Below are 121,896 nucleotides of genomic sequence, written 5' to 3'. Positions count from 1 at the left end.
TAATCATTAAAGTCCAAATGTCTGCTGTGAAAGAAGGCAAAGTAATTAGTACTGTTTGCACAGAGTACACTTATTCATACACCTTATGGTTCCCCTTTCAATAACATCAGACTTCATTATTGCAACCTACTAGATTAACATTCAGATGAATGTAATTTATAAAATGATATACACCTTATTGAACTGAATAAAAAAGTGTGAGATGGGTTTGTGTTAAATAAGATTAAAAAAAAGAGACACAAGCTGGGAAAGGAAATCACACATTTTATTGGAAAGTGTCAGAGAGCACAAAGCTATCACAATAAAGTATGCAAAGTAGATCACATAATGAACTCTGAGGAATATGATTTGCTACAATGAGGCAAAGCCCATCCACTTTTTACCCACCCCTCCAATCTGACACGCGATAATTTAATGTATCAATCCAAAATAATGTTCCTTTGTGTCGGAATTCATGTTGGGCGAAAATAGGACATTGATATCAGTGGCCGCGAGATCGAGTTCCCTAAATGAAACAGGAAGAAAAGTTCTATCGGCACAGTGCAGTGGAGCACAATTAGTTATTGAACAAGCATTTGGAAAAGTGCATTGATGCTCAGGTGGATAAGGCCGATGCATCGCTTTTCAATGCAATGGGAAGGCATTTCAATACTTGTTCATTACATTATAAACACCTCTATTGTTGGTAGGAACAGCATTAAAATGGGAAGTCTGAAAACAACTTTGGGGTAGGTAATGCATAACTATGTATATCGAGCTACATCGACACCAGTCGCACAAAGCACATGAACTCTCGTCGTGGGGTTTACGGCACTGAATTAAGTTAAACGTCTGAAGATCAGAAACTACAGCACGACTTCACGTTGGAGGGATATTGCACGAGTGTAACAAATAAAAGCTTTATGGTCAAACCCAAATCCAGCTCTACTAGTTCTTGAACTGAGATTCAAGTTTGTATTCCAAGTCCCATTCACTGGTTTCCGAGATAGAAACGGGCTTCGCTCTGAGCATCGGAAACAGAATGGGACTGGGTTATTGCTTCTGAATTTGTATGAAGAGTTTATTTCACAGACTTAAAAGAGCCACCAACAACAAAAAAGTCAGAGCGGTCACACGAGGCCATGGGTTCTATGGGTGCACTACAGATTCATATTGACAGGCTGTAACTGAAGCAGGAACAACAGGGCTCTGAGTTGGCAACAGGTTGAAGAGGGTGGGTTTCACTGACACTGAAGTAATACGAGCGCTTATTATGGCTAAAAGTAATAACTCCCAAACTTACACTTACGTTATGATAATGCCGAACACATCCCACTTACAGACCTACAAAATGAAACGAGTCACTCGTTTCCCCGCGTTATTGCTGCGCTCTCGACACTTTGCATACCGACAGAGAGACAGAATACAGCGACACTTTACAAATGAAACTCTACTGTAAACACGGAACAAGGCGGAGTTACAGAATCATCTTTAAAATGAAAACAAAATAGCGTGGGAAGTATGGAGGCTGGCTGTGAAATTGAAAGCATCGAAGGTAAAAAGGCAAGGACTCAAAACTTGAACGGCGAAAAGACAGCAATTCCTGAAACATGTGAATACAGCTGAAGGACCCAGCAGCTTTCTGGCAGGCCCGATTATATTATAGACGTTTCGTTCCACGATAACAATATTTCAAGTCTGACTAAAAGGATAAAAACATTTCACAGATCCACACTATCTCTGCCAAACGCCACCTTCCAAAAGGTAGATCACTGTAAGACACTTAATCCATGAAGTAGCGACAACCTGCTACGCAGGTGCCTTAATCAGGCCACAACATAATATGTACATAACTTCTTGATATCATATCCTACCAACCCTCCTGGCCTTACCATGGCTTTCTTACTTCTCATCAAGTAACATTTGCAAAACCGAGATTATCTCCATGCGACTAAACAACAGTGATGTGAACAGCAGCCCGTGACTGTGGAGTCAAATATATACTTTTACTTTAAAAACAGAAAAAGACTGAAAACGGAAGAGTCAGCATAGTCACAATTCACAACGCATGCTAAATAAGTGAGAGGGTCGAATACGGGGGAGATCAGCTCGTTGGCCTCACACACACTTGGACTTTAAAAATGCTGGAACCGTGTCTGTCATTTATACGCCAGGAGGTGTTCTGCAGGTTTCAACTGCAGATGAACACACTAAATGAGAGTTATCCGTCAGTGGAATATCGGACGTCAACAGCCGCCTTCCTCAAAAGGTCTTTTTTTTTTTTTTTCTCCACAGCTGGAAATCTGTGATATACATAACAACTAAAAGTACCTCGCTGCGTAAGCACTTCAAACATGCAAGCATGTGCGAGACCAAAGATTACAGTGTGTATGTGCACCGGCTCCTGCTTCACCGTGTGTGTCTGTTTTGCGTGCGCGTGTGTCGGGGGCGTGTTCGGTGGCGTCACTTCTCCTGCAGCAGGGCGGGGATGTTGATGTTCCAGCCAATGGCCTGTCGGTCGAAGCCACATGTGAACAGGTTGCACGACTGGTTCTCTTCATTCCACGCCGTACAGCACACCATTCGCCTGTGACCCTGCACACACACACACACACACACACACATTTTACTGATGCTGATTGATCGAACGCACATCTTCCCGGCCACTTTGTTGCCTTGCTTACCATTCTGTTGCTGCGTGGAAGCCTGGCCAGCCTCACTCCGCTCATGTCGAACAGTCGGACTTGTCGATTGTCGTGTGGCAGCGCGATGATCCTCTGGTTGGCAGAGACGCTTATCCTAAAGGATCAGATCAAGTTCACTTTCAATATACGTCACATTTCTCCCAATACTCCGAGATAAACGTGTGAGTATTTTAATTACTGTGTGTTTTTCAGATCTCGAAAATAAAATGAGCACAAATTCACTTCCTAGTTCGCGCACACCTCCAGGTGTGACCACCGACACCAGCTGCCTCTGGAACCTGTATTCCCCGCTGGCATTCGAGATAATTACTGAATGGAGAGACTTTTTAAACTGACTTCTAAAAGAAAAAAATATGCATATGGATTCCATTCTTTACAAGATGGTATCCTGCAGAGGCCCAGGGGTCATGAGGGGTCATGAGAGTCTCTACTTGAGCTGACTGTTATTTACTGTTGGAAAGTCAAAGAGCTCCCTCAAGAGTAGCTAGGTCCTGATCCCATTGGTTTTACTCCACATCCCAATAACAGTCCTTTGATAGGATCTACCCAATACTGTGTACATACAAATAACTACAGCATTTTAGATAATGAGCACCAAAGTTAATTTTTTTGACCTTGAACAAGTCCATTGAGTAGTCTTTCTGGACCCTTTGATCACATCCGACAATCATACGCAGCTAAACTAGTTGCCACGGAAGAACCTACCTGTTCACAGCGGAGTCAGTACGGATGGTTGCTATCGGCGACCTCATGTTCTTCAAATCCCACACCTTGACGGTGCGGTCGTCGCTCCCTGAAACCACATTGTCCCCCACCGTGAACACCGCCGACGTCACCGTGCTACAAAGGGATGGGTGCACAGACAGAAGTTGGGTGTTACACAAAGAACACAATACTCGCCCTCGCGTGCGCGTTCAAACCGCTTCACGCCGCCTCACTAATCCAATGCAGGGCAGCGGCGAGAGTTGGTAGGAACGTACAGTGGATGTCCTCCACTTCTTCACATTTTGGGAAAGTCACCCTCTCCCGCATTACAGAAGCTGTATTACTCATCTGCCCATAAAGGACAGGACACAGCGACACTACAACCTATTCAGGTACAGCGTCAGAAAGTTGACACTTCGTGGTCCCGATTTAAAATGCGATTCTCCGTTTCGAGACATTGCAAAAAGGTATCTATCACCTTCTGCTTCCCACTGGTAAGGAACGAAATTAAAGAATGTTAGCAGCATCACACTCGAGCTGTCAAGATGGCGAGAAAGACGGTTTCCGCTTTGCACACCTTTTAAAACTGGGAGAAGATGAAGATGACACTTGTGCCGTATTACGATATCCGTATTATAAATTAAATGTAACATTAATTATCCATATCATCCACTCCTTGTTCAAGCAACGGGCAATCAACACCAAACCCCAGTTTCCGTGGGAGGCGTTTACCAACTGACAGGTAGCCCTATGGGGTACATTTACTTGTTTCAGGCTACTGCTGCTCCTCTAACTGCAAATCTTGACCTCCAGTAGTTGAAGTCCAAAGGTCAATATGTTGCGACATCGCTGAAGGTGACGTTACAGGTGCGAAAGATCACATCCATCTTTGATGCTGAGTAAGAGGGGTAAAAACCCTAAAACTATACGTGAAGGGGAAAGTTTAAAAGAAAAGAAAACTTTTTTTAACTACTCTTGTACTCTTATGTCTAATGCAGCCCAGCGTAAGCCTACCAGGGGAGAACCGATGGGCTGAAATGATCAACGATGCCAAATAAACGATATCCTCGGCCATCTTGGGCACGCTGGAGGCAGGAAGGGTCTTTGTATGCATACAGCATCACCCTCCTCCAAAGCACATTATCCAGCTACACATCACAGCACATACGGTCAGGCCCAGCCATTCATTTAATAGACCTTTAATATTTCCAATCAATTACTGTATGTCAGTTGCTCCTGAGACGTTTTTTTTTTTTTCCCCCTTTCTTTCCTCCCTTTGGTGCCTGTAAAAAAATAAAATAAAAAAACTCTGATTCTTGATTAAGATTAGCACACCCTCTCTTTTTCTTTCTAAAACTGTCTCGCCTCTTAATTTAAATTGACATGGCATTAAGGGCTAATTAGGGGACTAAACTTTTTCCTATTAGAGGGTCGGGCTCAAGGAAACTGCTGTATCGTTACAGGCACCTTCTGACATTGCAGGGTACAGCCCACCTGGGAATACAAGCGGTAGAGTGAGAGACGAAGGGAGAAGGGAGGACAGGAGGTGTGCAAGGCTGTGTGGGGAGTGTAATCAGACAGGGTAATTGATTAAAAGCTTGATTAAGGTTAAAGTGTTTTTTAGAATGAGTGGTGAGGAGGGAGGGAGTATTCAGTTTTGCTTAATGGCATCTCTGCAGTGTGTCTGACAGCCAAGGTCAAGGCTCCCTGCGATCTGAGACTTAGGGAGTGTGTAGAGAGAGAGAGAGAGAGAGAGAGAGAGAGAGAGAGAGAGAATCGTGGGACCCCTCTGCAGTTGAATGAATCCCTAACCATTAAGTGCAAAGGTCCCGTGGCCCTATAAAAAGGTGGCGGCACACAGGAGGTCAGATTTGTATCTTTTCAACAAAAAAGAAATCTTGGGATGTCAAGAACACCACGAGAGATGATGCTTGTGGCCACGTTTTCCTCTCCAAACGTTTTCAACTGACGGCTTTAAATGTATAACTTGATCAAACTGGTGATTTGATGATTCTGATTTAATGCCGGGAGCTTCAACAATAGTTCAGTTGGCTCTCAGGGATGTTGGACTTTACACTTTGGGTTAATGTACGTCAGAGACCATAAACAATGAACTGTCGACACATCATTTCTCTCTCGTAAAAAGACCTTTTGCCGGACAAATGATGAACATCCAACCAGCTTTCAAAAACACTGGTAAACAATCAACAAGGACGCACAACAAAAAGAGATTGTGGGACTGTTCTTCGGCATGTCTTCATGCCACGTTTCCTGCCTGGCTGGTATTTCTTTACCCATCAAGCCCAAGTCTGCTCGGCTTTGATCTTTGTCCTCCTTCCCAGCGAGTTATTTTAATGCCTGATGTTTCAACTAGTGAAAAATCTAAAGGAATATTACAATGTACTTATTTATGAGAAGACGAGCATGCGAGCCAAACGCCGAGGAGGTAGAATGTAAATGAAACAATTCAGTTACAGACGACTAAGAGGTTTTAGAGCACCCTGTTATTTTGTATTTTGCCGACAGCCGCTGAGAACCTGTTAAGTGCTGGTGTATCCCTCTAGAGACAAGACGTCAGATCTGCACGCACACACACACACACACACACACACACACACACACACACACACACACACACACACACACACACACACACACACACACACACACACACACACACACACACACACACACACACACACACACACACACACACACACACACACACACACACACACACACACACACACACACACACACACACACACACACACACACACACACACACACACACACACACACACACACACACACACACACACACACACACACACACACACACACACACACACACACACACACACACACACACACACACACACACACACACACACATATTTTTCTATCAACTGCAATCAAATGGCTCCAAAAGCCACCGATGTCAGGTCAGAGACAAACGTGACATGGCATTCCGTTCACAGAGCAAGACCGCTGTCACTTCTCGTTTGCGCGTGGCCGTTTTGTTAGCTCATGGGCAGTTGTCATTACTCTGCAATTACGGCGGGCCGGTGGGTTAGAGGATGTGCGCTGCACTTTTAGCTGACAAGAGGCATTAGCTGTAATTGCCAGGGAAAGACTATGGAAACAAGAGGCTGTCTCCCCTCCAGCTTTCAACCGCTGCTGCCTGTTCAACCGTTCACACCGGCCGCTGCTCGGACGTTTCCTCGGAGGAACGGGGAGATTGTGCCACTTATGCCATGTTGGAGATTATGGAAAATCAGCAAGAGAAATGGCAGGGAGACTGGTTAGAATAACTAAGCATCAGTGTGTGACCGTTGAGGCAAACTTTCACAAACGGACCCCAAACACACACATTTTTGTCAACAGTAGTCCTCTTTTCAACTCGTCAACTCAAGAATCTCTTTCATTGACATATGATGAATGAATCAACACAATTTTACGGGGGCATTATTCTTCAAACAAAATATAACTAAAAACTGACCACACACACATACACACACACACACACGGTGTAGCCTCTCTTAATGAACAAGTAGCCAGTTCAGGTTAGTTACTCATTACCTCCTCGCTCCAAGTTGTTTTGGTCTAAGCATCTGAGGAAGTGTGCAGCTATAAATGCATCACAGAAGGGCAAGTAAGAAAGTTTTTACCATTCGCAAAGAAAAGAAAAATGGAGGCAGGGAATGGAGAGGAGGAGGGCTTTGCACACTGGTGCTTAATCCCATTATACCAATTGTCTATGGGAGAGAATTAGAGTGGGATCTGCAGGATTTATACATGTTGGGGTCGTACATAATGAGCTCTATGTAATCCCCCCACTTGCAATCAAAAGGCTGCCAGAGAGTGCCGGCCAGCCAGCACACACATGTACACACACACACACACACGTACACACACACACACACACACACACACGCACACGCACACTTTAAAGAGCGCTGCTGTTGAAAGCCTTAGCCCAGCCTGACAGTCATCATTTTGAAATGAGCGTTTGCAATTGAGTGTTAACAGCGAGCGAAGTGCCAAATTATACATAGTGGAGGATTAATGCAGAAAACGGACCGATAAACAAACAGCAGAGAAAGAGAGAGAGAGAGAGAGATAAATAAAAAAAGCGAACTGTCGAAGTGAGGAGGAGTGCTCGGTAATGAATGAGAGGCAAGTGGAGGATTTGGCTTAGAGCAATTGGGTTTGTAAATTCATGTGGCACTGAAAAGGGAAAAAAAGGGAGAAAAAGATGAAAGTTCTGGATAGAGGTTACAGCACCACCCTGTGGGAAAAACAAAGACTGCAGCAACTCAAACTGTTGAACATTTTCAGTTTTGATTGAAGAAAGAGCGACTCACTCAGTGTGTCCCTGAAAGACGTTGACGGAGTGTATGGACGGGTCTCTGAAGTCCCACAGCCGGAAGGTGGTGTCTCTGGATGAAGTGACCACCAGCCGCTGGGTGGGATGGGTACAACAGTGGGTCAGCTCCTGGTCGTGTCCTGCATACGCAGACACATTGGAGTAAGCATTCTAAACCTCTGCGGGTCTGTACATCATGAAATGAAATACGTGGTTGCTAAGGTCAGGAAGTAGCAAGAGGTCCACTTCATGTGTAGCAGCATTACTTTGTGTTGCTGTTCATTTAGGAGTAACCTGTAATTTAGGATTGCCGGAAATTATATCATAGTGGATCATATCTAATTGAATGACAGAATAACGTGACATGACAAATATATAGAAAAACACACAAATTTAAAAAAAAGACTCCAAATATATATATATATATATATATATATATATATATATATATATTCCACAAGATGAAGATAAAAGACGCCATATTGTGCTAAATATATGTATCATTTGTCATCCAGTTTACATACCAGTGAGGGCATGAACCAGCTCAGACGTCTCCACCTCATACAGGTTGGCAGCACGATCCCAGGAAGCGGTCACCACTTGTCGGCCTCCCACCAACCAATCGGCTGCGATGACTACACCCTGGTGGCTCTTCAGGGTTGCCGTAGCGACCCGGACGGTCGGGACCTCGCAGGGGCCCTCGGCGTCCACCTCACCTTCTTCTCTGTCTGACGAGTCCTGGTCGTCGTCACATGGAGCCTGTGGGTGTGCAAGAAAGAAAAGAAAGGAAACGGAGAAAATCAGTCAATGCACACGGGTGCCTGCAGGGATACAGAATAAAATAATAATAATGATAATGATAATGATAGTTTTGGTGATACATTTGCCATGGGAAATTTTTTTCAATTTGTGAATGAACTTATTATTCATTCAGAATACACACCTCTCAAAACTCCATGAAATCCAATGAGTTCCAGTGGAAACTCAGAGAAGAGAGCAACACAAAAGGTACTCACACTGACATCTGGTGGTGGCGGGGGGACAGGAAGCTGCACCATGTAGCGCCAGATGTGAGCCGTCTGGTCCCCAGAGGCTGTGGGTGTAAGTACACATCAGCACACACACAGCACACTCAGATCTACAGAAACCTAACTACTGCTGGAGACAACTGTGGCAGGGAGAAATAGTCATGAATAGAATAAAGAAATCAAGCTACAACAACATACACACACACACACACACACAGGCATTTAAATACATACCGGTGAGGGCCATCTGCTCTGTGGGGTGGAACTTGATGGAGTTGACTGTGGGCGAGAGAACAATGGTGAGACATGAACATATGTTACATCACTTATTCCAATTATGGGACAAACAAAGTGCGCAAAATGTGGACACACTGTTGTATATAACAGTTACATGTTTTAGATAATCTCATCATGCAATGTTGAAATGTCTGCATTGTAGAGGACAATATACAGGTAATTAAGATTTGTACTAATTCTTACCTGATCCTGCATGGCCAGCATACCTCAGCAGACATTTCCCAGTCTCTATACTCCAAAGTAAAGCTGAGTGATCTGTGGAGAAAGAGCAGTGATGGACAACGTCGGTAATGATTTAATATAGTAATGTAATGTATTTTATATGGTGGGCTCCCTAATTAAAATTCAGTTCAGGGCCACTTTCTGGCAAAATTGTGTACAATAAAAGTGAAACATTTTTTAATTGCACCAAGGAGTCCCAATCGATGTCACAAACTATAAGGATCTAACACTTTTAGTTTGGACTATTTGTTCTACCCCTCTGTGGCATGGAGGCTGTGCAGAGAACAATGATGCAGTGATTGGCATATTCAAAATACGGATGTAAAGTGTCTTGGTATACCTGCGGAGGCGGTGCCCAGGACTACTGGCGGATTTCGGGTGACTCCGAGATCCCAGATCCCGTCCCGGTGGCCCACATACTCCTTAAGCAGCTGACACACAGCTCGGGAACCTGCGGTGGCTTTAAAACTGGACACAATCTGAAAGGGGAGGGAGGGAGGAGACATGGGCACGATGGAGAAATAAGAGATGGACAGAGGGATGAGCATTCAAGTACTCATGCCTTACTACAAGGCATACATGTGCCAATTGGGTTTATAATTCAAATTATGATAATGTAATTGAAAGCTACATAACCACAGATACATTATTGTAGCGTTTCATTGTTTGACAGGCATCAGACATCTTATTTCTAATCTCAGACCAACAGATTAGTGGGTGGGCCAGCTTTCTTTGGGCTTTCTGGCGTCCATGAGCTGGCTCACTTTTAACTGCTCGGAGCAGCGTCGACAGCCTGACAGCTCGCCAGGAAAAAATGTCATAATGACGCAAGTTTACAACTCAGCGCAAAGTAATAAAAATTGAGGATGACATCTGTATAGATCGGTGGAATGTCAGTGATAAAAGAAATTGTTCTGCATAATGATGTGTCCAGTCTAGATTTAAAACAAACAGAGCGATAGTGTACCACAGACAACTGAATGGCAATTATAGCTGCATTTTAATTGTGCGGTTATTTTGGCTCTGTTTATTTAGAACACATAATGCACTCCAGCATTATCATCATTATCCTTATTTAGCCTGCAAGCACTGTTTTCATACCGTAGGATGTTTCTGGAACTGCCGAAATGTTTATGGTTTAAAATTCCACCAAAGTGTGTCGTTTGAGTATTAATATTTAAGACTGCTCTAATGCCGGTTCAAGTCTCAAAGGATAGATCATCACTGTGCTTGTGTTACTGTGAGGAGAGCACTGAAAAAAAACACTGAGTGGTCTGGTTACACAAACAAATTAAAGGGTCAATTGTAGTTTCAGTTGGCACCAAGCGGCCACCGTCTGTGCGGCGCATGCAGGCATCACTGGTAGTCATTAGATGCAGCAGCGAAGGGTCTGGGTCCTTTGTGTGCGACCGTGTTAATGTAGCGTCTCATTATGTGCTCCGTGTTTACATTCACGTTACAATATTAGTTTTCGGTCATGTTTAGCTGTGTATTATAAAGCAGCTGGTTCTGTTAGTCTACGTCCTCCCTTGATCCTGTGTATCCTCTTTTCTAACTTTCAAATCAGATGAGGATCGTGTCCTCAGCCCTTCATCTCACGCGGACCTTGGCCGCATTAGGAATGTTTCTTTGCGTCAAGAAGTTTGTAGGTAAAGTGGGAAATTAATGAATGTGGACGAGACAGCCAAAGACATATTTGAAAGACATATTACACTTAATTCAACATTTTCAATATGACACTTACACCGTTGCAGGGCTCGATGCTTACATTTACTTTGTTTAGGGGCACAGGTGAAAATGCCCCTGAAATTAAAAAATTAGGGGGATAACATGAAATGACAAACAACGATGTTTAAGTCACGTGAGGGATACTAACATAACTAGACGATATGCAATAATTTTGAAAAACACAAGATGTACTTGGAACAGAACATTTTCTCGTCCACATGCAGCATATGGCCCTGCATTAAAAAGGAATAGTTAGGCATTTTGGGAAGTTTGCCATGGGTTAGATTAGAAGATACCGTGTCTGTTTTTCGTCTTTTACGGAGGTTGGATGCTGACCTATTCTTTGCCTGGGAACAGTTGCCAGGCAACCAGCATAGGCTCCAAGTGGCTGGTTCGGGTCAAGTAGACACGCACACTCCAGTTTTTGGAAGGGTTGAAATAGCGAGATATAACAAGTTAATTATTGCTTCTTTTTTTTTTACTTCAACAGGTTTCCCCCGGTTTACATTTTATGTGTTAAGCTTAGATAAGTGACTTCTGGCATTTGCTTCCTACTTATTAAGCTTCTCATGTAACTCTGGGCAATAAGGCCAAATAGGTGTATTTCCCAAAATGCTGAACTTTTACTTTAAGAGCTGTTTGAATTAAACTTTTGACTGCACGTTGCTCCATTTGAAGCCGATCCCTTTAAACTTGGCCTTTCCATCTTTTGGGAAAACATTTATTTATTTATTTTGACTTTTTTAATTCAACATCCGTTATTTGTTATGACAACTGACTGTGACATATCGTTTTGCTGATGAAAAGAGAGCTAAGTGGTCTATTGGTAGAAGATGTTGTGGAATGACTAAGTTACCTACATGACCAACAATATAGCGTGTTCTTGTGAGAAACTGCTTAAAAAAAACTTCCCGTTCAGCCAAATTATTTCTGCCAGGGGGCAGAGAAGAGATGAGGAGTCAAGGTCGGACTGTAGTTCAAAACAGACAGAAGCTGTCCGTCACAATGCCTAGTGACAAAACAAGAGCATTCGGGAAGTTACCCATGAATCTCCTCCCCACAACTCCCATGAGGCCACACTGAAGTTGCAAGGTCCACCTATTTTACCATAAGTGTACAAGCACTGCAAGTCAAGGGAGATGTCGTATTGTGATAAATGCTTGAAATCAAGTTTCCTTAACCTCAGTGCAAAAATCTATAAATAAATGCATCGGCACTTCAAAAACTAAATAATTTAACAGCAACATATCATCAAGAGAAAACGACTTCCTTCTCCCCTTCAGCAATAGAGGGGCTTTTGAGAGTCCCCACCGCTCAAACAATAACACAGATGACAAATCTTATGTGATTCAATGAGATTGAATAGCTGGAGCCAGGTACCTTGCTGGTAGAGGCTTTGTAAGTCGTCTTCAGCTTCTGTGACAGTTGACTGGTGCTGTGGCTGGCTGTGTGATGGGGAGACAAAGAACAATGACTGAAATTCTCCACTGAGTGACAAACTCATTGGTTGGTTTCACTGAAGCACCACTGGCCTCATAAAGTGTCAAAGCGTTTAATACCAGAGGGTTCATAAAACAAAATGACCTGTTTAACCAGACTCACATCTGCCAACGAGGCATATTTTCAGGAAATTCTGTTCAATAAAGGAGGTTTATTATGTCTGACCTAAGTTACCATGGAAACGTGCCCCTCCTGGTCAGACTGCTTTTCAGGTTTCGCTTAATGTCGACCTCATAATCAAATCTGCCAGAAGGTTGTTTAATCCAAGACTTCCCGAAGGTTCCTCCTTACTGCTGCACTGTTAACATGAATCCGTTTGTAGTACATGCTAATTTTGACACGATTCAAAATCTGAGGTCATACTTTGTGTGCTTTTAAATACGCTGCAATTAAAGTTAAGCTTGTTGTTGGTGCTTAAAATCTATTGACAACTGTTTATCCTTCTTGTATTTTTAATTGAAATATATTTTTTATACAAGATGGATTAGTCAGTCTGAAGATTATTAGTCAAACTCTGTATGGAGGCTTTTCTTCACTGTGACTTGAGTCACCATGGAATGAGATATCTACTTTCACTTTAAAGCCACTCAATCAATTTCAGCAATATTTTCCCATTTAAATTTCCAAAGACACAGTTGACACGTTAACTATATGGAGACGTGCAATAGATTGTGAAGTAAATACAGTACCTTTTGTTTTCATAGCTCCCTTGGTGGGGTCCCCTCCCTCAATAGTCTGCCCATCTCCGGTCAGACGCTCGTTCAGAGAGTCAATTTCCCGGCGTACTATAATGTCAGCAGAGTAACAGGGCATCAGTAGGAAAACACTGCCATCTGGTTAGCCAATCAATACAGCAAGGTTACTCACGTTCAAGGTTTTCAATGTAGAGATTTTCAAACTCGCGCTCAATCTGGCCAAAAAGATCCAGAAGGTTGTTCCGTAAGGAGGGGGGCAGCTTGGAGTCCTAGACAGACAACAAAGAAAAGACAGTGCTCCGTTAAACCCGATGGGAAGCTGACAAAGGCCTAAACATTAGGAATCACATTGGCGTCGGGAGCAGGAGTCACCGCTTTAATTCCTTTCAGACCCGTCTCCAGTGTGGTGTTTTTATTTACATATAATAATGTCATATATACAGTATATGAATTGAATTGAAACTGAATTGAATTGAAATTGAATTGAATTGAATTGAATATGTTGTGCTGAAAAACTTCAAGACCATTTTAATATATGTTCACAAATGAATATGTTAAAGCCAAACCAAGAAATGTTACAATTTTACAATGACAAACAAGTATGCCATATATTATCTAAGAGAGATCTGAGTGACTCACAAAATACACACCACTTCAACAACAAATCAAAAGCAACCCACATAAATCTCATGTCAAACACAGCCACATGTTTACCTGATTTGATCAACCCCCCCAATTATGTTTGTGTAAAAGCTCAGTTACATTGTGGGCTACATAACGACAACAGCTATGTACTAACAACACAACAGCCAGGGTCCAAGCACTCAAACTCACGCCAACTGACTTACCTCCATGGTGAACTCCTAGAAGTACCCAGTTATCAGGTGATCACCAGTCTATACCAGACTAGCATGCATAGGGACGTAAAAAGCTGCCATGAAAAAACAAAGGATTCAAAAGGCTGCATTTGACAGCGTGCCTTGAGAGCTGCTGCTTTCTCTAGCCATCTGACAGAAGAGGAAACCAAACACTCGAGTGTCAGTCTTTCTTCTGGCACGTGTTCAAAACAAACAGTTTGTCACAGTGGCGTTAACCACCTGACCATTATGTCTGCGCCCCATGTCAAAAAATTTTTTAAAAAGGTAATTTAGCAAACAACAAGTAGTACTTATGAATTCCACGGTGCTTATTTGAGGCCCGAAAACCTGCACAATACCCTGGCTAATAATGACAGTATTGAGTAAATTGTTATATATGGTTTAGAAACACAAGCGTTCTGTGTGTGTGTGTGTGTGTTGGATTTGTGCTGTGTGTGTGTGTGTGTGTGTGTGTGTGGGGAGGGGGGGGGGGGGGGGGGGGGGGGGTAACTAGGTACATAAACAGAACCAGCATATCTTGGCAATAGACAAAAAAGCCTGGTGAAAAGACTAATCAGGCCTGGACAAGCAGCCCATATTAAAACTTGATGAGACAACAGGACAATGGACGCTGAGCTCTAGTTTTAGTGGCTGATAATTCAAGGACATTGTCAAGCAGAGAAAGTATAACGGCAAAACTAGGGATGGGCAATAATAAAAAAATAAAGCATTGCATTATTTTAGATGGAATACTTTGATCATGAAAAAGGCAAAGATAAATGTGTCCTTCATTTAACCAGTTTGGTCTCCATGAAAATGCATGACGATACAATCTAAAAACACTTGACAGTCACTCAAAATCAATTTGCTCAGCTTATCTAAGAGATGACTCGAAACAGGGTCATTCAACAGCCACCTCCAAAAAGTTAACAACCAGGATGTTCTTCTTGATTAAACAAGCCCATTATATTATATATATGTGAAGTAGCTTGACAGTTTGGCACAACTACTTTGCATCAGGAAAGGAGTGCTCATGTGAAGGCTTACAGTCATCTCTTTTGGAGGAAAATAAATCAATTGTAGCGTAATTTAAATACTGTGTTGGTTGGGAGATAGTTAATCACTAACTTGATGGCCCCAACGGGCTTAAAAAGTCACAGTAGATCCCTTTGTTTTAACAAAAAGCAATCAGTAACCAGCATGCACATCCACAGAAGGCAGTTCATAAAAGTTAAGAGAATGTAAAAATCGAGACAACATTAACACTTTGAATAAAGCACGTTCACGCTAAAGTAAAACCACAAAACCACCTAAAAAGCCCAGACATTTTCCCCTGGGGGGTAGAAACTACATCTCACAAATACATTACATGGGATGTTGCAACACCAGGTACAACATAATAGCAATGCTGCTCAACCGGTTGTTACTACACTCTCATGACTGACAAAACACATCCTCAACACCCAACAAAATGAAAAATCGAATTTTGAAAGTTTGATGGCAATGTGTACAAATCATGTCATCAAAATGCGTGTCTACAGCTGTCAGCTGTGCATGTGTGATGAGAAGAAGAAAAAAAAAAGTATGGATTTCTGTGCATATCCTCACCTGTCCCTCCAGCATTTCTCCTCTTTGGAAGCCTGGGGGTCTGTCCTCTATGCTGTTGGTGCGCCGGATAGACAAACTGTGAGCCTTGCGCTTCTGCTTGGGGTGACGGGCAGCCGAAGCCGAGCCACTGCTGCTGCCCCCCTCCACAGGCATCCTTTCTACCGCGTGGGTGGCCCTGCCCCCTGCTCACCTCTTTACCCAAGAAGCAGGTAAACAAAGGCCAGGCTGGCCAATTGGCTGGTGGGTGGATCAGGTCGGTCTGTTATCACCACCTTTTCTGTGTGTGAAAAGGAAGAGAAGTTTCCTTCTGCTCTGAAACAACATCATTCCAAAACCATACCAAACCAATTCCTGTAATTTAATGCTGATTTGCTTATCAACAAAAAAGTAGAACGTTACTTGATTTAAAAGCAAAAACGTCTGGTCTGGAAGAAGGCATATATATATATATATATATATATATATATATATATTATTTTTATGTTTTATTTTTTTTAAGAAGCAATTGGCAACCCACGAAGCCTGACAGACCTACAGTCATCTTCTATTATAAATGTACATTTTCCAGCAGGCTTTCTGACATTATATTCACAATATTAATGAGTCCAGCGGCATGATCCTTACATGCCAAGATGACGAGCTAGCTGGCTTAGATAGCTTAGCGTTATACATTTAAAAAGGAAAAAGAACTTCGACTTGCTTTTATTCAACGTTATAAGGACATTACCGGGGTTATGCTAGCAGAAATATGTTTCCGACTTTGCTTTTATGGCTTGTTGACTCACCCCCGATACGACAAACAGCAAACACACTCACCTCTTTCACTGAATTCATCAGCCAGCACGGAAGTCTACAAACGAAACCTTAACTACACGCACGCGCATGCTAGCTGTCACCATCGCGTTCATTGCGGCACATGCATCTAACGTTCGTACGTCAGACAGCAGCTAGCGTTAAACCTTTAGCATACCGTGTTAGGGAAGGGTATGAAATATAGCATCAAACCTGTCAACTAGCTAATCATTCTAAACATGTTGTCAACGTATGACCTTTGACAGCGGACGGTAATGACACGTTACAGTTTTTATTTTTTTAACCAAATTTTGACACATCACGTATTTTATTGGCGTACCGACTTCCGCATTACGTTGTAAACGTTTGCACGTTGTGAGCCAATGGGCTGCCACGTTGTTGCTCAGGCGTCCAATGGAAACCCGTGACCTCAGAAGCAGCGAGTGAAACTCGGTGGTCCGACCACAGCAGTCTGCTCTAAAATATCGTCTTAAACAAACGCAAAATGCTTTAAAAGAGCAGATTCTTCAACTTGAAACGGGAGAATTGTTTTGTAAGTAATGTAGCCGCTTTACCGCTATGTCTGTAGGTTGTATATGTAGCAGATAACGCTTACTTATGTTCAGCTGTCAGAGGCCCGGGTGGTGCGGACTGTGCGGTGGTCTGATGGCGTGTTGACTATCAGTGTTAACGGGGTAACACGAAGTGGATTCCGGCTGGAACGGGACGATACACTGTTCCACTGCATGCTCTCGTTAATAATCACTAAATTAAAAAAGTACAACAACTCACTTTGTTGTAAATAAATCTAGTGATTTTAATAATTAATTGGGTCAATTAACCGAGGAACAGAACAAGCTTTCTGGGAACCTTTGTGTTTTACAGACCAGTCCATCTAAACAAAGCAAGTGATCGATCAGTAATGAAGATACTTCTTAGATACAGTCTTAAAATGTACAGTAAAGCATGTGAGTCAAGGTCTAATGTGTTACCGCATCCAGTCGGTGTATATAACCTTGAGCAAATACACGCGTATGGCCATTCGTGTCGTTGTATCTTCCGATCCTGACTCCTGTCCAGTTTTTACCGACGTCCCCGCCTTCAGACCTTGTGATTGGTGTTGTGTTTTGGTCAGGCGATGGTGCGGGGCGTGTGGGCGGTGCTCCGAACGGTGTCTTGCGAGGGAGCCGCTAAGCTGAAATCAAACGTACCTCGCGCGTGCAGAACTGCTGCACTACCGCACCGGTCTACCTACGAGCCTGTCACTTCCTGCTACAGAGCTATATCAAGGTAAGCTAGTGAGCTTAAGGCGTCCGAAAGCGCTCGACGGCGCATGTTTGAGTCTAAAGCACGCAAAGCCAGAGGTCAGAGGTCTCTTCCAGATAAATGTCGTTGCTTCATACGTCATGCCAAATACTAACGTTATTTAAAAATAATTCAAAATCGTGCACTTAATGTGGCTTTGCGTAACTATTTGTTGCATTGCACACTTCCGAAATAGCAACTGGAAGTCTGAGTATATGCTCTTTTAAATTCGGCTCCACCAGCTATTAAGTTACTTCAGCATGCACACTTTGTAAACTTTGTGGCCAAGTCATAAGCTAAAGGCTATGACATCAGCTGAATTGCTTTATCAAAACTATATGTAGTCCAGTAACCGAATAGCAGTAACGTTAGTCCGGAAGAAATTGGATAATTGGTCAGCTAATTGTTGATGTGCTTCATTAAGAAAACATACTAGCTTCTCAAATGGATTGGCTCTTTTTGTATGTTGTATATTGTACTTCTTTTTCTTTGGACTTTGTGACAGAACCAGCTAATTGCTTCTTCTTCTTTTTTAATGTAATCTGAATATATATTTAGATTATTCAATAATTTAAAGGTTTAGTCCATATTAAACAGACAAAAGTCCACCACAATAAAATATTTTGAGTATTCATACTGCAGTATGAAAGTATATTTTTTAACATGAGTTCTTCTTATTAGTTTTTTCTCATGCTTTAAACCTGTATCTCGTCATGTTCTTCAACAGGTGGAGTTTACTTTCCATCCATCTTACAAAAGTACTAGAAAGAGCTCGTGGCACTAGAATATGTTGGGTCAAATTAAGTGTTGACTCCTGTTTGGATGTGAATATGCACTAAGAATTTACAACTGTTGTCCCTGCAGCGAGGTGAGGCACCTACGGTCTGCGGTCAGAATGCCTGAGATAACAGATAACCTGGACCAGAAGCAGGTCCAGCTGCTGTCGGAGATGTGCATCGTCATCGACGAGAACGACCAGAAGATTGGCGAGGACACAAAGAAAAACTGCCACTTGAACTCAAACATTGACAAAGGTACCTGATACCCATCTTGCTTCTAGTACATATCTTTTGATTTCAGCTTTGTCGTTGCGGTTAATTGTTTCGTATGCTCTCCCAGGTTTATTGCACAGAGCCTTCAGCGTGTTCATTTTCAACAGCGAAGACAAGCTGCTCTTACAACAGAGGTCTGATGCCAAAATCACATTTCCAGGTCGGTGCCAAAATACCTGATACCACCCAGTTTAACCATTATCCCCAAATGGTCCACTGGGACAAACTACATATGGGCGCTGGCACTGTTTCACCATCCCCCGTGTCTGTGTGCACAGGCTGTTTCACAAACACATGCTGCAGTCACCCTTTGCATACTGACGGTGAGCGGGAGGAGAAGGAAGCAATCGGAGTGAGGAGAGCTGCTCAGAGGAGACTTAAAGCTGAACTTGGGATCCCCATGGAACAGGTAGTGTGTGTGTTTATAGAAGTCCCAGCTTCTGCATTTAATGGAAGTGGATTATTAAGGATTGTGGTGATTCTCTCTTCTCAGGTGACACCAGATGAAATGACTTACCTGACAAGGATCCACTACAAGGCCCAGTCAGACGGCGTGTGGGGAGAACACGAGATTGACTACATCCTCTTCATGCAGAAGGTTTGTGCTGTAGTGGCTGTTGGACTTTAGAGTTGAATTACATATTAGGATATATAACGTGCATCTGATCCCCATTTGTGCCTTTTCTGAAGGAAAAAAATATAATTCAATCTGGCAATTTCTGTAAAATTATTTTTTAGCCAGTTTCTCAAGTTGCTATTTTATTTCCCATTTGGATTACATGGTCTTGCTTTTGTCCTCATCATAGATATACCATCTTAGTTTGGATGTTTGATTGTGTGCCTGCATGATGTCTCTCAGCTTTACATTATGGACAATAACATCTTGCTTCTTTTTTTTTTCTCTCTGAAGAACGTGGATTTGAGCCCGGACCCCAATGAGATTAAGAGCCACTGCTATGTGAGCAAGGAGGAGCTGAAGGAGATGCTAGAGAAGGCCAAGCGCAAAGAACTGGAGATCACACCCTGGTTCAGCCTCATTGCAGAGACCTTCCTCTTCAAGTGGTGGGACGACCTACAGAACCTTAAGAATTTCATGGATCACAAAAACATCCACCGCATGTAGCCAAAAACCAGGATCGGCTCTACCTTCACTCATTTCTAACCTGTGTTTGTTGTAGAACCTGCCGGACACGGAAGCATAGCCACACACAACGCTCTGAAATACAAGAATCACTCGCTATCCTTCCTTGAGGAAGTAGTACGTGTAGGGCTTCTACACCAAATGAGGAGGCGGAGAATGTTTAAGTCTTGCTAAACGTGGCAGTGTGGATTTGTAGCTCCGAGTTGCGTTCACCTACACAAGTGTATGCAGATAGGGTGACTCTTAGTCTTAGCTCACAAATAGATCATGGAATCAATTCTGGTAAACTGCACACTGGATTTACTGAGTGAACTGAAGTAAAGACGTCTCGCATCTAAACTGGAGTGGGAAGAAAAATGCAGTCTCGTTATTGACACTGAAATGGAAGAGAATAGCATATTTTTACATACAAATTGCCTGAGTACAGGTCATTAGATTGAGAAGAAGAGTGTCTTCAAGTAGTGATGTCACCTCTGTATTGATCGACATTACATCAGTCTACACCATGTCTTTGCACTATTTTCCACAATAAAGTGTCTGGTTGTGGTCATTGGCAGTAGATGGCTGTTTTTGTTCCTGTATATAACAGAAACAACTTTTATCACTAGTGTGACTATTAGGAGATCAAACTATCGGCTCATTCAATCATGTTTTTTGTCAAATAGATTGCACAAACAAGGCGTTTTTGACTGTTTAGCACTAGGTGGCAGCAATAGCTTGCACTTCACCTGCCAAATATCAAAAGCTCACAATTCAGTCCACGACCTAGTACTTCAAGTTGTACTCATTAGGCCACTGGGTTGTTCACTTTTTTCTAACTTCATGTTCTAAAATCCTCAATGGCATGTATTGTCATGTGTATCCATATGCTACAATGACCACAAGGAAGGGAATTCAACTGGTTATCTGACCAAATCCTATACGAAAGGCTGTTGACTTGCTGAAAGTTGTGAAAAGAAATGTTAAATTCAACACTTATTGAATAAGAGATGCTTTAATAGGAATCTTGATATTGACACACAGGCACATTACCGATCTCTTACAGCACTAAAGCTCATACAACATGATACATTAGATGAATGGTTCATATTTTCATCAGGCATCAATAAAAGCTATTTGTGCATAGATTTCAATAAGGAGCACTCTCTCGTTTCTATGGCGACAGCGTGTGTAATACTAATATACAATGTCATACATATGGAAGCTAGTCCTTTACCAGGAATTACCAACCGGAAAAGTAACCAAAAAAGTAACTGGCACATACAAGACTGGCACAATACAACCAAATCAACAATGAGACCACTTTCTAGTTATCACAATATTTCATACTTAGGGTATGAACAGCTCTGGGAGTACACAGGTTTATAACCTACAGACAGAGTTTGGCATTTCATTGAGTAATGAGCAAAAGGTTAGAGTGCATAGGGAAGCATGTGCATCCATTAATAAAGCTACTTTGGTAATGCTGTTATGCTACTAGCAGCGCTGCAGCTATTTAAGCTGTGTAAACATTGTACATGGAGGGAGTCCACCAACCTATGAAATGTACTTTGTCATACCAGTTTCCCCTAATTAAAAGATCTAACTATTGTAACTTGAACTGCACACTGCATTAAAAAGCCTGCAGCAGACAACTATACCCAGTGCAGTGTTTCTGCAACGAGAACTGTGTTTGCTGTTCGGCTTTCCGTTTCAGTGAGTACTTTGAAAACAATGAATGCTTAACTTTTTAAAAAACAACTTATTTCTCTAGGCCTCTGCTCGAAATAACATACCCAAACTAAAAAGAGAGTATTTCCTCTACTACAAGGGCTATTTTAATATAATAAAAGTAAACACTTGCGAGAATACTTCAGATGTGTAAATAGCAGCCTATATGTTACTGGTTAGATTAAATGGAGATGGCACACAGCAAAAATTTAAAAAAGTTACAGGTTTGCCTCTAAAGAAAATGCTTTTTCTTTAACTAATCTTCAAAAGGTAAGCAGAATTTGCCGACCGTAAAGCGATGAAGCGCTTTGTGTTGCTGTGTTCTTTTGCTTGGATCTCGGTGATGGTTTGGTGTAGAGGGATTTTAAAAATATGTTTGGAATCTGTGTTGAATCCTCTTGCTTTTTCTGCTAGGACGTAGCTACGGGTCGCAAGTGAGCTGACTTGAGGCGAATTATAAATATGATACTTGCGTTCTTATTTTAGTATTGTGTGACTTGGAGCATTTGAAAACGGCTTACTAATTATCGGAGCTCATGTGCCGTTTAATTTGATGTGAAACGTCATTATTTTATTTTGTCATTATTTTATTTTGTATATTATTTTCCTGGTTTTACCTGAACCACACCTGAGTCCTCACATGCCACTTTTAAAAAGGTGCCTGTGGGGAAGGTTAATTGTATCTTGGGAAAAATTATTCTAGAAAAATACTTGAGAAAGTGCAAATTCCCTTCCAATCAACCTATATTTTGACACAAAAAAGACGGAATGATTGTGTTTGTTTTCTATTTCTAAGATGCAGTAACACTGAATAACAGCTCAAATGAACACACGTGAATGTTAATATCTAACAAAATCTAGGTCTATTTTGACACAAAATACACGGGTTGGTCAAGAGTGTGGAGTTCTTATGTACGACGTATTGTGCGTTTTTGACAAAGCTGGATACTGGTATTTCCTCAAGGTGGGTGAAAGGTTTGAGGAAGGACGTTTGTCTAATATGTGTACAGATTGTAAAGCCCTCTGAGGCAAATTTGTAATTTGTGATATTGGGCTATACAAAATAAACTGAATTGAATTGAATAGTTGTGTGAGGAGGCGAAGCTGGGATCTGCTCTACATCTGCAGGAGATGAGGTGGGTCTGGATCTGGTTTCTTCCTTGTATTATCAGATGGTACCTGCAGGGTCTGGTGCATTAGCAGTGGATTTGGGTGGACTCAGCTTCATGGTATTGAAAAAGTCCACCAGCTGACCTGGTACTTCTGCCAACACACTCTTTGCCAGTGCTTCTCGAGGAGCCTGAGGTGCAAAAAAAGAGAGAGAAAAAAAAAGTTTACAACTGATTAAATGAAGGGTTTGTGAATGAGAAGTAGAGCGCCATGCAGGTAGAGACAGCTAAAAGGGAAAATTCCAACCATCTTTGCTTTTACAATGTATTTCGGGAGTTATTTTTGTCACAATGACACTTTTTCTGGCAACCTGCAGAGGAGTTGCTTGCTCTTACTGCATTTATAGCTGGAGTGAGCAACAGTGACAGCACTGATATTGTGTCATTTCCTTTTAGTTTTGTCGAGCTTCAACCTCGATTCACTTTGGAAAACAGCTGAAGACGCAAGTGGTCAGATTGTTGACTACGGTGCACCACAGAACAATAGATGAATCTGCACAAACTGGTGTTGAGCAGAGGAGTTTTCCCTTTAATGTAAACAAGAATATGTTTCTGAGATCGGTCACCAGTGCTTCATATCTCTCTCTCTCTCTCTCTCTCTCATACTGATGATGGATCTTTAGCAAAACAAAGTTAGGAAAAGTTATTAGTAAGAAAAAAAAAGAAAAGAGGATTGCAATCACTTCATGCGATGATTCATGTGATGATTCATGCAATGAGGCGGTTATTCATATCGGCCAAGCACAGGCGAGGGTGGTGCTGAATTTGATGAATAATACATATTTGGGGTACCACTATGAAGGATTTGGATCATGGGGAGGCTTCAGTTTGAATATACTGAAGAAGGAGGCCACTTGCTGAGGTAACTCGGCCAATACACTTTGGGCAAGAGCCTGGCTGGGCGCCTGAAAAGAGATAAATAGACAAGGCACATGGGTGAGCTAAGTGAGCTCTAAGCTGAGGGGCTGGGTCTGGGTCTTGGATCGGGACACTATATATCATGTTCAGATGTGTAAGTTTGAAGCCAGTTAAACCAAAAAATGATGCAGTGAAATGCTCAGAAAAAAAAGTTTGAAAGGCATGCAGACTTTAAAGAAATAAATTGGCTTATTGAAAACATTTTATGAAATCAAAGCAAACCTTATTCACATCTTCTATAAAGCAATCAGTGTGATGAAAAGATGTCAGATTTCCCCCCCTGCCCCCCCACTGTGACTTACATTTTGGAACTGACGGTACGGCACAAACTGGACGATGTCTCGCATGGCCGCCTCGCCGGTCTGAGAGCGCAGGCGTCCATCGTCCCCGTCTAGGAACTCCATGGCACTGAAGTCAGCCCCCCCGACGCCGACAATGATGATGGACATGGGCAGGCGAGAGGCGTTGACGATGGCGCTGCGCGTCTCGTCCATGTCTGTGATCACTCCGTCAGTGATGATCAGCAGAACATAGTATTGCTTCAGGGAGACGGCAGCAACAGAGGAAGTAGATCAGTTATTAAATGGCTGAACTTTACGCATGTTTTGATAAAGATCCAAACGCATACATTGTAGACCAAAGTACTGGGTTTCAAATCCAAACGGATTCGTTGTTAAGTTTTGTGCTGCGTGTCTAAAGTGTGACGTGGATCGGAAGAGCGTCTCTGGAGATATGCGAAGAGCATACAGAAACACAGAAATCCCTTGCTTCATAGTTAGATGAGATGCATGAAATGCAAGAAAACGAGTTATAGAATGACTGTTTGAAACTAACAATTAATTTATTCAACACTGGCATTACTTTGAAGGAGTTATCATTCATTTAATATAGCTGAAATCAAGGGTTTCAGAGGCTTCCACATATACTCAGCTGTTGACGAGCATACAACTCAAGCTAATGCCTCTACGGGACAGAGAGATCTAATAACCATGGGCCTGGCATCTGAAAATAGCCAATCACTGTGGTATTATCACAAGGACTCCTGTTGCTCTGGATCAAGCCATTTTACAATCCTCTTGCACCATTGTGAAATGTATGCACAAAGAATTGGAAAAAGGTTACCGAGAGGCTTTGCCATCCGGTCCAAGGTGGCACATCGGAACGTCTACTGCGAGTCTCACTGAACTGGGTAACAACCAGTGCACGGGTAAAAATCACTATTAAAATAACTGTTCACTCTGGATTGTTTCAGCCAAAATAATAATAAAAATAATAATAAACTGGAAGGACAAGTCTTCCTTTACTTGTGATTGCGTGAATAGACAAATACTCACTGATGCAGTGGTCTGCTGAAGCGCTTGCTTAGCAAAGCAGGCTACATGGTTGATGATAGGGGAGAAGTTGGTGGGACCGTAGAGTTTGACTTGAGGCAGACACACCCTGTAGGCCTCCACCACACCTTCAACGCCTACACACACACACACACACACACACACACACACTCAGTAGGGATCATGTTTGCATCAACACACTACACGTCATCTACAACTGTAGATGTAAATAACCGTCTAAATGTACATACAGTGCAATGGTTTGCATACATACCGGCACAGAATGGATTTGCTGGGTTGAAGTTGAGAGGGAACTCATGGGAAACCTAAAGGAAACACAACACCATCAGATTCCAGTTCCTGTGTCAAACCACTACATGACTTTTCAATCACATTCAAACAGCGGTGACGTCTTTTTCGGGGACATTTTGTAATTTTAAAAAGTCCTACCTGCCACGTGGGAGGGATTTGTGCCCCAAAGCCAAAGGCAGGAAACATCTTGTCGCTACACAGGAGGAAAAAAACATTAGCGCATTAGTGACAGATATATTTTGTCGATTCAATGCAAACCGTTCCAGCCACAGCTGGCATGAAGTGATGTGGTATTTCTTCAAACTTGGAAGCTATGAAGTTTTGAATGTCCTAGCCTGTGTTTCATGAGTCACACATACCTGTCATAGTCCTGGATGACGTTGCCCACAGACCAGGTAGCAGAGAGGTACTCGTTTACACCCTTAGGACTAATGTAGTGCAGAGACTGAGGAGACTTGGGATCCCCGTTGGAGCCTGTGAAGTCGATAGCCACCTGCAAAAAAAAACATTCAGGTAGCCGGCCCAAGAATACTAATTGATGAAAGAAAAAGAGGCATTAATAGAGAAAGCTAAACTTACAGTGAAGTTGATTTGACAGCCTCCCATGATATAATCTAGAAAGGTATACTCCTTCACCACCTAAAAGAGGAAACATGCATTTTATAAATTAGAGAGCGTGTAATACCAAAATCACAATGGTGTCTTAAATCAAAAGGACTAATCACACAACATACTAAATCATGAAGTAGTCTGTACCTGGCAAATCTTCACGCCCACCACACCAGAGTTTTTGTAGCCTTTCTTCTTCTGTTTCTTTTTACTGTTGACACATTCAAACTCTGCCTGAGGACAAAAACACAAAAGCATGTGAGTGCGAAAGCTCATACTTAAAGTACCAGTTGTGCATTTCAAATCTACATTTAGCTTGGAACAACACTAGTCAGTACACTTAGCTAGACTAATTCACCCACCTCGTGGGTTTTGACCATCACCAAAACCTAATATCATTACAATAACACCACAATGAGCCACTTCAAGTTGGTTGAGAATGTTAAAATATGGTTTGAAACTTTGGTTGTTACACATCCAAGCAAACAATGTAAACACACACACACACACACACACACACACACTTACCGGAGACGTTCGTGATGCTTGCTGAAAGCGTGTCATTGTGGTCTCAAAGCTTCCAATAAGGTCATGTGAGCCATCGTTGTCATAGTCATAACACTCAACCTGGAAAAAAGGTAAAGAATTTAAATTAAATTAAATTAAAACACAAACAGTGATGTGGCAAACAAGAAAACTGTTACATCTTTCACACAGAAAAAAAAAATAGAACTAAAAAAGGGACCGTTCACCAAAGCCAGACAAAAACACAGCGAGATCTCTGCATTATCCAACGTAACCGAGTCACTTCAGAGTCCCATAAATCAGAATCTCAGAAATATCTGGACAGCGGTGATAAATGTTGTTTTTGCGTGAACATACCCTCTTAGTATATTTTTTAAAACTGGGAAATGTAGAAAACAAGAAGAAAGAAAAACCTGCACGAGTGAGATTTAAAACATACCTCCTCTTTGTAAAACTAGCGTACTAGACAGAACAGATGACTAAAAGAGGAATGTGTGGTTTCAGACAAATCCGTCTTTATGAGAGGATTGTGTTGGCATGAAGGAAACTTGAAGGGCCTGAGACTTTACACCCCCCCTCACACTTCATAAGGGGGGGTTAAAGTCTACTCCATTCACAAATGTCACCCATTAAGTGATGGTAGGATGAAAAAGAGAAAAACACTGCAACACACTGGGGAACTCACTTGTACTGTGTGATTGAAAACAGCTCCCTTCCTGACATGTGCGCTTCAGACGTTCAACAAATAAATATATATATCATGCAGCTAGTACCAAATACACTACAATAATGTTTTGCGATATCCGAGAGAGCCGACACAATTTTTGCTCCGAGAGCTATTTTACAGCTTCCAGAAACGTCACTCAATGTGCAAGCGGTGGTTTAAAGAAATGTATTTGAGGTTTATTTAGATTACTTTTATAGGCTTCTCCAGGTCTCCTCCGCAGAGCGACTGCAGGGGGATTCGAAAGGGTTTCCATGTTGGATTCAAGTTGTTGTTCACCACCTAGTGACAGAATTTAAAGAACGTTATACAGGTGCAGACGACTCCATCAAGAACAAATGCATATGGAACTTGTGCAGATTCTTAAAGGAGGAAACTGAAATCATATTTAGTTATCGTTTTTTGGGAGGGGGATTAATTAGCCATTAATTCTCTCCACAACAGTACCTCGGTCCTGTGAGCGAGTTGCCATCCAGTTGCCGTCTGCTTGTAGAATTCCAGGTACGGGTCGGACTTCCCAAAGAAATCCTGTCAACGAGTAAAGCAATTAAACACACCAGTAAGTTTAATGTACCTGAATACTGAAAAATGAAGAACAGCATGACAACAGTTCATACCTTGTTGTCTAGTTTCCTTGCTTCAACTTCAAAATTTGCCACCCTGTTATCTTTTATTTCTTCTGCACTGATCTACACAGGATGGAACATAAACAACAGAGGGTTAAAAACCAAAAACAACATCACCACATTTCTCTCCGACTCTCTCCGTCACTCACCGTGATGGTGCCTTTGCCTGCAGGGGACTTGTTCTTCAAGACAAGCGGTCGGGTCAGTTTTTTACTGGACACGACCTAAAATACAAAAACACAAAAGCAAGTTAACAAAGACGCAGCAGTGCAACACAGCAGCCTCCTAACCACGAACGTCCAAAACAACCAGATGAACATCTGGGGTCAAGTTACTCCGAGAGCCTCCACGGTAACTGCTTATCAGGGATGTTTCTTTCTTGATCCGTAACAGTACCGTGTCATTACAGCTCAGGATGCGTCCGGCACGTGTCTGACTGACAAGAGTTGATAGTTGTTTTTTTGTGTTTTTAAAACTTTTCATGCAAAATTTGTTATTTCAAACATGGGCACACAAACACAAGATGTAAGCGTGTTTCTTTGGTCAGGGACGGCCATAGTTTTGTGAGTTTATAGTGAATCTATATACTGATTGGAACCGTTATCAAAAATGCACAAACTTTGTTCGGTGAAACCAAAAGTAAGGAATTGAAACCTTCAACACCACATAAAGCCAAATGCCTACCTGGCCCAAGGTGCACTCCAGTTGCCCCAGGAAGTCATCGTCACTCAGATCAACGGTTTTGTTGTCGATGTCATAAATCCCAAACGTCAGTTTCTGCACTATTTCAAAGTAATAGTCGATGACAAACTTTTTCGCAAACTTAGGGCAGAGGCAGTTCTGGACTTTCTCTGTGCGCCCCACCTGTCACGAAAGGATCACATTGCTTTATGCTTCGCTTCAACATGAACACATTTCAAGAGATCCAGGGATCTGAACAGCAAAATGTGTTGGCACACATGCACTGAAGAAACAGGAAATAGACATGACTGCTGCTTTACTCAACACTGACTTTTCTACTTGGGGGGTTAACGATTAACGCTGCTCTTAGATTTTCTCTTGCAAGGGGCAGCAGTGACATAACTGCCACACCTAAAAGTACAACATGTTATTTCAAATAACCCACATTATATATTTCTCAGAGATGGGGAGATTTCTGAAGAATACCTTTGTGTGCCTTTCTCAATAAACGTGAGGGACAAAAGTTCACTGATATAAAAACATCAATCTGTAATCTCCTCTTTGAATGAATCCAGAACCAGATGCCCTACTGACCTCATACCACTGGGAATCAGAGCTGTTCATCAGAAGCACACACAGAGGGTCGGACTTGGAGCCGACGTCCGTGTCCAGGAGGTTCTCACAGGACACGGTCAGCTCCACCTTGGTGACACACTGGGTTGCCATGTCTTACCATAGACTGCAGAGCCGGACTGGGACGAGCTGGAGACCAGACACGCGCAGAGAGAGACGTTACTGTGTTGACATCAAACGCATCACGCACAAACTTGATATAACTGTATGCGTGTGCGTCGCTTTTAAACTAGACCTGGCGTTAACATCCATGAACAATGTTTATGGTATTTAGGGCGTTAGCTTCACGCAAGTTGGCAACACAGTGACAATTGTGTACATTATGATAAACAGACGTCACGCCGCCAATATCAAAAAGTAGAGTTTCAAGCTTCAAAACATTGACACAAAACCGTGGTGCCTCACTCAAACACGGTCGGGTGAACCAGCAACCGTCTCCCGGGAAATGTAACACAAGTCCAGCCAGCGATACAGGAAGGAAACAAGCGGCTACAGTAAGAGAAAGTACTACGACGAAACGCCAGCAGCTCTGGGCTGGTTTTTGCTAAATTAATTAAACACTTTTGTCCCGAAAGTAGGTGGTGATTTAAATTCACACTTACCGTTAAAAGTGTGTGGACTCACAATAATACAACTAATTAGTTTAGTAAGTAGGTGGTTCTAGAAGCTCGACATTAACGTGACAGTAGCAGGATGGAATCGCCCTCTTGAACGTGAAAGTGACGCAATGACGTTGGATCGTCGAGCTCTGCCATCGACGTGAGAAAGTTACGCCCACTAGGAAAGAGACGTCATCACGTCTTATACGAAACCGACCCCGTTTCAAATAGTTACGGTGCTTGTACATCATGGGCTATCGCAGGGAGACCCAGACAAGGGCTTGTGCTCGAGTACACGAAGCTCACTAATGCAAGATATAATAAGTATGCCATTTGCTTCATTTGTAAAAATAGTAGTCAGAGACGTGCCACCAGTAGTCGGAGACGTGCCACCAGTAGTCGGAGACGTGCCACAAGTAGTCGGAGACTTGTAGTCGGAGACTTGCCACCAGTAGTCGGAGACGTGCCACCAGTAGTCGGAGACTTGCCACCAGTAGTCGGAGACGTGCCACCAGTAGTCGGAGACGTGCCACAAGTAGTCGGAGACTTGTAGTCGGAGACTTGCCACCAGTAGTCGGAGACGTGCCACCAGTAGTCGGAGACTTGCCACCAGTAGTCGGAGACGTGCCACCAGTAGTCGGAGACGTGCCACCAGTAGTCGGAGACTTGCCACCAGTAGTCGGAGACGTGCCACCAGTAGTCGGAGACTTGCCACCAGTAGTCGGAGACGTGCCACCAGTAGTCGGAGACGTGCCACCAGTAGTCGGAGACTTGCCACTACTCGTCAGAGACGTGCCACCCGTAGTCAGAGACTTGCCACCAGGAGTCAGAGACGTGCCACCAGTAGTCATAAATGCGCCACCAGTAGTCATAAATGTGCCACCAGTAGTCAGAGACTTGCCACTACTAGTCAGAGATGTGCCACTACTTGTCTGACGTGCCACCAGTAGTCGGAGACTTGCCACCAGTAGTCGGAGACTTGCCACCAGTAGTCGGAGACTTGCCACCAGTAGTCGGAGACTTGCCACCAGTAGTCATACATGTGCCACCAGTAGTCAGAGACGTGCCACCAGTAGTCGGAGACGTGCCACCAGTAGTCGGAGACTTGCCACTACTCGTCAGAGACGTGCCACCAGTAGTCATAAATGTGCCACCAGTAGTCAGAGACTTGCCACTACTAGTCAGAGACGTGCCACCAGTAGTCATAATTGTGCCACCAGTAGTCAGAGACTTGCCACCAGTAGTCATACATGTGCCACCAGTAGTCAGAGACGTGCCACCAGTAGTCGGAGACGTGCCACCAGTAGTCGGAGACTTGTAGTCGGAGACTTGCCACCAGTAGTCGGAGACGTGCCACAAGTAGTCGGAGACTTGTAGTCGGAGACTTGCCACCAGTAGTCGGAGACGTGCCACCAGTAGTCGGAGACTTGCCACCAGTAGTCAGAGACTTGCCACCAGTAGTCGGAGACGTGCCACCAGTAGTCAGAGACTTGCCACCAGTAGTCAGAGACGTGCCACCAGTAGTCGGAGACGTGCCACAAGTAGTCGGAGACTTGCCACCAGTAGTCGGAGACTTGCCACTACTCGTCAGAGACGTGCCACCAGTAGTCATAAATGTGCCACCAGTAGTCAGAGACTTGCCACTACTAGTCAGAGATGTGCCACTACTTGTCTGACGTGCCACCAGTAGTCAGAGACTTTCCACTACTAGTCACGGACGTGCCACCAGTAGTCATACATGTGCCACCAGTAGTCAGAGACGTGCCACCCGTAGTCAGAGACTTGCCACCAGGAGTCAGAGACGTGCCACCAGTAGTCATAAATGCGCCACCAGTAGTCATAAATGTGCCACCAGTAGTCAGAGACTTGCCACTACTAGTCAGAGATGTGCCACTACTTGTCTGACTTGCCACCAGTAGTCAGAGACTTGCCACTACTAGTCAGAGACGTGCCACCAGTAGTCATACATGTGCCACCAGTAGTCAGAGACGTGCCACCCGTAGTCAGAGACATGCCACCAGTAGTCAGAGACTTGCCACTACTAGTCAGAGATGTGCCACTACTTGTCTGACTTGCCACCAGTAGTCAGAGACTTGCCACTACTAGTCAGAGACGTGCCACCAGTAGTCATACATGTGCCACCAGTAGTCAGAGACGTGCCACCAGTAGTCAGAGACTTGCCACCAGGAGTCAGAGACGTGCCACCAGTAGTCAGAGACTTGCCACCAGTAGTCAGAGATGTGCCACCAGTAGTCAGAGACTTGCCACCAGGAGTCAGAGACGTGCCACTACTAGTCTGAGATGTGCCACTACTAGTCTGAGATGTGCCACTACTAGTCAGAGATGTGCCACTACTAGTCAGAGACTTGCCACTGTCCTGACATCTGACTGACGCCTGCCACACACTTGCCACTGCAGTGCCAGGGCCACAAGGAGGACCTCGGCCTTGCTGATAGTATTTGCAATGAGACTGCTGTGCCTTTGGGTACAATCTGTAGTATTAGGTCCAAAAATATGATCTGGAATGATTGGACCAAAAACAGAAGGTCATAAATGTATTCAACAACTAGATCGTAAAATTAAAATAAGTTATATGATCACATGCTTTTTTCTACTCTCATTAAACTCTTAATCAGTATAATAAGGGGTAGAAAAGAAAATATATATATAATTTTAATTTTTTTAAATGAGCATCTATTAAAAAATCCTTTAAAAATAGATATTTAATAAATATTCAATAACATTAGTGCAAGTTCAGAAACTGAATTGTATATATTCTATATTGAATCAGGCACTGATGGCAAAGCACATTCTATTAAATATTTTTTTCAACCAAAAATAGAGAAAAAAAACATGGTATTTATGTGTTGTCAACACTGTTCGCTGTATTTTGACTAAACTATAAAACAAACTATCAAAGCATACACAGACCGATAACCAATATGTTGTACGTTCTGTGTCCGTGGGTGGCGCTGCATCGGGACTACAGTATCACTCAATAAATGTCTTTATTTTTAGATTATATTTAGTCAGAAGTGTTGACACCAGTCATGACCGATGAAATGAACCTCCCTTCCCTTTTTGGAAAGCAGCATGTCTTTGCCCACAGCACTCAAGCAATTGTGTGATGGGTGGATGGTGTGGACTGGATCGGCCACAAAGGCCTCAATCCCCATGGCTGAATTGTATGTAGATGTAGTGTCTGTGTCTGTGACTGTGTGTGTGTGTGTGTGTGTGCGTGTGTTTGTGTGTGCGTACGTGCTCGGCGTACGTGCTCGGTGTCTGTGCGTGTGCATGTGTGTTAATAACTGACAAGGAAATGTGTTCATGTTCTTTAGATGCAGACAAAGTCCAGTGTTACAACACTTTGGTTGCGTTAAAACATTTTCAACATTCATGAATGAATCACTACTTGGTTAAAATACATCCAGTACTTCTGCAACTGCATGAGAAGAAGGCAGCTGTAAAAGAAAACCCATAAAAAAAACATACTTATAAATGACCTAATATCTTTATTTGAAAAAAGACATACTGAAATAGAAGCTGGTTACTTTATAGGTTGACTTGTTTTTGTTTCTTGCATTGCATATATTCACTAAATATCAATAAAAACAAAGTAAATGACAAAGTATAAAATGCCAAAGTTAATCAGTGTATATTAAATATACATGTACACTTAGTGAAATGTATAAGGCCATTTACTTAACAGTCAGTAAAGTGATACGTTTTACGATCTCTTAAGACAGAGTGAGCTTCTAGGGTACATCGGTGCAAACATGCATGACAGTTGCATTCATGAAGCTTACTGATGTAATCACTTCTAGGGATTCTCATTGTGAACACTCGTATCACAAAATAAGATGTAAAAATCAAAAACCGAACAGAAAACAAAAAAACAGACGTACAAAACAGCAGCAAGGGTGAAAAGTAGTTGTGTAAAAATCTCCAAAAGGTATTAATTTAGGCAAAGATATTAATCCATTGTGTTAGGATCCATTATGTAAACATTACATTTGAAATAGCACAGCTTTGTCCAAACTCCATGATTTTCATGGAAACATATGCTTCATTATAAGCATATACATGGAGCACAAGCAAAGTGCTCCACCCTTTAATGGAGACGTTTGGAAAGAATGATACGCTGGCTGCACCAATGACCTTGAATCAAGTCACATTACTTTAAATGAATGCAGCAGATTGTGCAGATCAATCAAACAATAAATGACCGTAAGTCCTGGCACTTTAGTCACTTTGAGATGTATAGAGGCGTCACATTAAATGTTTAAATAAAGTACATACGAAATATTAGGAAATGTACATAGAATCTGTGTACTATGGTTTTATATGGGGGGTACATAATATTTACAAATCATAGCATGCCTGCATAGACTGGATGTCGCATGCTCATGTATGCCGGCATACTGAGGGCGCTGACGCTGAGAGGTCATGGGAGAGCCGTGTCGCTGTGGGGGGGCTTCAAGCGCATGGTATTGAAGAAGCTCGCCACCTGACCTGGGACTTCTGCCAAGACGCTCTGAGCCAGCATTTCTGGAGGACTCTAAAGAGAAGCGGCAGAGAGAGAGAGTGAACCACGTTAGAGACGCAGGGAGCTGCGCTCATTTAATTAATGTTCAAAGTATGATCAGCATGTTTCCTCAAGGTCAGTTCCACGAGTGAGGCACTCTGGACTACACAGATGAGCGTCTATACTGACAGTGGCGACGCTATCTGTTTCACGGCGTACGTGGCATCTGAACACTTAACTATATGCCCGGTTAATTTAGCTTAACAAAAACACAGGGAAAAGCTTAAATATGCATGCAGCTATGGATCAAATGCGGGTGAGAAGGAGATGATTGAAGGAGGAGGGGGGCGGGGGAGGGGTGCTCCTACATTTCTAGGAAGGACTGGGTTCGACGGGGGGCTTCAAGTCAAATAAATTGAAGAAGGAAGCCACTTGGTCGGGCAACTCTGCCAGTACGCTTTGGGCAAGGGCCATACTGCCTGCCTGAAATAAGACGTTTAAGACATTGAAACAAATGCATTATTTAGGACATTAAAGAAGCTCATGTGGCGCATGCCTGTAAAGACGCTGCGTTGTGATGTTGCTTACATTTTGGAACTGCCTGAAGGGCACGAACTGCACAATGTCACGCATGGCCGTCTCGCCGGCAGCGGAGCGTAAATTCCCATCGTCCCCGTCCAAGAACTCCATGGCACTGAAGTCGGCCCCCCCGACGCCAACAATGATGATGGACATGGGCAGGCGAGAGGCGTTGACGATGGCGCTGCGCGTCTCGTCCATGTCTGTGATCACTCCATCAGTGATGATCAGCAGAACAAAGTATTGCTGCGAAAACATCGAAATCAGAGGGAACAATAAAAGCAACAGAACGTATCGTGTGTGGGGGGGAAAAGAGAGAACCGATCGAGTACATGTTGTCATGTAGCTACTTCAAGACCAAAAGCACAATCGGAATATACTTCAAAGAGTTGCAGCAACGTGCAGCGACTCACAGAGGCGGTTTCCTGCTGCATGGCTTGCCTGGCAAAATGGGCTGCGTGGTTGATGATGGGGGAAAAGTTTGTGGGGCCGTAAAGCTTCACCTGGGGCAGACACTGCTGGTAGGCCTGGACCACACCCTCTATACCTAAAACACACACACACACACACACACACACATTATAGTGGACTGCTCCCCTGCAACCTGGCAATCAATTCATGGGACAAGGTGCAATGCAAGTTGCTGGTGAAGATGGAGAACAGAAAAACATGCAGCAAATTGTTTTTTTTTGGTTGATCAGTAACTCAAACGCAAATTGATAATCATTATTTGTTGTTGTGGAAGTTACAAGTAAGATTGGAACATCCCATACCACATTTTCGGTGGAAGAACAAAATTATGCCAATATTACTCAGCTTCAGTCTATTCTCACCTGCACAAAACGGATTCGACGGGTTGAAGTTGATGGGAAACTCGTGGCAGACCTGCGAACACAAACGACTATCAATCTGGATCCCGCGACAACTTCTCTGAGATGACTCGAACAGTGATCGCAGGACACGTTGCATTAGAGAACGTGTTGAAAGCACAGCAAAATGCAGATCCAACGTGCATGTTTTGACTAACACAAACGCCCACCTGCCACGAAGGGGGGATCAGGGCTCCAAATCCAAAAGCAGGGAACATCTTGTCACTATAGGAAGTGAAAGAGAACAGGTGTTGTTGTCGTGGTAACTTCGGACATACAAAAGATTAGAAAAGAGCCCTTCACTTTTATATCGATGCTCCTTACGGCTTCATTCAGACATGACGGGACGTTTACGGAGCGAGCCATGCGGCTCTGAACGCTCGTCCCTGCATCTCACATTAAATACCCCGATACAGTTTTACATCGCTCGGATCATTTAACATTATGGAAAAAGAGACGCATTCTGTTGCTTGTTTATAATAAACTATACCACACAAACATGGAATACCAGGATGTCAAATTGGGACATTTCAACACAAAAACCTCCTCTTCACTGTTGGTGCCTGTCGGACTAATTCGCTGGAAGAAGAACACAAGGCTCCGCTTAATTGATTTGTGGTGCACCGTTCCTCTACTTTTGTTTACCAACATAAAACTTGATGTATACCAATCCATGTACCTGTCGTAGTCCTGGATGACATTACCCACTGTCCAGATAGCAGCCAGGTATTCATTATAGCCTTCTGGGTTGATGTAGTGGAGGGACTGGGGAGAGCTGGGATTCCCGTTAGAGCCGGTGAAGTCAATGGCAATCTGCCCGGGGGTATGCATTAAAAGTCAAATAGGTTAATGCTTTCACAACATCATAACAAATGCTTCCTGAAAACATTAAATCCTCAATACAGTGTAGTTAGAACATTTAAAACATTAAATGTAAATATCTGGGATTTTTTTTCCCCATTGTTTCTTCAACAAGATGTAGTACTCACAGTGAAGTTGATCTGACAGCCTCCCATTATGTAATCCAGAAATGTGTAATCCTTCACTGTCTGAAAATAAATATTGTTGATAGAAATGATGTCACTGTTCCCAAAAAAATGTATGTAACAACATGCATGCGGAGGTACTGCAAAAAATATATATTGTACATGTTTTTGAAGTAAAGGTAGTGTGAACCGTCACTTTACTTTCATCTGAACATCTCTAAATCACACAACTGACTTCCTGTATCAGGGTGAATGCACTAATCAAAGATAAATAATTAGTTCAGTACCTTGCATTGTTTTACAACGATAACGCCAGAGTTTTTGTATCCTTTCTTCTTCTGTTTCTTCTTGCTATTTATGCATTCAAACTCAACCTGAGAGGAGCACAGACGCAACACACGAGTGTCAGCAGCTGCACTGTCAAGCTTCATAAGACGAACAAACGAACGAACACACACACACACACACACACACACACACAGAGCTAGCTCACCGCATATGTTTGTGAGTCCTGCTGTATTTGGGAGAGTGTGGTCTCAAATGATCCGATAAAGTCGTGAGATCCACTGTTGTTGTAATCATAACAATCTACCTAGGAAACAGACAGTTTGGAGAAACAAGACAAATCCAATCAATTCCCTTGAGAGGGAAACAAAATAAACTAGCACCAGTTTGTGAAAAGCAAAGCAGATGAGTCCCAAAAAAAGAAGAAGCATGCTTTGGGGGGGGTTGACGCTTCAAATGTGAGACAACACCCCGATATTGAAAAGTGCAACAGAAATACACACACACACACACTCCACCCCTTTAGAGCAGATCTAAAGGGGTGGGGAATCTGCATCCTGCAGCTTCTGAGCACCTTCAGTGTTCAGAGAGAGAGAGAACAGACAAAACAAGTCTACACACAGCATGGAGCCAAACTGTGTGATGCTACAGTCAGTCTACCAGATGGAATACACAAGTTAATGTGTGACTAAAAGAAAAAAGGAATCCATCTTTACAGAAAGCGTCTACCTTTTGGGAATCTTTCCCAATGGTCAACTTACCCGTTGTGAAACCTAACGTACCGTTTATCAGGTCAAATAAATAATAAATACACTGAATAAAAAGTAGGCCACGAGCTCTAACAGAAAGGTATGTTATCTATATTAACATATTTCATATGCTTTAACAATGCCATATATTTAACATTAAATACGTATTGGAGTCAGGTTTATTGTAGTCAACAGCACAGTGTTCTATTTATCATCACAGATAAACTTCATATGTCCTACGTAAATGTGGGCATTAGTACATTTTGGTGTGTTGTATTTTGCTATTATTTGTGAACTGACAACAACTACCAGAGCTATCTGGATTTATAGTTTAGCTTTGCAAATACTTCCTGTTCTCGTTCTCGTTCAATCCATTTTGAATGAATGCTCACGTCGCACTGTCAAATCAAGCCGTGGACATAATAATGCTCTCGTACTTTTAACAGGTAAGTGGACCAATGAGCCAGACACCTGAAATTGTAGATGTCCTCTTTTAAAGACAGACATAGATGTAATATATGACTGTGTACTGTGCGACTTTGGCCTGTCCTATCAAAGACACTGCATCCATCGCGTGACGAGCACTCACGGTGGAGACAGTAAACTCACTTGCACCGCAGACTGGAAAGCATCCCTTCCTGCTGAGTGTGCTTTTACAGGGTTAGACGATGGAAACAAAACAAAAACACTCATAAACTAAGGCTAAAATACATTTTCCTTCATTGTACCAAGATTATCAGACCCGTAGGTGTGCACAAGTGGCAGTCACTACAACACAGGCAGGGTACTCATTGTGGCCTTGATTCAGCCATGACAAATGAAAATGCTTCAGTGATCAACATTTTTGCTTTTTGTTATTGATGTTTAGCCGGGCTGGGAAAAAAACTAACTTATTTTCCATTAATGTATGAGACAATGCACAAAATACATTTGGGCTATCCTTTGAGATCCATTTTGTAATGTTCCCCATATCAGTTGTTGTGTGTGTGTGTGTGTGTGTGTGTGTGTGTGTGTGTGTGTGTGTGTGTGTGTGTGTGTGTGTGTGTGTGTGTGTGTGTGTGTGTGTACCTTTATAGATTTCTCCACGTCACCTCCACAGAGTGACTGCATTGGGATTCGGAATGGTCTCCATGTTGGGTTTAGGTTGTTTTTCACCACCTGCACAGATCAAAGACCATTTTCACAGTTGACATGCATTCACCGCCTACACTTCAAAACTGTCAAGACACATTTAGTTATGACTTTACTTGCCCACGCACTGTCCAAGAGCCCTTGGGACCACATGAGTCACAATGATTATATCCATACCTCCGTCCTGTGAGCGAGCTGCCATCCAGTTCCTGCCTGCTTGTAGAATTCCAGGAAAGGGTCGGACTTGCCAAAGAAATCCTGGAATAAGCGAGAAAACAATTTGACTCAGTTCAATCAACTTTAAGTATGTTCACTCTGAGCTAAGCTTGTGCATGGTGAATTACAAAAGCCATCATCAATGGAGCTCCACTACTACGATTCAACATGGCAACAGGTAAATAAATGGCAGAGCCTTCATTTTAATCCAGTGGACGTGGAGATATTAATGGGTCAGAGGGGGGGAACAGTGTCCATAAATGAACACAAGATACTTTTCTTCAGTGTTGTCCATTAGTTAATTGTTAACCAGTCTTGCATTTCCTGAATCGATGATGAAGTGGTGGAATCTGATTGTGTATTTAGGCTTCATTTTAATTTAATTTGTTTAGCTTTAAATCGGACGGGGACAAAAACACGTTGGCCAGCAGCTGAGTCGCTTTCAAACTAGATTCTCCAGCTGCACCACAATCCAGCTCACTCAGAAATATTAACATATAATCTCCAGTATTGTGGGAATTATGTTCCATCAGTGCAACCAATCCCATCACAAGACGATAGAGAAAATTATTCATTCATCCTACGCATCTAAGCTACAATGTCTTTATATTTCTGAATTTCAAAAAAAAATTATAACAATAAATACCTTTTTATCCAGCTTTCTACCTGCAACTTCAAATTCCACCACCCTGTTGTCTGTTCTTTCTTCAGCAGATATCTACAAAACATTTAAACAGCTTTGTGGTAAAAAGAAAAATCAAAACAAGTTCAAATACAGTACACCATGGAACAAATATCAAATATCTTATGCCAATCTGAACGACAGGGACTCACAGCGATGGTTCCTTTCCCCGCTGGTGTCTTGTCTTTCATTACGAGGGGCCGTGTTAGTTTCTTTGAGGAAACAACCTGGAAAGAAAAACACTTTTCTGAATCAAAGAGTTATGCCATCTACCCAGGCCACGGCTTTAAAAGATAAAGAAAAGGGTTAATATGTTTTTTTTTATGCTCAACCCCAGTGTGTGTGATAATGACTTTTTTTTTTAGAAAGCAAAGTGCGCCAACCTGTCCTAAGGTACACTCCAGTTCTCCCAAGAAGTCAGCGTCTTGCAGACTGTTGTTGTCGCTGTCAATGTCGTACACCACAAACTTCAGTTTCTGCACCATCTCAAAGTAGTAGTCAATGACAAAAGTCTTGGAAAACTTGGGATTAAGGCAGTTCTGGATCCTCTCCGTCCGGCCAATCTAACACAGACACATGTTTCGGAGTCAAAGACTATATTTGTCCATAGTCCGACACTCTTTCCGAACACGCAGCAGGTGTTGACGTGTCCAAAGTGACAGCCAGTACAGTTGTGGAATCTATACAAGATGAGGATAACTCTGGTCCGTTTTAAGATTGACCTTCTTACCTCACACCAGTGAGGCCCCGAGCTGTTCATGAGAAGCACACATAGAGGGTCAGACTTCGAGAACGCGTCCATGTCGAGCAGATTCTCACAGGAGACGCTCAGTGCCACCTTGGTCATGCAGTCAGGGACCTTTGGCCCCAGGGTTCCACCTGCTGCCATCCCAGCCTGGAGGATACTAGCACTCACACACTCACTGACGAACAGAAACACAGTTACACAGACTTACAAAATGTAAAAAGGGAACATTGTAAACTATATACCACACCCACTGTCAATCCAAGTTAGGACTGAGAGCAGCAGCCATCAGTGTTTTGTAAAACATTTGCTCCATCGGTGTTTTGTTAATATCGTTTACTTGTAAAGTTTAACCAACCTCATCTCAAAGTTGTACACAGTTTGACAGTTGACTCGTCCAGAAAACGAAGATGCCAAACGTGTTATACAGTCATTTATTACAGTTAATAACATGTTAAGTTAATCAACCAGACATTGTATGATTCGTTCAGGGTTACTTTGTGAATTCTGTTCACGCAAGATGCACTTGGCCCCTTTAGTTTCAATCAAATGCAGCTGCTGGTAGTAGCGTTGTGTGCTCTATCCATTATAAAAGAGAATAGACTGACGATGACGCAATGTAGTTACCGTTGCGGACCGAGGTGTGGCGAACGTTAACGTTACTGACGTTGGCTACGTCGCGTGAGACGCCTCACTCACGTTTGTTGTGAGTAACTTAGTCGATACAATAAAACGGGTATTAACTACTAACGTTAGCTACATGTACTAGCTAGTTGCTACCTAACGTTAAGTTGAACGAGTTGACGCCTATTTTGTCTCAGTTAAAAAACCCGTGATACTGTAAAAGTACAACACAGCGTTGGGTGGCGTTCCCCGGCCTGTAGCCTTAAGTAACGTGAAGTAGCGAGTAGCGTCAGCGCACCTTCGTCTCACGTCATAGTTACTTTTACGGCAAAACAGCCCAATGTGAAAAGGAGTCTCCACTTAATCCGTCCTACCTTGTTAGCTAGCTGGCTGTCCGTGTGATGTGGTGGGCTGTGAGTAGCAAACAGAGATGACAGACAGGCGCGAGCTAAGTGGGCGGGGCCCACTGCGCTCGTTCCCAGTTGAGGGGCACCAGTCAGTCTGCTGCGGATAAAAGCAATGCACTCGCCATTTTGTCAGCTTACACAAAACATATTAAAGCTGGTAAATCACTAAGCTAAATATAATAAATCACTCGGTTTATAGAAGGGTCACAAACGCGCCAATAAAAAAAAAGTGAACATTTGATTAAACAGACTTCCTGCTGTTTTTACTTTGAGAAATCCATGCAGCGAACCCAAACGCCTACATTTCCCAGGCACAAAAGTATTTGGTCAAAGCTCCGATAGTCACACAAAACTGCAGCATCGACAGCATAAAGATGCCTCAAACACCCACTTGAAGAGGACTGTGGTTCAGTGTTGTGGACACAACGTCCACAAGTATTACATCGAGGCTATTTTGTTGTTGTTGTTTATCTGCATGTTATTTCTTATTGACAGTTGGGTACATTGCATACTGTATTTAGTTGGAAAGTTAGATAAACCTAATTCTAGATTGCTGCACTGTGATGTGGCGTATGTCCGCCAATAATGCCACAGTGCCAGAAGAGGCAACATCTTTGTGGTAACAGTTCAGCGTCTTTGTTGTGAACATAAAAGTGAAGAAGAAAAAATACTTTTAGCAGCAAATGTTGGTTTATCCTAATGTTACAATAGCTAGAACTGTTTTTACACTTGTCATGCTTAATACACACATTCCCTCAAAAGCTCAAACGTAGTACTGAATTAAATATCATGCTCAGAATGACACCCAACACATAAATTAAACTATGCTCGCATGTACGGACAAAACCAGGACTGGAAGAACAAATGAGTGTGATGGCGCCCACACAACCTACCCATCCATCACAGCTCACTGCCTGGACAGGCAGAAAACACAGAGTGAGCCAAACTGCTTTCTCGGATGGCCGAGGATGAAGACACAAAAGGTATCTCTAGGAATTGCAGCAAAGTAATAACAGAGAAGACGTAATACACGGAGAAGAAAAAAAAATAACGACACGTAATCAACAATTTGCGGCGTTACATGCGCTAAGCCGCCGTGTCTTTGGGATCAAGTCAAATCGCATTATGCTTGTCCTTGTTCACACTAATTTAATGGCAGTCATTTGTGCCATTGCATACAGTTGATGCAGAAAGAGGGGCAAGGAGATGCAGATGGGTAGTGAAGATGAGTGGCTTTTTGTTGGGGTTACTTGAGCCCAACGGTCTGGGACGGGTCAGAAACACAAGGTTTCACATTGTGAGAATTGAAGAAGGAGGCCACTTGATCAGGCAGCTCCGCCAGGACACTCTGGGCAAGGGCCACGCTGTTACCCTGCAATGACAATGTTACAGGTCAACAAAAAGCTTGGAGCGCACACACACGCACACACACACACTATAAAAGGTTTGGGTCACTGCTTACTTGAAAATCTCTGAAGGGCACAAACTGGACGATGTCTCTTGAGGCGACATCGCCCCTGGGCGAACGCAGCAATTTGTCATCGCTGTCAAGGAACTCCATTTCGCTGAAGTCTGCCCCCCCCACACCCACGATGATGATAGACATGGGCAGGCGAGAGGCCTCCACAATAGCAGAGCGTGTCTGGTCCATGTCTGTGATCACGCCATCTGTGATGATGAGCAGCACAAAGTATTGCTGCAGATGGACAGAGAGAAAACAAATTTGACAATGCCAGATATTAAGTTTACAGTTATTAAGGATCAGAACATGATTGAATTACTGGTTTGTTTATTTAAGAAAAAGAAAAAAATATTGTTTTTAATTTCCATTCTGATTGGATTGATGAAAGATCAGAAGTGTTCTCTGACAAAGACAACATTGAACCTTTTCATCAACCAGATTTGACAAAATAAATCCTCCTCATGGAGAATATTTTTGAAATAACATGATATTTCAAGGTATCGAGGTATCAAAAAGTGAAATGTTTTATTACAATATGTGCAAAATGAACTGCACTTTTTGTTGTGGTAGTAAAGGGAACAACATCAGAAAAACAAAAAGGTGTTACCTATTCATTATTAAAGGTATTGTTTTATTTATATCGGCTCAAAACTGAATCCAACAATTGTTTGATTTAGGAGTGTCCGGAGTATTCTCCCTTTTAATTTGGGAAAATAATTGCTCTACTCACGGAGGCCACACTCTGCCGGAGAGCTTGTCTGGCGAAGCAGGCCACATGGTTGATAATCGGAGAGAAGTTTGTGGGACCCCAGAGCTTCAACCGGGGTATACACTGCTGGTAGGCCTGCACAACACCCTCTATGCCTGCAACACACGCACACGCACACACACACACACACACACACACTTAGGTGAACAACTTATAAGAATCAAACACTTAACATCTTGTGACAAAGTTTGACTCACCTGAGCAGAATGGATTTGCTGGATTGAAATTAATAGGAAACTCATGGGAAACCTGTAAGCATTAATTAAAGATAGATCAAAACATTTAAAAAAAAGTTTTACAATACAGCCAATGGAAATTGTACTCCAATTTCAGAATTTTATAACGGAACTAATCTGAAAACACATTATTCCTATCTATGCCCCTTATCATATCAAGTCTTACCAACTGTTCTTTTTTTGTTGTTAAATGTAATCCTCCAAAAGTCGTTTATGAGGCAGTTTGTTAGTTGAGGGTGAACAAAATGACCCCGTTATTTAATTAACAAATTGCCTTTTGTTAAAGAAGATAAGAAGGCCTTCAAAACATTTCTTCACACCTGCCAGGAGGGAGGGAGCTGGGCTCCAAAACCAAAGACAGGAAACATCTTGTTACTACAAAAAAAGGACAGACACAATACAAGTATAGGTATAACATTAATGACACTATACACGGCACATCGGTCAGGAGAACAGAGCCGTAAAACTAAGGCCTGTGGAGCGTGAACATTGTTAGCAGGAAAACTTAATCCTACAGAGGTTTTCAAATCGGACGTCAGAAAGCAACCGGCTGGCTTATTAATAACTCTTGCTGGATCTGCGTCGACATCATCTTCTTCCCAAACTCAGCAAAGGAGAATTAAAGTGGCAGGATGATGTAGGATGAAGCAGTTTGCATGTACCTGTCGTAGTCCTGGATGATATTACCCACCGCCCAGATGGCTGTCAGGTATTCATTATAGCCTTCAGGGTTGATGTAGTGGAGGGACTGGGGAGAGCTGGGATCCCCATTAGAGCCGGTGAAGTCAATGGCAATCTGTCCGGAGTCCGGGAGAGGATTGAGAAAAACAATTATGTGTGTGTATGTATACACACACACACATACACACACACACACACAGTCAGGGCCACAAGTATTTGGACTGTGACACCATTTTCCAAGATTTATGCAATGGGAGGGACGGGACCCGACCTCTGCAGTTTTACAGGTAATTGCAGTAACACTATCTCTTATGACCACAGTGGTTTTGCTGTCACTCAAATAACCCCCCCCCCCCCCCGGACATTATTGAAGTAGATAATCCAGTTCTTGCCATCTTAGGTAACAACAATGTCACAGTTCCTGACCTATATTGGGCACGAGGAGACACAAAAATTACATAAAAAATGAGAACAGTCCAAATCCTTATGGCCCTGTACTGTATATATAGATACACTAAGTGTCAGAGAGGTACACAATCTGGAAGTCTGCTGATTAAAGGTTGTGAAGATGAATAAAAGTAAAAACATCTTGTTTTCTGACATTTCCAAACTCACAGTGAAGTTGATTTGACAACCCCCCATAATATAGTCCAGGAAGGTATACTCCTTCACCACCTGAACAAAGGGTAAACAGCACGTTAACTGTGTGCAGCAGTGCTCAGTGGGGCAATAGAGAGTGGAGTAAGACAATTGTAAATCATCACCTGGCAGTTCTTGATGCAAATGACTCCAGAGTTTTTATAGTTTTTCTTTTTTAGCTTTTTTGGGATGATGCACTCAAATTCAGCCTACGAATGAAACCACGAGTCATATTTATTATGGCAGTTAAAAATCCAAAAAGTAAAAGCAAGTAGAGCTGGAATCTACACACACACACACACACACACACACACACAAAAACCTTACAGGGGAAACGTGTGTTCCCATTTGCATCTCAGCCAGTGTGGCTTTAAAGCTCCCAATAAGGTCATGGGAGCCGCTGACATGGTGGTCATAGCAGTCAACCTGGAGACAAACAGAGAGACTTTCCGTAAGGGGTGACCAAGTATTGAGAGAGACAAACTAAGCATCAAGACGGGATGAATCAATTAGGGTTGATGTGAGTTTTCCATTATTAAAAAAACTTTTCGCTGTATAAACATTTTGAAATGGAATGCAGACAGCTTCTTTTTTCTTTTTTATTTTCACTACGCCCATCTCCTCCTTGTACTACAACGGCATGTTTCTCTGGCCGTAGATGTTACACAAACATTGTTAACAACTTCAAGTATTCACACCTTCACATGCTCAAGTAATCAATCACATTCCACCCCCAGTTATCAATGTAAATACAGTAAATGCAATGGGAGTAATTCAATTGAGTAAAAAGAACGTAGCAAAAAGGCACACCTTCAGGTGGGCGACGTCATGAATGGTGCATACAGACACACGTCACTCATCCAGCTGTTTGCAGCGTGTTTTAAGTTTGGGAGCATTGCAAGATGAAAAGAAAATGCAATCACAAAATGGATCATTAGTATGTTAGAGTAGCATGGTCAATCAAGCTGATCTCCAAATGATAAAAGGAAAAACGACATTCTACTGTTACGGGAAGGGGTTGTGTTATTGTGTACAGGGCGTATTAACTGAGGAAAGATAACTGAAATTAAAAAACTAAATGACCTTGATGGGTCTCTCCACATCTCCTCCACAGAGAGATCGCAGTGAGATGCGGAAGGGTCTCCATAGTGGGTTTAGGTTGTTGTTTACCACCTACATAAACAGGGTAACAATGAGCCACAAGTCAATCATCATCATGTGCCAGCAGAGGAATGAGTTGCTGGTTGAATCCGTTTACCTCGGTCCTTTGAGCCAGCTGCCATCCAGTTTCTGTCTGCTTGTAGAATTCCAGGAAAGGGTCGGACCACCACAAAAACTGAACATCCATATCCAAATAATTATTAGCTGTATTTCAGGGCAGTTGAAATGATAAAAATATCCGACCTAACTGTTCACAATGACCTATATTACCTTTTTGTCCAGCCTGCGGGCCGACACCTCAAAGTTTGCCACCCTGGTGTCTGTTATCTCTTCAGCACATATCTGTTTTTTTTAATGAAGAAATCAAAGAACTCTTAAAAGGTTTGGGGATGTTGTACTTGGGACAGTGATCAGTAACTCTTTCTATTTGTTGATTCTTTTCAAACCCATGACTTCACATCAGTGTACGGCACATAGCAGGGTCATGTGTTACAACCTAGCTTACAACCACCTTAATTATATTATACCAAATAGAAAGACGCCATAAATCAAAGATCACGATCAGCAACACCAATAAGTCTAATTCCAGAAAGATGGTGGTATTTTATGACTATCTGGTTAATACACCGTAACATAACTTGTACTTTAACAAACATGATCCTGGTTATTTGCTCTGATCACATCTCAAGATAAAGTTCAGCATGTGTTGGTGCTTTAACTAACTTTACAGTATCAAACTTACAATAGGCCTCCAAATTTGTAAACCATGTAACCATTTTAAAAACTGCCAATGCTTGTTTCAATCACATTACAACCCACAAAAGCATAGATTGGAGTTTGATGGATAAAAGAACACATTGCAGCCCTTGTGTCCAGTCCGTCTGTGTCGGCAAAGAGAGCGCCTCGATCGCATGGCTCGTCATATGTTTTACAGATGAGAACAGAGTCCACTCACTGTGATGGTCCCACGGCCTGCAGGCCTCTTGTCCTTCAGCAACAAAGATCGTGTCATCTGCCTGCTAGAAACAATCTGGACACAAAACATTGGCAGTGTCACAGAAAGATTAAAAAGGGTGCAGAACGCCCAAAAAACGTATCTTTCAAAACTAAAATGCACAAGGCGAAGCTCACCTGGCCCAGGGTGCATTCAAGCTCCCCCAGAAAATCATCATCGCCCAGGTCGTGGGTGTCATTGTCAATGTCATACACGCAAAACTTCATCCTCTGCACCATCTCGAAGTAGTAATCGATCACAAACTTCTTGGCAAACCTTGGATTGAGGCAGTTCAGGATCATCTCTGTGCGTCCAAACTGATTCACAAAGAAAAACAACGTACTCATCATACGGTGTCAGAGGACTTGCGCCAAATGCATACATTGAAATATAAAACAGCGAACACCATCGACTATCGTGCCCACAATGCATTTAGGTACGTCTTTGTTGGATGTAAAGGTTGATATAAATTGCTAATTCAAAACAAGGCCTCGAGTCATATCCATAACGTGTGACATGTGTCCTAATACAGACCTCATACCAGTGGGAGCCTGAAGTGTTGATGTACAAGGCACACAGAGGGTCAGACTTGGAGAAGACGTCCATGTCCATGAGGTTCTCACAGGAGATGGTTAGCTCGACCTTGGTGGCCCAATGGGTGGCCCCTGGCACCGGGGCCCCACCTGAGGCCATGGCTGCTGGTTGTACTGAAAGACAACCAATAATTATGATGAATTACATTTACTCAAAGTGTTTGTACTTTATTTAAATATCTCAGTATTTATGTTACATTATACTTCTACTCCACTACATTTAGGAGGAAAATATAGTATTTGTTGTACTTCATAGACAGGAGCCACTCAAAATGAAGAAGAAGGTGAAAAACCCGGTCAAACGGTAGCGTTAGTTACCTTTAAGCGGTTATCACAGAATAACGTTACCTTTAACAGAAATAAAGACAACCATTTACAAATGGTGTCACGTTACTGATAATAATATAATGACAAACAACAAATCTTGCTCTGAGCGTCATTTAGTTAGCTAACGTTAATTAAATAGGTCGGGACATGCACGCAGTGCCAGTTAGTGGGTGTGGCGATGTCCGGTGCACCAAAACCGACGCCAACCTAAAGTCTCCGCCGAAGTTACACATATTGCTTCCTCAGTTCAACGCTGACTTATTTACCTGTTTAGTTCGGTTACAGTTGTTGAAATAAAATAAACACTTTTGCCCGTTTTTGGTGGTCACGCATGAATACGTGTTTATCTGACAGGAACAGCTGGGCTGCCGGGGGTGGAGCCGACTCTTAGCGGGGCTCTGCGAACTAGTTTTGTAGCCAACATAACAGACTTCTTCTGTTCGCTTCAAACATCCGGCCCGCAACAAAGTTATATTTGTCTGATACATTGGTTCTAAATTAAGTGTTACCACAGACTGTTTATATATTATCAAAACGTTGTACAGTAAAACTGACGGATACAATCACTGCGGGGAAATTACAACGGAACTCTCGGGAGTCTTGGTTGTTTCCTGTCGGCTTTGTATCGAGGTGACTGACTCCCACGGGGTGCATTCAAGAGAGCTAACATTTTAGACATTGCTGTGACATGTATGATGTCCCGTGTAGATGCCTGTCTAGGTATCAGAACATTTATTGTGTTCTGATTTGCCCTCAAACTATTTTTTAGCCGTTATAATAAACTACTTTACGGTATTTGAGTGTGTATATGCCCTTGTAAACTGCCTTATTTTTGGTTTGTAATTAAATTGATTAATTTGTTAAATACACAAACATACACACTCAAACCAAATACACAAAATCAGTGTGGTGACATGCAATGTAGCATACTGATGTTTTGCTAAACGACCACGGTTAGTGTGCGGGATAAGTGTGTGTGAAATATAATCTATATGGGTTAGTGTGAGTGAAGAGACAACCCTCCACTCCAATTATTGCCCTTTTGCAACGGTTTACTATTGCGGGCTCTTGAATGTGTCCTGTTTTGCGTTTGAGGACGAGGCTTTAAGTTTGCGATGTCGAGTATATTTTCTTATCATTGAGTGTTCGGGCTTTGACACAATGGCTGGAGTCGTGCTGAGGCGATGTGTGAGCAGAACTTTACTGTCAGCACCCGGAGCCAAAGGCGTCCGGAGCAGAGGGACAAACCGGAAATACTGGACAACTTTAAGAAGGACTGCCGCTGCCCTGACCGTGAATACCTTTTTATTCGTACTCCACTGACAGTGTCGCTATCCTACATGAAACTATTTAAATCGCCCACTTTAACGTGCGTACAGATACACAACGTCATGCCTTTGGAAGAACAGGTGTGCCACAGTAGACCCGATTGCTTAATCTGCCCATGTGGGTAAAAGGGCAGCAGGGCTTTAAAGGTCATAGAGCTGCCGAGCGACAAGTAACAGGTTTAGTATGATGATGATGATGAGCATGATGATGATGAGCATAATTGAGCATGATGTCATAGCAGTTGTACTGATTATAGTCCAATTCAACTTTAGCCCTGAATGGGGCCCGATTGCAATAACCCGATGTTGACATACTGCTTAGTGTCGGGTCACGTGGGGTTAAGCTGACCATCGTAAATGATCCACTCTCAAGTCGTCCCTAGCTCGTGGTCCCTGGTGTGTCTTCACGTCCCTCATCGCCTTTCTTGCGCACGCAGGGCGGAGGAGCGGCATTCCTCCTGGGGCTCCCCGCGCTGTCCTGGCTGCCTTTGGAAGCTTATCACAGAGTGAGTTCAACCGTGGTCTACGCTTTAGAAAAAGGTAGGTCATATCCTCAAATACAAATAAAGGAAAAAAACAAAAGAAGAGAGGGTGGGGTGGGGGTGAGTGGGAGTTCAGTTTAGCAAATTAAGAGCTTTTCAGGCTGAATTTGCTGTTGTGTTTTGCGTCTGCGCAGAGCAGGTTTTGGAGCAGGCGGACTACCTGTACAGCTGTGCAGAGACGGAGAAGCTGTACCAGCTGCTGCTGCAGTACAAGGACAGGTGAGGTGGGGTTCAGGCTCTCTCTATTTCTCCTCCTGTTCCCAACAGAACATATTGAAATGTACCCTGTTTTGGTGGATTGTATGTGTCTAGACATACATACATACATACAGACATACATACAGACATGCATACAAACATACAGACATACAATCCAACAAAACAAAACAGGTTTTGTTTGTTCTCGTCCATCCAGTGAAGATGCTGAGTACCTGTGGAGGCTGGCGTGGGCCTCTCGCGACCTGGCCGTGCTGCCCAACACGGAGGCCGAATGCAAGAAGCAGCTGATGTTTAAGGGTTTCGAATATGCAAAGAAGGCCCTGGAGAAGGATGAGAAGTGTTTCGCGGCACACAAAGTAAGACCCCGGCTGCATACTGAGAAGGCACTACTTGTATAATAATAGTACATAGTTTATATCGGTGTCTAGTCATTAACATGACCTATCCCTCGTGGAATTATTCAGACCCATTAAAAAAAATAACAGATCTAACATTCCTCCATCATTTAACAACACAAAACATGAAAATCAACCAAACATAACCCCCCTGCAAATAACACTCATAACCAACAATGAAAAAATAACAAAACACACAAACCCCCCCTAAGCATAAGGCACAACGCACAAATCCAAACAAAACATGTTTCCGAACACACGCGTTTTGTCTTTCGAGCTTTTCAACAACCCAAACCACAGTGAAACAAACTCACTTTGCACGTGCAGCATGATGCCAAAGTTGGTCAACACGTTTCTTTTTAAAAGAGCTTTAAAAAAATAAAATAATAAGAAAGACATTGAGCTCTCGACATTCTTCCCCTTCTGACTCAGTGGTACGCAGTGTGTCTCAGCGATGTCGGGGAATACCAGGGAGTCAAGGTGAAAATTGGAAATTCATACATCATTCGAGAACATCTAGAGGTGAGAGGACAGTTGGGTCTAAGTATCACTGCGTCACGTTTACGATATGAATGGAACTGAAACATGTTGCTTTTCCCCCTAGAGAGCTGTTGAACTCAATCCCAAAGATGCCACTTCCTTTCATATTTTGGGTCACTGGTGAGTCTTTTATTTATTTTATTCTTCATGTAATACATTTTATTTTTTACTAACAAACCTTATGGTTTGTTAGTAAAAACAAACCATAAGGTTTCTTCCCTTTTTTCCCTGTCAATAGTTATTTTTGGGGAGTTTTTCCTGATTCGATGTGAGGTCCTGGGACAGGGATGTCGTATGTGTACAGATTGTAAAGCCCTCTGAGGCAAATTTGTAATTTGTGATATTGGGCTATACAAAATAAACTGAAATTGAAATTGAAATTGAAATTGAAATTTTGTTCCAATACAGCTGTTTCATATGGATGTTCAGTACACATTAAAGTCAAACATGGACACAAACTCCCGAAGGGAAAGTTTCTGAACAGAAAGAAAAAAACATAACGAGGCCTACAGAAAGAAAACGAATGAATGCACTTAATGTGGCATGGAGAGCCTTTTTTTAAAGATGCAAATATGTACCATTAATAAGAATGCTAAATATTTTTAGCAAAAACTCCACTTGGCAATGTTGTTGTATTTCCCTTTGTTGCCACTAGAGGTTAACAGGGTAAGAAAACAACAGACCACAGGTGCCATCTCCAAAAATATCACTGTATTCTCTCTCTCTCTCTCTAGGTGCTTTGCTTTTGCTGAGCTGCCTTGGTACCAACGCAAGGTGGCGGCTGTCATTTTTTCTTCACCCCCCAAGTCCACATACAAGGAGGTGAGGGCCGCTCTGTCTAGAACCCTCTCCCTGGTTACTGACTGCACATTAACTAACTGCTTATTAACACAGCTTCAGGCTGTCGTCAACAGCCGTTTTGTCACGTTTTGGAGAGACGAACGTCTTCTCAAATTTGGATGAAGTCATGTTTTTCTGCCCCTTTTCAGGCTTTGGAATTCTTCCTGAAAGCTGAAGAAGGTAAAAAAAAAAAAAAAGAAATACTGATGCATGTACTGAAAGAGTAGCTCAGACTTCTCTGATCAAGAAGAAAACAAGAGCACCGTGCTTGTAAATTGCTACTATTTAAAATGCATTCAACTAACGTGACGTTCTGTATGCCAGTCGATCCCAACTTCTACAGTAAAAATCTGCTGATGCTCGGGAAGACCTACATGGGCATGAAGGACAAGGAGATGGCGCTGTTCTTCCTGACCAAAGCAAAGGAGTACCCTGCCCACACACTGGAAGACAAAGAGGTACATGCACCTCCTCTTTATTGGGCTTTCCCCCATCACTGATTGGCCCAGACAATGTGTCGGTGGCTTTTGAATGACCTGTGCTGTGAGAGTACTTATGACAGTTTGTTTTGTTCTGTCTGGCAGGTCCACGGAGAGGCCGTTGACCTCTTGAAGAAACTAGGATGAACCCTGTAGTTATCACCCGGGTGGAACACGACGCCTTCGGAGACGATTAATAATTCTTAACAAATGTTCTCCTTTTCCAGCTGATTCTGTAATTAATACAGTATAATTATGTTGAATAATTCAGCTGATTATAAAACTAGATTGTGTAACGTTTGATATTTTAAGTGGGGGATCTCCTCATGCCCGAGTACCTCCTTACAGTGACCTTTCTCTGACATGTAGTTTCAGGGTGAGCACGTGCGATTATGTTGAATGTTTAAAAAAAAAAGATACCTCAATGTTGTAACTTAAACAAAAAATAATTCAGATTTGCACTCTGAAAATGAGACGCGGTCAAGACAAATGTGGGACAGTGAAGCATACAGCGGCTTGTGCTTCGTGGTGAAATATTGTTGCATATTGTAAATGACCATTTCTTAGAGCTTGTTAGTTTAAATCAAAGAAATGTAACAACTTTCATTCCAGACCTTATCTGTGTATCAGCAATTCACACCGACGGCTGGTTTCTCAACTTAAATGTCAAATCTATTCAAGTACACTCTTTTACTGTGGATTTGTTTTCCTTTTTTTGTTTTTTCAGATCAAATTAATAAATCAAATCTTAACAATGGTTGCAGCTCCTTCACAGGCATAAGGCGAACGGTCTTAATGAGACCATAGTAAATACTGTTGTGACATCACTAAAAGTGGGTTTGGTCTTCAACACACTTCCATGGATACTTGTCCTTTGTTGGGGAAAAAGGCAATTTCATGCCTCCAATTAAAGAAGAGTATATTAGTGTAAATAAATTCAAACCAGCTGTAAAGATGGTCAGATATATTTATTAAATATGTTGGTTTTTTTTTTTTTTCACAGGCAAGACCCAATCAAAACAGGATAAACCAAGAGCACAGCGTTTTATTTTCCTTGTAGAACAGAATTGATACGTTTTGTTGTGATTCCTGAGCAGAAGGCCTCTCACCCCCCTGATAATCACACAACAGAGCGTGGTCATTGTCATTCTGTGTGTGTGTGTGTGGGGGGGTTATCCACTTGTTTATTTGCATCTCTTCCTTTTTTGAAGATGGGTGGAAGCAGATTGAAAAATGAAACTTCTATACACATCGTCTCCAGTAAAGGGGCATTCTGTACAGTGCCGTTGGTGTTTACAGTGTGTATCTACACGCGATATGTTACAGTTCGGATGCGTATGGGGGTCCTGAACCGATGGGACAGTGTCGTGAATACACCCGTGTCACTGGCTACGAGGGCGACCCCCGAAACGTCCCGTCTATTCCGGATAAGAACAAAAAAGGCATCACAGATTCCATCAATTGAGCGGTGGCTCCTTGTGATTATTTATAATATTTAAGTACTTTATTTACTTTCATTATCTTTATACAATGAATATTCACATACACAGTTGATTTTTTTTTCTTTGATTACAGGTTTCTGTTTCAAAAGGAAGCACAGAGTTATGCAGTGTTGACTCCTCTTTCAAAAGTCGGCTCCTTTCGCTACAGTAAATGGGTTTTTTCTTCATACGACCGCCCCTCCTTCCAGCTCCTCGGCAGGGACGGCGAAATACATGTTATGTACATGACTGACAGCTCGAGGAAACGCAAGTCTGAAGCGGCTATCTGCTGTTTGCAGTGGTCTGAGAAAGAAAATGTAAATACCCACAATGCTAGAGGACACGAGGTGGATGGCCTGCCACTGCCCGAGCTGCGTTTAGACCACTGAGCCAAAGAATAAGCACCAGAGTTCAGAAACAGTGGGGTTAAGACGTGACATTTTGAAAAATTAAACATGTGTCCCCCCTGAAGCATTAAAGGGGGGGCGCGCAAAATAAAAACACATGTAGCACTGCAATGCTGCGTTAGTCTACACGCGTTGTTTGGTCTGTGGCACTTCAGGGTCTTGACTCATTTTTTTTGTATGCGAACGGTTAGTTTACAGTTTTTCTTACTGATTTACAGACTCATGCATTTTTTATTTTTTTATTAAACTAAGGCTCTCTTACCTCAGCACAAAACCTGAGACTGAGACTGACCGTGGGCCGAGTAAACGGAACTGGATGGATGACCTCGGGAAATGGGGCTCGCCACGGCGTCCTGAAGCTCATCTTGTGGCTTCAGTCCTGCTGCTGACTGCGACGTGACCGAAGAGTTATTTTCTAACACAGTCAACCCCTAAATGTGTTTTAATGCTTATTTTATTGGACAGTTTCCACTCCACTGCCTACATGCAATATTTATATTTATATATATATATATATGTTGCTTTCAAGACATGAAATTTGATAGGTTTTCTTTTTGTCCAGTGCCGGTCTCCTTTGACACTGAGCAAAACATTTTTTAAAAAAATTATAAAAGTACTGCCATTTTGCAATAATGTTCGGATTGTTATGCCTCATAGGCTTGTGTTGTAATTAGTTAATGGTTGGTAATAAGTGAAGCTGAAAACGTGTGCTTTCAGTACAATTTAACTTTCATGTGAACAGAAGCCTTTTGGACCGTAATACAACACGAGAGAGACAAATATCATCGGCCGTATGATGTTTGAAGGCAAGCTGCCCTGTCGGGGGGATTTTCCTCCTGTGGTACCTATAACTGAGGGGAACTTAAGTCAATGTGATCTGTAAGCATCATCATGGCTGTTGCTTTGTAAACCACAGTGGACACTTCAAAAAGGCAAACGAGAAACCGTCGAGAATACGGAGTCTGTCTTGTCTTGTTTTGTTTTGTTGGGACAATTTTCCTAAACGATGGGCTGCAGTCGGAACGTGTCCAGCGTCTCTGGCTTAAAACATCTGAACTATGACCCTCAGGCCCCACTGTCACCACACACAGGCAAGTCACACCTTTTTCTCGATTCACCATCGGCCTTTTGATATCTTCACGACTTCATCCAAGGGAGGATCAGATGATGCTTCTGACTCGGGGCGGTCCAGACGTATGAGAGGGTTATGTATTTGTGTGTGTTTAGTATAGATGGTGGTAGAGGGTGGCCACAGGAGTCGTGTCCTCTTCAGAGGCAGCCATGCAAGCACGAAAAAACTGCAACAATTACTACAAGTCCAACGGGGGGAAAAAAAATAAAAAATTCAGGCACCAGAACCCAATACCACTCTTGCTATTTGGTAGCTCTATAGAACTAGAGCTTTAAAAGAAGATTGCGCTCCAACTATAAAAAATCCTCTCAAAAACACTTTCAGTCTCTTTTAAAAAGCCAGTCAGCAGTGGGGAGGACATTAAAAAGATATCCATGAGTTCTGTTTTAAACAGAGGAGCTGAAATGCTTGCATATTTAAGGGCTGGGAAACAGGATTGCGGCAAAAACAATGCTGCAAATTAAGATTTGGTTTTAAATGACAAAATAGCTTATATACATTGGTGGTTATCTTGTGCAATTATTTTTGTTGTTGTTTGTTTAACTTGGCTGAATAGACAGCGATGGGGGGGGGGGGGGGGGGGAGAGAGAGAGAGAGAGAGAGAGAGAGAGAGAGATACAAGAGGACTCCTCCGTCTATTCTTGGCCAAATCCTTCCGTTTCCTCGATGGCAAAGAGCAGCTTCTCTTTCAGCTGTTCGAAACTCTTGTAAGGAGGCAAGTCCAGACGGTTGAAGCTTAGGAAAAACAAGGACGACAGATCAGTGGAAAGGGTCGGATGCTTCATAACACGTGAATTACGTCTAAAACAGTGATCCCATACGCTCAATGTTTTCTTTGCTTATAATGTGATAGAAAATAGTTATTAAAAGATAGCAAAGCAGCAGCTCTATTTGTTTCAAATATGCAGAAAGACTGCGTGTGCCTGCCGATTACATATTATTATTATTAACAGCTTTCTAAGTCGATTACTGCTGTTGTGATTCAATTCTTCCGCCAAACTGGAGTGACAGTGACTGGAATACGACGGCAAAGCTGATCAAGAATCAAGTGTAAAACACCACGCGAGGGAGGAATTATGAATCCAGTGAATCAGAGGTAGGGAACTCCACTCACCATGTGTGGCTCCGAGGAAGCCATGTGTCCTTCCCCACCTTCTCAATGCAGAACTTCTGGGGTCCGTTACTCCCTACAATACAAAAGAAGATCGGAAGTGAGGACATTGTGGGGGAAAACAAAGACACGTGTGTATCCACAGCTCTTGGTTTCTGAATGATCATGTTGTAAACGTGTTACTCTTTGTGCGTCTGTCACTGACCCATGAGTTCAGCAAAGCCGCCCAGAGGAAGTCTGCAGGTTCCGGTGACAAACTGCATGAGCCGCAGTCGCACTTCGTTGTCCACTTCTTTCACCAGCTTCAAGAGAGGAAGTTAGATTAGATTAGATATACTTTATTCATCCCCTGGGGGACATTTATTTGTAGCAGCAGCAGGCAAGTTTGCAATATACACACACACACACACACAACACAATACAATAGCAGGCCATATTACATTTAAGAATTTAAATAATAAAGAAAATAAAAAGTGTACACAGTGTATATTTACTGTTACAACATACGCACACATACACTCATTGATGATCACACACACTACCGACTAGACAGATGATATGACAAATAAACATTGAAAAGGATCAACACGAACTCGAGAGAAAATCATCTGTAAGAGTGTCGCCAAGTATTTCTTTAATTTGAATTTTCAAACAGCTTCTCAGATCTTTCTGTGTTACTCAAACCATGCAATGTGCAACACCCTGTGGACCGCGTGGAATATTGTGCTCCTTTCCATTGTAAACAGACGAGGGCAAGGGATATAGAAGTGTGTGTGTGTGTGTGTGTGTGTGTGTGTGTTTGACTGTACCTGCCAAAACCAGATGATCTGTTTGCTGTTCCTTGTGTAGTGGCGGTACACCGTGTTCCGTTGCCAGTCCTGAAGGTCTACCTCCTGCATTCCACAGAGCATCACCTGCGTCGAACACACACATACAAGTAAATAAATGACAAATAGAAGTCAATGCACATTAACAGAAATAGAGAGAAGTCTCACACAAATTAATTATTTTTCTCCGCACATCCAAATTACTTCAAATAAATAATGTTTAAGTAATGATTAAAGCTCTGAGGAGTTAGGTAGGCTATCAGAAACACACACTAGAAACATGACACCACAGGGCATGAACCCAATAGGACGGAGCTTGTTACGGCACCAGCATCAGACTACACTGCTCACCTCAAGCTCCTTTTCATCAAAGTACTGGAGCCACTGAAGTGGGACCACCTCGTTGAAGCCGTCCAGGAAAGCTTTGGTCTGACCTTCCACCCCGCGGGAGAACCTCCACTCTGCCATCAGACTAAAAGCATTGCACAATGTACTTTGTAAGTAAAAAAAATAAAATAATATATATATATATATATATATATATATATATATATATATATATTTATTTATTAGGTAGCATTATGAGGAGACAGCAGTTATACTGAACCTGATATACTCCTCCTTGTTCTCCTCAGTGACGAGAACGTTGGTGCCATCAGGTTTGAGATCATGAGAAGTGATCTTCCCCAGGATCTCCATGTCCACTGAGAAGTACATCTCCAGACCGCACTCTTCAATGTTGTTGTCCCTGAGGACAGACGAGATCGTGTTGCTGCCACAGCATAATCGAGGCCGAGCGGCTCATCGTTGCAAAAAGAACCAAGCTAAGATCTCTACGTTTCCACCTCGTTGTATTAAAGTAAGCAAACCCTGGCCGAGTCTCCAGCGTTTGCTCCATCTTTGTTCATAACTGTTCATAACACACTGCTTCATCCCCTTACAGCCGTCTTGTCTCTTATCCCTCTGTGTGTGATTAGTATTCTGTAAATGCTATGTATGCGTCGTCTGTCCTCTTTCCATATCTCTGTGGTACGGACGTCTTTGCAGTTGAGGTCCCAATGTTTTCTTGATCAACAGACTTCACTCCAAACACACTGAAACTTATAACACTTCATATGTATTTAGGCAAAAGAGCAGGGTCAATGTAAAGCTCTTGCGAGATTTCTGGAGGAGACTTCTCCTTGAGCAAGATCTTCACCATAATGTAAGACACTTTATAACTCATTTGTCACTTGGACACAGACGGATAAGAAAATAAGGCACAGGTTGAAATGAATACCAACAATAAATAAACTGGCTTTTTACTCTCAAATGCTTGACAGTAATGTAATTTAAAATTAGAATGTGCTCATTCATGTTCATGTATACATTTTGAAGGCTGTGCAGGCCGAAGACACACATTACCTTATCCATATCAGTGAGTTGTAGAACTCGGAGTCGATGGACTCCAGGTCTTTGAGTATTAGCTTCTTGTTCAGCATGCGTTTGTAGAAAGGCAGAGAGAAGCCTGTGTCGATAAACTTGCCGTGGAAAAGTGCCTGTAGCAGGAGAGAAATAAAAAAAAGATTTATTCCTTTAACTGTACATGACAGATTCATGGTTATATTTAAGGAACAAACTTAGTCAAACGTTGTTTTTCTTTGACAATCTGAACACGTACAGATCGTGACGTCTGTATTTGTAGCAAAAAAACATTCACTTTTTGCTCCAACGCTAAAAATGAATGTTTGACATGTTTACGTAAAATATACATCAACTTCTAATGTTTTTCCGTCGGTGTCATCAGGTGAACTTGCCATTGCGATGAAGCGGCCTATGAAGCAGAAGTAGGAGAGATGGTCCGGGTTGATAGCAGAGGCTGGGTTGATCTGCAGACAGTAGTTGCTCTTGCCGGCATACTCAAACAGACAGTACATGGGGTTCAGCACTTCATGGGACAACAAGAAGAACCATTCTCTGCAAAACGACAAGAGGAGAGACAGACACAAGCAGAGAGGGCAAAGACAAGAGAGTGCAAGCGGGGGAATGAATAATAGAAAGGGGAAACAAAATTGAGTGAGGAAAAGTCAGAAATAAGAAGAGAGAAAGAGGGGATGGGGGGACAGGGACAAGAGTTTTACATGATCAATTACTGCTTGCATTTAAAAAGAAGCTTGTTTGCACCAAAAACATTTTTCAATTGACATTATACATGTCAAAATGATGCTGCTACAACTCCATGTCCGATTGCTGCTACAATACAGATGTAAATAGTATCTTAACTTGTTGTCTACATGTTCTTTGTTGTTATGTGTTTTGCACTTTATTATCATTATTATCACTACTATCACTTTATGTTGGACAAGGGAGAAACATAATTTCAGATCTTTGTATGTTTGCACATGGAAGAAATGACAATAAAGCTGACTTTGACTTTTCTATTGTCTATATTACCGGGCTAAGCCACCATAGTCCAGACCCTCCTCGCCTCTGAAGATAACGTAGAGTCTCCTCCTCAAGTCGTAAGGCTTCAGGGCCATAATCTAATGAACAGAGAAAACACACATCAGCAAAATGACATATAGCAAGGATATTACTGTATGTGCTGTTGGTTCAAACTGCGGTAGAAATGCCCTCTTACTTGCTGGAAAGAGTCTTCAAACAGCGTCTGTCTGGAGACGGTGATCTTCACATGGCTAGGGAGAGCATTGGACTGAGCAAACGGCAGGAAAAAAACATTAATGCAGTCGGGAGACAAGACAAGTAACTGGAGGCAAAAAAAAAACAAAGAGTTATGGAGTAGGAGAATGAAAACACCTACCTGGCACAAGTAGCGGAAATGGGCAAGCTTCCATCGAAAGCTGCGCTCATAGGCAATCTGAGGGCCTTTGGTGCTGAGGAGAGCAAAAACATTTAACAAAAGGTCAAAACGGAACAAGTGTCAACTGATAGATGCAATGCAATGGCTGTTACAGGGGTCAGCAATCTTCACCATATACTGACAAGCAAAGGTAGTACATGTGAAATAAGCTCTGCCAGTGTCCCATCAAGTTGTTATTTAGAAATATATATATTTCCTGGCTTTCAGAGTTAATTCACCAAATGTTCCTGCATGAATCAGAACCATTGAAATTGAATGCCAGTGGGAACCATTTTTCCCCCTGAATTTTCTTTTAATTTCTTGAAATGTATGTGCAAATTTAGAGCAAAGCATGGCTTCCTCTGTTCCTTGTGAAGTTATCTTATGCAATGCACTAGTTTCCATAGCTACAGCTCTTCGGGTTACTGGCCAAACACAGATTCTAGCATGGCTTTTTCTAACGCGTCACATCGGCTGCAAGATCACAGAAAGTAAAACTATTCTAAAACGTGTTCTTACACAGAGGACTTCCCGGTGCGGGGATCGCTGAAAGTGGTGGTTCGGGTGTTGTGATCCACAAAGTAGCGAACTCCTTCCCTCGTGTACCGGATCTCCCAACCTTCGGGAAGAGGATCTTCATTCTGTAGCCTGCGCGTACACAAAGACAAATTAGAACCATGGACTGACGAATGTGGTAAATGGAAGCTATTTCTATTTGAGAATTTTCATAATGGACCAACTTTTATAAGTTGTAAGGTCTGAATTGCAACATTGGTTCCAACTTATCAAAGTGATCACATCATACGCACGATCACACAGCGTTTCTTGCAGTTCGCAGCGTCTTTTTTATTTTTTATTCTTGGTTGGCAACCCTGGAATAAGTGCTAACGCTAGCTTAACACAAACCAAGCCATACGCTGCCTCACATGAATCAAAACTACCTACCCGAAATCTCGAGCACAGCACTAATCTGCGTTCAGGCCTACCGTTTTGTTTTTAGATCATGGTAACTACAGTTGCTAACCTCAAACAGCTCAGGTATTCCAGCAAAAAAACCATAATGGGGAAAACCACTAATGATGTCAGGCACTTTTTTCCGGCGAGTTTAATTCTTTTCCAACTCAAAACCTTCAGGGGACTTGAGCAAAACGGGAGGCACTCAGCAATGCAAGAGTGCACAAAATGCTCCACTCTTTGTTTAAACACCAATAGTCTGCTAAAACACGCACTATCTGACCAGGCCCTTAAAATTACCTTATAAGACGAGAAGTAGGTCGTGGGTGAATATTTCAACACTTTTACAGAAAGTAGACTTCAGCCAATACACAGTAATTTGTGTCCTTTCTGAGGGAGCCCAACAATCATGGTAATAGTGAGAATATCATAGAATGTTTTTCTTCTATTTTGGCTCAAACAACAGCAGTAAAATCCCTGCTAGATCTCAGAGACAGAAAAGGCCCATTAACTTTGAGATCACCTTTCACAATAAACAAAGATGATATTTAAAAGAGCTCACCCTTGGGTTCGGGGGTCTTCCCACTGCGTTGTCTTGGTGCTATGGTTGACAAAGTACACTCGGTCATTGGAGTCCACACGCCTCTCTAAAAGTTGATAAAAAACGCAGAGAGGAATTGGAATCTTAATAGACAGGATGTACACTGGGCCCCAAAATGTGGCAACACATATCAGATTATTAGTGCTGACTCATGCTGTATGTACTCATGCACACGTCTTCGACTAGCTGCCACCTATGACCTTTGTGAACAGCGAGCAGTGTTTGTGTTTTCGTATCAACACTCATTTTGGTAGGAACATTTATGCAAATCTATACATTTCTGTGTTCTTCTCATCAGCAAGAACTGCAGATGTGATGTAGGTTTCACAGTTACAGAACAGTACATACTGACGCAGAGTGAACATGTGTGCAGTATTTAGAAGGAAAGAATGTGAACTCACCCCATCCAGGAGGTAGCGGGCCGAGAGGATCGTTCTCAGCCGACATCATGGATGCCTGAAAACGAGGGTTGCACACATAGACTTCCATTTAAAAAAAAACTAAAAACTCGAACACCACACAAAATCTGGCAAGCAAATATTCCAAATATGTATATGTATCAAAAAAAATATTCGAAAATAATTTAAGAAAATAAATAAAATCAAGACTCCATGATGTAGCTGGCAAGAAGGCCTCTGTGCTTGGTTAACTGTTCTGTACTTCCCAGCTAGCATTGATTTGTGCTGTAAACTAATCATCATCTGTAAAGATGACATCACTGCTGAGATCAAACATTTAGGAGAAGGACCCTCCCCAAGAAAACCAGATTAGGGCAGGGGCAGGGAGGGGTGTGGAGAGGTAGTTCTCACCTTTAGGCCAAATGAGTTGCTGTGTATTAATGAAGGGGGTTGCGAAACAAATGCCCCCAGAGAAAGAGATGAGACTCATTACGCAAAGGTTTGATGGACATGAGTTTCAAGTTTCATCATTTGTAATCACCATCGGAAACTGAACTTTGATTTCTAAGCTCGTCATGATAAAAACATTGATCAACTGGTCTACCCTTGCCAATTAGGATAGAAAAAGATGTATATCATGGGTGTGAGAAAACAGTTATTTTTTCTTTGATTTACTCTACAATTCACTTTACAATGAGGCCAATCCTTTTCAAAGAACTCTGTCGGGTTTTTGATATCTGAACTATCTTTTCATCAACTTCAATGCAGTGACTGGTTTCCATTCATTTCACTGTGGTATGAAAATCAACTGGCAATGACTTGAAACTTGCTTGAGTTTGGTGTTTTTCTAAAGTTTACACTGGCTCAAATGAAAAATTATCCATAACAATAAGCTTAATTTCTGCTTTCACTATTGTCAAAGTTGCATTGCTTTAGCTGCATTAATATGAACAATGGTAAAGTAGCCCTCAGTAGGTATAGGAAAGGTTGTTAAAAGCCAGTAAATCTTCGTCTAAATGCATTTGTTTATGGTCTTCATAATATTTAACATGCCGAAAACAATTGATCAAATATTTATATATTTTCAAAATGCCTGGTTTAACTATTCAAGATCATATAAGACCGCAGTTAAGATGTTAAAGCAAGGTTCTCCTCATACGTTTCTCTGTTTGAATATTTGAGTTGAATGCACACTTAAAAATCTGACAAGCTTCTAAAAGCTCAAAGCTGGATAGATCCGGTGGAGTCAGGTGAGTTCTTTAGGTGTGAGATCTAAAGATTGGAAGCATGTATCTTTGGTCCCTAACATCTGAATGTACATTGAGAATCACAAATAGTGAGTTGTATTTGGAATAATATGTGTTATATATTAACACGGCATCCTTAATTGTAAAGAGTGTTAAGCAAAAAGAGTGCAAATGTTTCAACCCATTTGAACGGTCCTCAGTGCAACCCCGACATTAATGTTCAAGTAAACTCAATATCCCAAATTTACAAAACGGAGGGCACATTGGCCATACGGTTTCTTTGCATGCACTAATGTGGCCTCTCAGGGGAAATGTCCACGCTTCTTGATTATTATTTTTATGTGAAGAGTTGTAGATTTCATTCCACAACTAAAAAGTTAGAATGTTGACAAACTAATTTAGGGGGCAGGAACATGCAAAACCTTTGTTTCTTTTTAAAGTGGGTTATGGGAGCAACGGGGCGTTGGACGGGTGACAGTGGGAATTGACTTACAGAGTAGAGGTATCGCTGGTTAAACTGGTGCATAGCTCCCTGCAGCTGGCTGCGCTGGCTCTGCCACTGCTCAAAATTGCGGACCGATTCCATCGTGGGACGCTGCCATGTGGTAGTGCGGGTGTTGTGGTCCACATAATAGATCCTGCCCCGGTCATCCACTCTACGCTCCCAACTGGCAGAGTGACAGAGATACAGTACAATAAACAATTAGACAGACAAAAAGAAAGCTGGTAAGCACATTACTGAGCCAGCCTGACTTATGGTCAATTACATTTAAAATAAATATCACCTTTGTATGGCTACTGCTAAAATGCACAAATGAACCTGGTCAAGTTACAGATTCCATGTCTGAGAAGCGCTGAAGACAGATAGTGAGCAGGAGAGAGACACTCACCCTGGTGGTAGTGGCTGTGGTCTTTCCCAGGTCGTAGTTCTGGTGTTGTGGTCTACGTAATAAGTTCTACCATGCGGATCTTTACGCTGCTCCCACCTGAAAGACACAACAATTAACAACAATTTGCAGGGCGAAAACAAAAAGCTACATTAGGTTGTGAAAGAGGACAGAGATGGATAGAACATCTGAATTTCATAAAGTTGCACCCTCTGCTTTACTAGGAGACTTTACAATATTTGTTTAATTAATAATGAAATAATATATATTAAATATTTAAGACAACATTTCTAATTTACAGTAAATACCCCTCCATTTAAATCATAGCTTAGTAAAAAGGTGATGCCATAAAGTCATGGAATGCAGAAAATGCATTGTTTGTTACCCCGGCGGCAGAGGGTCTGCGGCTCCAGCATTGGGGGCCTGCTGCCTGGGCTTGGCCCCATCTGTAGTTACAGTTGCACTGCTACTACTGCTACCACCGCCGACGACTGCTGAAGCATTCGCTTCTTCTAAAGCTGGGGGGGAGGGGGTTGTTGATGAGGAGGTTGTGATGGTTTGGGGGCCCTGTGCCGGGGAGGCAAATGTGGAGGAAGCAGCAGCAGTGCCATCGATAGGCTTAGCAGTGGAAGAGGAGGCTGGAGCCTGTGTGGAGGTTGGCAGGGTCTGAGGTGTGCTATCCGGTGCTGTGTCAGGGTCTGGCGGGGTGGCTTCTTGGTTGCAGTCCTCATGGTCATCTGCAGGGGGCAGCGTATCACCTGTTGTAGCAGACGTTGGCCCAAGCGCAGCATCACAGGACTCTCCGTTGACTGGAGGCAAGTCAGGGAAAGACAATGGTGCTCAGCATGGGAAATACACGAGGGCAAAGGGCAAAACTGCCCCTAAGAAATATCATTTTGCCAAAAAATGCCCCCATAATTTCCTCTAATAATTATGATAATTTAATGAACTGGTCAAAAACATCGTAGCCCCTGACCCGGTCAAGTTGCCATATCATGTTTTGGATTTTCACCTCGATTTTGCGTGTGCGTGATGAACCGAGTGGAGCTTCTTGACCTCCTGTGAGTGGGAGGAGAAACTTTCTGCTTCAATCCAGCACAGGAAATACGTGGCCATTGCCTTCGGTGAGTGATAACTAGTAGTAATTATTTTGAACTTATTTAGTTTGCTTTAGCTAGCTAACGTTAGCTACAAAGGCTGGCTTGCTAGCTAGCTAACGTTAGCCAGAGTGCAGTCACATCTTCATAAGCTACTGTCATCTTGTGGTTCACAAATACAATTAGTTGAGACTGCAGTTGACTGAGGGTTTCAATGGTTAACTGTTTAGATTAAATCCCTTATCATATGTAACATACTATTGTTGTTTGTTCAATCTCAACACAGTGGAAGACCTCATGATGATCTCACTTAATATTTATTTTCATTTTCTGAAAAATTGGTTGTAAATTTAATTTAATTAATCTATGTATAGCCCTTTTATTGCGTATTTTTTAATTGTTATATATATATGTTATAATATATAAAAAATATAATTGTTAATAGTTGTTTAAAAAAATGTTATAATAAATAACCACAAAGAAATAAGAATAAACTTGAATATGATTGTCTGATTTCTGTTTCCTTTTTTTTGTTAAAAAAAATCTAAGAAAACACTTTGAATCTGTAGACTACTGCCTAATAGTCTTATTATTGTCATTTGATGACAGTTGTTCATATACTGTAAGCCTAAGTAAGTATATTTATTATTTTGAACAAAGGTTAAAGTTTCAAAAAGTGCCCCCAATTTTTTTTGTAAATGCCCAGTTGGCATTGCCCCCGAAAAAAATCGTCAATTTCCTACCCTGATGGTGCCGTTTACGTGCATTGACTAAACACTTCATCCATGCATGACTTGATGTCAGTGATGTCTCATGGGGAAAAAAATGGCAGTTTAAATGGATAGTCTTGTAATCTTGGAAAAGAAAATAAGGTGAGGCTATTTGCAGCCTTAAAACGCAACAGTGACATTACCACAAGAACAATTGTGAAGTCCCCCGTTAGTTTCTAACTCGAGTGAGGCAGCGGAGGCCCCACAAATTAGAGAAATCATACCAATTATTTTTATTACGTAGCATTTTAATAAATTAAAACCGACTGTGATAGTTCTATCTGAGGTGCACTCGTAAATAAGTTAGGTTCTCTCATCAACCCAGGCTCAGGGAAGGCAATGTGCTATTAGTGCCCTGCCTGCTCTCCACAGTATAATGCACATGGCTTTCCTTTTCAATTTGGTTATCTCTTCAGGGAGTTTTTCGAGGCGTTGAAAGAAGCAGATTATAGGCCTCAACTAATAAGGATGAATATACCATTATAATCTACTTTTTACCAAGTTAACCACGAGGAAGTAAAACATCCTGAACAAAGACGCGCAACATAATGAATACCTGCTGGACATACGCACATTTCTAACTGAGGTGCTCGGATTTGGATTTGAATTCTTGACATAAGAATATAGTTTATCAAATATAATCCGGAAATATTTTTCAAGTGAGGACATTACCGCTCACAGAAGATGTAATAGCTGTACATGAGGAAAAACACAAAAGTATTGAAATGGTCAGAAACCGCACAAATCTAAAAAAAACGGGATTCTGTTTTGAACCATAAACGTTACTGTAATTCTCACACACTGTGCAATGCAAACTAAAGATCAAACTCACCCGTCCTACTCTCTGTGTCACCCTCTAAAGGTTGGTGGACTGGGGTGGAGTTGGGTGTGACGTCTCCATTGACGACGTGACCAAGGGCGAGGCTGCAGGAGCTGGAAGGCTCCTGTCCATCCACACCATTGGAGACCGAACAGGAAGTTGACCTCGGGCCCAAATCTGTCTCATTCACTGCGCTTTAAAGGGAGAACACACCAGGAATCAAACTAGTTAGCTCAAATCTGAATCTGGGTACACACGCAAGAATTTCTTCATTACACCGTACAAATTCTAGACCTATTCAGTACACACCATAAAATAATGTATTCTTTAATTCATACTTTTATTTAGGACTAGGAATCATTTGCAATCACGACGAGAAATACACAGTAAAATAAAATAAAAAATCTAAACAAAAAAGGACAACACTGAGTGAAATAAATTGCACACTAAGTGGTAAAGTGCTTTCAGATCAACATCTTGAATTGTCCAGGGATAGTGACAATGTCGAAAATGTCATGCCTTTGGTGCACAAAAACTAAAGGCAGGTTTTATAAGTTCAGAATAAACCCACAAGACTTAAAGCTGTTAGGAATGGAAGGTTGTCAGCAACCTGTGGTTCAGTCCAGCATAGATGTTATATTTGGAGGTGAATGTCCAATAAGGGGTTTATGGATGAAGAGATACATGTGTTTATTACGTCTCTGTGCCAGAGACGACAGACCATTACATTACATTACATGTCATTTAGCTGACGCTTTTATCCAAAGCGACTTACAATAAGTGCATTAAACCGTGAGTCCAAACTCAGAACAACAAGAATCAAGCAAGTACAATTTCTTCAATAAAGTTAAACTACAAAGTACTATCCGTAAGTGCCATTTAAGTGCTACTAAAGTGCTATCGGTAAGGGACATTTAAGTGCTACTACGGTATTTAAGTGCTACCTATTCAAGGTATAGTCGAAAAAGATGTGTTTTTAGTTTGCGCCGGAAGATGTAGAGACTTTCTGCTGTCCTGATGTCAATGGGGAGCTCGTTCCACCAATGAGGAGCCAGCACAGCAAACAGTCGTGATTTAGCTCGAAGTGAAGGAGCTACAAGCAGATTGGCAGAAGCCGAGCGAAGTGAACGGGCTGGGGTGTACGGTTTGACCATGTCCTGGATGTAGACTGGACCCGATCTGTTCGCAGCACGGTACGCAAGTACCAATGTTTTGAAGCGGATGCGGGCGGCCACCGGTAACCAGTGAAGGTCGCGGAGGAGCGGAGTAGTGTGGGTAAATTTCGGTCGGTTGAAGACCAGTCGAGCAGCTGCATTCTGGATGACCATCTGTGATACAGAATGCAATGGTGTCATAGGGGTCTCTGCTAATGAATCTGAGGGCAGCATGATAAACTGAGTCTAGTGTGAAAGTGGAAGCAGAAGTATGTCTGTAGATTAGCAAATGTGAGCCGAGTGTGTGCGGGGTCCAGTAAAGCTGGTGGGCCTGATAACTTCCCTGGTTGGGTTTACTGATGTCATCAATGACGTCTTCAACATAGTAAAGTCTCAGAAGAGTGTTCCCACCTTCTTCAAGACAGCAACAAAGTCCCTGTACCAAAGAAGTCTGCAGGGTCCAGCCTCAATGACGACCACCCTGTGGCTCTCAAGTGGTTTGACAAACTGGTTGTACAATACACATATAAAACCTCCTAGCCAGCCTGGACCCTCACTACTTTGTAAACAGTGCCAACAGATCGAAAGATGATGCCGTCTCCATTGCCCTCCACTTAGCCCTCCTTCATCTTGAAAACAACACTTGCATCCGAATGTTGTTTGTCGATTTCATTTCAGCTCAGCTTTCACCACAATCTCCCCCATGAAACTGATTGGTAAACCGAGCACTATGGGCTTTAGTACCTCACTCTGTAACTGGCTATTAGACTTCTTTACAGACAGACCCAAGGCAGTTTGGATCGGATATGCAGTCACATTCCCTGCACTCCAGTGGTGGACATAAGAGCCCCCCGACTTGCAGATGAAACTAGTTTGTAGACGACACTACCAGCATCGGCAAGATTACAAACAACAATTAGAGTTCATATGGGGTGAAAATCAACAATATTGTAGAGACTGATGACGATTGTTGATTTTAGAAAAAAAAAGAGGCTAATACAGACACATCAATGGAGCATATGAACAGTTTTAAGGCCTCGGGATTCAACATCACAACCTGACATGGTCGTCTCCATCCTGGCTTGAATGAAGTTTCTAAACATCTGTATTTGTTAAGGAAACTAAAGACGGCCAAATTCCTGTGCCAACTTCTTGTTGATGAAAGCAACCTGACTGGAAACATTACAAACTTGCATAGGATCTGCACAGCCACGGAAAGGAGGGTCCCACATCAGGCGATTAGAACCACTCAACATTATTGGTACCCATCTACCAAGACAATACCCACCCCAGCCTGTTCACCCTGCTGCGGTCTGGCGAGTGTTACAGAAGCATCAGCTGCCGTACCACCAGTGCAGCATATTTCCTCAGGCTGCGAGTCTTAAATTTATCCTCCACACATAATATAGTTTTGTTAGTTTTTTGTGCGTGTTTTCTTATGAAGCAGAATGGGACTGTTTTACAATGATAATAAATGAACTTTGTAATCCTTGTAACCTTAAAAGTCTTGACTCAAGACACTGGGACTATTGTCCTTTGGCAAGTACAGGACATAATAGGATTGCACAGTGACGTTATGGGGCACAGCTGAAGAGGCTCTTTTACGAGGCCGAGGAGTTCAGACGGTGAACCGACGTGCCCACACTAAGAACAATACAAAATCTGCCATATGACACAAGTCCAGGCAAGTTCACAGCCGGCAATAAGTAAAACAGCAGACCAGCTAGCTAGCAACCAAGAAGAACAAGTCAGAAAGGGTCAGAAGTACGGACAACTCCGATGAATGTTGATTTGACTACTCAGCATATCCGCACATTATAAAAGCTCTTCCTATAACTAATACTCAATGTCCGGTAAGACGCATAGCACAGAAAGGCATGCCAACTCATTTCCCACTATATCGGTCCCATTTTAGGGAGCCTGACAGAGGAAAGGAGTTATTTGTTCATTTGTATCTATACATATATTGTATTTGTATCAATATACTGATGTTTTAATATGTATAGGTTTACTACAAATACTACATCAAAGGCAACTGGACTTGCCGTTTTATTATTACAATCTAATGCAGAGATACAATTTGGTACAAAGGCAAAGTAGAAAAGCAATTTCTGAAATTGTATAAGTTGGAACACACACAGTTGAAACCAAATACAACATTGTGCTCCTGTATCCAGCATGAGGGCCAGCTAGGAACCTAATGTTTTGACAGGCTATGAGACCTAGCGCCTCGAGCTCCACAGGAAAAGTCTCCCTGCTTGACTGAGGAAAAGTAGGAACACAAGCTACCTGAAATGAAAGGAGAGAAATAAGAAATAACAATATTTCAAAAGCAAAAAATAAAAAAAGGGAAAAGGTTTGAAAGAGGTGACCAGAAAAGAGGAGAGGCAACGGAGTGAAGACTGCCAGTTGGCACTATGCATAACCGTGACTTAAAACCGTAAAGGACAATGAGTAAAGAGACAAGTAGGGCAGAGAGGGTCCCCAAAGATTAGCCTCCAAGCTAAATAGCAGATTACTTGCATAAAGTGAAGTCACATTTAGAGGAAGAAGCAGGGATACAAAGGCCAAGTTCAGAGTGATACTACTCCATATCAAAACAAAAAAATGCGTCAAGAAGACCTATCAAAAATGTTGAAGGTCTTCTTGTTTTTTTAAAGAAGTTCACACCTTTCTCTGTTATTTCCCAGAGCTATTCATCTGTTTTATGTTTGAATATGTTGAAACAAAAATGGGTGTACGTGGTATTGTAATTGTCTTGCTTTCATAAACACATATTTAAGATTGAATTATTTATGTAACAATGACAGAGAAAAAAAGTCTCATCACCACAAATGTCCCTCAGCTGTCTACCTTTTCTATCTGGCTGAGTATTCAAATATTTTGGGTACTCCCATGGAGGGGAAACACTACCAAATTTTAAATATACCTCTCTGTTTGTGTCTCACAGTCCTCTCAGCAACTGCAATGCAGAGGAGCCAGGCAGCCACAACCTGCTAACTACCCCCCCACCAACTGTGGTCTTTTGCGATGAGCAGACATGCTTCTTCAGTGGCTTTTCCATAAAAACCCAGTTAGACTCACTAAAGGGCACAACTAATAAAGACTGTGCCAGCGGCAGCACAAGCACTTAAAGCAAGAGACGGGCGTAGTCAAGGTTGGGAAAAAGCAGGAGAGACAAGACCAAATATGCTTCTCTAGGGCACATTGTGGGGAAACCAAGCTAGCACATAACTCTTTGCAGCCTGTTAGCATTCCTTGGTTTCAAGGAGTTCTTCTCATCAGGCCAACAACCATATAAGGCTGTGGTTCCCAAACTGGGGGGTGCACACCTTTGGGGGGCGCACAGTGGAACTACTAGGGGCACAGCTTCATCTCCAACCCACACATACAAACCAGTAAAACAATATTAAATTATGACAAATACAATTGAAAACAAGTTGTAAAGATAGGGCACTATATCATATGGTTGCGCCTAAGAAATAAAAAATCAAGTGGAACTGACGTGACATGCACTATGTTCCAACCACACCCGCCAGAGCGGCTCACCTTACACAACGACTAGCGACAAAACCAGAGAGAGCCACACACACACACACACACACACACACACACACACACACACACACACACACACACACACACACACACACACACACACACACACACACACACACACACACACACACACACACACACACACACACACACACACACACACACACACACACACACACACACACACACACACACACACACACACACACACACACACACACACACACACACACACACACACACACACAGAGAGTTAACTCACCTGCTAGCAGCCCTCGAGGAAGAAGATGATGAGTCTCCATTTTCATGGATGGTATCGCCGTTCTGTTGAACTTCTAGTGTGGATGGGGGAAAACTATTTTAGTGGACCAGTATATGCATCGGTGGCATATTTCTCTCCCTTTGCTTCATAGTTGATAGTCATTCACCAGTTCACATAAGGAAAATTGGCAAATCTGTGTCACACACCCCGAACACATAAATACTCAGCTCACTGGTGCCATTTGCTGCATTGCCGTTGGTAAGTGGTGCCAGTTCTTCCTGGCCAGTGACTGTCAGGCCATCTAGGTAGACAGTCAGCTCGCCAGCGGGAACCAGAGCTCCCTTCTGCTCCACGCTCAGTTTCAGCACCTCCTTCACATTCTCCACTGTAGAGGCAAAACGAGGATCAAGAAGAGCATAAAGCAAACCAATTTCATAGACATGCATAATTTACAATGTTCACGTTGAAAAAAAAAAGACACGTTGAACAGATATCAGGCAACCTCAACACTAAATCTGTTGTCATGGTGATTCGGATTAACACAAACTTGAATAATTCACATTATAATCAGGAGATGATCAGAGATGATAAGGGTATATGTAGCAAAAAGACAGGAAAAGTTCAAAACACACGGTGGTGATGTTGGCTCGTCTAAATATATAGTTCTTCATGTGTGTCGAACTGCACCACAACTGTTGTTAAATCATGAACACCTCCTCCCGACCTTGTATTATAACATGCTTCTGCATTTTAAATCATACATTTTCTGTCATGCTGCTCCAAGGCTTGAATTAGGTCCAGCGTGGCTTTGCCAATCAGAGCGTCTGCCTTCAGGGTGTGGTGACTCCATACTTTGAAATCCACCTGTGTGTGCGGTGTTACATTCCTAAAAAAGGTCAGGAAAACACAAACAAACACATAACACGTGTAATTATTAGAACGTCAACACAAATCTACATCATCGAAAAAAGGACAGTCAAAAGACATGTGTTTAGCGCCAGTGTGCTCCATCAGCGGTGTCTTTTTTTTGGGGCCAGAGTTTGGAACCAGTTAATACATTTAAAGTTGGAGAGAAAAGAGGCTGTCCATTTAATACATAAAATCACCATCCACAACCTCAGGATCAACTCCTCTGAAAAGAGAAACTACAACAAAGAAACCAACAATTATTTTGATGCTTCTCATTCTGATCTCTCAGAATCCTACAAATTAAATCTACAGCAAAGTCATTGTATTGTATCACAGTTGAGCACATCAGCCTAAAGAGAGATATCTAGGATTGTAGCGAGGACGCCATATGCAGGATTTATAACGGCTTGCAAAACAGCTATGGTTCAAACACAGGATGACACAGACAGCACCGCTCTGTCTTCTTAGCAATAATTACCCAATCAAGACAATTAGTATTTGCAATGACATGCCTCTGGCATTTAGCTGGGCTATTCGGAAGCAAGAGCTGTAAAAGTCTCACAGCATCTCCCCCCCCCCCCCTACTCTGTCGATCATTTTATCTTCTCCATATAATAAAGTGGATTAAAGGATTGTTGTCCCCCCCACACTGTGAACATGAACTTGTGTATATCTCATGCTAAGATACACCCGGACACAGACTGTCAGATACACATAGGAGGCAAACGGTTGCTTCTTACAGAGTGAGCGTCTCATCCCATTTAGGACTGGAGGAGCTGTTGGACTTTGTTGTGCGTCGCGACTCCCCCTCCGCTGTCACCTCCACATAAATGGCAGTCCCAAACAGGCTTTTCTTCCTCTTGAATTTGGCACAGGAAACTGGTGGGTACATGAATGTGTTTATGAGAGAAGTGTATTTTTTTATTTTATTTTCTTCTTGAACATTTTCAGCATAAAGTTAACAGTGTACTTTAGATATTGACACACACAATGCACGGTGTGAGCTCTTTAAAAAGGGAAGTGGTCCAGACCCCGAGGCCAGCCTTCCACTCCCGTACATTATAGCCTAGTGTGCTTGGACTCACCAATGGCATGGAGCTGTGATGTTCCTCTGTGGTTATGGCTAGACTCGGCTCTAGAAGAGGCCGTGGCCATGTCATACACCACAGTGGGAGACCTTTAAATGCATACACACAAAGACCAATAAAGCAAACATCAAACACATAAGACGCACAGCCAGTAAAACCACAAATAAGAAACAGGTGAGCTTGGCAGGGTTCCAATAAAAATACAGCTGAGTCGTCATAGAAGCTGCTGCTGTTCATATTTTTCAACATTGTGTAAAATTACTTCATTTACCTCCTGTAATTATGATACTGGAAACATACTCACAATTGGTGTGTGCTGCTAGACCCTCTGGTTCAGTCCACTCTGTGTCCCATGGTTCCTCTGAAACCAAAAAGAGCTATTTTTTAGGACAAGGCTGAGAACAGCTGGTGTAAACTTCAACAATTCAAAGTAGGACCTCTGATTAAGACGCCAGTGTAATACTTTACATGTGTACATCTCGTAACATATGGCATAACTGTTGTGTTCATAGAGGAATAAATGGCCCCTGTTACACTAACAATAAAAAGTATAAATAAAAGTCATTAAATCTGGTGTAACAGTCTATAGTAGCACAATTGCAACTTGCCCTAAAAACAACTGACCATCATTTACATCTACAACCGTTTTTTGTCTCACCGGTGGTCAACCACAAAACTGACTTCTACGCTCACAACAATAAACAGACTCCTTCCACATTTGCTGTGATTACATTAATTCTGCTGTATAACTACGGTCTTCTGTAAAGGTAAACTACACTAGTTTCAGTCATTATGCACCATGATTTTAGACGTGTACTTCAATCTGTAAATGCGCTAGCAATTTTTTCTGTAAAAGTCTGTCGGTGTCAATCTGGCTAATATCAAACATGAAATGAACAGTCATATAATGTTGACGCCATAGCGCAAAGTTCAATACATAAGAAATACCAGGGCTCTGGATCAACTTTTCCACAGGTAGCACTGGTGCCACCAACTTTCTCAGTGGATCACACCAGCACACGATTTAGACGCACACTTCTTTTGGTACAGCGTGGTATTGATTGATGACCTTGCATGCTAATGAATAGTTGTTATTCCGTGCCTGTACTTTCATCATCAGTTCACGTCTGAGTGCATAACATAGTGTACATCACTACGTACTATGGCGTAAAATTAGGCTCTGTCCAGAAGTAATAACAAATCACATTTTAGCTGTATTTTTTTCTCTCCAGTGTCTGTAAATCAAATTTTTGAAATGCATTTAAGAGAACTTACTTTATTTTAGTTTCCCACAATACACTGTAATATCTAATGAATAACTGATACTCACTACAATATTAGAACTATACCACCTAGCAACGTTAATAGGCTAGAGGAACGTAATCAATGTATTATTATTGTCTGACTTCACATCAATCATTTAAAGTGTTATATAGTGTGCCAATTTCAAAATAAAATTCTCACAACAAATGGGCCAATACAGCTGCGTTGTCAGATTTCTTTTCCCTGCAGCGCCAACAAAAAAACAACAACAAAATAAATTATAAGATCATCATACAATTACAATTGATCTCCAGAGAGATTCAAATCAATCCTGAATATATCTTTCTTGGGGAATCGTGTTAACTTCTTTTCTCAGTAGTGACATAACATAATCCTGATCACCACATTCAGGCATGCTCGTCTTCTCGACAGCAACCAGGAGAACAAGACATCAAGATGAAGCCTATTATAGGTCTGAGCTCCAGAAGTCACTACACCCACTGCTTCCTGATCTCGTACCAAGGGTCTAATTTGGACCAAGCGTTTTTTGATATGATTAAATTATCGCAGCATCAGGTTGTCACATAGGCTGGTTGATCACCCAATATAGACTACAAGTTGGAGCAGGCAGATTTTAAGCAGCTTAGGAGGAACTCAATTAAAAAGTCAAGGTCAGTCAGTGCCTGAATAAACTGATCAATGTGCAGGCTACAGGGCAGATAAAGACAAATAAATCAGCAGCACAGTGCCACGTAAAAATAAGTCTGTTTCATACCAAGTGAGTTCACTAGTGATCTGCAGGTTAATCAGCAATTTAAAAGAACACATTTTTTTCAAAGAGTATATTCAAATTCAAGCATGTTCCTAACCTTGAGAATATGGTGGTAAAAATGAAGAGCTTTCAAAACGTTCAAGACTTTGCAAGAGGCCTGATATTAAGGTTCTCTAATTTCACACAGAGAACAACTTACACACCATTTGGACCCTCAGGCCCACATACACAGTCTTTTACAAAAGTGCCTGCAGTTACTCCCCAGCTCAACAAACTGGGCAAAAAAACTCAGCCATAACCTCAGTAACAAAACAAAACTAAGCCATAACCAAATCTAGTCTTATTTGTGTTGTCCTATTTAGCTCAAAATGAAAACGACAGTTATCCATAAAGTACATTTTGAATTTAATTTCATATTAACAGGACACGGGAGAAGCATAATTTACACCTGCCAGGTTTTGATCAGTCCAATTAAACAACATAGGGTTTCACTGTGGCAGTTTATTGAGCACCGGGCACACCAAATTCAAATATATCTTCAGTAATGAGACAGCTATTGAGCTTGCAATTTCCCTACATACAGTAAACAGTGTTTAAGCGCTAAGTGAATAGTAATCTTTAATCTAGTTCTACTTTATCTCAACATACTCGATCGGGAGCCCGGTAAATTCTTCTTTTATTTATGTTGGCATGACACTCTTGCTTCATACAGTGACAGCAGTCTACAACTCCTGCCCCTCAGCTGCTTTTTTTGCTTTTCAAAGGTCAATGTGTGAGCAAGCCAGTGAGCGTGTGCGTGCGAGAGAGACACACAAACAAGTATATTTCAGAGCCAGCCAAAGTTGCTGCTCAAGAGACAGCTTCCTGAGAGTAATTCCCTCCTATTGTATAATAACTAATATACAGTATGCGATAACCTGAGCTGTCAAACCACTTTTTATAGCCGGAAGACAGCAGGACTGGTTCTGAAATACAATAGCGAAGGCTGTATAGAAAATCTTCATCAGCCACTGAAACAAATAGAAGTCAAACCATTGGGCCTACATTTCATTGATAGGGATTCCCATCAGATATTAGCTGGGCCCCAAGTTCATATCCTATGTCATAGTGTGCTCAAAACACTGTGTCTTCGCAAATCAAGGACTGTTTCAGTGTTACTTGTTCTTGTTCAGTATTAATAAAATAAGCACTTGTTTGGAGACTGTATTAAACAGCAGTGTGCGTCATGTTAGGCCTAGGTTTACGTTTCTTAAGTCAGGTGTCGTGCATAATCAAAGAAACACCTTGTTGACAACAAATGGTGACACGTAAAAGTTAGGAGTGCCCACTGTTTTTCTTTTCTTTTAAGATAACAAAGTTCAGTAAACAATACTGCGGATGTTGGATAATAAATCAGCAGATTGCAATCACTTTCATACAACATTTAAATCGCAACGTTGAGCTAACGAAGCCTCCTTATTTCAAACATCATCACACACAAACTCCGACATGGTTAACGAACGTCGGCTCACTTCTGAAAATCTACTAACATGCTAACGTTAACGCTAAGTACGAGTAATTTACCAGACACCCGGCGCAATGCTCTCCAAGTAGTAATCTATGACATCGGAGACAGTGTTTGGTCAGCTCATACTTGCCCTGGATGTTTTACACCGCCTTAACCGTATCTGTCAGATAAGGACGTGCATCCAGGTCCACTGGCAGCGGTCTGCAACGAAAAGCTAAAGTCAGCTAGCCCGCTATCAATAAGCTAACCAGCTAGCCACTGGAAGAAACGCTGTTTTTAATGTCATTTGTTTCAGTTACAATCTTCCCGATAGCCGACTGTCCCTCGAATTGCCCTTGCAATATCTAACGAGCTTGTCAGATGGTTATATCCTCACACAATCGAAATATCCACTGTGTTTGTTTAATCTTTCGCCCGTACAGCCCGCTGCTACTTCAGCGAGCTAACGTCACAAACTTAAGTTAGCTCTTCTCCCACTGCTGCCCGCGAGCCAGCGTGCTAACGGGTCCAGCGTCACCGAGCCGCTTTGCTAGTCGTCCGCCATCATCGAGCTAACGTCGGTCTGACACTTTTTGTCGGACGTTTAAGAGAATTCATTGGTGACGTGACGAGAAATTGGTTCGCAATAGGTTTGGTTACACAAGCGGCTGGCTTTTTACCTCGCTCCGCTCCCGCTCTCTGCGTCTCTTACGTTACGGTTGTCGGTAAAAAGCCCAACCGTATAGGCCCCAGTCTGCTACGGTTGTCTTGCCATCTCTGTGCAGAAGCCTCTGAGCAGCAAAACACACGGTCGACAGGCGCGCCACCCCCCCAAATATTGCCGTGTAATAACACGGGACACAAGAGTTGACCCTCTGAGTCAACGCTGTGGATGTATGTTGTTATTGAACATACCCAGGTGGACAGTTAGACCAGACCGTGTGTAACGTTACTTGTCCTGCGCTCATCTCCTGAAAGTGTAATTCAAATAATCATATATGCGTGTTTTTTTTTTTTTTACAGTGCACAAACCAAGACACTATCTTGTCAAAGGCGAACACTTCATTCCTATATGTTAACTTGATTTACCTATATCAGTGTATCTCGATTTTTTCCCCCCTATATATTATTCAATTCTCATATTGCACACATTTTATTTTTAGTTATTTCGGCAGCAATGTCATATCATATACTGGTGGTGTTGGGACCCGAAGAGATAAGATGATAAATTGAAGAAAACAAACATTTCTGTTACCTCCCCCCCCTGTACCACTTTAGGCTGTAAAAATCATTCCAATCAACCCATCTGAGAAGACGATCCTCTGTAGTGAGGGGTCAAAAGGAATATATTGAACAATGTTATGGGGTCATAAGCTAATAGTATATAAACCACATGTTGTTTTACATCACTATTTGTTTTGGCCAAGTGGACTAATGAACGTTTATCTTCAAATGTGTTTATCTATCGGCAGAAGTACTTAATAAAGAGGTGCTACACACAGAGGCCTTTTTGCACTTCTGGCCGCTGCTGGTGTAATTTGTATTCACTCAGTGTCTGAGGCATAGCTGCTCTTTTTGGGTGCTCTAGAACAGTGGTTCTCAAATGGGGGTATGTGTACCCCTGGGGGTACGTGAAGGCATTCCAGGGGGTACTTACGATTAAAAATATATATATATATTTAAAATTAGCATGTTGGATGTTAGTATTACCACTAGTGTGAACCCTGGACATATATGCTTGTTTTTTTGTGAGACATTGTGGATATGGTATTGGGTATTACATTCATACAATGCATCCTTTTGAGGTATCTGTTTGATGTCCTACAGCTATAGTGCTTTGTTTTTTGTCTGAGCGAGGGACGACGAGGCGGTCCCGAGCGAGGGACGACGAGGGCAACAAGGGCGTCGATGGTGGCGAGGCGGTCACCGCCCTATCTCCACTTTACCTTCACTCATGATCAAGATCCCGAGATACTTGAAGGCCTTCCCTTGAGGCAGCAACTCAACCCGGAGAGAGTATTTTTCCAGCAGAGAACCATCCCAACTGTTTCTCATCTGACTGCAAACTGTCCCAGTGCAAGCTGAAAGTCACCACATCATAGGACCACATCATCCGCATAAAGCGTAGAAGCTATTCTGAAACCAAACACTCTCCTCCCCCGGGCTGTGCTTTGACAAAGATTCTGCTGGAGTCCCATTCACTGACAACACGTCTGACTTTGTGCCGAGAATACTGGCACCGCTTCCACAAAGACCGGATGGATTGTATAACAACGGCAGTATGCCCGATGTGACTCCACGGGGGGATACAGAAGTAGGCCTTCTTCAAGTCCACAAAGCACATGTAGACTGGATGTGCAAACTCCGCGACAAACCTGCAGAGGTAAAAATGCCGGTCTACTGTTCCACGACCAGGACGGATTCTGCTCCATCTGGATTCGAGGTTCCACAATCTGTCAGAGTCCTTTCCAGTAACCTGGAATAGACTTTGCCAGTGAGACTGAGCTGTATGATACCTGATAATTGGAGCACACCCTGCCGACCCCTTTGTTAAAAGTAGAAACAATCACCCCGGTCTGGTGGTCTGTCGGCACTGTTCTCGACTTCCATGAGACAATGAAGAAGCATGGTCAACCAAGACCGCCTACCAATGTCCTGAGCCTTCAGCATCTCAGGGTTAATCTCATAATATTAACCTGGTGATGGGCTTCTTAGCTACATTAGAGACCTCTGCCATGGATACTGGTGAGGCTTCTCCCAAGTCTTTGACCTCCTCCTCCTGGTTGGGTTCAAGAGTTCCTCAAAGATTTTGTGTTATTACAATACGTATACTGTCCACAGGAAATTCTGAGCATTAAAAACCTAATGTCCTCCATTCAGGTGAATTTATGGTGGAATTATCTTTATTTATGAAAAAAGAAAACACAAATATCAGAGTTCCTTAGACGCTAACTTTACTAGAGTACTTTACTGCCTCTCCGCAAGCTTTCACAATCAATTAATCAAAAAAAGTGAAAAGAAAGACAACTATAAAAAAGAGAAGAAAGAAAACATAAATGTGAGGCAGCTGGTGACAATTCAAAAGATAATATGGTATGGCATTCTTTATTGCTTTCAATTATCTTATATTCCAGGGCTGGAAATGCTGTAAACAGGAATGTGACAGCACTTTGTGGTGACATATCACGTTCCAAAACAAAACATGTACAATTGTGGGTTTGAAACTATACATCTTACTTTTTTTACTCTCGTCACGGCCAATGCACTCAATGATTTGAACGTCTTCCAGGCTTTAGCCTAACAGAGTGGATGAGAGGTAACCATCAAATACACTATCTACTTTTAAAAAAGTGTGCATGTTTGTGTGTGCGTGTGTGTGTGTGTGTGTGTGTGTGTGTATACACCAACAGAGGGCGCCAAAGTAAAAACTTAAACACTGAACTCTCAACATGTCCTCTTCAAAATGTGTTTAAAAACTTATATTTACAACCAGCATGTCTCAGAAGCATATATAATTTATAAGCAAGAATATAAAATGTATAAACTCAACTCCAACTCATTTAGTAATAAAGATCATGCCAACTCAGAACATATGGTGGACATATGACCGTGACTACCTGCACAATTTAATGCAGTCCAACATCATAACCAGTATAAAAAAACACTAAATACTTTATGGAAGTTATATTGTTTTGTTTGTCTTTTAGTACAACAATCTAAGCTAACAAGCCAGACACAAGGAGAGTCATGGGCTATATTGCGTCATATCATTAGGGTACGATACATACGCAGTAAAATCTGAATGCTGAATGTTTTGAGTCGCTGGCCCAAGAATGATTTCAAATGTAAGCCAATGACAAGTGTGAATGTGAGGCTTATAAACCTGTCAAAAAATAAATGCAGGCCTTTAAACCAACTGTATGTATGTGTAACATGTACATTTACATGATGTTACTAAGACGCCAGAGTGCACACAAAAAGCAGAGAAATAAAGCTGATCACCCTGAACCAGAGGTATGGCTTAAGCCCCCAATGTTTATGTCATGATTACTTGTATCACTCTGCTGGTAGCGTCAACACCTTGCTGTGTAACTTCTGCGCTGGCTTCATTTTACCGGAGGTTGACTTTTAGCGAGATAAGCGATTGATGAGCGGTTCGTGACGTTGTTGATCATGCGGTGAATGGGGCAAAACTAGAAGAAAATGAACAATCAAGGGTGTAAACAGGGGTCATTTACACAAGACTGATGAAAAATGTCTGTTTGGGAGATGAAGGGATTTGGGAACCTCTTTCGGTAAGGTCCGATACCAAAATGGTAAGACAAATTCAAGGACTTGCAGGAGGCCCACTTTGGAATCAGCTACGTCATTGCAGTGCAAGCCATGCCATGTCCTGCCTCATGCATGCTCTACCCAGGCCCACCCCTTGCCGAAACCACATGGAGTATTTCAAGTGAGAATACATCTGACACAGATGATCTCCTGTTGGCTACGTGTGTGAAAAGTCAACACTGGAATGGCCGAACCTGATTCTTCAATCCTCAAAGCCATATAGGAAAACGTCTCTATCCAGTATTTGTAGGCCTTGGTCCTGGCCGCACTGTAGTACACACTTCATTCATTCAGCAAGCACTTTTGCTAGACAATAAGGGAGGATATTAACCTACAGCCTTTGTTTAAGAAAAGTTTGAACAACATTTCACTTTTGTTAGCAAACTCCCTCCCCCCCCCCCCCCTTTTTCATTAGAGGAAAGACACCATCCCGAAGCACATGTCACGCGGAATCAAATGTGATCTGTACAGATTGAAAAGATTTGGGCCCCTTCAAAGCGCAGCAAAAGTGCCCTCTTAGATGTTCTTATGGTAGGAACAAACACGAGGAAGTGCCTTCTATCGGTCTCTTTCCTGTCGGGCAAATGTGAAAAAGTCCTCCAGAGTGCCCTTCCAGTGGTGAAAACGAGATGCAGTACCCATCAGAGTGATGCAGTGCCATACAGGCTGCCCTACAAAGCTTCTGCTCACTGGTGCCCAGTCGCATGCAGCTGGTGCCCTTTTTATTCTTTTCCACCGTGCCCCTCACACAGCCAGAGTTGTCCAGTAGGCCTGAGTACAGCTACCAATGAGACAGGGACAACACTCTGGGGATGAGACGAAGGAAAGCCAGGGTGGACATGCTGTGGGTTGATGAGCCGTTTGTGGCCAGGGGGGGGGGGGGAGTCTATGCCTCTCAATGGCTCTCGACATGGCGGCAGCTGAACCTGCAGCTCGCAGCTAACAATGCTCTGAATATTGTATATTACATGTTTCATTAAAAAGAGAGAGAACGGAAGAGAGGGCGAAAGAGCATCTGTGTACCACAACGATTTATGATTTCAGCAGTTACAGAGAAACAATTGACTTGGTCGCACCTTTTCAGCATACAACCTCAAATTGGGAATAATAAATAAATACATTCTATATGTAGGCAGTGTTTCTGACATCGAGTACAGGAAAAAAACAAAAACATATTGGTGCTGTTCTCCTGTCACGTTACCTTTGAGATAAACTACTATACCTAATGGATGGCAGCACTTCGTTTTGTTTTCTCCACAGGAAGTCCATTCCACAAGCACGTTAATGTCACGCTGAACTGCTAATTTACAGCTGCTCCTTTGATGTATTTAAAAGCCTTTCTCAAACAGAAATTAGCCCATATATTCTTAATGACGGGTGTCGCCGATGCTATTACTCAAACCCTCCATTTGTGCCTCTACCATTACGTTACTGTCATTGTTTTGTTGTCTTCTGTTTTACCTTGATGCCTGTGCTCATAACTTTAAGCCTGCAAGGATTTCCCCCGAAGATAAAGAAAAACACAGTGATTGCTGTAAAAATTGTGTTTGTATAGAATTTATTCATTATAACAGATACAGCTCTTTAATACAATGCACACATTATGAACATAATTATGTTAATAAAGCAAAACCGTCACGTAACACTGGTGAAATGCGACAACAATGTCAGCATTATAAAAAAAGAAACATTTATGATAATGATAATACTGATAATATACAGTAAGTATTGTTCCAAGGAATTCCCATGACAATAAATGGATGTTAGGAGACTGTAAGCTTAAGTATAAAGTGGATAATTTTTACAAGCAGCTGCCTTTCACAAGAGGTATACAAGTTTGTTAAGATGCGGACTATCTGACTAAAGATGCTGACTTTGTGGTGGTGGTTATTGTCCCACCCGTGTGATCCATCAGTCTGTCTGTTGAGGTGGTTGATTATAACTGTTATAACACAATCGTGGTAGCGTGGGTAGTGTGTGTTTTGAGTTTATAATCTCAGCTGTGTTGTATTGGCGTTCTTTATCTCCTCTACTAGTATTACGACCGGCGGCAGAAGCAGATGGCGTTGAAGAAGCGGCAGTGGCATGCGGCGCTTGTGTCACAGCAGCCAAACTGGGGCAAACAGCTCTGTGTCAGCTGAGAGCACTTCGGCATCACAGGTTTTGGTGCCGCTTTGGAAGGAGGCAGAGCGCCATTTGGACGACTGGGGACCACTCTGGGCTTCTGGAAGGTGGAGAGGACGGCAAGAGGGAAGCACAGCAGATGAGTAAATGAATGTGGGAGCATCAAAATCCAGTGCCACAGTAATATGGCCGATACAGCCTTCTACTTTGATGTCTAAAAAGTGCTGGTTCTGTTTATTGAAAGCTTTCTGAATGGCTCAGAGCTGAAACAACAACACATTTATTTATTCAAAGGGGGCACTACTTATTGTGAAGTCATTTTTGTCTTTGGTGGTGTATCAGATAAGTGCAAACTTTAGCTGAACCTTTAAAAAAAATGTTAAATACATTTTCCAACTGAGATCATACATTTCTTTGGCAGTGTATATAAATCACAAAAAAATCTAGATTTCAGACCATCAAAGATAATTAAATTATAGATTGCTGAGCAGATATGCAGAAAAGCTTTCTGTTCTCTAGAAACCAGCGAGTCAATGCTCAGTGTTAGTGGAATATTAGCCACACAGATCTCACCTTTGTATGGATCCTTTGTCTTTCATACTGTCCTCTCCTCGCAAACAGTGGTCTCTGTCTGCCTGAGATTACAGACCCTGTTGAAACACCGACAATACTCTGTTTAGTAAATAATGCTGCAGAACATCTCTGCCTCAGATCACTTTATGTTCAATCTCAGATCACCATTAGTCCCAGTTTGTGCCTCTCATGTACTAACTACCATAACTGGACATTCGACGCACAAAGCCAAGCATCAGGGTTTTATATTTAAATATTTTTTTAAAAGATCCAGATGGATTGTTTAATGTGTATTATTACAAGAATGCAGTATCAAAAGTACTCATTATACAGAATGGACCGGGTTAATGTGACATTGTAATCGAGTACCACCCCTGCTTGAATGTGGTGTGAGGCAAACTGAGGCACCACATGCACCTGTTGACTACAAAGGCACAGTGCAGTATCATAATATATTTGAGATATCTCCGAACCAAGAGAATGGACAACAGCCATTCAAATGATTTCATAATGAAAAATGCAATCGTAATTTGATTCATAACACACAATTATAAAAGTGCAGGAATGCAGTGGATTTAAAATACAGAGTACACTGAAATGTGTGCCCACCGAAATAAACTATTTCAGCTGCTTAAACACCAGATGGGACTTTTGTTCAAGAGGTTCACCCAAACACACTAATCTCTATAAACAGATGTTGCATACACATGTAGTATCTGGAGGCAACCGGACAAGATGTTGACATCAAAAGCGCTCTGATTTTCCTTTTCACCTTAGAGCGGGCTTTGCTTGATTCGCGCACTGGCCGAAATGCAATGTGGGAACCCACCCGCTATCGTCTGACGATGATTACGCTTTTTATTGGTTGAAAATGAGCTTGTAAACTAGCTACTTGTGAAACATCCGGTCATACACGTTGTCTCTCAACGACAATTTAAGGTATCTTGAGTTACCAAGCGGGGGTGTTAAAAAGCAACGCACTGAAAAGGTAGTCTTGGCCCGGACATCTGCTGGCTACGCTGAACCCCAGAAACATCTCCCCTCGGCTTGTCCGTCTGACCGATAGCTGATTCGGAGATTGCCAAAACACTACAAGACCTCCGCAGTAACCTCACTGAGACTGATGGTCCCAAAAGCGGTCAATTCAAGAAAGGTGGGCGTAGGTTGGGGACAGAGGGGCCTGGAGACCTCGCTGCCTCTGGTCATTCACTAATAAATCCTCATTACCTGCATAGTCACATGATAATGGATTAATGTCAGAAAAAACTATATAAAAAGCAGAACATGTCAGAGATTTTGGATAAATGGCCAAGTCAGGGCTTAACACTAAAAATTTCCCAAGGAGCGCATGCGTCCTGTCCTTCAGAAACTTAGAGGCCCAGTTAAAATTGATCAAATAGGGTTTTTTTCCTTAAAGAAGGCATACGAGGAGACATTTACAAGCAAACTGACTTTTATTTGAATACAAGAAGTACACTCGGTTTTTGATTATTTCTGCTTCAAACTGTATTTATTTAATAATGAAGTACATATGTTTACTTTAAAGCTAGGGTTGGTAATCTTGAGAAACCCTTGAGAAAAGTTGTAACAGCGAGAAAGAATTTCCACAAAAAAAAGTTTTTGAAGAAGATTTTTCCAAGCCGGTTATTTTTATTTTTGTGTTGCTGGAAAAAAGAATAATAATATTTCTTCCCATTATAAAAGTCCCAAATCTCTACATTGGAATAGCTACATTTCTCAATACTCGAGGTGCTAATAAATCACATTATACACTCTATAATTCCTCACAATGATTGATAAATTTGACTTCAGGACATCTCTGACTAGATACAGTACATACTGATATCAGACAAATTCAGATAATTAAATGAATTAAAATAAGTTTTATATTTTCTTATCTTGCCCTCGATGGACTGGCGGCCTGTCCAGGGTGTCCCCTGCCTTCGCCCTATGTCAGCTGGGATAGGCTCCAGCGCCCCCCGCGACCCTAATGAGGATAAGCGGTATTGAAAATGGATGGATGGATGGATGGATATTTTCTTATCTTAAATGAATGAAAATCAATGTAGCTTTTTTACGGTAGAAATGTCAAACTGAATTGATACACTTCTTGATTTTCGGTCTGTAGGTACCGTAGTTAGAGGTGGCGTCAACTCAATGCATCAGTCACTGTCAGGACTTATTCACAGACAGAGTATATTTCCATATATGTATTTTGTATGTATCCTCATTGACATCTTATTTTGAAAACAGGACGTAATCACACGTGTATCCCTAATATCCTTCTGCTAACTTCAACAAGTCCATCACTGTCAGCAACTCGGGGCTGTTTGAATACATTTATCTTTGGCAGTGATTTTACCCAAACATTTGAAGTAATAAAATAACAAATTAGTTATCTCGTTATCTCTATAGCAATCACAACACAATCAACTCGTGATCTCGCAATGTTTAGTAGTTTAGTGTATACACCAGGTGGCAACCTCCAGTTCTGCCAAAAAGAAGCCTATGAGAATTGATTTATTACCTCAGTAAACATTGTAAACATGAGTTTATCTCAGTGTCTAGTTTGAAGTCTTCTTCAATATCACAGTCTATGGTTGAATGCCATCTACACGTATGAATCCTATTGCTTTTCTTGTCGCATCGGCAGGTCTGCTACGTCTCATGTATGAATAATCTGCATCGGCACTGCGCTGTTTTGTTTGATAAACTATGATAATCTACTAATGAGTCGCATCTCTCGTCTCTCCTTGAAGTTCTCTTAGAGCCTACTCATTTGACTTTTTTTTAAACACAAAGTTTAAGACCACTTTATTGTTAGTTTATTAGCACATGTGTTTCTAATACCCTACATGTTACGGTTGTTGTGAGGAGCAGAGGGCCTCCCGCTTCCAGATCAGGTTGTGGTTGTTCGACATTTTGCGGGGTTCCATTTTAACCCTTTTCATAGGATTATTTTGCCATTACTGTGTTTAGTCTGACAGTAATCCTATAAACAGAGTTTATTCCTGCAGTCAACTGTACAAGTTAAATCTGGATCATAGGCTACAAAAGAAGCCACGTGGATACTGTCACTGTAAAAATGTTCTATAGCCTATGTTACGCATGTTATGCTATATGTAGGCTATTATGTTATCACCTTTTTTTGTATAAATGAGTTGATTTTTTCAGAATCAAAGTCCAAATTAGCTTTATTGGAAAACACAAGTTTTTTTCCATCGCTCTCAACCTACAATAAACTAAACAAAGAACAAGAGCAACAATACATTGTGCCAAATCCATACAGCTCACTCCCATGACATGATGGGACATAATGTCCAATTACAAATGTGAAAATATTAAGTACTACACTCTTCCAATAAATCGAATGCTGTACTTATCTCTAAGCTTATCCCAGCAGTTTTTTGACATTTAATATTCGCAATCTGTCTTGCAACTGCTACACAGCTAGTTTCCCTTATTGGGATACATATAGTTTGGTCTTGTCTTATCTTTCATTCTGGTCAGTTTCATATCTGTCGCAAGGTGACATCATAAAGATGAGCCCAACCACTGTCCGAGTCCAATCCCACGATTACAGACTAATATTCACATAATGTCCAGGAGTTCAAATTGTTTGCAAACAACAACGTCCTTGTCAAACAACTCTGACAAGGACGTATGAAAGTCATTTCATATTCAGACTGAAGTCCATTCTTTATTCCCAGTTGATATTTTATTCCCTTTAAAACTTTCACAATTCAAAATATTCTATTAATACATTTGGCAGTTCAGAATTCAATATTATTCAATCGTTCATATTGTGTAGTAGCCTACGATATATGTAGTAGCCTACGATATGTCCAAACATATATTTGATATAAGAATATGAATATGTGTTTATGTAAACTGTCGGATTATCTCTATAGAAATTGACACACACTCGAGAGTAAAAAACACTTATAAATCTCTGCGTTCATCCTCTGACTCAAACCACGGCCGTGACAACAGCGCAGCCCACGCACTCACCTGTGCCGAGGGGCTGAGGCTTCTGGGGGGCTTTGGCCGGCGCATTGCTGCGGTCTTTGCGATGCTCTTTGCGGGTGTATTGTCCGGCAACGACAACGGTCAAATGCAGAAGGCACAACCACATGACAGCCAGCTTCATCCCGACTGTAACCAGCTGCCTCTCCTCGGATGCCACGATGGAGACCTCGGAGGAAGGAGGATGAAAAACAAAAGTGCGCGTGTTGCGTTGCCAGCTGCAGCCTGTTGCCTACATCCGACGTGTTGGTCGCCTCGTTCTTTGTCTCTGCGTCGGAGTCCTGGTGGACTTCAACTTTTAGAGAGGCATACTTTTAACAGTACACGCCCCTTGTCTTCAGGCCTCTGAGCAGTCTGAACAACCGTGACCTAAAGGATTTTATCTTCGATTTAACGCGTATTAACAAGGAAAGATTCTTTTTCTTTCAAACAGTACTTTGCTTATCATGAAATATGTGTATGCTCTTAAAAGTGTCACAAAAAGCTCTCCAGGGGATGATAGCTTGAATATTATGAACACGAATATCATTTTGGTGAGTTTCTCTGGCCTTATTCTCAAATAAATTCATGCATTTTGGACATTTTCTCATACACACACCCCATGTGACATTATTATTAAATAGTAACATAGTTCCATCAAAGGATTGTAATTGTACTCATGATGCCCTGCTGCCTTTATGTTTTGCCCTCGTTCATACGCGTTTGCTGAAGTATCGGACATAAAATAATATCCAATATCCATGCAGATAAAGCAAATCCGATTTTAAGGGCAGCAGTTTGGCTTTAAGTGCCAAAGAAATTACTAACTGATTTGCTTATTCAACTGATATATTTTGATAGTGCACGTTGGAATATAAAGTTAAGAGTAAGGACTGCTTACTCTGAATAATAACTGACAATATTTCCGATAAATATTTTTAAAATGTGGGGCTCAGAGAACAACCTGCTCCTCAAATGCACAATGCAAATGTTCTGCATTAGTATGTCATCAAGCAAATATCATGGATGACTTTGTATAATCACTCATAGATTCAGTATGTTCTTTATAATCCCTCTCTCCCTTGCGCTGTTTGAATATTTTAAATTAAGCTTTGACTCGATATTTTGTGCTAAGATCAATAATTTGGGTTACATTTCCACCTATGGCTAAGGTCACATAAGTCAGGGTGGGGGTCAGGAGACCCACAGAGGCAGGTTATGTTGAAGAAAAAGTGTATTTGAGATTTACACACAGCCGATAATATAATGAATGAGCTATAATGAATGTACAAACAGGATGTGACTTGTCAATGACATTAAATGACCAGCCAAGAAGTCAACTTTATTATTATTTATTTATGGAACCAGCTTCCACTTTTAGTCCGGGAGGCAGACACAGTCACCTCATTCAAGAATAGACTTAAGACTTTCCTCTTTAATAGTGCTTATAGTTAGGGCTGAATCAGGTTTGCCCTGGTCGAGCCCCTTGATATGCTGCTATAGGCTTATAGGCTGCTGGGGGATGTTTTAGGATATAATGAGCACCTCTCTCCTCCTCTCTCTCCTTATGGATGAATTTACATCTCTCCATTGCACCTCCTCTGCTTCCTCCCCGTAGTCGTTGTGACTTCACGTCTCATACGGTCCATTGGGCCTGGAGGTGTCTGATGCCTGGTGAGCCGGCCTCCCGCGTTGGCCCTGCTGATGCGCCCCGCCCACCCTCCTCTCTACCTCCTTCTGTTTCATGGATTGGAGTTCCATTCATACATTGTCATATTCATGTAATGTGTTTATGTAACTTTGTAAATGCTGTTCATTCTGTACACATGACATCTATTGCATCTGTCCATCCGGAGAGAGGGATCCTCCTCTGTTGCTCTCCTGAAGGTTTCTTCCCTTTTTTCCCTGTGAAAGGTTATTTTTGGGGAGTTTTTCCTGATCCGATGTGAGGTCCTGGGACAGGGTTGTCGTATGTGTACAGATTGTAAAGCCCTCTGAGGCAAATGTGTAATTTGTGATATTGGGCTATACAAAATAAACTGAATTGAATTGAATTGAACTTGACCTGAACAAAAACATCTGATTGGTGGAAAAGTGACGTGTAAGGAGGTATATAATAATTCAGACTTATGGAGTCTGATTTGGAGGAAATGTTGAACTTGTTGTAAGAATAATTGTATTATTGAGTTAATAATAACAATAAACGGCTTACCGCTGGTTGCCAGAAATCGGAATCCTGTTTCTCCATCTTCATTTGACACAATCACAAATTTGCCACATCACAAACAACACTGCCATTGTCATCAAACATCTCCTGGTGAAGAGAGCTCATAAATGTCTGTATTCCTTAAGGAAATGTAAGTAGGCAAAAGACCTGTGCTACGTTCTTGTTAACTTTTACAGAGGAGCAGTCAAAGCATCCCCACTGGAACATTACGAATTAGCATGAGATGTGCATGGCCCATGAGGCTCTACAGCGGGTGGATGAAAACGCCCAACATCATTGGTCAGTAGCTGCCAAACCACCAGGCTTCAGAGCATCTTCTTTCCTCTGGCTGTCAAGAGTCCTAAGTTCATCCCTCACCCTCCACATATAATTGTTTTTTTAATGTTTATCCCATGTAACAAAATGGGACTACAAATTGCATTTCGTTGCATAACCCTGTTGTACAATTACAATAAATTAACCGTGTAACCTGTGGGCTGCGTTTAGCAACAGCAAAATTATACCAAAACATCTGTTCACAAACTCTCACACAACGAGTGCAGTGTATTCCAAGTCTCACTGATCCTGTTGTACTTCCCATACACATGCTTCAATGCTAAAACAGGCAGGCACACCCAGAGGCTGGTTATGCGGTAAAGTGTTTTGAATAGTTTTTTAGCAAATATGCATTCGTTTGGGAAGTAGTGAGCATATATGACTAGAAAATGTAGACTTTAATTTTATTGCACTAGTTGTTAACATATGTGTTGGTATAATTGCGCTGTTGTGAAACACAGCCCCCATTTACTTTAAGTCTTCAACACAATTACAAGGGAACAGGCCAGAGGTGTGATTAATAGAGGTAAGGTGAGAGCGATGGACAGTTTTTCTCTTAGAAGGCAGAGCTGGATTGTGTTAAAAGCACTATTGAAGACGAAGACCATAATTCTCACGGTGATGTCCTTTGAAGTTAATTGACGGTTTACTGGGGCTACATCCATCTCCACCCACATGAGTGTTTCAGCACCATTTTACTCATTATTTCCATCCATACTAACAAGCTAGAACAAAAAATCACATGACCATTCACGTACACTGGGCAATGCGGGTGGCGGTGTAAACAGGACGTTGATTGGTTGATTAGCTCCAGAAAAATATAACAGAGTATTATTAATAAAGGTCATGCTTAGTACTTAAGATCTTCTTTTATATTTCCCACACTCGCACTCAAACAAGTTACAAGGTTGCAGGTCTTGCTCGGTCTGTCTCTCTCACACACGCATCAAATTTTCAAATTTATTAAAATTAAAGCTTACAAATGAAAGTTTATCCCTCCAGTGTAGTGTGGACGCAAAGCATAAATGTATCAAAATAAATGTGTTTTAAAATGATAATGATGTAGATGGATGGCTCACAGACACGCAGTTTGAGCAAACACAGGTGGCGGTTGTGTCAAATCTATTGATGGATAGGTTCAGCTTGGTAGAAAGTTCTGGTTTGCTGCCCGCCATTCGTTTTCATCTCCTTCCACACCTCCATCGCAATGTTTTGCGAAAGTATATATAAGTTATTTTTGTATTCATTAATAAGAGAATTTTCCATTCAAAACTTTGACCACTAAAATTAAATTTAGAGAATGGTTAGACTTATGGCCTTTAGCACATGTCTTATAGTAGGTATCAGTCATGTATCCAGCAGAAAGTTACTTGCATATCTGAACAGTGTTTTATTTTTTATAAATCATCATATTCAGTGTAATAAATGTAAAGAATAAATAAAAATAACTTCACAAAAGCTCATGTATTTCTTATTTTCTTCTTAATAAAATACATATTCCCTTCCCATCACCTTTTTTAACAAAATGACTAGACAACTAATAAAAATTACATAACAGCATAACAACCAACTATACGAACAATCAGACAAGGACAGAAAAACATGGACATAAATCGAACATAAATCATCATCGTCCATATTGAACCAATAACAATTGTATTTATCTCATTCTTACCACCATTTTATTTTCAATTAATACAGGCCACTTGACGAATGTCGCCCCGAAGGAAGATTATGTACAACATGCTCGCTACACAGGAAGCCAAACACATCGACAACCAATGCTAAAAAGAAAAGGGTACAACAAAATTGCAGCTCAGGAAACCCCCTATTATGGTTCATGGTTCAAGGTTCTCCTCCTATGAATCGCCACTCCTCCTATGAATCGCCACCTTAACGTGGTGGAGGAGTTTGAGTGGCTCAGTGATCCTGGGAGCTATGTTGTCCGGGGCGTCAGCCCCTGGTAGGGTCTCCCAAGGCAAACAGGTCTCGGGGGAGAGCCAAGACTAAGAGCGGTTCAACAAACCCTGATGATAAGCAGCCCACGGATTGTAGCCACCTTGCCCGGACAAGGGAAACCGGGGCACCCTCCCGGAGCCAGACCCAGGAGGGGAGCTCGTCGGCGAGCGTCTGGTGGCCGGGCTTTCGCCCATGGGGCCCGGTCGGGCTCAGCCCGAAAGAACAGCATGGAGCAGCAGTCACCCTGTGGACCCACCACCCGCAGGGAGAATTATCGGGGTCGGGCTCTATGTAGACCGGGCGGCGGGCCAGGCAGGAGACCTGGGCGGGCCGATCGCCGGCAGCATAGACTAGCTCTAGGGACGTGGAACGTCACCTCACTAGCGGGGAAAGAGCCGGAGCTGGTGCAGGAGGTGGAGCGGTACCAGCTAGATATAGTTGGGCTCACCTCCACGCACAGCATGGGCTCTGGAACCAAGCTCCTGGAGAAGGGTTGGACTTTGTCCTTTTCTGGAGTTGCCCAGGGTGAGAGGCGCCGGGCGGGAGTGGGGATACTCACGAGCCCCCGGCTGAGCGCCGCTGTGTTGGAGTTTTCCCCGGGAAAAACTTACTCCCCGCGCCTACGGGTTGCAGGGAGTAAGGCTCTGACTGTTGTTTGTGCTTATGCACCGAACAGCATTTCGGAGTGTCCGGCCTTCTTGGAGTCGGTGGGAGGGGTCCTGGAAAGGGCGCCGCCTGCCGACTCCATAGTTCTCCTGGGAGACTTCAACGCTCACGTGGGCAATGACAGAGAAACCTGGCAGGGGGTGATTGGGAGGAACGGCTTGCCCGATCTGAACCCGAATGGTGTTTTGTTGTTGGACTTCTGTGCTAGCCACAGTTTGTCCATAACGAACACCATGTTCGAACATAAGGTGGCTCATAAGTGTACCTGGTACCAGAACACCTTAGGCCGGAGATCAATGATCGACTTTGTAATCGTATCATCAGCTCTGCGGCCGTATGTCTTGGACACTCGGGTGAAGAGAGGAGCAGAGCTGTCAACTGATCACCACCTGGTGGTGAGTTGGATCAGATGGCGGGGGACTCGGCTAGAGAGACCTGGCAAGCCCAAACGTGTAGTGAGGGTGAACTGGGAACGTCTGGCAGAGGATCCTGTCCGGGAGGTCTTCAACTCCCACCTCCGGAAGAACTTCTCACAAATCCCGAGGGAGGCTGGGGACATGGAATCCGAGTGGACCTTGTTCAAAGCCTCTATTGTGGACGCGGCTGCTCGGGGCTGTGGCCGGAAGGTCATCGGTGCCTGTCGTGGCGGCAACCCGAGAACCCGGTGGTGGACACCGGGGATGAGGGAAGCCGTCAAACTGAAGAAGGAGGCCTTTCGGGCCTGGCTGGCCCAGGGGTCTCCTGAAGCAGCTGACGGGTACCGGCGGGCCAGAAGGGCTGCAGCGACGATGGTCGCAGAGGCTAAAACTCGGGCATGGGAGGAGTTCGGGGAGGCCATGGAGAAGGACTTTCGTTTGGCCTCAAGGAAGTTCTGGCAAACCATCCGACGGCTCAGGAAGGGAAAGCAGGGTCTACCCCAGGCTGTTCTCAGCAGGGGGGGGGAACTGCTGACCCGGACTGGGGACATCGTCGGGCGGTGGAAAGAGCACTTTGAGGAACTCCTAAACCCGGCCAACATGTCCCCCGGAGAGGGGGCAGCGCCGGAAGACTTTGGGGTGGATTCACCCATATCCCTGGCAGAGGTCGCTAAGGTAGTCAAAAAGCTCCTTGGTGGCAAGGCGCCAGGGGTGGATGAGATCCGCCCTGAGATGCTGAAAGCGCTGGACATTGTTGGGCTGTCTTGGTTGACACGCCTTTTCAGTGTCGCATGGGGGTCGGGAACAGTGCCCATGGACTGGCAGACCGGGGTGGTGGTTCCCATCTTCAAGAAGGGGGACCGGAGAGTGTGCTCGAACTATTGTGGCATCACACTGCTCAGCCTCCCGGGAAAAGCTTATGCCAGGGTGCTGGAGAGGAGGCTCCGACCGCTTGTCGAACCTCAGATTCAGGACGAACAGTGCGGATTCCGTCCCGGTCGTGGAACAGTGGACCAGCTCTTTACCCTCGCAAGATTACTGGAGGGGTCCTGGGAGTTTGCCCAACCAGTTTACATGTGCTTTGTAGACCTGGAGAAGGCTTTCGACTGGGTCCCTCGGGGGTTTTTGTGGGGGGTGCTGCGGGAGTATGGGGTGCCGGACCCGTTGGCACGGGCCATCCGGTCTCTGTACGCCTGCAGTAGGAGCTGTGTTCGTCTCCTCGGTAGTAAGTCAGACACGTTCCCGGTGGGTGTTGGCCTCCGCCAGGGCTGCCCTTTATCACCGGTCCTGTTCGTGACCTTCATGGACAGGATATCTAGGCGCAGCCAGGGGGCGGAGAGGATCCGGTTCGGGAGTCTCGGGATCGCCTCTCTGCTGTTTGCGGATGATGTGGTCCTGTTTGCCTCCTCGGACCGTGACCTCCAGCATTCAGTGGGGCGTTTTGCAGCCGAGTGCGAAGTGGCAGGGATGAGAGTTAGCACCTCCAAATCTGAGGCCATGGTGCTCTGCCGGAAACCGGCGGATTGCTCCCTCCAGGTGGGGGCAAACTGCCTACCCCAAGCGAAGGAGTTCAAGTATCTCGGGGTCTTGTTCACGAGTGAGGGTAAGGTGGAGCGGGAGATCGATAGGCGGATCGGTGCGGCTGCAGCAGTAAAACAGGCGCTGTACCGGTCCGTCTTAGTGAAGAGGGAGCTGAGCCGGAAAGCAAAGCTCTCCATTTACTGGTCGGTCTACGTTCCAACCCTCACCTATGGTCACGAACTCTGGGTCGTGACCGAAAGAACGAGATCTCGGATACAAGCGGCCGAAATGAGCTTCCTCCGTAGGGTGGCCGGGCTCAGCCTTAGAGATAGGGTAAGGAGCTCGGACATCAGGGGGGAGCTTGGAGTCGAGTCGCTGCTCCTTCGTGTCGAAAGGAGTCAGCTGAGGTGGTTCGGGCATCTAGTCAGGATGCCTCCTGGACGCCTCCCATTAGAGGTTTTCCGGGCACGTCCAACTGGTGGGAGGCCCCGGGGAAGACCGAGGACACGCTGGAGGGATTATATCTTCCGGCTGGCCTTGGAACGCCTCGGGATCTCCCAGAATGAGCTGGAAAGTGCTATGGGTGAGAGGGAGGCCTGGGTCGGCCTGCTGAACCTGCTGCCACCGCGACCCGACCCCGGATAAGCGGGTGATAATGGATGGATGGATGGTTCAAGGTTTTTTATTTGCCATCTGTGCCTAGACCAGCAGTCCAGACTCATCGGAATTATTGTTGCAGGTTTCTCCGAGTCAACACAGGTACAAAACAAACACACTATAATAATAATAATAATAATAATAATAATAAAATAGAAATATGAAAAATATATTTAAAAAAAAACACTGTACAAAAAAGATAGTGGTGAAGTGTATGCAGTATTTAGTATTTATAGTATTAACAGTATTAAGTACAGGAACAGGTTATCAAAAATAAACATAAGAAAGGAAAGGAGAGTGCAGAGATAATAAGTAGGTAAGGTAGTAAATTGTAGGCTAGTGCTGTACCTAGCTTGTAAAAAGAAAGAAAGAGGGGGAAGGGGACAGTTATATGGGGATATTGTACATGTTCAGATGTTGGTGGAAGGTTGTGTGGGGGTATTGCACTGATTGTGGTATTGCACATTTTTACACACTTTCAAGGAGTGCGCATTTCTCAGTAGTTCTGTTGTGCCATCAGTCTGACTGTGGCAGGGAAGAAGCTGTTAAAGAAGCGTGTTCTGTGGGTGACGATGCTGTCCGCATTGCTGTGTCTCAGGTTGTATGTGCAGTGTTTGTGTCTGAGCAGAGAGTGAGCTGGATGAAGTGAGTCTCCAATGATTCCCTCTGCTCTTTTACTACAGCGCTGCACATACATAGAGTCCATGGATGGAAGTTGTGTCCCTGTGATCCTCTCCGCAGTCCTTATGACTCTCTGCAGAGCCTTCCTCTCTCTATGTACGTCAAAACCATTAAATCATAATAAAAATAAATATTGCAGACCAATTCCTTCACAGAGTCACTTGGGTCCCAAGGTTGCAAAGCCTCTTCGTATGGTTTCGGCATAGTCCTCGCCAATAAAATCCATAAAAGGGTTCCAGACGGAAAAAAACCTGTTCACGTCTCCTTGGAGAACATGTGTGAGTCTTTCCAATTGCAGGAGTTGTAGGACATTGAGAAGCCAACTAGAGACAGATGGTGTGGTGCTGTCTAGCCAATGCTATATGGATAATCAAGCGCAGTACCATAGAAGACTGAGGATTCTCCTATGTCTGTTTAATACAGGTGAGGCAGTGTGTAGGCCTAGGATACATAGGAGAGGATTGAGCTCAATAGGAGTGAGTTCAAACGTACGCCAGAAAAGTCTTTGTCATATTTGCTCCTACTATATGGGGTAGTTTGTAATTTATGTATAATTTTAAACTGAATTTCTTAGGATTCGTAACTACTACATATTCTTTTGCTATTTAACATGATTGTTTTCCATTGGTGATCAATAATTGTATTTTAAGATCCCGTTCCCATGATTGTCTGCTCCTGTGAGTAATTAACTTACTTTTAGAATAAATATAGCTTGTTTTTTTCCCCTCTTCAGCTGTCAGACTTGGTGAATCAATTATTCAAATCAGCTCTGGTCCATGACGTTCTTTGTTTTAAAAAACTATGAATTTGTAAAAAATTAGGAAACAGTGTTTTGGGTAGCCCATACTCACCCTGAAGTTGATTAAACAACTTTATGGTACCACTTTCATAGAGGTAATTTATCACCTCGATTCCATGTGTGTCCCATTCTTTAAAACCAGGGTTAATACAGGAAGGAATAAAATTGGGGTTATTAACAATCGGTGCATAAAAAGAGAATTTTCTATTGATAGAAAACAGTCTTTACCCTACATGTGCTTAGAATTTGACTTACAATAAAGTCGTCACTAGTGCCTAGTGATTGTTTAACATTATTTAAGAAAGGTGCACTTCAAAGTCTAAGCATAATGATTTGGGGTATTGTGCCACACATTCCGATACAAAGTTACTTGTAATTGCATGAAAAATAACTGTACATTTGAGGAGGCAGCTTGGTTTTGAACCAGTTGTAGTTTATTTATGTCATTCTTAGCAGCTGCTGACCATATGAATGGGCAGTATAGCAGGTGATAAAAAACCAAGGACCGTAACACCTGATAAACAATAGAGAGTGTTAAATAAGTAAAGCACTTTCTGGTCATAGCTATGCCCCTCCCCATTTTAGTGACAATATATTCAATGTGCTCCGACCACGACAACTGTCCGTCCAACACTACACCCAGTAGTTTGGTCTTCTTGACCTGTTCTATAGCCAAACCTGACATTGACAGATGAAGCTGTGTGTCACCATTGAGCATATTCCTTGAGCCAAACACAATACTTTTAGTTTTAGAAATGTTCAGGGCTAGCTTGTTCACCTTCACCCAATCAGATACTCTCTCCAGATCTTTATTCAGAGTGGTTGCAAGTTCATGTTTGTTTGAAGCATAGCTATACAGTGTTGTGTCATCTGCATACATTACCATTTTGGCATTCTTAATTGGCAAAGGGAGATTATTTGTGAGAATAGAAAGAGTCAGGGGCCTAAGCAACTTCCTTGTGGAACCCCACAGCTAACGCATCTATAGTCTGATAAACTACCGCTATAAAAGACTCTTTGCGATCTCTCAGAAAGATAACCGACTATCCAAGAGAGTGCCATAATGCCGAATCCATAACTTTCAAATTTTAGTAATCATAATATCATGGTCCATTACATCAAATGCAGCACTAAAGTCAAACAAGACTGTGCCGACTATTTTTTTTTGTCCATCTGTATCAACCAATCAGTTAGCTGGGCAAGGGCAGTTGCTGTAGAGTGAAACTGTCTGTATGCATGCTGGGAACTAGTAATGAGTTTATTCCGAATAAAATAATCCTGCATTTGTTTGAAAATTATTTTCTCCAATAATTTGCTCAAGATGGGGAGTATAGTAATTTGAGGGCTATTTGCACATGTGAAGGCTGATTTCTTGTCCTTTAGTATTGGAATCACCTCTGTCACTTTCCAGACCTTTGGGCATACACCGTACATTTGTTGAAGATGTAACATATAGGAATAGATATATGATCAGAAGCAAATCGTTTACCATCTAGATGGTCTATACCAGCCAGTTTATCAGTAGGCAGAGACAACAACATTCTCTCAATATCAGGTGAAGTAACCTGCACAAAATCAAATTGGCAGTTTTTATCCTTCATCATATAATTCTCAATTAATGTGCATGAGGACAAGCCATCAGTTGGTATCAAGTTCTTTCTGAGATAATCAACTTTACTTATGAAGTAATTATTAAAGTAATTGGCAATCTCTACTGGTTTAGTGAGGAAAGTACCATTATTTATTATGTTAGGCATTGCTTGATGTGAGGACCTACCCATTATATCATTCATCATTTTCCATATTTCTTATGCGTCATTCTTTGAGTCGTTTATTTTACTCTGGTAATACTCTCTCCTTTCAGTTTAGTTACGTGATTTCTTAATTTACAGTAAGTTTTCTTTAATTTACAGAAGAGCAGCTAATTTGTCCGGGTGCAGACGGTCTGCACCCGGCCTTCCCGTTTGATGTGCGCGCACCAGCTCCAACTCACGGTTGCTCCCAAGCTGTTGTTTTTCCGACAGTAATTGCCTTACCTTATCCTCCACCTCAGCCCATCCTTTTTTTCAGTTTCTACCATCCCATCAATAACCAGGTTATTTCTCCTGGACTGGCCCTCTAAATAGTCAATTTTCTTGTTGACGGCCTAGATATTTTCCCTTGTCGTATCCTATCGCACATGGCCAGCTGATTCGCGTTGGCTGATTTCAGGTCATCCATTTCCTTCTGGGTGCATTGAATGCTCGTTTTGTGAGATCTTGCAAGTCCTTTAACATGTTGTCCATGCGATTGTTTGTAGAATCCATTATCAATTCAACAAAACATTTGAAGCTCTTCTCTTGTTGCATAATCTCCGTAAAAACCTCCTTTTGTTGTTGTAGGAGTTTGCGCACCTGGGATAGAGTAACCATAGCGAGCAGGTGACACTTACACGGTCTACAATGAATGAGAATATATACCAATCATCACTATAGACTATATAAGAAGTGACAAAAAAGGTTTGAATTTAAATTTCTTGAACTAAAAACACAGTTCATGAATGAAAATATGTACAACTCCTTGATTAGACCAATGTCACTGCTCAAGCAACCAAGCTGCCTTCAATTACCTAATCACCCTGCTGTTCATCTACCCCGGGTCCTAATCCACTCATCGCCAGATTGTTGTCTCAGCTGACCTGGTAGTGGCTGTGCTTACGTCAAAGATGCAACGTAATTGTGTTTGTCTCTGATCCTGTCTTTCTTGTTCTCACAGACATCTGTCCTCCCAGTTCTGGACTCCCCCATGTAGATTTCCCTGCCATTCCCCGACTGTTCCTCTGTAGCCGTTTCCCTGACAAAAAACAATTTCCCTGGTCTGCGTTCTGGTCCGCCACAACATATCGTGACACTTAGGTTGAATATTGTTTGTTTCACAACTTAGTAATTCTGCCTCCCAGGTTTTTCTGTTCAGATATTATTTTTTTCTTCTTTCCACAACAAAATGAAATAATTAACTAATAAAAAGTAGTCTCCCAGAGTATTAAGGGATTTACAGTCATTGTCATTCATTTCTAAAAACAGATGGCTCTTTTCCGATGTAACAGAGTTCTGTTTCTTGTCTCCATGCCGAGTATGATGCAGCTTCATGTTGAGTCCCCCATGACTACTAACCCTCTCAACTGGGGCACTTGATGCTGCCACTTCAAGTGTTCTCATTGCAAATGGAAAAGGTGCCGGAAGGGTGTTCCTGCGTCCCTAAATGAGCAACAATGCTGGCCACTGGCACTGCAAAGGCCAAGTTAGCTTTTTCAACGATGAGAGTTGAACGCCATCGCGTTTTCACAGCGGCAGAAACCTGTACGTAAACATGCATCTTTAAAGTGTGTAGACGTATACAGTAGAGAGCTCAATTTAGAGCATTTTGCAAAGGCCCTGTTCATGATCCCTGCACCCTTGAGACCCCCACCAACCGTGAGCTGCATTGTTTGGGCAAAGCATTGTTGAGGTTTAGAGAACACCCGGTCCAATGGTCTTCTAACTCTCTATAGTCCAGATTTATTTTGGTCATCATTAACTTCATCTTCTTGTAAAGCACACAGTGAGGACTTGTTTCATATTAAAGGTGGTGTCACAAATGTCTGATGTCATATTTGTGACATCAGACATTTGTCTTCATTTGATGTACTACAGGCCCGCAAGTTCAAATTCATCTGAATTTCCTCCGCTGTTGCCAAAACATTGATTGTGGAAAAGTCCAGCATTCTCCTGTCTGACCAAAAACCCGTGCAGATATCTTCTCCCGACTCCTTGCAACAAGGGATTCTACCTTTTTTGAGGTCGTTGTCCTGCGACAGACAAGCGCATACCTGGAGTCAGCCACAGGACAGGACAGAAAGTTTCAGAAAAAAAAACTTCTTCCCTGTGATTGAAAGAGGCATTCTGCACCCTATCAACAGTCTGTTACAATTACATGTGTAATATCCCTCAGTTTTGGACCGTTACCAGGAGGGCGACCCTGTGGAAAACACTGGAGTAAACACCGGCTGAGTAGAATCTGCACAGACCATGTCTCGTCTCTGCATACCTGTGAAACAAAAAGTATGGTTGAGTATCAGTTTCATTATGGATTAAATATAGTTGTATATTAACATTTAGACTATTTAGATTTACACTTTGAGATATAACCAGCATAAAGGAAATTAACGTTAAACATACTGTAAATTCATTATGACTATAGTTGCAGTTTTTTTTAGTGCAGCACAGTTGCCAGAACAAAATGTTGTTATCAAACTTTGTTGCAAATCACGGATACGTTGACTGTCTTTTTGTTTCAACACTGAGGCCCTGTTGGAGCTCCCTTATAGCCAGGGCACGTATGCATAGCAAATTATGTCATACACAGTAAAGCGTGTGAATATATTTGCACGGGAAAATAATTCCTAACGCGACAACATTTTGATTATATTTAGTATTTAAATTGAAAACATTCATTTGGAACATCCCTTCTCATATAAAATGTGAGAAGTGATTGTGAGTGTTCGTCCGTCTTGGCCACTCCAGGCACCAGTACCGTAACTCAATGATAAAGACTCAATGGCGTCTGCCTTGACTGCAGTAAGCCTCTGGATTTACTGTAAATCTACGGCAACGGCTTTCACGAGTTAGCCTGAAACTTCTAGACCGCAAGTAAGGCAGTGTTCCAGTTGAAATATATATGCAGTGAAATTAAATGTGAGAGAGGCATCATTATCCAAATAATGATTCCTCACATATTTAGTTTCTACAATCTGGTGGAAGTGGGCCTCAAGTTAAAAAATGTTGAGAAACCCTGCTGTAGTGTGGGACGCACTATTATTCTAATCAAGCTGTCCTTGGCCTCGCCACTAATACCCCGCCCTTCAGCACCAGAACTGTGACAAAGTCAAACATGAAAGGAAAGATTGGCGCGTCAGAGTGACATGAAGAAAAATTCAGAAGTTTGTCATCGAAAAAAAGCACCAGAATGTAAATCAAGATCAAATCTTTTTTTAATGTCTATGTTTAGTTTTTTTCAGAGCCAGTGTTTTATTTTTTCGTGGCAAATTTTATTTTCGATGCCAAAACTTAATGTTACTGGTAGTAATGTCAGATTTATAACGTGTCTAGCCAAGCAGTGAAAAGCCATTTCTCTCATGCTTGATCCGTGGAGGTTTGTAAAATGAATTCATGCTCCCTTGGAAAGTACAAAAATACTGCAGTTTGTCAATACATTGCACGATTGCTATATTTGGTGGTTTGATTTAATACACTTACATTTTGTGGATTACACTTATATGGGCAAAGCATTGTTGAGGTTTAGATAGAAGATAGAATATGCATAGAAGAGGCATTTTCTAAAAGTACATTAGCAGGTGTGATAAGAGATACCGGAGTGGCATCTGGTTTCCATATGATTCTCACAACCACACCAAAATCTTTGACTACTTAATCTGATGGATCTCAACATATTTGAGATATTTGCTGGTCCACTAGCCTTCTAGGTTTCTGAAAGACACCCTTGTGGTTGATCTTTCAGCATCTTGATATCCTCCGGAATTTCAGGAACACTTCCTTTTTTCAGTAAACCAGCCATTTCTCAGATATTTCTAATGTTGTCAACATATTTCTAATGTTGTCAAACCTGGGTTTGGTACCATGAGTCCTACAACATAGCTAAGATTCAAAAGCAGCACTGCACTTGCTTTCATGTGCCCACTCCAATTACATTTGAAGTGTCATAGCTTTCAGCAGAAACTGAAAAATACCACCTTACTTGACTGTGGACCCCAGATGTCTATTTCCCACAGAGCTAACTAAAAATGATAGTATATGAAAGCTGCTTTCCCTGAACAAGAATATGTGCTTGTGTGAGACGTTGCCCCATATTGGGCAACAACATTGGGACATTCTGCAGGAAAAGCACAGGTGTTATTAATAACAAGGATAGCTCTGTCCTATTCAAGTGTGACAGTGACAGTAAACCACCGGCAGCAATCATTTACCCCAGTGCTTTTCGTGCGGTGACATTTCTAAATAGGTATTTTTATTTTATTTGTGCATTTACAGAAAAGGTGTTGCCATGCAAGATCGAAAACAAAGAGTATATTACAAAAAACTGAGCACCATCATGTGATGAAATCACACCAGCCGTGACACCAAATCGGACCAAAAATTAGGAGGCAATGACCCTTTCCCACACCCATCTTCAAACTCAATTATTTTGATCTCAACTTCAAACCTGTAAATTATAATGGAACATGACTCAATAAGACTCTCAGGCTTTCAAATATTGATTCTCCTGTTAATGTTTTAGTACCTTCAAGTCTGTTCTCTGCCAGAAGATAGTGGATTGCACTCTTCGGGTTGGGAGTGTAAGTGCTTTATCTCGGGGTCCTGCTCATGAGTGAGCATACAACTGAGCGTGAGATGGACAGGCGGTTCTTAGCTTTCTTAGCATCCAGTGATAACGCTGTTGAAATTGTGTTTTTGAGATGTTTATTAATGGTTGAATGTTCGGTAAGGATGGATTAAAAGGGATCTGACTGACTCCAACATGTTGGCTAATTATTATAAGGTCACAGCTGATGAGGCTTACTGGTCTGTAGCTGGATGTGAACAACAGCTCTTTGTTAGGTTTGAGCAGAACTGAAATAAGGGTGGTATTTATGTGTGGTGGTACATTTTCTGATATTTAAATTTCACTCACCATTCTGATAAAGCAGATATGATTTCCCAAAACCTTTTGTAATATTCTGCAAGCCGCATGAAGCATGTGATTTATAATTAGACATGGAAAAGAGAGACTTCTTGAGTTCCTCTTAGGTTATGGTTTGGTCTAATGTGTAGGACTGTTATTTGGATGTTTTCGGGAATTCAATGTTTTAAAGAAATGAGTGGATACTTGAGGTTATGTGTTCATCAGAACTGTGGTGGGGCGTCAGGGCCAGCTAAGACTTCTCTGCTGGCATAAACAGAATCACAAAGTTACCGCTAATTTATAATAATTTATAGAGTTATCGCTTATTTTCTCATTGCACAGCTCCTTTCTTCCTCTGTTGCGCTGCTTCCAGCCTGCAGCACTGCTTCCTCTGTTGCGCTGCTTCCAGCCTGCAGCACTGCTTCCAGTGCAGCTTGTTTTAAGGACAGCTTTTATCCAATGAGATGTCACCACTATGTCTTTATGTAATAAAAGAGGCCAAGGCATCCTAGGTAGCCTTTGCAGATTCAAGTACATGGGGACATTATCGTTTATTGCCATAGTCTTGAACCAATCAGATCTTTAGTTTGACATGCTGGGCGTATCCTTTGACGTGCCAGAGCTACCTAGGTAACCTCTAAGTACATCAGCGTTAACGTGCGCTGTGATTGGTCAGTGGGCCAGTGTGACTTTTGTCCAACAGAAAGCTAGCTAGCAGAACTCGTTAGTAGCAAAAAGAGTTCAGGTTGAAATGTAAGAGAAGTGATGACATTTTTAGTGTTTTGCTCGGTGTAGTTATTTTTACCTAGCTTTGTTTTTTTAACACTCAATGGCTGAAGGAGGAGGAGAAATGGATTTGGTGGCGGATTTACGCCTTTCTCACGGAGCACGTTTCAGGAAAAGAGGGAAATCGTAACAAAGGCCCGCCAACCCCACAGCTAGCAGCCTTCACCCACCAAGTAAAAGCCTTTGTGCGTCACTTTCAGTCCACCAACTACGGACTATATTCCTGGCAGACCGCGTCCGAGAAGAGTTGCAAATTAAATAGCTGGGAATGCCTTTTATTTGCGACTGAGCGTCTTGCTGTTTGGAGCTACGCTGGATTTGCTAACCTGGGTTGCCTTAGCAAGGTTGCAACACAACACCAAAGAACGACAGGACACTTGCAAGCCACGGTGCTCTTGAAAACGTTTGGAGACCCGGGGGGATTTTCAGATCAACAAACAAGTTTGCATGGAAATGGAGCTCCACAATGAAAAAGTTAAGAAGAATAGGGAAATACTGAAAAGTATAGGGTAAAGAGAAATAAGGGGAACTATGTCGAGCTACTTTCCTTTGTGGCCGAGCACGACACAGACTTCCACTTCCACCTTTCCACGAACAAAGAGTTTACCGGGACATCAGGACAAATACAAAACGACCTGATCAGTGCAGTAGCTGAAGAGATGGGAGAGGAGATCCGACAGGAGATAAATCAAGCGCCCTTTGTCGCTGTTATGGTGGACGAAACGACTGACGTGAGTAATACAGCGCAGCTGGCACTGGTGCTCCGCTATGTAACGGATCCCGGCGTCAAGGAAAGATTTGTCAGATTTGACTATGTTACTGGCCACGAGAGCCGATGACATTGCTGCTCTTCTCATCCGGATCCTGGAGGACCATAGTTGTCTGGACAAAGTCGTGGCTCTTTGTTATGATGATGCAGCGGTCATGGCATCTGGACTTAATGGAGTGGAAGCTAAAATTAAAGATGAAGGCTCCTATGGCTTTATTTATACACTGCTATGCCCATCGGCTGAATTTAGTGCTGACTCAAGGGGTCTCAAAGCTGAGAGAATGTAAAATATTAGTTTCACATCTCAACGGCCTCGCTGCATATTTTTCCAGGTCTCCAAAGCGCACGCAGCTGCTCGATGACATCTGCCAGCGGTGTCTTCCTCTTGTGGCACCAACACAGTGGCAATATAGCTTTTTGAGCACATTGTGGAGCGCCATAACGAGTATGACGTCTGTGCTGACGATGCTACAAAGCTCATTTGAAGCTCCTGTAGGTCCACTTTCCATGGGATCTTTGAGTATTCGGATGTGCTTTTGGAGTACTACAGAACAAAAAACTGGACGTACAGTTCTCTCTGAAAAGAGTGGATGAGTTTTGTGACACGATTGAGAGAGAAAAGGGACGGTTTGCTGACATTTTGTCCACGGTGCGTGAAACGGGTGCCCCAAGAGCCCGGAGAAGCCAAGCGGAGGGAAACATTCCTGCATTGTACCAGAAACCCCACAGCCATATCTTGGACAACTTTATTGTCCAGATACAAAATCGGTTCAAAGACCACGAGAAATGTTTCTCTCCCTCCTCGACCCCCAGCAGTTTCAGGCATATGGGAAGAAATTCCCGGATTCTGCCTTTTCCAACCTAACCCAGTCACGGACCTCTGTTTGATGATCTTGGCTTGTTTGGCGGTGACGATCCCAATATCGACTGCCACTGTCAAGCGGACATTTTCAGCACTGAAACGCAACTGGAGAGGCCCGACTTTCATCATGGCGTCCATGGCCATCGAGAAGGACCTGTTACTGGAACTAAAGCCACCGATAAACTGTACAACCACGTCATTGAACTGTTTGTTGACAAAGGGAGGAGGATGAACTTTGTCTTTAATTGAATAGCAATTGGTGAGCGCTTGTGCAGTGTTTTAGTGCGCAGTTTTCTTGGATTGTTTTGTTATAAATAAATGTGACTGGTTCTTGTGAATTTGTTCTTGTCATTGTGTTAATTACATTGATGTGGACTACATGCATTTTCCGTTAATGACGTAGCATCCCGTCATGCGCGTATTTATCTATCTGCACTCTGCAAGTTAGTGTATTTGTAGGTGTTGCGCTTCATGTAACATTAGATTTCAATTGTCAAATGTTGCAGTGTTATATGAATATGAGGTGTTTACACAAAACAAATAATAACCTGTAGCTGTGGCGTCATAATGAGATTATTAGGTTGTTCAGCTGTTGTAAGACGGCACAGAAGGCCCAAGTAGAAAATGCACAGCCCGCCACTGCATCAGAATTCTGGATTAACTGGAGGGACTTAAGAGACTTATTAGAGCAGCCTGATAATAAAGAATTACAGTAATCTAGTCTGAAGTCCCGGTCAAAGATAACGCCGAGATTCTTTACAGTGGTGTTGGATGCCAGGGCAATGCCACATCACCAGATAATTGATCTCTGAGGTGTTCAGGGCCGAGTAAAATAACTTAACATCAGGAAGTTGCAGGTCATCCATGTTTTTATGTTATGCTTGACATGCTTGAATTTTAACGAGCTGGTTGGTCTCTTCTGGTTTGATCGATGGATATAATTGAGTATCATCTGCATATCAATGAAAGTTTATGGAGTGACAGAGTTGCCAACTAGGAAGTAGTCAATTCTGGAATAACTTTTGTGGGAGGGTGAGCAATAGGAGTATTATCTATTTGATGGGTTCTTTGATCGCTAGCAATCGCTAAGACCTAAATCTGTCAAATATTGTTTTACTGTATCAGACTGTGTACCACTAAAATATTAGAAGAGTAGAATAACTGAATAGGATTGCTACATATCAGTCAGTGATCAAAGTGGGTTGGTACTTATGTGTATGTGAAGTCATTTGAATTTGCTTTGTTTCTGAAATGTGTCATTTAAATTAACATTTTATTCCATTCAATAAATAACTTTTCAAACCCAAACCCATCTAATGTTACAAATAAAAAAGTCCAGATTACACAGCTTTTCTGCATCTAATGATATTATGGATGTCTTAGTATTTTGTTTAATGAATACATCTATAAAGTTAAATAGACTGAAACACCCCTCAACTATTGGATGACTAACCATGAAGTTCCATACAGGCCTTTACGGTCCCCGGGTCCCACTATTTGAAAACCTTCCATCTTGATCTGAATTATTCAGATTTTGTAATCCTACTCATCGTGCTTTTAAGACGGATGGGAAATGTTAGGAGGTACACATCAGTTTGGATATTAATCATATTCATATTCACTTATGGAGCTCTAGCGCAAGTTCAGACAGGAAGACCAGACCCCACAGCCCGCCATCTATTCCTCACATTCCTGCCAATCATTCCTTACACATGCTCACTCATTGTTTACTTGCCGTTATCGTCCTGCGCTGTCAATCATGACACCAGCTGCGCAGATCAGCTGATCCCCTCTATCCAAAAAGCACACGGAAACAATGACACGGCTAGCCAATCATCTTGCTGCTGTCTCATTTAAATATGACTGTCTCTCTACCTTCAGTTCTTTCATGCTGCTGTTACGCAAGATTCAAGCCGCTGCTATCCGTGTTCTCCATCAGCCAGCGTCTGCGCGTTAACGAACCGGCAAACGTCCATTTCCTTTCCAGCCTCGTTCTGGAGCCAGCGACGTCCAGTCACCAGCAGAGGAGAAAGCACCTCCTCCCAATCGTTCCCTGCGGGGATTCTCACCGGGTACTCTCACCGCGCTGGTAACAAACCGACCGGCACCATGCAGCATCCGGCTAAACTCCAGCAACCATCCATGCACGCACTAGGGCGGATATCCTCAAACTCCTGCCACAACAGCATTCCCCACGGCCGGCTTCGTGCCAGCGGCCCCGCGCGCTCCGCATGCATTTCAATTCAAGCGTTCATCACCGAAGGCAAATGCATCAATCAGCACGTCACACCCGGATCTTCTCCTCGATCATATAAATACGGTCAGACCGCGGTCAGTAGTCTTAGCCGCCGCCCAGACCATAACAATCTCTCGGCAGTTCCCCGTTCGACTGGTGAAATATTACGTAAATCCCGTAATTGCAGCGAGCTCCAAATCTCTCTACTATAAAGGCATCTACAAGGCCGGTCCCCGATCAGGATTACTAGTCACACAGCTGATCCAGCTGTGTGACTAGTAATCCTGATCGGATTACATTTAATTCCTCTGGTCGCCAGGTTTAAAAAAAAAGAAGAAAAAAGGGCACTCATTTACCTGGCTGGCTTTCTCAAGAAACGTTACTTCCTGCTCGTGTCGTTCTGAGTTCATACTCGCGGTTGGATGCACTCACGGTATGACCCTTGGATGAAAGTGTCACCTTAATGATATGTAACGTAAGTATTCAATATCCAGAGTTTTGCAGTGTAAAAAAAAAAAAAAACACTGGCAAGGAACCTCTAATGCTGCTTCCTCGTCCTATCGTTTTGTTAACAAACGTTCAATGACGGAGATCGGGATGACGAAGGTACGGTCATTCATGAAATGCTCAAAAGTTATCCATATCTGTGCAGCCCACAAAGTTGTCAAGCTGGATCACGTGGCCTCATCAAAGCAAAGTGCTGGCCACTGCCGACCCCATCTCAAGCTCAATAAGCATTCTCAGCCAGCATTAAGGTAAACCTCCCATCGTGCGGTGGCGTATACCCACAAGTCGTGTCCATCTGGGGGCTTCCTAAGGATCACCATCAGAGGTTCCCAGACGCCGTCCTCCCTCTACTCCGGATTCAATTCAATTCAGTTTATTTTGTATAGCCCAATATCACAAATTACAAATTTGCCTCGGATGCAGATTCAACATAATCTGCATCGTGCGAGATGCTCCACCAGAAACTCTCCTGCCCCGGGTGAGTAACAGGAACACAAATGTCACATCACGTGTTAACCAGTCGTCAGAATTTCTCAAGAGCGACAACAATGTAGAGGAGAGAAGAAGAAAGAGGAGACAAGAAAGATGAGAAGCAGGAAAGGGAAGAAGGAAAAATAAACTAAAAAGCGAGAAGACTAAAAAAAAGGGCGCCTCCTACTCGCGCCTCAGCCATCATCGGCGCTAAAGATCCCTAGAAATCCTAAACTGCCGCTAAGCAGTGACATAACTGGTGGTTGAGGGCCTACACTCCCCTCCCAGCCGCACCTAATTCACATCATGTCGAGGCCATCGTCGACCTAGCGAGTACGTAGGATCATTACAGCCTCAATCTCAAATGCATGGACGCGTGAGCAGGTTGTTAGAGAGAGAAAAAGGCTCCACGTTTTTCATTCACATTATACACCGGCATCCAAGTGAACTCAGAAGCAATTCAGAGGACAGCGTCGGCCAAATCGGTCATCCCAAGAAGGACACACAGCCCGTTAGCTATCGCTGGCCGCATCACGCATCCAAGCAGGTCACGCAGCCCATTAGCCATTGCTAGCCGCATCATGATGCTAGCAGGGCACGCAGCCTATTAGCCACGGCTCGCCATATCATTTATCCAAGTAGGGCATGCAGCCCATTAGCTACGACGGGCCATATCATTCTTCCAAGCAGAGCACGCAGCCCATTAGACACGACGGGCCATATCATTCATCCAAGCAGGGCACGCAGCCCATTAGCCACAATGGGCCATATCACGCAGCCAAGCAGTGCACGCAGCCCACTAGGCATTGCTGGCTACATCACGCATCCACGCAGGGCACACAGCCTATTAACCATCACTGGCTACATCACGCAGGGCACGCAGCCCATTAGCCATTGCTGGCTACATCACTCATCCACGCAGGGCATGCAGCCCATTAGCCATTGCTGGCTACATCACGCATCCACACAGCCCGCTAGCTACTGCCGGCTACATCATTCGCCACCAGCAGGGCACCCAGCCACTAAAAATCGCCATACAAAGCGGCCTGACTTGCGACATCATAGCAAACAGATCGGGCAAGTGGCGTTACATAGTCATATCTGGTAAATAGCGCTATATCCATCCTATCACTTACTCCCGCTCAGACGCCCACCGTCGTATCCTATCCACTACATGCACATCGTTCCGGGAATTGCCACCGTATCGTATTCCATTAAGTGTCGAGCATATCGAAATGGTACCAGATCGACAGTATAACGCTAATTCATGCCTCATCCTAGCAGGTCCGCAACAACTGGCGAGAGGAGAAGCAAAATCATTGCATACATCGAAGGAGCATTGGGCATCCTTTAGCTGAACCCCATATGCCCCAGCAGCATGGGGATTCCTCTAGCGGGATTGCAATATGTATAAAACAAATTCATCTAAATCTGCTTAACCCATGATACTATCCAAGCATGTTTTTCGCTTTCCCCCGTCATTGCATCTCTCTCGGGCAATCGGTACTGCTTCTAATGGTTTTACAATGCTAAGTGCCGCAAGGTAAGGAGATATACAGCCGGGAGGAAGTGACTCATTCGAGCAAGGGAGCCGAATGAGCGGAGAGGATCGAGCGCAGGGAAATGTCGACGCAGGAGATACGAATGCCAATCTGAATGGCAGCTCACGCTACACTGCGTACCGGGAACTCTACGAGAGCTATACCGAGAGCACGACTCTCAGTATAACCCCCACACCCAAATGCCTGCAACAATCTGGGCCCACCATAGAGCGCCATGCCAAACTCATGTCTATTTCGCCCAGTCATGTCAATAACAGGTCACATCATGTCTCACTAGCCGGAGCCAACAGAGCCAGAAGGATTCCGTCAACCAGGTCGAAGTGGAATCTCCACACTTTGTCTGATGCATGAACACGTTGCCGCACGATCTCACCGGCATCCGTGCCAATCGCAGGGAGTCTACCAGGATGCTTGCCTTAAACTCGTAATCCGAGTTTGCGGTCTAGTATCAAGTATCTCTTTCAAGCGCTATACAAATCTTCATCGGGTACCTCCTAGCAATCGCATACACCGCAGCATTGGGCATTCGTCACATCACCACTGAGCGATTCGTTAAGGGTTAACGCAGCAGCAGCATCTTGGGGGAATAATCCGTTGTTCCATACAGAATTCCCATACTCATCCAACTTCACTGGCTCCCTGTACAATACCGCATCGACTACAAAAACCTTCTTGTCACCTATAAAGCTCTCCACAATCTAGCCCCCACTTACCTCTACGACCTCCTTCAGGAATACACTCCCTCCCGCACCCTCGTTCATCCTCTTCTGGACCGCTAACCATCCCCACGTCACGCCTCAGTACCATGGGTGCCCGAGCCTCCAGCTGCTCAGCACCCAGGCTCTAGAACTCCCTCCCCCCACACATAAGACTATCAGACTCCATCACATCATTCAAGTCTCAACTCAAAACTCACCTGTTCAAACTGGCATACTCTCTATAACTGTACCCCATGCACTTCACTCGTTTTCATGTTGATGTTCTGTTCCAATGTTGTTCCTATCTTTCATGCTTATATCTTTTATCCCGTAATTTATTGTAAGGTGACCTTGGGTGACTCGAAAGGCGCCTCCAAACAAAATGTATTATTATTATTATAGAATTCCCCCTCGACCTTCCTCATGCATAGCATAGATCGATTCTCCAGGCTCGACCCATTCCTTCTAGCGTGCCTTAAATCCCTCGTCAGTCATGTTTTAACCAGAGTTAAAAGTCTTAATATCACGTTTGCCCACATCTCAATGCAAGCATATACTGGTGGTGGTGGGCCGGCCAATTGGCCAACCGGCGCCCTCTGGCTGCACTTATCCGTCATTTCCAGTCAGATGACTCATAAGATTCAATCATTTAATTCAACTAATCACATATTCAGCTAATCATTCACATCCAGGTATTCTACTACCACATGGGAATCTCTAAAATGTCTTGCGGCCATTCCAGGACACTAGCCACGAAGTTCCAGCTCAACTTGCTGCTATTCAGGTCACCGCTGACCATCAGCCAATGCCGGCCAAGCCACACATTACAAGCAGGACATTTGTCTCCAAGCCATTGCTGGCCAAGGAAAATAAATTAATAAAATCATGCTCAGGCCAGTGCGGCCTAGTCATCATAGTGCTTCATTCATGTTTAACTCATTCATGGTATATTGCAGATTCTAATCGCCTAACCTCAAAGTTCTGTCATGCTCATTGTTATGCCTCATCTCTTAGCAGCTCATGCCATCATCGATCATTCACTACCAGCTCATTGACGATCGGTAAGTAAACATTCTTTTGGGGGAGATTTTAAGCTGTGGTCTACTTCCTTTTGGGGATCTATCTCGTGGCTGATTGGGGCAGTCGGCCCTCAATTGCAAATCTCCCCGCAGAGTCCAAGCGCCAAAGACTCTGAGACTTCATCATTTCATATCATCTGTAAACATGCATCCTTTCTTTATCTAACTGGTCTCTCCCTGATTGAAATGTATATGTGTTCCCTCAAGCGTCTCTCATTGACCGTCCAGCTGGTCCATCTGTTTGCGGTGCTGGTGGTCGGTCTGGGTCAACTACTTGATCCTGTGAATGATCATCCCATCCATCACAATGAGGAACCTTGCGTTCTTCAGCAATATCATGATGTGTGATGTGGGCATGAATTATGTTGCATTATGCAACAGCATGGAGTTTTTCAAGGATAACTAAATATGTGCCATGTGTCCTACATCATTCTACACACTGGATCCAGTGGGATTATTAATGAGGGCAGTATCAGTTTTCTCATCTAACTATCAGCAAGAATATTAATAAGTGTATTTCCCAGAATGCAGAACTGTTCCTTTCATGTTATATCCAAAGTTGAGGATGTAATAATCGTCCCCAGTAGTGTAGCGTGGCTAGGACATGTTCACCAGGTTCATTCTCGTTCTTTGTGTATTTTCACTTTGATCTTAGATTGATCATTATTTAATGCACAAATGTTCACCAGCTGCTGACCAATACATTTCCACTTACCTGACGTGTCTTGGAAATAGCATTACCTCATCATTCTGGCCGGCTTCTGACAGCAACACTTGCCATCCATGTACTGGCCTCATCAAATCACCCCTTCCTACTGCATAAGCCAGATGTGCACGTGTTTGAACATGAGAAATGATAAACTCCTCATTTATTGTTGTTTGCAAACAAACTAAAAACTATAATCCGCTTGGGGAAATTGGGCAAAACCAGTCAGCAGCGAAGGATTCCGATCAATCATCATTTGGGGTTACAGACCCTGGATGCATGTCCAAACAGTTTATTCCTCTGGTCTCAAAAGAACATAGAGAAAAACAAGAACCTAAACCCACAGTCCCCTTTAGTCACACATATTCTTACACAGTAAGTAACTAACAGAAACCGTCAGGGGGGGGAAATAACTCGCTGTTGTCTGCCCACTTTGGTCATTCATGATTCTGCGAAAGCACCATTGTTAATACATAGTCTTTCAAATGGAGCAATTTACATGTCTGAGAGCTGTCATCACTACTTTAAAAAATTCAGTGGCAAAATTCTCAATTTCAAAGCATTTACAGGTGGTTTTTAATGTCAAGTATTTTTATTTTAAAGTAATGGAGTAAATGTAGTAGGCTATTATTATTAAAATGTTTGAATGTTTTGTAAATTAACCGATTAAATCACGTTGTTATGTCGTAATGACATGATCTAGTCTGTGTAAGGCCAATGTGCTAGTTTGAGGCAAAATTGTCAAGATTGAGTGGTACTGTCTATTACTGTGTGAATTCCTGAATATTACCTTAATTTATATCTGCAATTTCCTTAAGTGGCCCGGGTAAGATTTGTTCCTAAAGTAGCAATCCTTAACATTTTATTGACAGCCTATTTTCTGGTGGTAGCAGGCAATGCAGTTTAATACTACAGGTCACAGAATGCTGGGGGCAGTAATACAAATAATGGTCTTTTAAATAAAGAAGACAGGCAATAATTGGCCTTTTTCAATCATTCAGTGAGCATGTTATGCAAACAGCAAGTTGATGCCTTGAAAGGAAAATGTTAGAGATCATATCTTGAAAGTGTACTAAAGTAGCATATCATATGACATGGTAAAGATGTGTTTGAGTCCAATACTGTAATTGCATGCAAGCAGAAATTAAAGCTCTGTAAGCCCGCAGAAATCAATGCAGTGGACTAGCGAAGCTGTGGAGGATCTTTAAGCGTGCAGACTGCACTGATAACATCAGTCTGGATGAGTCCACAGAGGCGTCTGTGAAGACAGATGTGCACTATCTTGCACCAGGGTTCGATATAACAAAGACAAAGAGGACAGGTTTAAAGAGCTTTTAACTGGGTGTTTATAGTCATAACGCCCACAAAGCGACACTGTCTCTTTCTCCACCCTGAAGCAATGTGCCGATCAGCTGTTTCCGGTGTTCACGGACATTTTCAATTCCACCCCTGGAGATATGCCACTTCCAGCCTGCTTCAAGACCTCAAACCAATCATTACCACCCCCCCCCACCTCCCCCCCCCTCCCCTCCCCTCCAAAAAAGGATCACAGTAGTTAATGACTACAGGCCCTGACCTCTGTGGTTATGAAGTCTTTTGAGCTGTCTGATCTCAACCCTCACCGATACACTCATGGACCCTGTGTAATTCTCCTACAGGGCCAACAAGTCTCTCGGCGACCCCCGTCAACATGGCACTTCACATACGGACTCCTCTGGTTTGAGTTACTACTAATCTGCACATTATTCATACAAAATATAACTTTACGAGATATAAAGGCCAGTTATGCTTCAGATATGTAATTGCAGGGTTGAGTAAGTGCCACGTGGTCACCACATGGTGCAATATTTTCCAGAGCACAGCATTAACACATTATCTTGGCCTCACAGTAGTAGCTGATAACGCCACCCTGAACAAATGTCGAGGCCCACTCTCTGGTTCCCCGTCAGGTAAATATGATTGGCTCTGTCAACATGTTTGCCTTGGTTTGCACTGTTGGCGCTGTTAGCTAAGAGCCGCCACTCTATCTGATACATGCAAAAACACACACGCACATGAGCCCAAGTCCAACCCTATATTCTAAAACTAAAACGTCTCAATCCCAGCCTGAATCAACTCAGCGTGAGGCGTGCAGAACTCTAAATTTGACATGGCCACACTACACACCAGACAACATCATTTCAATTGGGCAAATGACTTCTCCATTATTCCACTGAATGCTGTTTGCAGGCCAAAATGAACCCTCGGGGACATTAAAGCTTAACTACTCTACTCTTACCAGGCACAGGAGGCTTGTAGAGCTTTTGGATTTCGGCAAATATAAAAGCAGTAACAAGAGCAATATGTTGCATTTAAAGAGTTTGGAAACACGCCCAAGAGTCACTTCCATTCCATTGATCAACTACATTAGGTTTTGGGATTACAACTTCATTTGTAGATGAACTACACACTAATTCACTCATCACAAATGTTTCCTATGTTAATATAGGTGATTACCCCCACCCCCAAAAAAAATCATATTGTGTGTAAAAAAAAACTACTTTTCAGTTGGGACTATGAAAGAGAGGATTGAGTGTGTGAGTGTTTCCGGGTTTTCAGATTTATACAAATGTGATTTTAATTGTTGTGTGTCATCAGTAGGCTGCAGTTTGCCTGCCATGTCGTGTAGAATGTGATTTTTAATTATTGTGCAGAATGCGACCACAGCTAGAGACTATCAGACTTTCAATAAAGCCCTGTCCTGCTTAGAACTTTGTTCCCAGCCCTTCAATCATGACATGAGGACTGAATGACGCAATAAGAAGAGCGGTGACCAGGATGACCCTCGCCATGGATATTAAGAGGCCAATAAATGGATATAATAACAAACATTTCCTTTTAGTCCATGGGTTTGAGTCACACATTGCAGCTTCTGCTCAATTGCATTTAATTACACTGGTTTAACTGAAGCCTTTATCCAAAGCAGCTTACAATAAGTGCATTCATCCATATGGACACAACCCCAAACATTTATTCATGCACAATCAAAAGAATCATGCAAGTACATGAACTTTAACAAATATGCTGATCTGCTTCAAGTGCTCCATTAATGCCTCATTTCCAATTTATATGGACTGTATTTCACTCACTTTTGGCAACAGGTACTTTTTAATATATTTGTTTTCCACTACAGCCTGTCAACGTAGGCTTTGTTTGTTTTGCAGGCTGTCTTTAAAACAATTTAATTAAATCTGGGTCAATCTAATTTAATATTTTGCACGAACTGTTGAGGTTAACTTGGTTATTAAAGAATGACAGATTTGTTAAGGATCTTCCTTGTAGCGCTAGTGACTGTGCTTTCTGAAGAATCAGTGGTGTGCAGTGTTTAACTCCTCTTCTAATATCGGATCGATTCGCTTAGAAGTACCTGATAAATGGAAAACCCAAAAACTAACTATTGCAAATTAATCAAGCCATAACAGTACCAGACAGTAGAAATGAGGCATTAGGAACAATAAGGTATTTGACTAAGATATTTGGGTCACAGAACCCCCAGTTGCTCCCTGGGTGCATCACTGCAGCCCACTGATCCTTATTAACTAAGGATGGGTCAAATGCAGAGAAGAATTTCCCCATGGGGATCAATAAAAGTGTACGTTTCTTTTCTTCTTTCTTAAGGGGTAACAGATGTTTCTGTTTTTAGTCTGAGACAGAAGATCTGGAGAGTTTCTGCTGCCCTGATGTCAATGGATAGCAAACGTGTGATGTTTACAGCGGGCCATATGAGCACATATGGGACCACTGGGAAGAGCTGGACTTATGGTACCATTTCTGATAGTAAAGTTTAATTTGCCTAGTTTGAGTTTAACTCTTGAACTATTTTTGTGGGTCTATTTTATCTTGGTTATAATTATAGTAGCTTTGAAATTATTATTATTATTATTATTAGCTTTTTTTTAAATCTAAGTCTTAATTATACTGAATACATTTGCCAATGGTTGCTTACTTAAAATAAATTGTTGTGTTGTTGGCCCGAGATACATTCTAAGGTCGCCGAATAAGAGCCCCAAGATCTATATTGTCATGTCCGGGGTCCTATTTCGTTGTGTTTGTGCTGCTCTCATCAGTGTACATGTTATGACATGATGCCTGACTGGTAAGGCAACGGGAATATATGCAAATAGGGGTGGACCAGCCCACAGAGGTGATTTGTCCTGCTTTTTTCCTGATGCCAATTGAATATATGAAAGAGCCAAGCTGTATTGTAGTTGTAAGAGCTCTGCCATGGCCATGGCTTTTGGTCCTGGTTTTGAAAGGTGCTATAGAAATAAAGTGTATTGTTATGGGTATTAGCTCCTGCATGGGCTGCTGTCTTCACCTTCTTTTTTTTAAAATTATTTTATTTGATAAGGGACAGTGCACATTAATATAAACATTTCTGTAAATGTGCCAGTTATCCAAGAGGCTATTTTTCATCTGTAGTCCTCTCTCCCTGTGTTCCTTGAACGTGCAAGTGCAAATATGAGAAGACTAATTAATAACTGTGTGTCTATTCCGCATAAACTGACCTCCTCCTCCAAGTCACCGGTGTCTGCCCTTCCTCCAGCTTCCTTCTCCACTTCTGTCTCCCTCTCCGCAGGAGGTGCAGCACCAAGCCCCACAACGGTCGTGACAAATTGCTGAGCAAACACGCAGGACTGGATGATGGTATACTTATTATACTGCATTGAGCATAAAGATGGCAACAAAGGTGGCATGATTTGGCTTGAGATTTGCTAAGCGGAGTCTGAGCATGAGACATTACGCCAGAAGCATGAGAATTGGCTACCCGTTATTACTTCATTTTTTTCTCAACACAAATCTTCGTCGTGATTATAATTGGTCATGTGACTGTGTCGTTTGTTTAGATCCTAATGTTACCGTATTACTTCTGCTGATTGCTTTTACACTCCAACAATCAAATAGAAGTGGTGTTCTTTGTGAAGATTATCTGGCTGAACACAACATGACAATTATCCTAAACCTTTTATTTGGGGCAAAGGGCATATTTTGGGCATCTGTGGGTCAGTGGTTAGCAGGTCCGTCTTTCAATCAGGGGGTTGGCAGTTCAATCCCCGGCCTAGTCGATGTGTCCTTGAGCAAGACACTTAACCCTGAATTGCTCCCCGTAGCTGTGTCTACGGTGTATGAATGTAACATGATTGTAAGTCGCTTTGGATAAAAGCGTCAGCTAAATGACATGTATTTTCAGATGTTTTTGTGCTTCACCCAACTGGCTTCCATACAGGTTTGCTTGACAGATGGTTCATCCAATCATCTGTCACTGAAAGTTCCTGCCCTTTTCAAAACTGTTTCCAATAATGATTTCTCATATGGTTCCATGTAACAAACCATCTGGGAGGTCAGGCTACCTTTTTTCCAAAATCCAGTAGAAAATCCCACTGGATCTTAGTATAGGGAACCAGGGTGATGCTAACTTTTGAGTTTACAACACAAATACTACTTCCCTGCAGCACTCTGTTACAGTTGATAACATCAGCCTGCTACAATTATTTCAGCAGGGCAGAATTGATGATTGCCACCGAGAAATAAGAGGCCTGCTTTGTCTGGAATCAAAGACCCTTTGTTGAAAAAATTAAGACTTATGAGTGGTAAATCTGCCACTGTTATTGTAAACTGCATACCAATATGTGCCCTGTCAGAATGGAAAGCTCGACAAGCGTAGCAACAGTAACTACAGGGAGGGGGGCTTTGTATATTTAACACATTTAAGGCATGTGTTGCTCACTTGGACACACAGGACATCCGGGCGTGCATGGGTTAAAGAACGGTTTTACTGAAAGCACAGTAATACATTCAGATCAGCAACTGCATGCTGCATGCTGTTTTAGTCTACTACTGAATGAAAACTAATTTCTTATACATATACATAGAACATATCTGCTTATACTGTCACTCTTAACAACTTCATTCACACAACTCTCATTCTCACAGGTTACAGGTGGTTACTATGCTGTTTCTCGTTCGCTAGCTGGTGATGCACTATATCCCCTTCGACACATCATGACATTACACTTGCAAAACTCTGACATACATTCATATTTGCATTACTGATGATTATGATCCATGTTGCTACTTTTATACTGTTTTCATCACTTTTACCCACCTGAAAGCACAGGAATACATTCAGATCATCAACGCACCTGCTTGCTGCAGGCTGTTTTATTTATGTTTTACTGAATGAAGGGAGCGTAATGTTTTCCCTCGCAATCTTCAAGAAGGACCCCTGAGCTGACCTAAGTGCCTGCATGAGCTTTACTCATTGTAACCAAGCATTAACCTCTCACACAATTCAAGCCTCCATCACATGCCAGGTGAATAAAGAAAACAATTAACAATCAATGCAAATAATAAATATATGACAATATAGGGGGGGGGGGGGGGTCAATGTCCAGTTCCTGTTATTGTGTCCATTGTTATTGAGGGCCCCACACATGTAGTCATGGAGGAAAAGTGGTGTACAAGGAGAGTAGATGAACGCTGATGATATCTGTGATGCCAACTTCCCAGAATGTCTTTAAATGTTTGTTGGACATAATTCCCTGAACCGACTCTGCCCTGGAGCTGAGCACACTAAATTACCAAGTCATTTTGGAAATGCATTCATCTCACTCTGTGTGACAAGCGCACAGGAATCCCTGCTGATGACCGGAGTCACAGCCAGCGCCAACCAGCCTCTCAGTATTTTTGGAAACAATTCAGTGCCAAAGGCTGGTCTTATGATTAGCAATGTCAAACATCTCTGCTCGGTCGAAACATCTCTCTTCTGCTGGACTTACACGGCTGATTTTCATCAAACGTCAGGAGGGTTGTAGCCTGGGGTGTGAACAGTGAGATGTTGCGGTTAGTGATAATATTCTTGGATACGGCAGGATGATAAAACTGATATATGCCATAGTCACTTGATTAGTATTTGTTCCAAGCTGGTAAACAAATTAACAAGCTGGTAAACAACTTAATATCGAGAGCGTTACGCCCCAAAGTTCAACCTCGTTTATGTGTGCCGAACCCAGCTGCGAGCACGGCTCCAACTGCAAAAGTGGTCCATATAGTTTTGAGTTCATATAGTTAGGCTTTGTCTTCATTTGTTTCATTCAACCCCTCCAACCTGGATTGCTATTGGGGTTTTAAACACATTGTTCATATTGTATATGAAATTAAACAAAAAGGCAATAAAACTACTTGATTAGGTTCAGTAAAAAAAAAACAGCATGCTCTGCCTTACAATTACTCAGTTTATTACATTTAAGCTATGGACTTAATTAATAAAGCTACGACAAGGAACTTTCATTTTGTGTTCCTGTTGTCACACCTGTATGTCAAG

At 42.5% G+C, this 121,896-nt stretch overlaps 8 protein-coding genes across 24 annotated transcripts; 2 read left to right on the top strand and 6 right to left on the bottom strand.

Annotated features, from left to right (window-relative positions):
- Positions 1 to 247: 247 nt before the first annotated feature.
- On the bottom strand, positions 248 to 17,553 carry LOC117749435 (WD repeat-containing protein 37-like). Of its 7 annotated transcripts, XM_034559967.1 has the most exons (15): positions 17,478 to 17,553; positions 17,102 to 17,250; positions 15,694 to 15,970; positions 13,401 to 13,497; positions 13,223 to 13,318; positions 12,414 to 12,478; positions 9,646 to 9,784; positions 9,267 to 9,338; positions 9,021 to 9,065; positions 8,775 to 8,851; positions 8,283 to 8,517; positions 7,757 to 7,898; positions 3,390 to 3,524; positions 2,664 to 2,778; positions 248 to 2,574 (listed from the first exon to the last, which is right to left on the bottom strand). In XM_034559967.1, the coding sequence occupies exons 3-15, from the start codon at positions 15,844 to 15,846 to the stop codon at positions 2,443 to 2,445; spliced, it is 1,503 nt and encodes a 500-aa protein (XP_034415858.1). In that variant the 5' UTR covers positions 15,847 to 15,970; positions 17,102 to 17,250; positions 17,478 to 17,553; the 3' UTR covers positions 248 to 2,442. The 7 variants fall into 7 exon arrangements, with proteins under 7 accessions (XP_034415858.1, XP_034415863.1, XP_034415859.1 ...); XM_034559972.1 differs by lacking the exon at positions 17,102 to 17,250 and having other exon boundaries at positions 17,478 to 17,525; XM_034559968.1 differs by lacking the exon at positions 17,478 to 17,553 and having other exon boundaries at positions 17,102 to 17,288.
- On the top strand, positions 16,896 to 20,539 carry idi1 (isopentenyl-diphosphate delta isomerase 1). Of its 2 annotated transcripts, XM_034559974.1 has the most exons (7): positions 16,896 to 17,038; positions 17,621 to 17,775; positions 18,655 to 18,824; positions 18,910 to 19,002; positions 19,121 to 19,251; positions 19,336 to 19,440; positions 19,753 to 20,539. In XM_034559974.1, exons 2-7 carry the CDS (start codon positions 17,624 to 17,626, stop codon positions 19,963 to 19,965), a joined length of 864 nt encoding a protein of 287 aa, XP_034415865.1. In that variant the 5' UTR covers positions 16,896 to 17,038; positions 17,621 to 17,623; the 3' UTR covers positions 19,966 to 20,539. The 2 variants fall into 2 exon arrangements, with proteins under 2 accessions (XP_034415865.1, XP_034415866.1); XM_034559975.1 differs by lacking the exon at positions 17,621 to 17,775 and having other exon boundaries at positions 16,917 to 17,038.
- Positions 20,540 to 20,958: 419 nt separating this feature from the next.
- On the bottom strand, positions 20,959 to 29,960 carry LOC117749434 (copine-3-like). Of its 2 annotated transcripts, XM_034559966.1 has the most exons (17): positions 29,824 to 29,960; positions 29,183 to 29,350; positions 28,592 to 28,771; positions 28,057 to 28,131; positions 27,899 to 27,970; positions 27,729 to 27,809; positions 27,474 to 27,563; positions 26,561 to 26,659; positions 26,180 to 26,266; positions 26,003 to 26,062; positions 25,783 to 25,916; positions 25,562 to 25,616; positions 25,386 to 25,437; positions 25,115 to 25,248; positions 24,083 to 24,319; positions 23,655 to 23,767; positions 20,959 to 22,993 (listed from the first exon to the last, which is right to left on the bottom strand). In XM_034559966.1, exons 2-16 carry the CDS (start codon positions 29,312 to 29,314, stop codon positions 23,657 to 23,659), a joined length of 1,599 nt encoding a protein of 532 aa, XP_034415857.1. In that variant the 5' UTR covers positions 29,315 to 29,350; positions 29,824 to 29,960; the 3' UTR covers positions 20,959 to 22,993; positions 23,655 to 23,656. The 2 variants fall into 2 exon arrangements, with proteins under 2 accessions (XP_034415857.1, XP_034415856.1); XM_034559965.1 differs by lacking the exon at positions 23,655 to 23,767 and having other exon boundaries at positions 29,824 to 29,959.
- A 3,349-nt stretch (positions 29,961 to 33,309) lies between these two features.
- On the bottom strand, positions 33,310 to 41,728 carry LOC117749949 (copine-3-like). 4 transcript variants are annotated; one of them, XM_034560772.1, is made up of 17 exons: positions 41,586 to 41,728; positions 40,573 to 40,765; positions 40,226 to 40,405; positions 39,995 to 40,069; positions 39,807 to 39,878; positions 39,122 to 39,202; positions 38,882 to 38,971; positions 37,273 to 37,371; positions 37,067 to 37,153; positions 36,783 to 36,842; positions 36,473 to 36,606; positions 35,964 to 36,018; positions 35,758 to 35,809; positions 35,338 to 35,471; positions 34,934 to 35,170; positions 34,714 to 34,828; positions 33,310 to 34,378 (listed from the first exon to the last, which is right to left on the bottom strand). In XM_034560772.1, exons 2-16 carry the CDS (start codon positions 40,729 to 40,731, stop codon positions 34,718 to 34,720), a joined length of 1,626 nt encoding a protein of 541 aa, XP_034416663.1. In that variant the 5' UTR covers positions 40,732 to 40,765; positions 41,586 to 41,728; the 3' UTR covers positions 33,310 to 34,378; positions 34,714 to 34,717. The 4 variants fall into 4 exon arrangements, with proteins under 4 accessions (XP_034416663.1, XP_034416661.1, XP_034416660.1 ...); XM_034560770.1 differs by lacking the exon at positions 34,714 to 34,828 and having other exon boundaries at positions 41,510 to 41,728; XM_034560769.1 differs by lacking the exon at positions 34,714 to 34,828.
- Positions 41,729 to 41,854: 126 nt separating this feature from the next.
- On the bottom strand, positions 41,855 to 49,069 carry LOC117749948 (copine-3-like). Of its 3 annotated transcripts, none has more exons than XM_034560766.1 (16): positions 48,747 to 49,069; positions 48,095 to 48,267; positions 47,698 to 47,877; positions 47,522 to 47,596; positions 46,837 to 46,908; positions 46,664 to 46,741; positions 46,489 to 46,578; positions 45,733 to 45,831; positions 45,531 to 45,614; positions 45,382 to 45,441; positions 44,748 to 44,881; positions 44,406 to 44,460; positions 44,047 to 44,098; positions 43,811 to 43,944; positions 43,081 to 43,314; positions 41,855 to 42,990 (listed from the first exon to the last, which is right to left on the bottom strand). In XM_034560766.1, the coding sequence occupies exons 2-16, from the start codon at positions 48,251 to 48,253 to the stop codon at positions 42,865 to 42,867; spliced, it is 1,632 nt and encodes a 543-aa protein (XP_034416657.1). In that variant the 5' UTR covers positions 48,254 to 48,267; positions 48,747 to 49,069; the 3' UTR covers positions 41,855 to 42,864. The 3 variants fall into 3 exon arrangements, with proteins under 3 accessions (XP_034416657.1, XP_034416659.1, XP_034416658.1); XM_034560768.1 differs by having other exon boundaries at positions 48,102 to 48,267; XM_034560767.1 differs by lacking the exon at positions 48,747 to 49,069 and adding an exon at positions 48,472 to 48,681.
- Positions 49,070 to 49,544: 475 nt separating this feature from the next.
- On the top strand, positions 49,545 to 53,109 carry rmdn1 (regulator of microtubule dynamics 1). The gene is made up of 10 exons (XM_034559632.1): positions 49,545 to 49,773; positions 50,246 to 50,348; positions 50,485 to 50,569; positions 50,766 to 50,925; positions 51,397 to 51,486; positions 51,569 to 51,624; positions 52,239 to 52,326; positions 52,494 to 52,524; positions 52,669 to 52,802; positions 52,929 to 53,109. Exons 1-10 carry the CDS (start codon positions 49,642 to 49,644, stop codon positions 52,968 to 52,970), a joined length of 921 nt encoding a protein of 306 aa, XP_034415523.1. The 5' UTR covers positions 49,545 to 49,641; the 3' UTR covers positions 52,971 to 53,109.
- Positions 53,110 to 53,850: 741 nt separating this feature from the next.
- On the bottom strand, positions 53,851 to 78,867 carry LOC117749301 (NEDD4-like E3 ubiquitin-protein ligase WWP1). Of its 4 annotated transcripts, none has more exons than XM_034559628.1 (25): positions 78,802 to 78,867; positions 74,670 to 74,726; positions 74,363 to 74,454; positions 74,018 to 74,156; positions 73,130 to 73,254; positions 72,601 to 72,753; positions 72,369 to 72,441; positions 67,407 to 67,588; positions 65,093 to 65,516; positions 64,711 to 64,806; positions 64,314 to 64,488; positions 62,577 to 62,631; positions 62,137 to 62,221; positions 61,140 to 61,268; positions 60,582 to 60,654; positions 60,402 to 60,473; positions 60,215 to 60,303; positions 59,578 to 59,737; positions 59,186 to 59,319; positions 58,389 to 58,529; positions 58,133 to 58,253; positions 57,764 to 57,868; positions 57,160 to 57,256; positions 56,958 to 57,030; positions 53,851 to 56,578 (listed from the first exon to the last, which is right to left on the bottom strand). In XM_034559628.1, exons 3-25 carry the CDS (start codon positions 74,430 to 74,432, stop codon positions 56,479 to 56,481), a joined length of 2,871 nt encoding a protein of 956 aa, XP_034415519.1. In that variant the 5' UTR covers positions 74,433 to 74,454; positions 74,670 to 74,726; positions 78,802 to 78,867; the 3' UTR covers positions 53,851 to 56,478. The 4 variants fall into 4 exon arrangements, with proteins under 4 accessions (XP_034415519.1, XP_034415518.1, XP_034415520.1 ...); XM_034559627.1 differs by having other exon boundaries at positions 78,567 to 78,858; XM_034559629.1 differs by lacking the exon at positions 78,802 to 78,867 and adding an exon at positions 77,964 to 78,445.
- On the bottom strand, positions 74,450 to 89,101 carry LOC117749926 (agouti-signaling protein-like; the record flags this gene model as incomplete). The annotated part of the gene is made up of 4 exons (XM_034560745.1): positions 88,927 to 89,101; positions 84,916 to 84,992; positions 84,261 to 84,442; positions 74,450 to 74,594 (listed from the first exon to the last, which is right to left on the bottom strand). Coding segments are annotated over exons 1-4 (543 nt in total), but the record flags the coding sequence as incomplete, so codon positions are not given.
- Between the last annotated feature and the right edge of the window lie 32,795 nt (positions 89,102 to 121,896).

Source organism: Cyclopterus lumpus, chromosome 20 (genome assembly GCF_009769545.1).
Source record: "Cyclopterus lumpus isolate fCycLum1 chromosome 20, fCycLum1.pri, whole genome shotgun sequence".
NCBI lineage: Eukaryota > Metazoa > Chordata > Actinopteri > Perciformes > Cyclopteridae > Cyclopterus > Cyclopterus lumpus.
This window is presented reverse-complemented; position numbering and strand designations above follow the sequence as displayed.

Excerpts from the sequence above, each read along its gene's own strand:
- LOC117749435 (XM_034559967.1), bottom strand. The coding sequence starts at position 15,846 with ATGCCTGTGGAGGGGGGCAGCAGCAGTGGCTCGGCTTCGGCTGCCCGT. Across the intron at positions 13,319-13,400 it reads CTACATTGAAAACCTTGAAC|TACGCCGGGAAATTGACTCT; the intron begins GTGAGTAACCTT and ends CTGACATTATAG. Across the intron at positions 9,785-12,413 it reads ACAAAGCCTCTACCAGCAAG|ATTGTGTCCAGTTTTAAAGC; the intron begins GTACCTGGCTCC and ends CTCCCCTTTCAG.
- rmdn1 (XM_034559632.1), top strand. The coding sequence starts at position 49,642 with ATGGCTGGAGTCGTGCTGAGGCGATGTGTGAGCAGAACTTTACTGTCA. Across the intron at positions 50,570-50,765 it reads CTGCTGCAGTACAAGGACAG|TGAAGATGCTGAGTACCTGT; the intron begins GTGAGGTGGGGT and ends TCGTCCATCCAG. Across the intron at positions 52,525-52,668 it reads CTTCCTGAAAGCTGAAGAAG|TCGATCCCAACTTCTACAGT; the intron begins GTAAAAAAAAAA and ends TCTGTATGCCAG.
- LOC117749948 (XM_034560766.1), bottom strand. The coding sequence starts at position 48,253 with ATGGCCTCAGGTGGGGCCCCGGTGCCAGGGGCCACCCATTGGGCCACC. Across the intron at positions 47,597-47,697 it reads TTGAATGCACCCTGGGCCAG|ATTGTTTCTAGCAGGCAGAT; the intron begins GTGAGCTTCGCC and ends TTTTGTGTCCAG. Across the intron at positions 42,991-43,080 it reads TGCCCTTCAGAGATTTTCAA|GGTAACAGCGTGGCCCTTGC; the intron begins GTAAGCAGTGAC and ends TTGTCATTGCAG.
- LOC117749301 (XM_034559628.1), bottom strand. The coding sequence starts at position 74,432 with ATGGCCACGGCCTCTTCTAGAGCCGAGTCTAGCCATAACCACAGAGGA. Across the intron at positions 64,807-65,092 it reads GCAGACCCTCTGCCGCCGGG|GTGGGAGCAGCGTAAAGATC; the intron begins GTAACAAACAAT and ends TGTGTCTTTCAG. Across the intron at positions 57,031-57,159 it reads CGGCTTTGCTGAACTCATGG|GGAGTAACGGACCCCAGAAG; the intron begins GTCAGTGACAGA and ends TTTGTATTGTAG.
- idi1 (XM_034559974.1), top strand. The coding sequence starts at position 17,624 with ATGGTGCGGGGCGTGTGGGCGGTGCTCCGAACGGTGTCTTGCGAGGGA. Across the intron at positions 19,003-19,120 it reads TGCCAAAATCACATTTCCAG|GCTGTTTCACAAACACATGC; the intron begins GTCGGTGCCAAA and ends CTGTGTGCACAG. Across the intron at positions 19,252-19,335 it reads TTGGGATCCCCATGGAACAG|GTGACACCAGATGAAATGAC; the intron begins GTAGTGTGTGTG and ends CTCTCTTCTCAG.
- LOC117749434 (XM_034559965.1), bottom strand. The coding sequence starts at position 29,314 with ATGGCAACCCAGTGTGTCACCAAGGTGGAGCTGACCGTGTCCTGTGAG. Across the intron at positions 26,660-27,473 it reads ACCTGGAGAAGCCTATAAAA|GTTGAGTGTTATGACTATGA; the intron begins GTAATCTAAATA and ends CCTTTTTTCCAG. Across the intron at positions 25,617-25,782 it reads GTCATCCAGGACTATGACAG|CGACAAGATGTTTCCTGCCT; the intron begins GTATGTGTGACT and ends CCTCCTGTGTAG.
- LOC117749949 (XM_034560770.1), bottom strand. The coding sequence starts at position 40,731 with ATGGCAGCAGGTGGAACCCTGGGGCCAAAGGTCCCTGACTGCATGACC. Across the intron at positions 40,406-40,572 it reads CGGGGCCTCACTGGTGTGAG|ATTGGCCGGACGGAGAGGAT; the intron begins GTAAGAAGGTCA and ends TGTCTGTGTTAG. Across the intron at positions 37,154-37,272 it reads AGGACTCACAAACATATGCG|GTTGAGTTTGAATGCATAAA; the intron begins GTGAGCTAGCTC and ends TGCTCCTCTCAG.